The following is a 132,697-nucleotide window of genomic DNA, read 5'->3' as shown; positions in this document are numbered from 1 at the left end:
CTCGGGCTAGATCTTGGGGTGGTTTATCTCACCTCTCACGAGATAGCTGAAAACTAGACGTTCAAGCTGGACATCTCAGGCCAGTGGGATCCTCATGGCGTTGAGATGATATGAACATTTAAACCTGAATTCGTGGGAAGAGGTAGTTCTTCTAATGTTGAAACATCAACCTGAACTTTCTGATCACTGGTTTGGTTTGAGTTTTAAAAGTAATGCAGTGATAGACAGGAAAAAGAGTAAGGCTTGGAAATGGAGAAGAGAGGGTGGAAGAGAAGGAAAGAATGGATGGAAAAGATGGGTTTGGAGCAGGGAGGGGCAGAGATTTGCAGCTAGTGTTAATAAGAGGCACCTACGTCTGGGGAAAATAGAGGGGTGAACTTGCACGTGGAGCCTTCAAGGCTGGATTAGAGCACTTGCCTTGCTTTGGTTTCCCTGGCAGACCCTTGTATCTCTTGCGTGGTCCATCTGGAGTCCCACCTCCTGGCTCTGTCCTGCCTGGTTGCAGCCACCCAACGTGTTGCGCGCCACGTGGGCTCTTCTCCATCGGTGGCTAGCAACAGGCTGGGGGGAGCTGCAATGAGGAGCTCGAGGTGAAAACTGCTCAGGCCCACCAAAGCTCACCCTAGCACGTCTGGTTGCTCTCCCAAAGTACTCGCACAGAGCAAGCCAGTGATGAAGAAACATAGACTATGTGGTTTAAAAAGCTCCCAGCCCAGAGTCAGCATTTCTGCCCTGACCTGCCTCATGTATTATTTAGTGCAGGACTTGTTGATGCGCACTTATATTTTTCTCCCAGTGGAGTTGATGATCTTCCCTCCCCCGAACGGCCTCACCGCTCTCTCCTCACACAGGCACCGTGATAGGTGGGCTGTGGATGGAGCGGGGCTGAGCTGGCACTCACCGCTGGGCAGTCAGGGATGCGGACGGACGTCATGGCCGTGGGTGGCACTGGCAGTGGCAGGGGAAGGAGCCGGGGGCAGAGATGGGAGAGGGGTCTACGGGAGAAAGAAAAGTGGGAGAAGTGCAGTTGGAAGCGAGTGGTGTTAATGAAATATTCAGTAGTGGTGGGCCTAGACGCATTGCCGAAATTGCAGAAGCAGAGATGATTAATATTTAACAGGGTAAGCTGCCACTTGGCTGCTTTCTGCACATAGATTCCACCCCCACATACACACACACCCCCTTCATCCTCCTCCCTACCCTCCTCTGACTCCCCCAAACTCCTGCCGACACCGCGCTTGGCTGGCTCAAGCCAATGGCTCCCAGGACCATGGTGCAGTTGGGGGAGATTCCCAAGCCCATCCATGAGGTCTGCCCAAGGGAGGACAGGTCCAAGAGTTGCCTGGTGGGAAAAACGCCATGAGGCGAGGGAAGGTAGCCGAGAGAAAGCACGTCATTTATTTTTCATGGGGATGGGAGAGCAGGTTGTCCTATTTAGTCACATTAGATGCTCTGTTAACACAACAGGAAGAAAAAAAAAGAAAAAGAAAGGATGAATAAATGCTTGCAACTGAAGAAGGCTGTTCTCTGGTTCTCTGAGAAAACAGGGACTGGTCTTTCAGGGGGTTAAGTGTTTTGGCTCTGGCTGAGTCTCCCTCGGGATGTCCCACGTAGATGATGGACAGCTACAAAGAGAGGGAGCACACGAGGCTCTTCATCAGCTGGTGTGGTGCAGCTGGAGTGGCCCAAGGTGTGGGCTGATATTCGGGACATTCCCACCCACCCCGTCTGTAGGACAGAGGTAGGTGAGTCCCAGCAGACTGGAGGAGCTGCCTATGAGCATTCCCATAGTAGCTCCCTGCTTGTGCTCTTGCAAACCCTCCCCAAATTCTTGTCTCCTTGGATACCTTCTCAGGAGCTGGGACGGTGGTAGTGCTGTGACTGTGCTTGCCGAGCTGACTGTGGTCTTCATGGGTTGAGCTTTTCTAACATCAGTTTTCTTCCATCTTCTGCCTTTTGTTATGCATTTAAGGAGATTTTCTTTGGTCTAGGAGTCGTCTGAGCACTCAGGATTTGTGATGCTCTTGGTACAGACAGATCTTATCCTATTTAGGCACCTTCAAGGCAGTAAATCAACGCAACTAGGTAACAAGAAGATATGAAGTCCAGTTGTCTATTGTAATCCCTTGCCTTCAGTCTCTCTCAGAGCAGCATCATCCTGGAGGAGCTCTCCTGGCTTCAGTGAAAGGACTTTTTCCAGTCCACATCTCAGCATGTGACCCAAACAAGAGCGCGAAGGATGCCCTGGAGATGCTGCTGGAGACTCTGGAAAATGGGAGCACCTTCCAAGGGCGGTTTGTATCTCAGAGGGACGGAATAAGCTTCCAGCCAGAAAGGAGACTGCAGGTAATGGACACTTTGCCAGGGAGCCGCAACTTAAAGCAGGAGGAGCGAGGACTGTTGAGGAAATAGGACATGATGGCCATTTGCTGGCAGAATCTGGACCTGCTGTTTCTCACCCTGCATTGGCCACATATCCGTGGCAGATGAACCATCCCAGGAAATCCCCCAAAAAGCAAGGACTCATGTTCTGGGCTGTGAAACATGCCACCCATGCAGTCCAAGTGCCTCTGCCCAACCGTTGTCACATACAACCAGGGTCGCAGGGGCAGAAAACCCATCCTTCTCGTCCCTTCTGCGGCTGCTGCCACGTTGCATTGAGGGTTAATTTGGGACAGATGTAGGATGTGAAAACCGGACATGGGCAAAAGCCGGGCCGTCTGTGGAAGGAGGAGGAACCCCTGTCGAAAGTCCCACAACTAGTGAGAACAGACGACTTGATTTCTATTGTGTAAGTGGGGATTTGTCCCTGACGGTATAGTAACAACTAGAATTAGAAAGGAATAAAGAGTGAATTCTTCCTCCATCCCCAGTGTGTTCCCTCCAGGGCAAAGGTCAAGTGCATTGTGTGGCAGTGTTTGGATTCAGAATAAAATAAGTGACAAGGGCGAAAACCTGGGGCGTGCACAGGGACTGAATAAAGAGGAGCGTGGGCTAGACACCAGAAACCACGCTCTCACCCTCGGGGTCATTAACATCTGCAATAGGTGACCTCGTGACATGGTACGGGGGCAATAGAGAGACTGATGAGAGTCATTTAAATGCTGGCTTCAGTGCGTTTAGCTATTGATAACAGCATATTGCTATTGGTGTAGAAACAGAGCATAGCTATTGGTAAAGTGACCAGCTCCTCCAGTAAAATGGAGATGGGCCCCCTTGCTCCTATCGTTTGCTGGAATTTGCTCTCATCTACGTTGTCTATTTTGCCGTAGGAAAAGAGGGATTTGTTGGTGTCTCTTCAGATTGTCTTCCCTTTCCATATGGATTCTGCAGGCAGAGTCCACTCAGTGCTTCCTGGAGCAAATGCTCCTGTGAAGGAGAAGAGCTTAGCATGGAGATGGGATTTGTCCACAGCTTTTGTGGAGGGACAACTTGGTAACTCCATCAAATTCTGGTAAACGATGCTGGATGGAGACCTCAGAAAGTTCATCCTTTCTTGTGAAGCTACGTCAAGCCTAAACAATATTCAGCTAAAAGTCTGTCTTGCCTGTTCTTCAGCATCTCCCACAAGTGACCTTGCCCATCGCCTGTGCCCAGTTTAGATCAGCGCAGGCTGATTTGCCCTTTGCTTGATGTCCAGCTTGATGATACCAACGTAAGATGCTGCACTGCACAGACTTTGCCTTCCGTGGCTAAGGAGGGAGTGAGATGGCTCCTAGCTTAACGGAAACACTTGTGGAGGAGGTGTGGGGAGATGCAGGTTTATCCAAGAGAGTTTCAGGGTTCCCTACAGACAGAGTAAGTCCTGGGAGCTCTGTAGTGGTGCAAGTCTGTATTGCGTCTCCACTGTTCAGCATCTTCAAGTGTGTGCAAGTAGGGTCTCAGGTGTGAGACTGTGTCTTTCTGAAGAAAGTTGGCTGAACCTTACTTCATCTGAAATGAATTCTCCATCAGAACATGACCTTCACATTGCCTGTTTCAGCTGGAACGGGGTGGGGGACTCAACCCCACATCCTGAAGAAGGTCCCTGTGCAAGAGATGTGTGTGCCCAGCTGAGCTGAAGGCTAGCCACAGAAATTTGCACTTTAAGTGTGCTTTTGAGTAACTTTTATCTCTGCAAGCATGCCTGCAAGAAGCACGCTTACTCACTGAGGAAGGGACTGCAGGCTGAGCCTAGCCCTCGAGACACCTGAAAAATCCCTACCCAGCAGAGGTTCTGAACACCCCAAATCCCTCCCTCCCCACTAATGAGATATGAGAGACTCCAGTCACACAGTGCAAATCCATCGGAGAGCAGTCTTCATGTATCTGGTGGCTCAGAGGACGGCTTGCTCACTTTGATGTCTTCACGCTGCTTTTCTGATGTCTTCATCATCCACTTCCCTTTAGTGTCCTTCCCGGGTGAAGCAGTTGTCCTGCACGGAGCTTGAGTGCTAAAGCAAGCCTTGCCCTGTGCTCACCAGGGAGAAGGTGCTTGACTGGAGGAGAACATTTTGTTGTGATGGTGGGCAAAAAAAGCAAATGTTTTCTGTCCTTTCCTGAGTCTTACAGATTGGGGCAAATTTTTACTGCCATAAAACAGAGTGAAGGAACTTCTCTAGTATCCCATTTTGGCTTCAGGCTTGACTCTAAAGAGTTGCTTAGACTATTGACTGATTTCATTTATTTATTTATTAGTCAAGAGCTTCTTTGAGGTCCTATCATTTTTTCTTAACTAAACTTCAGATAGCCTTTCTTAGAGGTCAGGCTCTTTGGGGCTGGCCAAGAGTAGAGATAGGTTTGGGCTGCAGGCTCATGTCTGAAGTTGGATATGGGTTTGGGATTTTGGTTCGGAGCTATTCCATGCTGTGAGATGAACATCTGAGATGTTCTTCAGAGAGATACACTCAAAGCAGGGGAAATCTGATGGGAGTAAAAGATGTAAGATAGCTTCACTCATCTGCTTCAATGCCATGTGAATACTGGGTGTCAAAACTGCTGAGTCTGGATCTGAACAGTATCACAACTCCTAAACTAAACCATGACCTCATCCAAATTCAGCATCCTTCCTTTTGATGGCATCCTTAATTTTTCATTCAGGTTTCCTGTCTGTAATGCCATTGACTCCCTTTGAGACTGCTCAGTAACCAACACCTCAGTGTGGCAAGGAAGACAAAGTTCTACTCAGCAGGTTCTCCTCTCCAACAGGGATGAAACGCAGCCCCAAAGGGATGGGGAGTGTCTTGGTATTTGTCGTTGTGTCAGGATTTTATCATGGTGTATTGAAGAAGGCTTCTTGGAGGCCTTGATGGAGGGAAACCACAGGCAAAGGCTAACAGGAATTGCCACGTTAACTCCCGTGGCCACGGCAAAGGTGCTGCAGGGTGAAGTGTTTGGAAACAATTGATGTGCTCTTACACCAGCATGACCTTTGAGAGTGCCAGCCGTGTACCTCAAGCATGAATAATGGATTACCAAAATCAGCCAGCTGCAAGGGAACCGCTTCTCCCCACTTAGGTAATTCTCCTCCCCGAGAAGAGGAGCTATTGATTTTGATACTGATTCCTTCCTCCGCAGTGGAAGGGCTACACCCCACCATCGCCGCCTGTGACAGCGAGCTCTCTCCTGCTCTGCGCCCGCCGTGCACACCAGCCACCTTACTCCGCTCCAGCGGTAGAGACACCCCTCCAGTACAACTGGGACTGCCACCAAAAGCTGTGTGCACTTTCATTTTCTCACCAGAAGATTCAGTCAGCTTTGCAATCCAGCGTTGGTTTCTCAAGAGACCGCAATGAGTAACATCTCTGAGCACCGCGAACCTGGCTGGACACACCTTGGCCCTGCGGTATCTGTGGCGTAAGGGGTATGGATGAGTACCAGCTTGGATTTGACGCGTGTGCACGCTGGTTTGTGCAAACCCCCTCGTGCGTACATGTCTCTGCTTCACTGCCTTCACCCGTTCTGCTCTCCTGAGCCCGTGTTTGTGTCTTACCACCTGCGCTTGCGGAGATGTGGCTCTGGGTGCTGCTGTCTTTATGTCCTGCTGGAGCTGCAGTCCCTGCTTTGACCTTGTTCATGGTAGGGAAGTCTTGTGTTCATGGACTGAGCGGAAAATTGGTGTCAGTTTGGTTTTGGGCCAGCCTGAAACATGAATCATTTTCCAATTTGTGGCACCTACAGGTAAACACTTACTTACAATCTGTTTTCCAGAAAAAAAAAAAAGATGTTTGCAATCACAGTTTTGCCTGTGCATCTACCACGTGTTTTTCTACCCAGTGACACTTGAACTCATTGGCCAGCTTTAACCACGCTTAGCTGTGGTTGATAAATGCGGTCTAAAAAGCTACAGCAAAAGAAAGCAATCGGATGTGACACCAAAACCCTACTAACCGCCTGGGAGAGCACAAGCCTGCAGCACGCCGTCAACCTTAATGAGACACCAGAGAATGCTCCTGGGAGAAGAAAGCTTCTCAGAAAGCCCCGGGTGTGGGGCATCCTCTAGTCTGAGTTCACACCACTCCAGACATCAGAGAATCCAACTACACGAGGCAAATCCGTGGGGAATTGGGCTTCATGAGGTCCTCTGATGGCGGAGTAACTTGTTTTCTTGGAGCACCTTTCATCTCTTCGCCGGCACGAGCTGCAGAAACAAAGAGCTGGATTCGAGACAGGATTTAGGGTGCCGTTAAAAAATGCTGGGAGCAAGACTCCCCTTTTACCTGGCGGCCCTGCTGGAAGCCGGCGGGGATGGGATCTGAGACACGGCCCCTGTTTTGTAACAGAAATGCTGAAATGAGACGTTTGGGCAGTATGAGTCTTGCTCACGGGAAGAAATGAGATTAAATGAGTAGCCAAAGTAACTCAGTGGGGCAAGTGGGAAGGAACCCCTAGAATTTGCTACTTTAGGGCATAGAAGTTATTTCCAGAAAATACAAAGGGAAAAAAACCCCACCCTCAAAACCAACCTCTTACCTGCTACAATAATCTGCAGCCTGGTTCCCTCCTGGTCGTCTTGTCCTCCACGGACGTGTCTTCAGACCAAACGTAACTCTATGGAAGTTCATCAGCAAGCTTCGTAATGAAGTTACCACACATTTACCATAAAGTAGAAAAACTGCGGTCGTAAATTCCAGGATCTGCAAAAACCTGCCCTTGCCCCACCCCAGTACCTCCGTGGAAGTGCCCAGTAAAGCCTCACCCAGAGAGCCCTGAGTGACTGGCTCACTACCGGCCTTGCTGCTCACCCTTTAACAGCACGCTGACCTTCAGAAAGCCAGCTAACATCAGAAATCCTCGCTCGGAGTCAGGTGGCGAGATGGGAAATCCAATCATTTTGTACCGGTCAGCAACTGAGCGTTGCCGAGCATATGGGTTAGTCAATAATCGGCTCTAATTAAGTAAAAGTTGTTTCATTAATATCGTTTTAAGTGGATACTCTACAAAATCTGCCTGGGGGAATCCCAGGCTTAGGAAAGCCTTGCGGTGTATATTATCGCAGCGTAATGGGATAGGGGCTGAGATGACAGCAGGGTGAGCACAGGAGGAGAAAAAAGCAGCAAGAACACGGCTTTGGTAGCTGCTCCAGATGGGAAGGACCAAGGGTAATGGCTTAACCCAAACCTGAGTAAGGCAGAAAAGATTTTTTTGAAGGCAAAAGCACAGTCTGTGGAAATTTTATGTTTAAAAGAATGTCAATAGATTGTGTCCATTATCCATCTTATTTCTCTTTGTGCACCCTGCAGATGCTGGAAATGTGGGTGAACCACACCGTTCACACTGGGCTCTGGATCCCGAATGCCGCGTCCCACCCATGAGTTTCATCTCGGTCCGTGGTCCAAGTGGGATCTTTCTGGGGGGCTTGTGCCCTGGGGGAGCGAAGCCATGCATCCCGTGCTGCCCAGAGCTCTGAAGGTCACTCTTCTCCCCCAATCGGCATGGGGCAACCTCAGCTTTCCACCTGAGACATGGTAGGGTTGGGTTGTCGCTGTGCTCCTGGGCAGGACTTGATCTGCTAGAACTGGCTTTTCTAAGCCTTTAAGTTTTGAAGGAATTTGAAATATCCAATTGGTCTGCCTTTTCCACCTTGTAATCTGGCTGTTCCTGTGTTGAGCCATCCCCTGGCAGCAATCCCCATGGCTTGGGGAGTAACAAACCTCTGTGTTTCTGCAAGCAATATATTTGGTTTCGGGCTCTATTTCTTTTCAGACCCAAGTGGTGAAGGTTGCAGAATCTTCAGACCCTTGCTTTTGTTTCAAAGCGTGTTGGCATCCCCTTCCACAGTATTGGCTGCGACAGTCCAGGAGTGGGTGGCTTCTGATTAACACGTTGTGCACGTAACCTGACGTGTTGCCCGGTTTTAAAATGCTCTTTCATCAGGGCACGCAGCCCCTTTGAAGGCTCTTTGCCTGTTTCCAGAGCACAATATCTACAAACAACTCCTGCTTCCTCCCTTCTCCGTCGCTTACGCCTGTGTTGACAATCTAAACCCTACCTCGCCTGGTCACCAGCAAGTTTCTTGTTTGACTTGTGTCTTCTTGAATTAAAAGCAAAACAAAGAAAAACGAGAGGCTTCTGCAATGAGACTCCTGCCCTGGAAACCACAGCCACCCAAAACGGTAAATCTGGCCTCTCCTTCTTCATGGACTGACTTGCACTTGCCTGAAGCATGTTGATGCCAGGGTGGTGCTCACTCCAGTTTGCATTATCGTAAATAACTGAAATTTTTGCTTCCACTCTTTTATTTAGTGCTTTTAAAAAAATACGACTTAAAAATTAACCAAATCAGGTTGCTTTATTCCCAAGAGAGATTTTGCATACAGCAAAATAAGGAAGTGTAAATAACAATGAGAGTGGTTATTGGGGTAAATATATGCACCACCCAAGGACACCCACGGCTACAAAACTGCCCTGCCCTCAAGGAGGTTCCCTACTGAGACTTCTGCGTTTTCATCTCTGTACACTGGTGTGGATGTAGCCTTTGGCATTTTGTCATTTAAAAAGACCAAACTCACTGAATCTGGTGGATCAAGGAATATGCTATTTATTAAAATTTTGCTTCAGCCAAACGTGAACTGTTGGACTCAGTTCAGGAGCAACTCAACAAAACCCGTGGTCTATGGCGCAGAACAGACTGATGGATCTTCCAAGTCCTGGGAAGTCCAGCTTTGTGTTGCAACGGATGGAAAAAGAGCAGTCCCTTTGGCAGGTATTTTTTTTCCCCTCTCTCTTGCACTTCACATTCAGGGTGAGTCGATCAGCTTTGGGCAGCACTGCCGTCCCTCTCCACAGGTTACAAAGGGGTGCTTGGACTCAGATGCCTTGGTTTGGGATAGACAGAGCTGTGTGAGGTGTATTTTGACTGTGAGGCTCTAGGAAAGACCTCTGGCCTGCAGAGAATTGATGGGGAAGATGCCTGGTAACACTAGGATGCTCAGTCTGTCCCATCAGGTGTTCTGCCAGAAGGGGAAGGCAACCTGGTCATCTTGACCAGTCATCCTGACTGCAGAAGCAGCCTAAACACCTGGGCCATGGTTAGAAGAAGAGGTTTGGGTTATGGTCCTACATCAGACCCAGAAGATCCCACGATGCTCCCCTCCAGTTAGCTGTGAAATTCAACTGCTTTTCACATCAGTCTCCTTTAACCACCTGTAAAATCCAGCTGTCCCTCACAACGTTGTTTTTCTCTTGTTGTCTTCTGACACTGGAGTCTGTCACATCTGGTGACTCCTTCTGTCAAGACCCGTAGTTTGAGCTCCATCCAGGAGCTCATCAGGCAAATGACTGGGCCACTCTCTAAAATGTGCAGTTGGGTGGCAAACAGGTTGACCAAGCCCCATGCCAGAACATGCAATTTCATGTGTAGACTGTGCTGATTTTCACCCTTTCTTCTACCAGAGCTGCATGAGAAGATGAGGTGGATGGCTGACCTCCTCCTTCTGATTGCTCCTTGCGAAGAACCCCCACAGAAAACGTTGAATGGCCCCTCCACCCTCCCCACCCTGGCCAAAGCTGGACGCCTGCATCCTGGCTCACGTGCCTGATGAGCAGTAGCAACACCACAACCAACGATGCCCTCTCCTCCCAGCCCTGACCTGGCCCCACCAGCAGTGACCACCTCATCTGTTGAAAGCAGTTGGATTTCAGTAGGAATCTTTTTTTTCTTTTTCTTTCCCCTTCTTCTCCTCCTGCATTTTGATGGGGCTTGAGATCTCTCGGAGGAAGATGCTCTTCCCTTTTTATCAATTAGGAGCACACACGCGCGCGCTCTCGCGCTCTCTCCCACCCCTGCTCTGCTTTCCTCCCAGCTCCCCTCGGCTGCCGGTTTCAGACAAAGATGTGCGAGTTCTTTGATCTGCCTGGCAGCCATCGCTGGGGGATTGGCTTGGAGGTTAATTACACACAGGCCGTCTCCAGCTGTGGCAGGGAGCTGTTCGGCTGGAGAGGGAACTGTCCCTTCTTCCCCCCCCAGCTACAAACTTCAAGGGGACAGGAGGGCAAGGAAGGTACCACTGAAACCCCTTTTGATATGACAAACGGGCTCCTTGCTTGCCTCTCTGGTTCTTGTTTTGTTTGTCTAACTGGTGTTTGAAATATGGATGAGTTCTCAGTCCTGAGGGTCCAGCCACTGTCTTAACAAAACCTTGTCTTCTCCCCCCGCTCCTTCCCCTTCTTGCCTGGCCAGAACTGGAGTTTGGCTCTCCTGTCCATCCATCTTGCCCATCCGTGTGTCCTTGTCCCGGAGCCCTCTGCCCACCCGTCCATGACTCAGCCCGTCCTGCAAGGAGATGCGGAGGCTGGGCCCTGTACTCAGTCCACAGTCGATTATTTTTTTTTTTTTTATTTTTTTTGTTTCCCTCCCTCCCATTCTTTCTTCTAACGCCACTTAAATCCCTGTGTGCCTCAGTTTCCCAGCCTTCACAATACAGGCAAGAAACATTTATCCTCTCCTTGGGGATGGATTGCGGCTGATTGATTTCCTTGTCCAACATCCCAGACAAAGTGGTGCCGCAGAAGGCAGCTGTGGATGTAATCCCCCCTGTCTTAACAAAATCCTTCCCTTAGGTAGATGCTTCAGGGTGGGGTGTGATTGGATTTCGATCACTTTTCAGCAACTCGTAGGCTCCTCTGTTGGCTTCTGGGCTGTCCCACCGTATCTAAGTGTGGGGAGGAAGCCATCATGCTCAGCCACTTTCTCCATCCATCCTTCCACTCCAAGGGCCACCCCACAGGCGTTGAGGGGCTGGGGACCAGCACCCAGGACGCTCTGCATGCTGAAGAGAAGGGGCTACATGCCCCTCGGACCGGGCCAAGCCGCCTGTCTCGGCCGCCCAAGCCAAGAAGCCGTTCCTGTCACGCAGCAGCGAAGCGATTGTTCTGCGCCGTGGGCCTTTCACGGCCTCGTAATGAGTAGGGACACGGATAACGCTTTACAAAACGCTCCTTCTCCCTGGGAGACAGCCGGCGCTGGCACTTTGAAGCTGTTCCAGAGCCAACAGATTTCAAGAAACGAGAGCAGTGGAAGGAGATAGGCCCACGGCTTGCCAGCTGCAGGTCACCAGAGGTGGTGACACAAACATAGAATCACAGAACAGTTTGGGTTGGAAGGGACCTTTGAAGGCCCAACCCCCCTGCGAGAAGCAGGGACATCTCCAACCAGATCAGGTTGCTCACAGCCCCGGCCAACCTGGCCTGGAATGTTTCCAGGGATGGGGCATCCACCACCTCTTTGGGCAATCTGAACCAGGGTTTCACTTGAGAGGAGGCACCCACCACCTCAGAGTCTTTGCTGCTCTTTCTCCAAAGGCTGGGCAGACCAAGTGCTCCAGAGGAAAATAAAACCCCTTCCCCTTCTCGCTGCCGCCCCTGCTTGCACTGTCAGCAAGCTTCTGCCCTGCCAAGGAGGAGATGGAGGAGGGATGGGACCTCCCTCTTCCGCCATCTGAATCTCAACCCCTTGCAGTAAAACTTGCAATAACGGGTGACGAAGGAGGCAAGAGCACCATGGGGAAACGAAGGGGACACCCCTGCCTTCCCACATCCTACTTACACTGTGTTTCAGCGTTGGTCTTTTTTAAGGGCAGGTGGGATTTTTCCCTTTCTCGCCGTGTAGCTTGACTTCTGGGTGGCTGCTCCATGTTTTTCTCTAAATGTTTGAGATCTGAAGGTTCCCTGGCACGGTAAAGATCTTGTATCCTGAAATCACAGCAGGCAGAGACGTGGGGGGCGGTGTAAGAGGCATCAGCTTTTCTCTCGCCCCAGGGTAACTGCGATGCTCGCCTTTTTCCTTGCTCTGCTGCTAGAGCACACAAATTGGGGACTTGGACGATTTTACACAAGCTTTAAGCTTGTTGAAGGGCAGGCCAGTGCTGGGAAGCCTGCAGAATAAATGAGTTTTGTTGTGGGTGTGGAGATGTGCTCCGTGGTCTTCTCTGATGGTGGTGGGACTGGTGCGGCTGAGCCAGGCTGAGCCAAGCCGGGTGTCCCTTCCCGGTCCTGTGCCCGTACCCTGCTTTGTCAGCGTGCAAAAGGTGAACCTGGAGAAAGCTGGCTGCTGCCCTGGGCACAGAACCGTCACAGCCAGCGTCTTTGCAGGTACATCCACTCAAAAGCACGATGGACACGTGGATGGACAAACCCTGCCCCGTGATACTGGTTCTTTCCAGAATTTCTGTTTCTGGCCTCCCCAGGATCCTGCAGCGGTGAGTTCCACTCTTGCACAAAAAAAAAACCCCTGTTTTTCTTAAACTCTCTGGCGATGATTTTATCAAGCATCCCTTGTTCGTGTACTGCAACGTCGGTGATGGTGATTCCCTGCTCCTTCTGGCTGCACCAGAAATGGATTTGTAGACCTCGTCTCTGCGGCCAGTGCTCTGGCGTGCACAGAGAGGGAAGAGGTTAGTTCAGTCTGCCCAGGAACGTTTTTCCAGTATCAAATGAACTTCATGGATGTCTCTAGGGCTTATTCTTTATGTGGAGGAACTTCACCTCCCTCCTGCTGACGCTGAGGGGAGATACCCCCATGGAGGGGGGGATATAGCCTGGAGTCGCTTACAGACAGAAAGAGCAGGCAATGAAAGTCCACAGCAGAGAAGAGATTGGCTGGTCTAGGAACAGTTTTTGGTAAGGTGCAGTCTTCTCCAGAAATCATTAAATGTTGAGTTGCTTCCTTTAAGGCCTTTCCTGTGGCTGACTGTGGGGATTTGAACAGTGAGGGAGTCGAGCCAGCGCTCTCCTGCCGTAACGCCCAGTGAAGGGGGCGTGAAGGACACAGGAGTTGTGTGGGAGCAGGTCTTCAGGTCCTGCTTGTGTGCGCGTGGGGAGCCACAGGTGCCGAAATGGGTTTTGGGGGAGCTGTGGAGGTCAGCAGTGATGGTTTGCGTGGAAATAGCAGTGGGAGCTCCTCTTGTGCGACACCAGCGAGCCCTTACTGGAGCTGGAGCCTTTCTCCCGCTTACCCAGCTGGTGAGCGCCTCGTCCCCACGCTTCCCCATAAACCACATCCCCCAGCCTGTGCTAGGGGAGCTCTTGGCAGCCGTGTGTACTGCGTACCCCTCCGCTCTGGGACAGGGCGGGCAGGAGCAGGGGAGCCCCCGAGAGCCAGCACCCCCGGGGAGGGTCCCGTCCGGGGAAGGAACGGTTAAATCTCCCGAAGCATTGAACCCTGGCAGGCTGCTTTTCCGCAATAATGAGGAGCGGAGTGCGCACATCGCAGTGTGATTATTACCTGTTTATTTTTTCATGAGGCTTCTCCACTGTGTGTCACTCTGGTGTCATCATCCGTAAACACATTGATTTCGCCATTACCGTGGAACAGCGCTCGCCCGCTCCGCAGGCTGGGTACCCGTCCCCTGGGAGGACCCGGAGTGACAAAGCGGGCTCAGAGCTGGTCCCCAGGCTCCGCTTCACTCCTCCTGCCGTGTTTGCCCCTCCTCTGGCTCCTCTTTTCCCCTTCATCTCTTCCTCTTCTTCACTCTCTGCCCACCTCCCACTCCCACTCAGGTTTCTGTCCCCTTGGCTCCTGCCACCTGCGCTCAGGTGCTTGAAGTATTTGATTTTTGAGATTTCTGCAAAGATGCTTGGAAGGAAGTGGGGGGAAAAAAAAGGGGAAGAATATTTGAACTTGGAGCTTTCCAACAAATCATTGTTTCTGAATCTCCTTCCCTGTTACGACCCCCAGAGCAGTCAAGGGCCAAGGGGTCTCATCACCCCTCGTTCCCACCCCACCAACGCACCAGGTTGTCGCAAGCCAACCTTTGCTTTTGGAGGGGAAAGGGCCCAGAAGGACAGCTAGTGTCGTCTGGAAGCAGAGCCGTGACCCCAAGGGGACGTTAGGCAGAGCCGGCACACCATTTACCAAAACAATTCCCCCTAGACACCCTTGTGCTTAATTCCAGCTGAGGAACTGGTGGCACTGGGGGCACGCCACAGCCACCGAGCTCTCCAGGAGGCAGATCTGGGGTGACATTGACCATCCGAGGGCTGGGGACCGGAGCCGAAGGACCTGTCCATACCTTCCTGAAATGGCTTTGCTCACTGCTCACCAAGGAATTGGCAGCAGTCCCCGAGGGACCCTTCTGCTCTGCCGTCAGGGCCCGGGCTGCTTAGCGGAGTCTAACGACCCCGGACGCTTCCGCGGGAAAGCTCCGTGTGCATCATTTATTATTGTCGGGATTGTCACACCTGATAGCCTCACTCACCTGCCCACCGCGCTGCCGGGCGATACGGTGCCTTCGTGGCTCTGGTGCTGCTGATGTGCAGCCCCGTCCTGCAGCGGCGGAGGGGTCAGGATGCGTGCGGCAAGGCCGTGGTGGATCGGGGTCTTTCTCCAGGTGCCTGGAGAAGTGAGGGATGCTGCGGTCAGCGCTGCTCCAGGAGAGCAGTGAGGAGAGCGTTCAGCGAGGGTAGAGGCTGATGGGGACGGTGAGAGGGGCTTGAGGAGGGAAAGGGGAGCATCTTCTCCAAAACGTCTTCCACAGCATGGCAGAAAGTGCTGGGCCTGAAGGCCAGCGAGGGGTTCCTGTCTCTGGAGCAGGCGCAGGAGGTGTCAGGAAAGAGGGCAAACGGTGATGGGTTTAGGACTTCGCTTACGATAAAGATTGAGAAATTTCAAGGGACGCAGCCTCCCTCCCCTAGAAGTCTTATGGGCTTTGAGGACCAATGGCAAACTCCTTTTGGGGACCTCCCAGCTCATCTGGGAACAGGGCTTGGGGGCAGAGCAAGCTCACAAACCTCTCTCTGACCTGCACCACCGTGTGAACCCATGGGAAATCAGGGAAAGCCCTGCCCGTCTCCCGTGTCAGAGGGGAACGGGGTCTGGTCCTGGCGGCTTCTCCTTTGTTGGAGAGGAGCTGGAAGGCTGGGCCCTTGGAGGACGCATGAATGGAGGGATGCCGGCGACATCGGCGCCGTGCCCCGAGGGCAAGCCGGCTCCTACCGGGGTCTCCGTGCTGGGTGGGCACCATCTACTCCCCACCGCTCGCGGCAGCCGTTGATGGCCAGGCAAGGGACACCCGGGGCGGGAACGGCGAGGGCAGGGTGTGAGGAGAGGAAGAGGATGCAGAAAAGAGGAAGGAAGAAGGGAGCAGAGGAAGGAAGAAGGGAGCAGAGCAAGAACACACAGTAGAACCCAGAACTGGTTTTTCCTCCCAAAACCAGCCCAGTTTTAGCAAAGCCCTTTTCTGCCTTTAATGAATTCCAGCTCCCTTCCCCCTGCCGACCCCGCAGAAGATGGAACATTTCCAAGAGCGGGAGGGAGGAGGGAGCGGCAAGAGGGGCTTGGAAATAAAATTTAAAGGAAAAAAAAAAAAAGGGAAAAAAAAAAAGAGACTCCTCTTTAAAAGTCACTTTGCGTCCCCTCCCTGAGCGGGAAGGGAGCACGGGTCATGTCAGAGCCCTCCGCCGATGTGCCTTGCCTTTCTTGCCACACTAATGACGCTGGAAATATGCTAAGGAGCCGGCTGCGAGGGGCTTTGCTAGCGCGGTCACTTCCTGGGCCCTCAAAGAAGCTTTAATTGCGGGGCCGGGGAGACGGCAGGTGTGCTTGTCATCTCTAATCAGTGCGGCGGGCGCAATGGGCCGCCCGCGCCCGGAACGCGGGCTCCCGGCGCTGCCCCTCCCCGCCTGGCCCGCGTACCCCCCAACTTTTCAACCATTGCACACCTGTCAAACTGATTATGGGAATGAGACTCCATCCCGGGCAGAGGGAGCGGATTTGGAGGAAATCCTCTTTCTCCCTCACTCTCACCCTTTCTTTTTTGTGGTTTTTTTTTTTTAATTCTTTGGCTCACGTTCGCCCAGCTCAAGGGGGATTAAGAGAAGCGGGGGGCAAAAAAAAAAAAAAAATCCCCCTGGTAAATGGATCCTAAACACGCATTGTTGTCAGAAGGGTTTTTTCCCCTGGTACATTCTGGAGCCATAGCCAGGTTTCCGTGCCGGGAGCTCACGGATAAAGCTGTAACACAGCAAACGGGAGGCAGCCCCTGTGCGGAGCACCGGCCTCCTCGCACACTGCACCTCTTGCACGCGTGCGAGTGCCCACAGCGCACACACGTGTTCCCCCACGCGGAAGCCCACACCTGCGCGCACGGATAAAGCACCGCAAACCCAGATTCACACGCAGGCACAGAGGCTTTCCCCAGACACCAGTGCAAATCCCCTGGCTCAGCCCCGCTTTGGTGATTTTAACACCAGTGGATGACATTTTCTCGTTAAATCCCTCGCTAAGCAGCAATTAGTGGTGAGCAAAGCCTACAAACGCGGTGTCGATCTGTGCCACCCTCAGCAAACGCCGGGCTGGCAGTGGCAGAGGCAGCGCTGGCTCAGAGGCTGGGTGGCTCCTCGTCACACGCGGGCGTCGGCATCCCGGTGGGACGGTTTGCGGATTAAAGCGGACGTGAGAAGAAACCGCGGTCGCCCACGCAGGCTGTTTTACTGAGTCTGTCCTCTTCCGCCCGCACGCACAGGACAGAGAGGCACCAGGCGGGACGCAGCCATCCGTTGGCATGCCAGCCATCCTTTGGGATGCCTGCCATCCATTGGGATGTGGCCATCCGTTGGGATACAGCCATCCGTGGGGATGCTGCCTATATGTTGGGATGCAGTCATCCACTGGGATGCAGCCATCCGTCGGGATGCCAGCCCCCTGCAGACGGACAGCCATCTCTGCAGACGGACGGAGAAGCATCAGGCTCTTCGATGCTCGGGCCGCCCAGGTGATGGGACGTGCTTCTCAACCTGCAAATAAAGAAATCCCCCTGGGAAGCGAGGCGGAGGCTGGGAGGAGGAGCAGGAGTTGTACAGGTTGTCACACGGTGCCGAGGAAGGTGGGGGAGCTGCACTATATGTATATTTTATGGTACATGGAAAGTGACTTTTAAAGCATCTCCAGCGATGTTGCAATGCCAACTGAGCCCAAAGCTGCTCTGAATCTCAGCCAGTGTCATCCTGGGCTGTCTGGAAATTGGTTTATTCTGCCATCCCCTCCCCTCCTTGCCTCCCATGCCTCTGCCGCCTCTGCTCCCTCTTTCCTTCCAGCCTTTCGCTTTGCTTTGCAGGGCTGTCTCCACTGCCGCTCTGATCTGCTGGACCTGCTGCTCTTTGCGTCTCAAACCCAAACATGCCGCGCTCGCCGTCTCCCCAGGACCAAACACCTTCCTTCCTCTCCTTCTCCTCCGGCCAAGTCCTGCCCCCAGAAGCTATGGCCACTGCCACACCGACCAACACCCGACCTGGCGAAGTGCGACCTCAGCCTGAATGACAGCCGTGCCACCACCTCGCTGCCGTTGATGTGCGCAGGGGCTTGAGAGCTTTGCTTCAGAGGATCACAGAGTGTTTTGGGCTGGATGGAACCTCATGAGCTCTCTGGTCCAAACTCTTATAGAATCACGGAATCACAGAAGGGTTTGGGTGGGCAGGGAGTGTTAAAGCCCACCCAGTCCAACCCCCCTGCCAGGAGCAGGAACATCTCCAACCAGATCAGGTTGCTCAGAGCCCCGGCCAACCTGGCCTGGAATGTTTCCAGGGATGGGGCATCCGCCACCTCTCTGGGAGACCTGAGCCAGTGTTCCACCACCCTCAGTGTAAAAAATTTTTTCCTAATGTCCAGTCTGAATCTCCTTCCTTCTATTTTAAAAGCATTGCCCCTTGTCCTGTCACCTCTTGCTTGAACTAGGGTTGGCTATGAGCCTCAGGGCTTGATCCAGTCAGGTGTTGACTGATGGCCCAATTTCTCTGGAGAACCTTATTTTAATTTTTATCTAACTTTGTTTTTAACTTTGAATTTTGAAATTTTTTTTAATTTGAATTATTTTTTAACTTACATCCAGTCTGAACTTCTCTTGTTTCACCTTATGCTCACTGTCTCTCACCCTCTCACCGTGCACCACTGTGAAGAACCTGGCTTTGTCTTTTTAACGCCCTCTCCGTAGGTACGAGAGCTGCTCTCAGCAGGGTGGCGGCTGCTGAGGTGGCTCTCTCGATGGCATCTCTTGACGAGAGGCCATCGCCATAGCTTCAGGCACATTTCAAGGCTTGGTGGACTGTTAACAGCCTCAAACACACGTTCAGACATCTGGAGCCCAGGTCTCCGTTTAACCCCACACCTCTTACCAAACTCAGGAGCACGAAAGAAAGAGGAAAAGCAGAATGTCCCCGTGCGGGAGGCAGCACTGGTTGCAGAAATGGGGGCAAGAAAGAGAAAACACAAGTGAAGGAGGGAGGACAGAAGAGCTCATTTTGTCTATTGAAAAGATTCTGTTTAATAAAAAATTGATGACATTTTAGTCTCTGAGATAGGCCTGTTCCCCTTTAAAATGAATCGCATCACTCTGTTTTTCATCTGGCTTAGCTCCTTTCTGATAATCAATCAGGCATTTTCTCCCTCTCCCCCACATTGTGGGGTCCACCAGAGACTCCTGCTCATGGCCCCTTTTGAAGCGGGCGCTACCCAACGCGGGAGGAAAGGGAGGGGTTAGTCCTAAATAAATAAACACACAAACTAACTAAACTCTTTTTTGTTTTATTCCTATAAGGAATAATGCAACAGATTTCAAAGAAGAGGTGGAAGGATCGTTACAGCAAGGAAAACAAACAGTCCAAGCTTCATCCTGAGAGCACAGGAGCTTCGGAGATCGCCCAGCCAAGTCCCTCACGCGCAGCACCTGGCTTCTCCTTCTCCGTGTTGACCGTCAGAGTCATCGGCTGGACCCACCATCTCTCCTGAGAGAACTCTGGGACCCTACAGACGCAGGTGGCAGGCTCAAAATGAGGCAGGGGACGTGGTAAGGCACATGGCGGATTGAACCCACAGCGTTCATGGTAAGGGTTTGCACGGGTTCAGAAGGCGATCAACCAAAGCAGGGAGAATTCACTATAGAGGTGTCGCTTCTTCCTGAGAAAGGGCCCAAGACAAATGTTGCTGCGGGCAGGGAAAGCTCCATGGCGGGGGCGGGGTATCCCTGCCTGTCCAACCCAGTACCTCCCCAGGTCCTGGATCCATCCCGGACCCAGCGGACCAAAGGAGCTGCCCCAAAGGCTGACCATTGACTGGTCCTTCCTATCTGTGGCAGATCCGACGACTTTGTGAGATGGAGCATCTGCCTCTTCCCAGGGCTGTTTAGACACCTTTCAAACTCGTTGCCTGGGAGCTGGAGTCACCTCAGGCACGGCGGGCGTTTTCCAGACCCAGGTACTCACCACTCATTTTCTCACAGTCTCAGACTGCGCAAAAAAATAATCTCTCAGAGCATCCTGAGGTAGCTCATACTGGAGAGGAGACTATTTCTGGGGTCTTGTTGGGGTTTGCAGGCAACGTTAAAGTCCCTCACGCAGTGCCGGGCAGTGGCCAAGGGGGTTAACAAATTAGCAGCTCCTTCTCTCTAGGGTTGGTCTGGGCTAGGTGTGGGTCTCATGCGTATTCCAGCAAACGGGATTTGAAGCTGTTTTCCAGGCCAGGGCTGAAACAGGCAGAGTGAACGGCTGGTTTGGGGGGCACATCTCAGCTTTCGGTACATCTCCGGCACAGACAACCATGCCGTTCCGGGGGTAAGCGGTAGCGATATTAATATGATTTTTTGTGGAGGTTTCTGTGGAATACAGAGATGTTTCAACAGGGTTATTCAGTAGAGAAAATGAATAATAATATAAAGCACAGGGCAATTCCCCCAGGTACGTTACTGTGTCTGGCTGGTTCACGCTATCGCTCCTCAGCCCATCGGATACAGGCAGCCCAGATTTCGTAAGGGAAAGTCAGGAATATAGGCGTATGTCCAGATCACCCAGCAGGCTGAAGAGACAAAGCGAAGAATAGAGCCCACATCGCCCGAATCCCGTATCACACTGAGCCAGCCCATTCATCTTGGTGGAAGCAAACCCTCAAGTGACGGAAGCAAGAGAAAATGAACGTGGACTCCAAGATCCGGTCCTAGAAATTTATTTCTGTTGATATGCTTCTCATTAACATATGTCTTGTTCTTGCTGTGCTGGCCGGATTTACCAGACTCCTCTGGGAAGTCCTGTCGTCGTTCACTGGAGTAAAAACTCAACAGGGTGTTACCGGACGCGTCTGGCAAAGCACGCACCAAGGCTCACGAGGTGCCTCCTCCGGTCCTCGCCTCACTCTGTGCCGTCTGATTTATTTAAAAGCGGCTTGGGAAATGTCTCTAGCAGACACCTTTCCCCAAACTACACCTCTCAGCCATTCAGCTGAAAGATAGCGTAGATCATGCGTGTCACCCTTTCTTTAAAATTTTAATAATAACTACCAAAAACCAGGAGCTTAGAGAACTCGAAAGAAAAAGTCTTCTTTCACTAGGTCTCTAGCCCATCTGGTCTGATGCTGGGGATGTTCACTGGGATGTTCTGGGGATGTTCACTGGGATGTTCTTTGCGAAGAGCATCGCTAAAATGCCAAAAGGCTGGATAAAGGTATTTAGCAGAGCAGGACGCATTGCAGGAAGGATCCCTTGCTCTGCTGGGTGGATCTATCGGAGACACTGAGAACAGCTGGAGCTGTGGGCAGAGCAGCCCAGGCTCTGGAGACTTTGTGATGTTTAAGTTCAACCGCGAAATAACCCGGCCTATGAACGTCAAGCTTCTCCCGCTCACGCCACTCACATCCCTGCTCAGGTCTATGGGTGCAAGCCGTTGGAGGCTCCATCTCAAGGTCTGGAGCATTCCAGAAGGGAAAAAAAAACACCTGGGAAGGACTTTCCACCTCCTCTGGGGGCAACAGCAGGAGAAGTGCTAGGAGAAGAGGCCCGGCACAGATGCAAGGAGAGGACGGTCTGTGAGGGCAAGGCGTGTTTTCTGCACCAAAAAGCAGTTCTGCAAGCTTAGCCTAATTGCAGAGAGGTGTTGGCAGCATGTCAGCGCTGTAGAAAATCAGGAGAGGTTAAGATCATGTTAATTTGTACACACACAGGGGGATCAGGAGGCCTGGAAGCAGGGGAGGGAGAGAGGGAGGGTGGACGGAAAGAGGAGGAGGAGGAAGAGGGAGAAGACTCGCAGACGAAAATATTGGGTTTATGTGTGTGGGGGGGGTCCATTTCCAAAGCAAGCATACAAATGATCCCAACAAAGCCCAAGCTGTCCTGAAACCCTGTAGCCAATTAGTGCACATCAATATTTAATCAGCTCTCGCTATTGTGCAGCCCGGACTGTGCTACCCCAGCCCCTGCCACCCTCGCTCCTTCCCATCACAGACACGCTGTTATGACACATAATGATATTGCCGATGAATAATTTAGAGCAGTTTTTCTCCTCTCCTCTCCCCGTCTCTCTCTCTCTCCCCGTGCCCTTATTAGCAGAAGATGTGGAACAACTTCTGGGAGGAGGAGAGGAAGGAGCTACTTCCGTAACGTCGCTCAAGGACCAGCCCGGCCTCCCGCCTTCCTGAGGCGCCTGTGATCCTCCCGCGCTCCCGGGATGGGCTGGAGGTGGCCTGCCCTCAGTGGAGGGGCTGGGCAATGAGCTGAGGGGGGTGGTTGGCTTGGAAGAGCCTGCTGGAGCTGCGTACCTCCTCAGTCGTCTTCCTAAGTGCCAGGGAAAGCACCAGCCAAACGCCACAGGAGATGTCCGAGGAAACGGCCCTGTGCGTCAGCTGGCGAAAGGGAAAGGTTCAGTCTTCCCTGTCCACACCTTGACTCCAGCAAGGTCCGTCTGTCTTCTGGTGAAGATTAAACTTCAGGGCATGGTTTCGTTGGTGCAGCCCTGCCACACAGACACTCCTGTGCAAGCTGTTGGTGATTCCTTCGACACCTCCATGATCCGCTTGTGTTTGGAGGAAGCGTGAAGGATGTCCATCCCTTCTCTAGGTGCGACGCCCGTCTGCGTGGCTGTGGCCAGGCACCGTTCGCAGGCAGGGCGGGGTGGATGTCAGAACCTTGCCGAGCAGCGGCTTCGCTTGGATTGCAGGACACGGAGTGGGGTTGTCGGGGATGCCGCGGCAGGAAGCGCTCCGTGGAAGTTCGTGGTCCTGTCCGCGCGGTCAGCGAGGGATGTCAGAGGCACAGCCCTCCCCTGCATTGCGGCGGAGCCAGGGAGTGCTGAGCTGGACCTCCATCCCAACCAGGCTGAGCTGTACTTCCATCCCAACCAGGCTGAGCTGGATCTCCATCCCAACCAGGCTGAGCTGGACCTCCATCCCTATTAACCCAAGGGTTAATTTCTTACAGCTTGTGCTGATCCTTCTGTAAAATTGTGGGGCAAATGGTGGCAGAAGCACAGACCTTAGACATCACCTTTTTTTAGAGTAATCTGAGCCTAATCAGGGAAGCTGTTGAATTTAAACTATTTTTCTGCCAGCTCCTCTCTTTCCAGTCCTGGCCTCCCATCGATAGCTTTTGACCTCACGTCTGCCAGGTGCGGCCTCTCTCGTTATTAACTTCCGAACCTGGCTGGAGTCAGGCCGTTGGGGTGAGGAGCATCAGGGATTACAGCGTTCCCACCGAACACGGGTGAATATAGAACAGAGGGACCGAATTAGCTCCTGCATCGAGGAAAACGCCGGATGGGATGGGTAATGCAGCTCCTGGCATTGGAGTCCAGTGTGGACGACAAGGGAAGGAATCATCTCTATCAACGTTCCTTCTAAAAATTGCAACAGGTCTTCTCCCAGCATTTTTGTCCCAAAAAAAAAAAAAAAAAGAGTTTCTGTTTGGCTAAAAAGAAAGACTTTTCCTGATTTCAGGGACTGGAGTGTAGGAAATTCAGTTGTCTTCTGACATGAGATATAGAGACCAAGCACCCGTGGTCAATAATCCAGACTTCCCATCCATGCCTTCCCATCCTTCCCATCCACCCACTAGGTAAGCTCTGATTTTTCGATGTCACTGCGAGCTCAAGGTCACTACTCTGTCCTGCACAGAAGTTCAAACAGAAGTTGTCCTCCTAAGTTTTCCCACAGTTTTACAACAGATGCTGGATTGGTAGCTTCAGGTCTCGAGTTTCCAGATCTAAATAATGCTTTCTTTAGGAACTGAACTTGACCAAAACCACACCAAAAAGCCAGAACCAGCCTGTCCTTCTGGAAATAAGGCAGCCCCGAGACGGGTAGGCTCTCCCACCTAGCAGGGCTTTGTGGAGGTTGGATTTCCACAGCCTGCAGAACTCAGAGGTTGGGTCCCCCAAGCCTCAGGGAAGCGTGGTGGGCACCGCATGGCCCCAGGGCTGGCTGCTCACGGGAGGCAACTGCTGGCTACATTCACACTGCTCTTGGAGCGAGGGATGGCATGGATGGAGCAGGATCTCCAAAGACTTTGCGAAATTCCCTTCCTGCATGTGGAGACTCAGCACAGAAATGCTTGATTTAAGAAATCTAAAAGATTTTTTTTTTTTTTTAATTTAAAAATAAAGCCTGGTTAAGCTCTCCAGGCACAGCGTTGAGGGAAATGGCTGAGGACATCTCTTGCCGCCTGCTGTCCCAACGTGCGGATGGTACCTGCGGTCCCCGTGCCTCGGTCGGGCACTTTCTTGTGCTTCATTTGCACGCTCTCGGCTAAGCAAAGCTAATGCCTGGTTGCATCCATGAGGTTTCGTCTCCGAGATTTGCATGCAGTGCTGGCCCAAACCCAGCAACTCTCTGTCCACCCCTCCACGTCACCAGCCCGGCATCAAAGATCCTCCGTCCTGTCTCGAAATCATTACTATTGGCAAAGTAATTGCAACAACAAAACTACTAAAAGCCCTGTTTGCACTCCTTTCATCTCGGCTCAGCCAAGATCTAGCCAGCCTTCATGATATGTGCTTTTAAAAGCCAAGAGGAGGAAGGGGAAGAAATCTTCTCCCTCTCCTCGTCTTTACCAGGGCATCATTGGCTATTCTCGCGCTATAAAGCACAACATTATTTGAGTTTAGGGGGAATTTTTTGTGTTTGTTTCTGCAGCGATGAGTGTCAAAGTTGATTATTGATTGAGACTGGGGGATCTGAGAATTGCATGAGGAAAACTGGCTGATTATTCAGACCCCTTTCTCTCTTCTTTTCCTTTCTTTCCTTTGCGCCGCGATTGGATTGATCGACCCCGTCTTCATTATCTCCCCTTCTCCTTTCTCTCTTCTGGCCCCTACTGGGGATTCCTGACTAAACTCTGGCAGGGCTCAATTGATCCTCTGCAATTCGCTCGCGCCGCGCGAGGAGGAAAAACTGCACCGCTGCATAATTCAGAAAGCAAACACAGAGAGGAGAGGGAGAGAGGAAAAATCGATACGGCTACAACCGATCCTGCAGATAAATGAAGCGGCGAGCGCTGGCGAGAGGGAGGATCCCTGGCAGCGGCACGGCTGGGCCCGGAGAAACTTCGGCAACTCGGAGATGGGCTCAGACGGAGGTGGAGGAGCTCGAAGCCCTTTTGGAGGGGGGCAGGAAGGGGAGGGGGATCCTTGCCTAGCTCAGCAAACAACCTGGGGTGCGGGAAAGCCCCGGGGACGAGCAGGTGAGACCCTCTGCGTGCGCCGTGCTGTGCTGGGTTCACAGCAGGCTCCTCGCTCTCTGCTAGGGATGATTTAGTCTGCGCTTGGCCAAAATTTCCTCTTTCTCCTCAGCTTCGTTAACTTTCAGGACTCTTCTTGCCTCCTTTCCAGCCCGAGCCGGGCTGTTCCCATGCCACACCCCGTAACTGCGGCAGTTTTCTCGCCAGAAAAGCGACAAAGCTTTGCCAAGGCGGTCATGATGTGGGAAACAAAATGGAACCGGGGGCTCCTCTGCCTCTCCAGGCTTGCAGGGGAGCCCGCAGGCTGCAAAACCCCAGCCGACGAGGCAGAGCATCGCTGCACGGCTGGGACAGCACCCTCGTCGTGCTCCGAGGGTCCCTTGTACGCCTCAGCGGGCAGCAGCCGAGCAGGCTCGTCCTGGGAACCCGGAGTATAAACCCACCAGGAACAGAGCAAAACATTAAAAATAAAATCTATAGAATCAAAGGCTACAGGTTCCCTTCTGCACAGGGAAGACGGGCTGACTCCTGGGCTTGTGGCTGGTTGATAGCCCGGTGGGAAAGCAGCAAGCAGTTTTTGGATGGTCTGGCAAGGACAGCCACTAAGGGGTGGCATCTAGAGGGACTGCTCTCCTCACCACACACGCCAACGTCCTTGGTGCCTGCTGCTTAAACTGGCCAGGAACAGGTCCCAACATGCTTACAAGCCTGCAGAATGTATGTCCAGAAATCTGCAGGATGCAGCCACTGGGAAAGAGTCCCCGGAGTGCTGGGACTCTCCCTCCAGCATTGTCTTGGCTCTGGCCAGGACAGAGTTAATTCTCACCTGAGCTGGGAGGGGAGCTGGAGCTGGTGGCACCTGTGGCTGGGGGACACAGCTGGGATAGGTTAGTTAGCCCAAGGACTACTCCATTCCATCTGATGTCCTTCTCCATATATAAAGTGGGGACGGTGCTAGGGGCTGAGTTTTGGTGCCTTGGAGGGAGCTGGGTGTCAGGAACTGTGGTGAGTTAGTGCGCTGTAAGTTATGTGCTTAAGTATTTTCTATTATTGGTTTTGTTTTCTGTCTCTGTTTTATTTTCCTCTGTTGTGCTCTTAAACTCTTTTTAATCTCAGCACAGCAGTTCTGCTGTCTTTTCTTTCCTGATTCTCCTCCCCAGCCCACTGGAAGGGTGGTGAGTGGGGGAAGTGAGCAAGCGACTGCGTGGTATTTTAGTTGCTGAGTGGGGCTAAACCACAACAGGCACTAAGAGGGGTTGGCTGTCTCTCCTGGGGAGGAGCGTGATGGCTTCTGAGAGCTGCCAAAGGGATTGAAAATGGCCAAGAGATTTGGATGTTGGCAAGGGGAAGATGAAACAGGAGATGCACCCCCATCTCTGGATAGGGAGTACTGTCCTCTGGGTCTTGCCAGTGTTCCCAGTTCACCACCCCTGCTCTTCTGTCTGAGAGCACGTGGCAAAGTATTGCACAAAGGATAAAGTGAGAGAATTGAATTGCCTGGGCTTGAAACCAAAGTCTGTGTGAGGATGGCAGGGTAAAGGACTCTGCAGCCGAAGCTCAGCCAGGAATTTGGGCACCCTCACTCTCCGAAGGTGAATTTGGCAGGGGAGCCACCCATTCCTGCCCTTAAGCAGCTCGGCAAACACAACGTGCTCCCTCGAGCATGGAGATCTAACACGTTAAATGACAAAAAATAAGAATGCCTGGGCTAGATGTGCAGTCTTGTTCTGCGTCTAGCAATGACGTAGTGAGAAAATCCTCATTTGTCCCAATGCATCGTCATCGTCAGGCAGTACCCAGCCCTTTCCTGGCCCGTAACGGAGCCCCAGCAGCCCCTCGGCTGGGGTCTCGCGAGTGCAGGGAGCTTTGAGCTGCGCTGAGGTTTCCTGCGGCTGGCAGGGAGCAAAGGCTTTTAAAACCATATCGCTCTGTGTTTTACAATGATTTAAGAACCCGGAGAGCCCAGCACTGCGTTTGCCAGCAGAGGGGATAGATCTTCTCTTAAAAGCTTTTAAATGCGTGTGATAGAAAGGGGAAATACAGCTGCCTTGCTGAAGGATATGGCTGTGGCACCGGCTTCCAGACTGCCCACACAGCGCTTTAACTCTTCTTATTCGGAGCTGAAAGACACCTTTGTTCTGCGGTGGGGTCTTCAAGGGTCCCAGGTGAATGGGGCACCCAGGAGAGGAGTTTCAAAAGACCATGGGGGATAAGAGAGGGTGTGAAGATTTCAGTGCTTCTTGGTCTTCCAGGTGCCAATTTGAGTGAATTCCCCAGAAATACTCCAGCTGTTCAGAATCTAACTCCCTTACACAAATCTTGCCTTTACCATTGTTTCCAGATGGCTGTGAGGTGAGGTGAGGTTCTCCACTCCTGAGTTTCCAGGAGAAACCCAAAGCTACTTATTCCTGGTTACTCCATCTGTGCCAAGCACTTTGCACTGAGTGATGTCAGATTTTCTGCTCTGCTGGAACTTGCAGCACGGATCCAGACACCCTCCCTTTGGTTTTCCCCCCCTGTGTTTGGAAAACCTGTGCACATCCCAGCTGCTCTCTGGCATTAGAGCCATCTGCACCTCGTGTGCTCTTGGCTTTGAAGTCATTTGCGCTTCTCCCAGGCCCAACAAAACAGCAGTTGCCCTGACCCTTCTGGTCTTAGAAACCATTGGATCTGTGGAAAGGGACAATCACAAGTCCTCAGCAAAGAGAACTCTAATTTCTAGACAAAGCTAAACTATTTCCTTGTATATTTGTTGGTGCAGCTCAGGTGTTGGGACAGGCCCACTGAGCCCTGCGTTTTGGTTCACTACAAATTCCCATCCATCCCCAACGGACTCGGATGCTGTGGGCAGAGCGGAAAAAAAGCTGTAGATTTGGAGACAAGAGCTAAATTCCAACAATTATTCGTGTTCCTGGGTGCTGCTTGGCCACCTGCCCACCATCAGTAGTCAACGAGGACTCAGAGCCAGGTCTGGAGCATAAATGGCTCTGGAGAGTCCTGGTCAAGGCTCCTGCGAGCCGTGATGCTACGTTATCACACAGGACTGTATCCTTTAAATGGCAGCAATCCTCGTGGCTTTCCCCACATTAAATTTCTTGTACGCTGTGCGCTCCCTCTGTCTTTCTGCCCTCCAGGGATGGCTTTTGTCTTCTGCTGATGTGCTACATGTCTCAACTTTTGTCATCCCTCAGATTGCCTGAGGCAGTGGAGGTGACCTTGTTGCTGAGCTTTCGTTTCCCTTTTAGGTAGGAAGCCTTTTCCTCCTTTGAGCGGCTCGTCACCGCGCTGCGAAGCTCATTTTCCTGTCTTGTCAGAACAAGTCTCACTCAAGTAGGATTTGGCCATGAAAGATACCAGTGAGAGGGTGTCGCTGCTCGTGCTATCAGCATCCACCACCCGATCTGCCTGCCCTGGGTTTGTCTTGAAGATGGAGAAAGCGAGCCATGGTCTGTCATGCCTGAGCCCAACTCTAGGACCAGCACATACCCCTCTCCCAAACACTCATCTGCCTCCAGCCCACAGTCTTCTCATTGGGTCCTTTCTGCCTGAAAACTCCTGAGGTGGGCTACAGAGGATAAGGGTGAGTTGTTGCAGTGGAAAGAGAAGGGTTGAGAGGTGCAGGGTATTGGACAGTCATGGGAGAAGGTTGGGAGGTTTTGCGGCCAGCATATGCCACAAGGTTACCAAAATTGATGGAAGAAGGATGGCAGCTTAATTGTTCTGGAGAGGAGACCATTGTGCTCCTCTGGCTGTCTTTATTACCTCTGTCTGTACCTCTCCTCGTTCTTCTGGGTCCTGTTCGACAACAAGGTTGAAGGGGTAAAGTTGCTTCAAAGGAAAAAAGCTTTGGGCAGGTCTATCTAAGATGTAGACATTCATGGTATTCTTTACTCGCACGTGAGGTGACCAGCAGAGCACTGGCCCATCCCCTGGCTATGATGGGGTTGGTGCCTTGCGGTCTGCAATGACAAATGGTCCAGAACAGCTGGATGGAATGGCTCACCTATGCTCATGGATGAGAGTAGTTCAGTTTTATGCCATGGACCATCCGGGTGGTGTCCTGGCCTGAACCTTTTTTAAACAGCTCCTGGAATGATGGCACTTGTTCTTGGAGCATGGTGGCAATTTACTTCCTCCTTGGGTTTGGGGAAGATAGCCCTGATTTGGAAATAGCAAAGGTCAGTTGGAGATATTTAAGGGTCTCGTGGAACTAAGCTGTGTCTACCACCTATGCTGTGGTGTTCACTTGAAGATTTTGAGTGTTTGAGCCAGCTGAGCTCCCTGCTCTCCTGCTGTGAGCCCTGAGTGCTGCTCAATGCCTCCCATCCATTTGTGCTGGTCCTGCAGACACTGTCTCTCTGACATAGCCACGCACGAGCCCTTCAGCACCCAGGAGCCAGGACAGGCAACATGCGGGCAAACTTTTCCACACTCTCCCCATGGAGCAACACGGCACCGGTAACCGACAGTGAGGCAGCTGTGGATTTTCTGCAGAGACCCTCGGTGCTGTTTTCCCACTGGGATCTGTTCGCTAACAGTGATAGATGAGGGAAAAGGGGAAGCAGGTTCCACACACAGATAATGTTCCACCTGAACTCTTTTCCAACACGTTTCACTGGGAGGGGGAAAAAAAAAGTCAAAATCTGAAAGCCTGCAAAACAGCTGGAAGGGCTCTTCCTTCTTCAGCCAGAGCCCAGCAATCCGGATTTCTTTGGCACGAAGGACTTCTCAGCTATTCCTTTTGATCCGGCAGCCAGGAGAGGGAGCTCGGCATCCTAGTCCCAGGCTCCACTGGCCAAACATCACTGAAGACAATGTTGATGATTCTTTTGTTCAACAAATAAAAGAAGTGGCCCGCGAGGGAGCTGTGTTGGCAGCTGCTTTATAAGGGCTTCGGGGAATTGCGGAAAATCGATGCTTGCCAAAGGCGAAATGGACAGTACCAGTGGAAGAAAAAAAAGTAACTATCAGGCTTCCGAGAGGTTATTGCACGCAGAGGACCTGATCTGGGAAAACTGGGTGTCTTCAGTCCTGGCAGCCTTCAGCAGGAGCATTGAGAGCTCGGTATCTGTCAAGACCGGGAACGGTAGAAAAACATGAGGCTGGACTTGGGATGCCGGGCGTTTGTCTCCAAAGCCCAGAGGAAAGTCCTCTTGGTAAAAATTCTGGGTTCCTTTCCCAGAGCACCGGGGACTCGCAGTTCTCTGCAGCCCCGTCAGGAGCAGCAGGATATTCGGTGATTTTTATATTTTAGTGTTTAAGTGTGGGGATAGTCACCTAGCTTGAGGTGTCAGAAAGGGAACAAACGCTCAGAGCATCAGAATGGAAACAGATTCCCAAATGTACTGAATATCGGTGGAAGGAAGGCACTTTAAAATGGATAATTATTCAGTGCCAGCCTGCACTGAGGCCAGGAAGTGAGTAAGATTTGCAGGGAGACATCTGTATAGATAAGTTCCATACTCCTACTGTAAAACTTTGAGTTTAATGATGTCTGTTTAACCAGTTCTGATTAGCAGTGCTGTGATTCCTGGATTTAGTGGAGGTCTTACTGCTTTTGATGCCTAAGATCCTAGGAAGAGCAGATTGTGGACCTGGCTTGGCCAACCTGTTGATGAATTAAAGATATCACCTTGAGGATTTTAGAGATGCTCTTTCTGAAGGCCCCATGAACCCATAACAGGCCAATTTCAATCCACGTGGTGCTGTTGTGGTCCCCCAATCCAGAGATGCTGGCTTGTCAGCAGCTGCTGGTCTTGGGAATGCCCTTTCACAACGCAATTTTTTATTCTATTGCTCTTGTAAATGATTGTATTTTTATTTGTGCATCTTCTCTCTCATGGCCAGTTGGCCAGTAATGCCCCTGCCAATTGGCCTGTAGTTGTAGGCGCAGTCAAGGCAGTGCTCCACGTTTGGTGAGCTGAGAGGAAGAGTAATGACTCTGTGGTGATGGACTCCTTCATGGACCGTGTCTCATCAGCCATTCTCAGAGCTGCTGTGACGACACAGCACAGGCTGATCCATGCCCCAAATATTGCAAATCTGCTGGAAAAAAAAAATTGACTTTTAGAGAGCACTGAATGTATTTCAGACACAAAGATTCAAGGAACAAGATTGTCCAGCCTTTTTCCCTCACCCCAACTGTCAAAGTCTCGTGGGGGTCAGTGGTGCCCCACAACATGCAATGACCATCGAAGCTGGTGAATCTTTCTCTGTTTCCTTCAAAATCTTGCTTAGATAAGGACAGTGCCTGGGAGTTAACCACAGCCAGCCTTATGCTGACAGACGCGTTTTCCCTCAGGCTACAGCGAAAAGAAAAGTTATTTTCAGAGTGCCAGATGGGCTACAGAGACGTCCTAACAATACCTGCTGTTAAAATATCTAGCTCTAGTAGGTAATTACTGGCACACAGCTACGTGGGATCAGGCTGAAGCTTGCACCAAACCTGCAGATCCCTGTGAGGTCAAGTGCTGCCCAACCCAACTGATAGGGATGATGAAGTGTACAGGCCTTGGCTGTGAAAGGCCTTGGCTCCTGAGACAGTCTCTTTTGGCTGGTGACTGGAAGCCTTGGGTCTGTTTTTAAGGGAGCCAGCCCCTTTGTTCTCTGTAAATACTCTGTGCAGAGCGAGAACGTGCCCCGTTAACCTCCCGGCAGGCAAAATCCTGGGATATCACCCTCCCACCCTGCTCCTGGTGAATGCTGGCTGGTATGGCTGGCGTTCCTCTATCCATGTCTTCATCAAATGGCACTTCAGCCAATGCTGGGAGCATTTCCCACCCTTTTTCAGGGTGTTTCTCTACCTCCATGGATCTCACTGATATGAAAAATAAGGACTTTTTTTGAGGATTGCCTTCACCTGCTGCCCCATCTTGGAGAAGCTGCAATGCCTTGAAGACCAAGCAACCAGACATCTACTATTTACCACAACTCAGCTGAGGATTTGCACATCTGTCTCTAAGTTTATACAGCAAAATCATGGTATTCTGTGTTTTAACTGCGGCTCTTCCTTTGGGTGGTTCCTGCTGCTGATGGGCTGCTCTTGCCCTTTGAAGTTGCTCAGTGCTGTGACATCTGATAGTGCTCATCAGGTGACTTCTTCCCTAGGACCCCTCCAACCCATCAAAAGACAGAGCCTCTTTGAGATCCTCGTGCAGGACAGATGGCTTCCGCGAAGCTTTTGCATTCAGTCATAAAGTCAACAAAGAAATCATGTAGAGGTAACTTTAAGATACTAGGCTGAGGGAGGGTGGACCTCCTGGTTCCTAATGTGATGTGTTGTCACTTTCTGAACTGCAATCATTGGTGAATAACGCATAATTACACCTTCTTCGCTGACTTTCACCTCTTTTTCTATGCTTGAGGAAGGTCCCTAGCTGGTGAGCAATTGCCTTGTTGATCACTTGTACTCAGTCTCGTTAGCAGATCGTTGGACACATCATGAATATTCAAAATTTTAGCTCATTTGCAGTTGGTCAGCTGTTTCACATGGCTGGTCTCTCTCTCCTGGTTGGAAGGATGCTCTGGCTGCCCAGCCTCCCGTTCAAATAGAAAGTGTGTTTTCTGGCACTCTTCACACATTGACTTTGAAATTTGCTTCCCTGCAAACATTTGTCCTCAAAATCCAATTGCTTGGACGACTGAAGAAAGCGAACATAAAAGAAACATGGGCATTTATAATTGAAAGGGAAAGTCCTTAGCTTTGTTGGATCTCCTACCGGAGGTGCCAATTAGAGGCTGCTGGATCCTGGATGGAGGCACCTGCCCGTTCCTCCCCGGCACGTTTCGGGCGGGAGAGCAGCAGGCGTTTGCAGGTCAGGAGCCGGGTCAGGATCAGACCTGCAGCCCCAAAGCAAAAGTTGTGTGAGTCCAGCTCCCCTGTCCTGAAGCCAGCCAGGCCCCAGAACTTTTAGAAACTGAAAGGCTGGATGAAAACATCAAATACCTAGACAGTTTGCAGGAATATCAGCCAGAGAGAAAAAAAAAAAAAATCAACCCAACTGTACCAATACCATCGTTGGGCACAGGCAGCTCCAGATTTTGTAGCTTCCAGACAAAGTCAGCAGCAACCGTCAGAGTCTGTGTTTCAAGTCCGACCTTCTGCTTTTATCTATATTTTAAACCCCACACAAGGTATACAAGGCGAATGTTGCTGTTACAGTCAGAAAAGCCTAAATAATGGATGAAGAACAGAGGCTGCAAAGGGGGGTGGGGGGGTAAGGAAAAAAAAAAGAGAAAAAGAAAAAAAAGAGGAAGAGAAAAGCTTGAGGAAAAAAAAAAAAGGCAAGAGAAAAAGAAAGGAAAGAGCCCTCCAAAATCAGAAGAGGCTGACACCTCTGACAAGGTGGGAGCTGAGGCTGGCGGTGGGAGCGTTTGTTCCTCCGTCGCTGTGGTGAGATGCGCAGAGAACTGATGAGGGGCAGGTGCTGGAGCGGTTGCCACTTGCTGCTCCCCAACCAGAGTCAAAATCGAGTGCCTTTGCCTGTGCTCTGAGCTGCTCTTCCAGAGGGCACAGCAATCCTCTCCATAGAGAAGAAGGAGCCAGAGAGGCTGAGGTTGGGCATGGTAGGAGAAGAAGGTGTCCCTGTTGGGCAGGGCTGTGCTGTCCTCTGAGGTACTAAAATATCACCAGGACCGGGTCCACCTTCACTCTCGAGGGACAGGTTTGTCCATCATGGAAGCACAGAACTGTCCAAGCCCCCAGCCTCTTCCAGGCAAGGGTGAAGACAGGACCCTTCTTTTGCAGCGATCTGAGGATGTCGTGCCTTGCCTCTCCCAGTTATCCATGACTTTTGGGGTTCATGGTTGACGGATAAACCAGGGCTTCAGACGCTGGACCAGCAGCATCTCTGTGATGAGAGGAAGTCCCCAGCTGGGCTCAGGCTTGGTGATGGCAACCGTGGTCACAGTGGTGTAGACGTGCTGAAGATGCATCTCTAGGGGAATGTCCCCTCCCAGGGCTGCAATGAGGATGGAGGGGAATAGGAAGGTGATTTCAGGGGGGTGCTTTCACCCCCAAACTGCCTGGGACCAGCAAGAGCCCTGGTTTGGGACACCATGCAGTAGTTACACCTAGCAGCTCAAATCCCCATCCAGCTGGCTTCCCCTGGCATCATGCTCCTGAAGATCTCCTCCTATTCGTGGGAAGGTTTCAGAGCTGAGGAATCAAGGCCGTCGGAGACAATTGCTATCTAATGAGGATTTTAGCAGAAAGGGAGCTGTGACGGTGGCAGATCTTTGTATGGAAACGTTTGCAGGATGCTTTGTGATTCCCACAAAAAGGGAATACGGAGGCAGTGGCTCTTTGGCTTCACCTGGATCCCTCTGAGGGCAATTAGTATCCATTGCTGTGACACCCTACAGCAGGATTTAGACCCCTGAAGAGGAGAGTGGTTTTTTTTTTACCGAGTTAAATATTCGGAGTGGCTTGCGGGAGGCCACCTTCCTCGCTCCCCGGCCCCAGGAGGGAGCCTGGCTCCAGCGCGTGGGAGCCAAGAGCCTTACGAAGCAGAACGGAGCCATCAGGGCTTGGCGCGGAGGCAAGCCGCACTTCCCCTGCCTGCAAAGTGCACCGTCACTCCTTCGCAGCTCCCGCTCGGCAGGCTCCGAGCGGATTCTCGCGTTCTCCGTATCAGCGCTGGTTTTTCAGGTGCCGGCTGCTTTTAAGGAGCAAGCTGCCTTGCGGGAGTGTAAGGCTGTGTGGGGAGCAGAGGGCAACTCCTTGCTTATCAACCCGAGTCCTCTCCGCTCCGCGCACCCAAAAGATGCCCAGGAGCAGGTTTTTAGCAAATCCTCTGTGCCAGCGGTCATGGTTTCTAACACACAGGAGGAGCATGAGGTGCTGTGGTCTGTCCCCAGCCACCAAACTTCTGCGTGTGGTCAGCGCTGAGAAAAAAGGCCAGCGAGCAGTTTCCTTGCAGGGTGACCCTCCCCCTCTCCCTGCCCTCCCCCAGCATCGTCCCAGAGCGATGCCACGGTGTCACCCGCTCTCCGTGGTGAGGGGCAGCTCCAGCCCAGCAAGCGGAGGAGCTGGAGCTCGGGAGACACCGGCAGCCCCTTGCCCGATGGCAAACAAGGCAGGTGGGTAAGGACCAGCGGTAGAGAAGATGCTCCTGTGTTGTCTTGGGGGGTACCACAGCAGACCTGCCAAATCAGGCAAGGGCAAGATGTGAGGGGAGGGAGAGAAGGAGGAAGAAAGTAGCTAAAATGGAGCTAAACAGGGGTTTTGGTAGGGATGGCCTGAAGACACCTGCTAGAGTCAGATGAATGTAGTGGCACCAAAGCACCAAAGGGTCGCTGCTCTGCAGCTGGCTGATTTATACTTACGTTCTGGCAGAAGAGACTGCCCTCGTGCCATGCGGCTGCTTGAGGTGAGCGCACGGTGCCACGCACAAGGGGCTTTGTCCTTGCAGGAGGTGCGTGAAGGCTGATGTCACAAAGGGAGCATGGGTGAGCTAGAGAGGCTCTTGTCTGGGAACACCAGGCCCACGGCTGGTTCAACAGCGAGACCTGCTATGTCTGCAGTTTCACATATCCACAAAGCCGGGATGTCCAGGGTCAGCTAACTGCTGACGGTATCACGTGGCCTGACAAGAAGTGGGGCAGGTGGGCATCACTGTGGGATAGAGACACCAGCAGACATCGCAGTGGTCCCATAGGCAAGTTCATCACACTGCCCAATGATCCTTGTCTCTTGAAGGTGTTCTCACCCACACAGAGAAGGTCTCACCTCGTGGTGTAGACCCAAACCCAAATCAAGACTTTTTCTTGGCAGTAGAAAGAGCAGGGAAACAGCAAGGCTGGCAAAAACTGTAGGCGTGAAAGTTGGTCTGGAAGGACATTGATCCATCAGCCAAGGGAGAGAGATGTTCCCTCATTCATGAGCAGTGCAGCGAGCCACGTCGATACAATACATTAGTAATAAACGGTGGGAGAATGGGAAGAAACAGCATGGCTGAAGGAGATACGCAGGTAAGAGTTCAAAATGCCTCTTCTCCCTCATGAACCCAAGAAACTACCCTCTCTCCTGCTCAATGCCTGGACTCCAACCCCTTGTAAACCTTTGCCAGCCCAGCACGGGTCTAATTGACCAAGTCCCTCAAAGGAAGTCAGAAGTTCATGCCTTGTTTTCACACTCCTTTCCAGCTTCCTGGTGTGCCAGCTCACCTCTTCCTGCCCAGGGGAGAGGTCGCAAGCAGACCCCGAAAAGTAACCTTGCTTCATTGTGTCAGCAGAATGAAGGCGGCTTCCAGAGCTGGACTGCACAGAGCTGGACACAGTGGACTTGGGCATCACCTCTGCAAGCAAAAAAGCAAGGGAGGAGCAAGAAAGGTGGTGGCTCAAGGAGCATCCCAGGGGTGGGAAAAGGAGGGATAATTCCTATCTGCTGTGGAAGACCTCAAGTCAGCTGGTCCGTGTCTTTCCAGACTGGGGCTCTCCTAAGGCCTGATTTTGATGAGGAGCCACCACAGCAGCCCGTTTCTCCCGTTTTCATGCTGTTTCCAGCATGTGAGATGTGAACGGCAAGGGGTTTGTGAGTGGAAGGGATGTACTTGGGTTAAACTGCTGTTCAGCAACACCCAAGGCAAGGAAAGCCTTGGTGTCCGCGCTGGGGTGGCTCAGCTCTCTGCAGCCGGAGCTCAGGCCACCAGACCGGTCCACGGTGGAGACCAAGGCCAACCTGCTTGCCCAGAGCTGACCAAGAAAAGGCACCGCAGGGTCTGGGAGAGTGCTGTCCCCCCAGTTGCGTCCTCACGCATGCTGGAGCATGATTGTGTGGTCACAGGGCATTTCAGGCTCTCGGCAGACCCAGCTTCGAAGTCTCCTTGGTAAAGGCTTCACCGAGAAGTCAGCTGCTGGAAGCAACGGAGCCGAGCCGTTGCATTGATCTCCACGCTCCCATCATTTCAAGAATCGGAGGCCGTCGGCAGAGGCCAGAGCGCCTGAGCTTTAATTGAACCTTTGCTCTCGGCAAGGCCCTACAGAGGGAGCTTTAAGGTTTCCTTAATTTAACCAAAATATCCTGCAGCCCATTTAACGGCACATTATGAAGTTTTGTCATAAATAATTAACACCAAACTGCAACTGACGTTACGAAGCATGTGGCTGGCTCAGCTAATCTCTTACAACAGCCAGTCCCTCGCAGGGGGGATGCACGGCCATCGCGGCAAAAATCAGCCACCACAGAGCCAGGCTCCTCCGCGAGCGGTGGGGCACGCGACTCGGCCCCGGCTGCTCCGCGCCCCTCGGGACCGCGTCCCTGCCCGTCCACCCGCCTCGACGCCAGGGGAGATGGCAGCACAGAGGCAGCGAGCAGAGGGGACTGCGCTTCGCGACGAATTAGTCACGGCCAGAGAGCTGACCCCGTGTCCTGCTGCTCCGGCCGGCTGCACCGCGCAGCTGTTGGGGGCTGCGAACAGTTGTAGAGCAGGAGATTCCCATGGTTTTGGCTACGGAGGGCATCCAGAGCGCATCCCCCCCCTCCTTGAGCTGTGTCTTTTAATAAAGACATCCAGGCAGCGCGCTTGAAAAGCTCGCTTAGATCTGAACCAAACAGCACAGCTAGGGTCAGGAAAAATCCATGCGAGAACCCGGAGGTAGCGGGCCCTCCCGGCTGCGGGGGAGAGGCACGGCGCTGAATGAGAGAGCGCTGAGCCTGCGAGGCAGAAACCCAGAAAACCACCGGAGCATCTCCGGGAAGAGTCGTCAGAAACTGTTAGCCCCAGCACGGGATGCTGTGCCGGCTCCCGGCGGGGAGGTTGGGGTCTCCGATGGGAGAGGCTGGAGCCTGGGACTCCCTTGGTGGCTCTCTGCCCACGGTTTGGTCCCGCTTTGTCCGGCCAAGATCCTGCTGCGGGCCAGGGGAGAGCTGAGCACTGATTTTGGCCACGGCGCGAAAGCGACGCTCCTGCCCCAAGCTTCCACTAGCGCCAGCGCATCCCCGACCCCGACCCGTGCTCGTGGCGCAGCGCCGGCGGCGCGTGGCTGCAAACGGGGTGAGCAGTTCGCCGTTCCTCACCTGAGGGTCCCGAGCGCTGACCTCACTCTGGACCCCGAGATGTGGCACACAAATGTTGACAAACAACCGGAAAAAAATTCCGCCGTTAATCTCGGTGTTAGGAATGAGCCTGGAGTCTGGAGAGACCACCAGATCCCGCGCAGACAAGCGCGTGTGGTGGACAGCCCCCACTGTGCCGCGAGGCCAACGGGCGTTTCCTCCTTGCGTTGGACACTTGCTTTTACAGCGCTTGAGTGGTCGCAGAGCACTCGAGCAGAGTTTGTACAAACAGACAGGCTTTTTTTCTTGTGTAAAACACAAACCTTCCTCGCCCAGTATCAATAAAATATCGCTCTTAGTTGACATTTTCATATTTCTCAGCGAGCGCTTATTTTCCTATAGCTGCTGGAAACGTCGGCGAGGTGCTGCAGACAAAATATAGATTTTTATCTCTGATCTCTCTATCTCCAGAATCCCAAAGTTTCTGAAATCCCCCGTGCGCTTCCCTGCTCTCTGATCCACCCGACGATCTGAAGCCGAGTCCCGCCGCCCGTACGGCTGGAAACGAGGGACGGCTCCCGCGGGCTCCGGCAGGACGGCCGGTGAGCCGGGGGGGGCGGCGAGGTCTCCGTCTGCGTGGGAAAAGCACCGGACTGAATTTCTGGAAGTATTTCTTTAACACAGATTTTTAAATAAAAATACTTGTGGCTTTATTAGGATTCCTTGTAGCCGGGACGGGCTCCGTTTTTGCGTACTGGAGTCAAACGTTACGCTGCTCGTGCTGCGCCGGCTCTGGGTTTGGTGGCAAGAGGAGGAAACTCAAGAATTTGGTCCTTGGAAACACAAACCGGGAGATGCATCAGGCATCAACCAGCTTTTTCTGGAGCTTCTTCCCGGGCTCCCCCTCCAGCCCGGCTGTCCTCCCCCCTGCCCGGGCGCCCGTGCAGCCGTAATTACGGCTTGGCTCCTTTTTCCTGCAGTGGAACAGAGCCTGCTTCAAGCACTGGCCTCTTTAAAAATGCATCTGCTCGGCGCGGCTCCGAAACACACGGAATAATGGAGGCACGCCCGGCAGCAGGGCACCCGTTACCTGGGCGCCCTTCAAAGGCAGGGCTCTTGTACAGCGCACGGAGTGTTTCCGCTCCTCGGGACGTGAACCCTCGGCCCCGCGCCGGCGAAACGGAGCGGGGTGAAGGGGGCTCGGCGCAGCCTCGCAGCCACTTCATCCTGATTCGTAAAGGAGGGACAGGGCTTGCTTCGAACGCGTCCGCGTGCGCCTGGCGTTGTTGGACTCCGTTCAGCGGAGCGGGGTAACTTTGAGCACGTTCCTGCACATTTTCCGGGGCGGTGGCGTGGACACACCGGCCTGGGTCATTTATCTGTGTGCCCAAGGGGTTCGGATGCCCAAATTCTTGGATTTTATAGCAGGAATAAATAAATAAATGAAAGAGCATGGCATGGAGCTGAACAGTCTGGAAGTAAGCGGCGCATCACAAGGGAAATCCTCACTGCAGGGTCGCACAGCAGCTCCCAGGGCTCGCCGAGACGCCACGTCCGAGAGCTTCGGCAGCCCGGAGCTGGCAGGCGATGCTCGGCGGGAAGGCTCTGCAGCACCGGGGTAGCGCTGGTCGCCGCTGAGCTGTCACATCCCCGTTTACATACGTCTCCATTGGAGCTGGGGTCTGCGCTCCCCGGTGCACCCCTGCTTTGAAGACCCCATAGACATCCCAGTCAAATCTCAAATCCCTGGTGAATTGGCTGCTTCTGAGTTCCCGGGATGAATCACCTCCCGGCTGGAGTGTCGGGAAGGGAGGAGGCCTGGCCCACCCGTGCCCACCTGTCCCACCAGCCCGCAGGAAGGCTGGGACCCAAGTGCCCTGGGGTGGCCGTCACCCTCTCCCTGAGCTCTGGGCGGTGGGCGAGCCGCTGCCCTTGGAGGCGGACCTGCTGCCAAATTAAGGTTCCTTCCATTTAATGCTGGTTTGGCTCTGGGGCCATGGTTCGGGGACGTCCTCCCCCCCCACCCCAGGAGCGTGCACGTGCCCGTGACCCCCTCAGTGTGTGCTTCTCCCTCTTCCACAGCCAAGCCTGCGCTCCTCGCCCTGGAGCTCCCCCCAGCCCCACCCCGCGAGCCGCGCTGCACAGCCTGAGTTGGGGTTCTTCTGAGGTTTCCAGCCCGGGCCTGAGCACCAGGGTCCCTCACTGCCCCTGCCCACCTACCCGTCCCCAACCCCAGCACTGAGAACCAGACACAGAAACCGAGACACGGGACCAGGGCCGGGACCTGTCCCCGGGCCCTCCTAGCTCCCAGACCTTCCCAGCTTTTCTGGGACCTGTGCCTGCGAGGTGGCTGTTGAGGAGCAGGGGGCGGGATGGAAGAAGGGACCCTTCTCCCTCTCCTCCCAAATTCCCTCACAGACCCTCGCACCTGACCGCTGCTCAAGCAGGAGCAGGAGCAGGATCAACCCCCCGGGCCACCTCTTGCCCAGTCCCACCTGTGTGATGAGTTCTCCGGGCCTCATCACCGCTCCCAAAGCCGCTTCCCATCCTTCCCAGCAACCCCCCCCCCCCAACCCCCTTACCTGGCGGCCAGCACGGGGCCCCGGGATTTTTGCTCCCGCTCCGGAGCAGAGCGCGCATTTGCCTGAGCGTTTTGCATTTGTGCCTGGGAAATACCCACGCGCCTTTTTATGGTGGTGGGTGATAAATATTGCATCGCTCGCCTTCGCAAACTTTTCTTTAAGAGTCGGGGGTGGAGGGGCACCTGCAACAACCGGTAGCCGGTACCGGGCACCCACCCCGGCGCCCATCGCTGTGTCCCTGGGGGTCTCGGCTTTGGGAGGGGGGCGGCCGGGGGGGGCCCTGAGGGGCAGGACCGCAGCGTTGTGTCTGCCAGGGAAACGGGGTGGGGGGTGGGGGGGGGGGGGGGGGGGGGGGTGCCGGGGCCCCGCTAATGCTGCGCGGCGCTGATTCTCCAAGGCCCCCCCGGGCAGCACTCAGCATCCAGCGCTCATTAAAATTTCATCGGCAGCACTTGGCCAAGGTCTATTTATGAAAATGCGCTTTTCGCGGCGTGGAAAAAACCGGGACGGAGCGAAAGAACAAAGCGGGGCTGGGCCGGGGGTTCGGGACCGGTCACCCAGCCCGGTGCGGCTCCCGTCCCGCAGCGCGGGCTCTGCTCCGCACCCCCGGCGCGGCGGCTCCTCCGGCAGCTACCGCTCCCGCTTCTCCGTTTTTTCTTTTTTTTTTTTTTCCCTCTGGAAAATTCGTGGATTCGGGACCCGCTCCGTCCCGCTGCGGGGATCCGGCTGTTGGGGTGCAGCATCGCACAACGCCCCCCCCCCGGACCCCGGGCTCCCCGCCTTTGGATAACTTTTCCCCCACTAAATAACTTATAAAATAAAATAAAATTAAGTACGATAAAATAATGAAATGAAATAAAATAAAATAAAATAAAACAAAATAAAATAAAGTAAAATAAGGTAAAATGAAATAAAATAAAATAAAGTAAAATAAAATAATAAAATAAAAAACGAAATAAAGTAAAATGAAATAAAATAAATGAAGTAAACCAAAACAAAACTAAGCAAAATAAAATAAAACAAAGTAAAACAAAATAAAACAAAGTAAAATAAAACAAAACAAAACGAAACAAAATTGAATAAAATAAAACAACACAGTAAAATGCAACGAAATAAACCCAGGGCTCCCCGTTTTCCCCGTGGGCCCCGGGACAGGGGGCACCCCGAGGGCCCGGACCCCCGCCCGTTTCGGGAGCGGTTCCGGTGCGGGAGGCGACAGCCGAGAGCTGAGCGGGGCCGGGGGTGGAAGTGTCCCCGCCTCGGGGGTCGCCAGGCTTCGCGACCGGACCCACGCGGGGAGCGGCGCGGGGGGCTCCGACGCAGCCCGAGCGCGGGGCAGTCCCGCGTGGGGAGAGGGAGGGGGGGGAAAAACCCAAATAAACAAGTAAACAAACCCCCGCCCCCCGGCTTGAGTCGCTGGACAGCGACCGGTCCGCCCGGGGGGAGCCCCCCGTCCCCCGTGCGGGAGGGTAGCCCTGCCCCGCGTGTCCTTGCTTTTCCTTTGGGTTTTGTTTTTTTCTTTTTGGGGGGGGGGTCCGAGGCCGGGGTGGGGGGCGCAGTGACTGCAGGAGGCAGAGGAAACGTGCACGGTTTATTCGGAAAGCTGCAGCGTTCACAGGCACCGCGGTCCATTCAGCACACACACAGCGGAACGAAACCTCCTTTAATTGAAAAAAAAAAAAAAAGAAAAAAGAAAAAAAAGAAAAAGAAAAGAAAAGAAAAAAGATAAGGAGGCAAATTTCTCGATTAAATACGCAAAGAGAAAAAAAAAAATAAAAAGTATCCTTGCCTTGGAAAGTGCAGCGTTGGCTCTGGCAGCGGCGGTTCCGGGCTGCCCGCCCATCCCCGCGGCCTCGGGCCGGTCCCGCCCGGCCGCCCCGCTCCTCTCAGCCCCAATGATTTGATTGTCGAAGCGTAGGAAATTTTTTTTCTTTTTCTTTTTTTTTTTTTTTTATACAGCGAAATCATACGGATATTTGAGCGAAACTGAAGCAAAATAAATCTCCATTTTCCCCGAACAAACCGTCACTCCAGGGACGTGCCAATTTTTTTTTTCTTTTTTTTTTTTTATTCTTTTCTTTTTTTTTTTTTCCCAATCCTTTTTTTTTTTCCCCCCCTTTCTTTTTTTTAATTTAGCCGATGAGGTAGAAACAGAAACATTATTGCAAAAATGCGATGGGTTTGCTGGGGGCCAGGGGAGAGCGAACAAAACCATGCAAGTGCGTGTGTGTGCGCGGGTGTGCGTGGGGCGCTGGCAGCGAGCGGGGGGCACGGCCCGGCGCCCCCCTATTTACAGCCCTCCGGGTAAATACGGAGCTCCTTTGCTTTCTTTTTCGTTTTAATTTTCTTTTTTTTTTTTTTTTTTTTTCAATTTTTGAAAAGAAAAGGAGCGGGCACCGAGCGGAGCGCGGCGCCGAGCCGGGAAGGGGCGAGGGGCTGCGACAAAGACCCGCCGAGCTCTCCCCGCCGCTGCCCTGACTCCAGCACCTTAAAACTCCCCCCTTCCGTTTCGTCTTTTCCTTTTTCTCCATCTTTTTTCCAGTTTTATCTACAAAAGCAGTCTGTACCAGTCACAAACAGCGGGGCCACTTCGCCCGGGGGTGAGGAGCAGGCACCGAACCCTTCGCTTCGCTTTGGGAGGCTTTCCCTTTTTTCGGTTTATTTTTCCTTTTTGTTTTTGTTCCAATTTTTTTTTTTTTTTTTTTTTAAACAGGGAAAGAAAAAGCCCACGACCCCAAACCCTGCCCGGGGGCCGGGAGCGTGGCGGGCCGGTTGCGGGGGGCCGGCACCCCCTCCCCACTGCCCTCCCCGCCCCTTCTTCAGTAGGTGGCAGAAAATTTCATCCTTTTCTGCTTCTGTCTCTGATTGCAAAACCAGACCCGCACCACGTTCTTCTTCAAGTCTAACTTCTCGGCGATGGCGGCGATTTTCTCCGAGGAGGGCCGCGGCTGGACGGCAAAATAGGCCTCCAGCGAGCGCTTTTCGGGGGCAGCGATGGAGGTGCGCTTGCGTTTCTTGTCACCCCCCGTGTAGATCTCGGGTTTGGTCATTTTCTCCCGCTGGGCCCGCTCGGCCTCCTCCAGCCACGCTTCTAGGATGGGCTTGAGGGCCACCATGTTGTTGTGGGACAAGGTGAGGGACTCGAACCTGCAGATCGTGCTTTGGCTGAGGCAGCCCACCCCCGGGATCTTCAGGTTGGCCAACGCGGAGCCCACGTCCGCCTGGGTGACCCCCAGCTTGATCCTCCGCTGCTTGAACCGCTCGGCGAAGGACTCCAGCTCCCGGGGATCCGTCTCCGTCTCGGGGCCGGAGACGACGGCGTGGGAAGCGAGGCCGTGGGGGTGGGACACGTTCATCGGTTGGGCGTGATGGGCCATGTGGTTGATGGCCGACATGTGGGAGTGAGGATGCGAAGGTGTGGAGCCCACGTCCGGACCTGGCACCCCTCCGAGCGGCAGGGCAGCGTTGAGGTGGTCCAGCAGCTCACCGTCCAGGCCCTGGGAGGGCTGGTGGTGGTGGTGGTGGTGGGGGTGGTGGGTGGTCAGCACGGACGGGTGGTGCAGGTGGACGGAGGAGGAGGTGGGAGTGCAGGACACGCTGCTCATGGTGTGGTAGGTGGCATCCGGCTTGAAGGGGTGGGTTTTCTGCGACACGATGTCCACGGCGGCCAGAGCCTCGGCGCCCCGCAGCAGGGTCTCGTCAAAGCCCGCAAAAAGGTTCCCCTGGATCTGGACGCGGGGAGGGGGCGGCAGGGGGGAAAGTGGGAGGAAAAAAAAAACCAAACAGAAAAAGCGAGGGAGAGGATTAAAAGGAGAGCAGACCCCGGAGATCCCGCTCTGCCCCTCCGGGGACTGAGGTCAACCTGTGCGTGTGTGTCCCCCCCCCGCCCCCGCAATAAAGGGAGCGGGGTGCCGGACCCCGGGCACGCACCCATCCCTTTGGGGCAATCTGTCCCCCAAAAAAGCGAGCGGCTGAGGAGGGGAGGGGGCCGGCGGGGGCCCCGTCGAGTCTCTGCTTTACTGGGCTGGCCAAGCCGGTTGCTGTCCCCCAGCTCGGACCGGACCCCCCAACTCTGCCCCCCCCACACTCCGACGGCAGGGCCGAGCAGGGACGGGACCCCCCCCCCCCCCAAAAAAGAAAAAACAAAATTAATGAAACGAACCCCAAACGCGGACCCGCGGGTTGCCCGGGCTGGGGAGGGGGCAGCGCGGCGCCCCGCCCGGGGGGGGCGAGGGGGGGTTACCTGGGGGGCGGGCAGGCAGGCTCTGCGCAGGGCTTCGGAGCTGCCGTGCAGGTGGGGGTACTTGGGCTCGTGCAGGATGGGGTGCATGCCGAACGCCTGCTTGCTGTTCATGGACATCATGGTGCTGGGGGGCCGGGGGTCGCGGCTCTGCGGGCTGCCCGGCTGCGGGGGCGCGGTATTGTCTGCCTGCGCCGGCCGGGATCAATGGGCATTATAGCCCGGCCCCCCCGCCCCCCCGCCCTCGCATTGGATGGGGCTGGGGAGGCACCTCCCACCGCCCGCCCCCCGCCTGTGAGCTCACCCCCCCCTCCCGGCTGGACCCCCCCAAAGCGGGGCTCCCCCCCCAGCCCGCCCCGTCGAGGGGATGGAGTGGGGATGGGGTGGGGGGGGGCGCTCCGGGGTCCCGGGGGGATCGGGGAGCAGAGCAGCTCCCAGCCCGGGGCCGAACGGGAGCCCGACCCCCTCCCCGCTCTCTAAGGGAAAAAGCACCTCGGGTTAAAAACCCCGAAACCGCGGAATAAGGAAAAGTTTCGCAGTTTCACCAACTTTCTCTCTCTTTTTTTTTTTCTTTTTTTCCCCCTGTTTCGATGCAGCCACCCGCCTCGCACCCCCAGACCCTCCTGCCAGCGCAGGGCCCCGCGTCTGCCCGCCCGCCTCTGCAGCCCCTCGCTGCCTCGCACCCCGCTTCTGCCTCCCCGCCCACCCACCCGTGGGAACCCCCCGCAGCCCCCGCCGTGGCCTTCCCCTCCTCGCCCGCCACGGAGCCCGGGTCCTGTCGCTACAGAAGGAAAAAAAAAGTGAAGTTTGGTGGCTGCATGCTGGATGTGGGGGGGCTTCGCAGCCCCCCAGCCCCTCCGGCCACCCCCCAGCCCCGCCGAAAGGGCGAAGCATGATCGGGGGATTGGTGGGGCGTGGGAGGATGCTGGGTCGCGCTCCCAGCAAATACCTTTTGGAGGGAAGAGCGCGTGTTTATCCAGCCCGGAAGATCCAGCCCCAGCGATGCATGAGGCTGGTTTCACACGGCGCGGGTGTTGCGGGTGTCGGGGTCAGTGGGAGTTTTCCTGGCCCTTCTCCCGTCACCCTCTTCTCAACAGGGCCTGGGCACGCGTCCCTCCTCGTGGGGATGCTGCCGGGCACCGCGGGTCAGACAGGGTCAGACAGCGTCACCCGGAAAGGAGAACCCCAACCTCACCGCAGCCTCACCTGAGAGGCTGAGGCGAACACCAAAAGATGGGTGTTTTGGGTCCGGACACACACGGGGGAAGGCTGGGTCCGGCAAGAGGAGACTGGGAAAGCAACTGTCACTGCGCGTGTTGCTGCATGGATGCAGGCATGGCCACCGAGGAGCGACGCTTCAGCACAGGGCTCCTGTGGAGGGATGGAGGAGAGCCCACCGGGCTGGACCCCGACTCGGGAGGACTGGGCTTGGGGGAAGAACTGCGCCTGCATCGCTGCGCTGCCAGGAAAGCCCTGTCCCCGGGGGTCCGAGGGATGGGAGAGGGTCATCAGGCATCCCCGACGCCCCGCGGTCCAGCGCTGCCTGCCAAAGCGCTGGCGCCCTGGCCGTTGGTGGGATCTGGGGAAGACCCTTCCCCTTCTGCTCTCCGCCAGCCCCGCTCTCCGTCACCCTCTCCCTCCCACTGCCTGCGGAGAGGCTGCAGCACCGGGCGACGGGCAGAGGAGCGCGGCTGCCGGGGAGCTTCGCGGCGAGCTTGGCTGCGCAGCTGCGGCTCCGCAGAATTATTGCAACGGGGAATCTCTGCTGCGGGCCCAGGCGCTTTCTCTCCCCTTCAGCCGACAGCCCCCGGCTTCCTTAACTCTCTCCCGACAGCCCGAAGCTTTTGTCAGGACGCTTCGGCATTTTTTTTTTTCCTGGGCTCCTCTCAATCTCCTCTCTGCATTTCAGCATCTCGGAGAAGGAAGGCGGGAGGGAGCCGTTCAGCTCCCAGCCCCGGATTTAACACTGCCCATGGAAGCAAACCTTGCGCCCAGCTGCGTTTCGCTGCCAGGAGCTGACTCCAGGCTCTGCCCCGGGAACGCGCCTGGGGTGCTGGGGGCTCTGGGACAGGACCTGGGCACGCTGCTCTTCTGCGCGTTGCTGGGGGAGTCAGCTGGAGTGGGGGGGCATCAGCAGCGTCTCCTCTCTGAGGGGCTCGCCCGCTGGTTTTCCACACCCCCAGGAAGCTGGGGACCCGAATGCACCCAGACCCCAGCGCAAGGCTGGCGCGCTCAGTGGGAAGCCCAGAAACGCCTTTTCCAGTGCGCGGAGCCCTTTGTGATCTCATTTTGCACACTTGTAACCAGCGAAAGCATGGCTGGAGCAGGAGAACCGCTCTCCCAGGCCGGCCCAAAGACCCCACCAGCCTCAGGTCTTGGGTGCTCAGCCAGGAAAATTGGGTCAAAACCAGATGAAGTGAAAGGGCCGGACTCAGGCGAGGGCCAGTGCTCAGCTCTGGCTTCCTGAGCAACAGGAATCCTTTCTGAGACAAGTCTCTACGCGGAAACGGAGAGCCAGAAAGCCCTTTGTGGCGGCGTGGCTCCCTGCGATGGTCAGGGGTCGGGGTTACCGGCCCTGGCACCAAAAGCCAGCAAAAGGGGCTGGGGATATTGTGGGTACGGTGACACCTACAGCCAGGGCACCAGGTGCTCTCGCTCGTCGTTCCCACCGGGAACGGACCTTGGGGAGCCTCTCCGGCGAGGTCTGTGCTCAAGGAACTCCCTCTCTCTGCTGCTTTTTGAAGATGATCCAAGGTTTCTCTGCCTGGCTTCCCATCTCGAACCAGTACAATCCCACGACGCTCCACCTAATCCTCACGTTTTCCATCAAAGGACAACCGGGCGCGGAGTTTTTCGAGGGCTGTCCCGCCTGCCATGTGGTTTGGTGCCTCAGGCGGTCGCCTCCAGACTCCAGCTGTTTTTATTACCTAAGTGGGTTTGATTGCTCCGTCGCCTGCGCCTGAACGAGAGCCCGTGGCACCCTCGTGGGCTTTAATGGGCTCTGCGTGTTCCAGCTGCCAATTAAACCCGCTGGCAGCGATTAGCAGCTCCCAGAGCAGCTCCAGCCTGGAGCAGAGGGGACACGGCTTTCTGGATCTCCGGCAGAAGAGCCGGTGGAAGAGGGACGGGACTTTCTGCAGAAGGGTGGAGCGCGGGGGCCCTTCCCGAGCAGCCGGCTGCGTTGGCTGGGAACGGCCACGTCCCCAGGTGACCGCTGCCACGTTCTCACCGGCGGAGATCCGGCCCCGCTGTCCCGGGCTGACTCCGTGCGAGCTCAGAGACCTTTTCCAGGTGACATCGCCATCATCTCGGTGATGCTCATCTCCTCCGCCCTGCTCGGCCACTCGCAGCTCCGGCACATCCCACCGCCGCTGTGGAGACCCCGGGGAGGATCCATCTGTCAAAAATAAGACGTTTGGGGATTAAATGCTTCGATCACATTGGAATTGACATTTTCTGACAAAGATTGGTTTTGTCAGAAAATGTCTCAGTGGCTCGACCTGCCTGAGGTCCGTACACAGTGACGGGGTGACAGTTTGAATCAACAGAAAATCAAGCCCCAAGCGCTTTTTAACGGATGCCCTGAGCTCTCTAGGCTGTCTCACTTCTGAGAGAGGCCCGTGGCGTGCAGGAGAACATTTCACCCCATTTAAACTCGGCGCGAGGTCAAAAACACGCTCACGACACACTGAGGCGGTGCCCTGCGTGGCTCCGCGGCCAACAGCGGCCTTGCGGGAGGCTCGCGGGAGCCCCGGGTCGGTGCTGGCATTAGGAAAGGGCATCCAGTTGCGGTTCAAAACACCATGCTTTCGGAACGCCCGCTTTTCCCGAGGCTGCGGGAGGGATGCAGGGATGGCTCCTGCTGACGGCGAGAGCACAGCGTGCTTTAACGCGCAGGTCGAGCGCTTGAGGTGTAAGAGAAAGGCTCTCCGTGCCGGCCGGCTTGTAAAAATCCTCGTTAAAACCCCACCGAGCCTAATCGCCACAGATAGCTTTTAATTAAAAAGTGCAACCATTCAGCCAGCTTTTCCAGGAGATTGCTACAACCCCAGGAGACCCAACCGGCAACGGACCGGGCTCCTTCCGGAGATGGGTTTCCCCATCCCTGGCTGGCTGGCAGGGAACGGCTGCGACTGTTTTAAACGGGCAGCTTCACAGCTTCCCCGAGAGTGGTTTCTTCCATTAGGAAATGGGAATCTTTTATCAGCTCGCCCAGGCAGCAGAATTCCTCCACTCCGTCTCTCGCATTAGGAGCCCGGCGTCCGCGCCGCTCGGCTCCGCGGAGCGGGAGAGAGCAGGAGAAAAGACAATCCAGATGGGGCAAAGTGTAGCTCGACTTTTTAATACTAAATTATTTACAGTAAGTAAAATCGTGTGTGTCAATTGTGAAAAGAGTCCAATTTGTTTGATTTACATTGCAGGGGGGTGCCCTAGGGTAGGGGGTGTTTAACTATCTCCTCTAATGTAATTGCCTGTGGCAGCCCGTTAAATATTTGATAGGCTGCCTGAGCGAAGCGAGGAACCGGGTCTGATACGCTCCCGCAGCCCGGCCGGCGCACCGGGGCTGTGCGCGGCCGGGGGGTACCCGAGCCCTCCCTGTCGTGGCACCGGCGCTGGGCACCACACTCGCCTGACGCCTGCGCCCACGGCGAAGGGCACAGTCCAGCCCACTTTGAGGGTGCGCGCGGGTTCTGCAGGAGCACGCGCTTCTCGCCGGAAAAGAGGGGCTCTCCCAGCTTCTGACAGTTTTATTTTACCTCAGGAGCCCAAGCTGCCTCAGAGGGAGCTTCTTCCCCAGCCGCTCAGCAGGAAAAGTGGTTTTTTGCTATCACCAAGGCTGTGCCCGTGGCTTGGAGGTGCTGGCCCCCCGGCAGGTCCCTGCCCCACATCCCGGTCTCCAGCAGCTCTGGTCGCAAGAAGACCATCGTCCCTTACCCAGGCAGAGAGGAGAACAGCAAGGTGGATGAGAAATCTGCCGCTGGGAGATGCTCAGCCACCTGCAAAGCCTGATTCCTGACACAGGGATCTGTCCCAGCTCACGCTGCCGCCTTCGCACAGCTCAGCAGCTGGGTTTGGTCGGAAAACAAAGGGGAATCACGCACAAGGCTTCTTGGCTGTAAGGGGAGCGCTCTTTTAAGGGCCTCCACTGCCATGGGAGATGAACACTGCTGCCTGGTGAAATGCTGGAGGAGCAGGCACAGTCACCTGATGTGATCCCCTTTGAGGACCATTTTGGTTCTGGGCATCTTCACGCTCTTTTCCTCTTTCCCTGTGTATTTGCAGCACAATTCGCTTGGCAGAGCCTCTGGGAAGGGGTGTAGAGCATCTCCTCCTCCGCGCTGTGCCGCTGTCTCAGGTACACTTGCATCGCCAGGAAAATCCAGGGATGGACAAGATTTGCCCGTCCCATTCCCTCCGGGAGCAGGGAGCTGGCTGGGTTGCAAACGTGTGGAGCAGCAGCTGGTCAGGGAGCCTGGCTCCTACCATCTCCCTTGTTTTCTAAGCCATCATCCTCCCTGAACTGCCTCCCTGGCCAGAGAGCAGTTCAACCACCCGGCCTGTCAACCGGGACCTCCAAGTACCGGCCCCCTTCCTGAAGATACTGCTGAGGAACAGCAGCAAAGACCTCGAAACATTACCACCATGAAATATCATGATAATAGGAGCTGGGAAAAAAAGTGCAGCAGTCAGGAACAGACTACCAAAGATGAGACAAGCCCGTGGTCGTGGCCAGGAAGACTCCTCTAGCAGCAAAGAAGCAAACGAGCATTTCTATTCATCTTGGGAAGTGTTTTTCCCAGCCAGTCTGACCTGGATATCAGAGATGAAGTGGTGCTCCTCAACCAAGACAAGCCTCTGACCCCAGTCATGTCCTGAGTCTGCCAACTGGACTGTCCTCGTGACTGGTTTTGGGGGAATTCGGCACTGCTTGTTGGGAGCTCACTGTGAGCACAGTCAACTACATCGAGGTCATCAAAGAGCAACCGAGACCCACAATAACTGATCCAGGTCCTGAGACAAACAAAGAACAAAGTAGGTAGCATTGTTTTCCTGAAAAAAAATAATGCTAGTCGTACCTTACTCGCACGCACACCAAAAGTGATCCACGCACCACGTGCCCAGGCAGCTCCAGCGGTAACGCCGGCTCTACCCGGCATCAAAAGGCTGAGGTTGGTACATGGGCTTTGGTAGTCACGGGAGGATGTGATGAAGAAAAGGAAAGAGGCAGTTGACCTCCTCCTTCAGCCAAAGCAGGAGGAGATCCCAGAAGACAGTCCACAATGGCTGCCGTAGCTATTTGGTTGGAAAATGAGGAGGGAAAGGGGAAAAGTGAATTCATAGAGTTTCCTCCACAAGGAAGAAGGCACTTCTCTCCTTCCCTCCCAGCTGGGAGGAAATCGCAGGTCCCTGCTTTGGCCAGCTCTGCCGGAGCCTGTTCAAGCCCACCCCAGCACCACCAGCTGCCTGGCAAGCTGAGGGTTAACTGCATCCGCGCCCCACCTGAAAGGCCAGACCTTCCCTGGGACAGTGCTGCCCCCAAACACCTCTGGCACGGGACAAGGTTTTATGACTCAGAGCAGGCTGGGAGAAAGCCCCCGTTCCTCTCCGGTCAAATTTGCCAGTCCCTAGGAATTCCTAGAGGGTAGGAAATCTCACATCACCCGCCTGGGATGGTAAATATTTAACAAGGGGAACACCCCCTTCCTTTCTCCCTCCCCTCTTCCTACATATTCAAACAGATTGAGGCTTGGTGGGAGCGAAGAGCGTTAAACGGGTGTTTGGTCCAGAGGCAGGAAGATGAGGAATGACTTCTCCAGGCTGCTTCCCAGGACTTGAGCAATGCCCCAAGCACGTCCCTGGTTTGCTGGTACCGGCTGGTCCGGGTTGGAGCACACCGGGGAGCACGCCGATGGTGTGAGATGCCGCCGAGAGGGTTTTGGCACCCAGGAGGGCTGGTTCCCAGTGCTCTTCCACCTCCCGGCACTGCCAGGGCCCTGCTCTGCCGTGTACCCCTCGGATGGCTGCCGGGTGAGGGGGACGGAGCAAGGCGCATTGCCCTCTGGAGAAGGATGTCCAAGTCACATCCCGGGAGGGACAGTGTCTGACAGGGCACAGAGACCCTGATTGGGAAGGGATGCACGGAGGTCTCCAGTCCAACACTCTGTTCAAGGCAGGGCCCCTTACAGCACGCTGCTCAGAGCCTTGCAGAGCCAGGCTGGAACATCTCCGAGGACGAGGACACCAGAGTCTCTCCGGGCTCCCGTTGAGTGAGCAGGGAGAGGCTATCAAGGATCTCGACCTACAAACGCAACCCAAACTTGCCTGGGGGGTGTTGCATCTGTCCGATTCAGCATGCAAACACCGCAGGGCTGCGGACGAAGGGACCAGGGCTCAGATGGCACCAAGTGGGACCCTCACCAAGCTCCACACCGGTCCCCACGCTGGCGTTTCTCAGAGGGTTTCTCAGGGTGGTGGTTGCCGTGGCTGGGGCCAGGAGGTCAGGATGGGGTGGAGGCGGGGATGGAAGACCACCGGGTGAGGAGCAGGAGGAGCGACCTGCGGGGCTCCCGGGATGCAGAGGGACGTGGCCACGCAGGGATCCAGGCTGATGCTCCCGGGCCCCTTGGGGCTCCCAGCCTGCTCTGGCACACACGCGCCTGCCGACGCGAAGGCTCTCTGTGGTTCTCCATCCCTCGCCGCTCGCTCCATCTCTTACAGAAACCGGCTCTATTAATATCCCCATCTCTTCCTCTCGGCCCATTATTCTCCTGATGGCCCAAATTTCCAGTTAGCTCCTCTCCAAATTTAAACGATTGCTTCCCCCTCTCCTCTCAACCTTCCCCCCCCTCCAAAACCTTTCCGAGAGATGATGTCACTGATGACCTATATTCTCCTTCCTCTTAAATGGCTGGCGCCGGGGCTATTAGATGCCTGCTGCTGGGCTGTGATTGGCTGACAGCCAGTCCCAACCTCACGAGTAACCACGGCCATTCATTCATCGGGATGGAGCTGGAAAACTCCGGCATCGCCAGCGAAGTTGGAGAAAGGCAGAGGAAGGAAGGACGGGGCTGGCCGGAGCCTGCTCCCACCCAGGGGGGTTGTTACCAGGGAAGGGAGGAAGGAGAGCCGTAAAATAGCTAACGGCTTTGACGGGATGAAAGCAGCTATGGAAAGCATCTTCGCTGTCCCACCTGCCATCAGGGTCTGCCGAGGACACGGTGGCTGAGACCCCGTGGGCTGCTGGTGGGGTTGCTTCTCCTCTGACCCATCTCGCAGCCCATTTTGAACTGGTGTGCCCAAAGGCTCAAGCACATCGCATTCCTTTGTCACCCAGAGCGCCATATCGAAAGTTGACGCTGAATTCTTTAGGTTCTTTTCTGTGCCGTGATTTGGTGGAGAATCTCAGCTCACATCTGAGCAGGCAGCACTCCCGTGCACCAAGCCATTGGTCAGCGGAGAGGCCAAAGTCCAACCAGTCTACAGAAGAGAAGTCCATGAACAACTGGAAAGAGACTTTCCAGATGGCCGGAGGAAATAGAGCAATGTCCCCTCTGCTGCCCACAATTCTGGCCAAGGCATCCCGTCTCTAAAGCCCTCCTGAGAGTCATCCCTGGCTCTTCTCAGTGAACAACAACTTCGGTGTCCCACTTAGTCCCGGGGTGGGGAAGAGCTGCCATGAGCCTTTGGTACCACCTGGTGCTGATCAGCTCGAGACCACATTTCTAAGACAGCAAGGGGAAAGGAGATTACGAGTAGAGGTAGGAAAGAGGTCCTTTCCTTTCCTCTGGCTTTGGGCATCACTCTGTCCCTACTTTGTAGCCCTGTTCTCCTACATTCTTTCAGCTCTTCAGCCTCCTGCTAATCCTTGCTTTCATGAGTCCAACCCAGGTCCTTCTAGAACAGGGACCCCCGGGCAACTCTGCCCGTGCAACCCCAGCATCCCAGACCCCTCATGCCACAAGCCCACCCCATCCTGGCCAACTCCCACAGCTGGCAGAAGACTTACTTGCGCAGAGGAAAGGCCCAGCCATGCAGGAAAGACATCCCAACGGCCGGTTGCAACATCCTGCTTCTCCCAAACCAGCCGTGTTGACTAAGAGGTGAGTTCTCGGCTGGGTGATCCAACATCTACCTGCAATGAGACCTCTGCGGCACTTGGCCACGAGTCCCCGCTGCTCACGAGCCCTAGTCGTGGGGGACAAACATGCAGACTATCTCCTCATCCAAAGGAGGTTCCTTCTGGCCCTCACTTTGGTTTATTCCACAAAGGGAGTTCCCTAGAAATAAACGCAGTTAGGATTTCCAGCAAAAGAGAGAGGGAAAAAGAAAGAGAAAGAAAGAAATTATAAGGAAAAAAAAAAGAAAGAAAGAAAGAACAGGAAGAAAATGAGGAGAGGAAGAGAGGAAAAATAAGGAAGGAAAGAGAGAGTCTTGGTTTTCTGAGTTAGAAGCAAAATTATCTTGATTTCCATTTGAATAATTCATGTTTGCCACGGGCCATGTATTCCTGAGCTTGGGTGTCAAGTGTTTATGGAATATATCTCTTGACAGGGCACTTGTGTGATATCCAGCCATTGCCAGAGCGCTAGAAAAACACACACAACAAATGTAAAAGGAGGGGAGGAAAAAAAAAAAAAAAGGAAACGCTGAAATGACGGCTTCCTGCACCTCAGTTTGAGAATAATTGGTCCAAATGAAGGCCTTTTCCTCTCAATAAAGAGTCTCCCCCTGCCCCCTCCCCTGCTTGGGGAACCAGCTGGCAGCCCAGCATGGGCGACTGGGACACCCAGACGGGGAAGCATCCTAGAAGATGAGCCCAGCAGGTGCTGGAGGAACGGGAGCCTTTCTCACCTCCTCGGCTTTTGATAGGACACAGAGATGTGATCCTGAAGAACAGAGATGTCCCATCGCAAGTGTCTCCGCCTTGGAGGGAATCCCAGTGACGCTGTAAGCCAGGTGGTCCAGGGTTGGTTCCCAGATGTCTTGGACCACTCCCCTCCATCTCATGGTCCGCATGCCCACGGCACCACCAGCCAGTGAGTTTAAGCGTATGTCACGTCTGCTCAGGTACCGGGGTTCATTGCTGCCCAGGCTGGTGGTGGTGGAACACCAAACTATAAGATCACAAAACAGGCACAGCAACTGCCAGCAGGGACCTCACCGTGTCACCCTGGGAAACCCTGTGAACGTTTTACTCCTTGCCGCAGGAGTGGGACAGACAAGCACTCAGTGCTTTGAGGTATTTGCTTGTTCAGGCACAGAGATGGGAGGTAGGGATGGTGTCAGTGCCTAGCAGACCCCCCACCATGGGGTCCTCAAGAGATGAGGTGGGCAGGGAGTAGCAGGATGCAGGTGGAGATGGGAATGCACGTCGGGGCAGGTCCCACGACCACAACGGGGAGCCCAAACACTGCCCAGCCACCTGCAAGCATCCTAGATTCCAAAGCCAGATCCACCACACAGGGAACCACCACCCTCCACAACTGCAGATACAAATGTGTCCCGTCTCATGGTGGGACCAGCCACCGCATTGTACCACCACAGCCATGTGGGAAGATGGGTGAGGTCAGGACCTGCCTCTCTGGGCTGGAAAGAACTGATTCCCCCGAAACGCTCCGTGGCCAGAGGTCCTCTCCAGTGAGGTGTGTCGAGGTGTGCGGAGCGGGAGGACAGCTTTCCTCTCCACCCCTGTCCCCATCTGATCCCCACTGCAGCGAGCAAGGACTGCTGTCCTTCCAGCCTCCATGGACACAGAGCCCCCGGTGTGTCCCCTCCACACGGGGATGACTGCTGTCCCCCTGGTCCTGAGGACTCGCTGGTGGTTGTTCTTCTTCCCCGGGTCCCCGCCTGAGGCAGGGGTGAATCTGGAAGATGAAAGGCTGTTGGGGAGTGGGGCAGAAGATGGGGCAGGATGGTGAAGGGTGGCCGCCCCTCAAGCCCCTCCGTGCAGGGACAGCACCCGTATTAACCAGCTGTCCCAAAACCGGTAAATTTGGCTCCCACTGTCTCTGCAAATCTCTCGTGCTGCCAAAACTGATTCTGCAACAGCAGATTTTGCTGTGTCTGAGGTGGCCCCATGGGGATGCTTCTGAGTGATGTTCCCCAGCGAGTCCTGCAGAGCTTGGAATACCCACGCGTCCCCTCCATTCAGGTCTCCCTCTCCCTGCCAGCCCACATCACCAACACGCGGCTGCGGGGCCGCACCGGGAGGGGAGGAAGGCTGGGAGGGGAGCGAGTTCTCATTCAGTCTTTTCTGCAGGGGACCTTTGAGGAGACATGCGGGAGGACACGCGACAACGCGTGACTCATGGTAGGGGAGCTGCCTCGTGGGACACATCACCTGGGAAATAGGAAACGAAGGCTCCAGCCCTGCAGCAGGCTAGAAAGTGGAAAAAAAAAAAATCCATGTGGGGAAGAGCAAGGTGAGAATGGAGGAGTGCTTGGATCCCCTCTGCCCGGTCAGTACCTGTCAGAGTCTGTGCCTCAGGACAGGACATCGCCCCGGCGTCGCCTGGCTCATCCCAGAGACCTGGACTCAGTCTCAGTCCCAGCGCCAGCCTGAGCGACCTTGTGGGGTGGTTGTGATGTGTCCTGAAAGGTTCTCCCACTTCCAGCCTGATGGGTGACGTGGGGCACGGGCGGGTCACTGGGTCCCCACTTCAGCTGGTCTCTGAGGGGCGGAGCAGCAGCAGCGAAGGGGTTGAAAACTCCAGGAGAGTTCCCCAGCCGACTTCAGAAGAAACACAAGGACACCTTGGACAACTCACGCAGCTGCTTCTTTCGTGTTGTGAGAAGACACTTCATGGAGGACCACCACCTCAGCCCATGGGGGTGCCCTGAGCTGCAGCAGCCAGCCCATCCTCAGAGGGACACATCTCCCACCGCAGAGCGCTGCCACCTCGGCTCCTGCCCTGAGACACCACACCCCGCAGAGGCTCGGAGATCCCTTGGGGGGCAAAGGACACGACTTTGGGGAGACCACAGGCCAGCCATGAGGGCAGAGGAGGGGGCAGTCTGTGGCAGCTGGAGGCAGTTTGCTCACAAAGTCAGGGTCTTCTGGTGGGAAACAGCCTGGTGCAGGGGGACCCACCCCTGGGTGCCCACCAAACCCACAAGCTGCCCCACGGCTGGGGCCCTGAATCCCATTGCAGAGCCGGCACACAGCAGAGCGGGGCAGAGCAGCTGGGCTGGGTGGTGACGCTATCGAGGGGGACCCGAGGGCGAGGGGACGAGAGCGGCGCACGGATGCTCAGGGTGAAACCTTGATTGCTAATCCCCCTGCAGACCCTCCCCCCAGCACCCAGCCAGCCAGCGAGCCCCCCAGCCGCAGACCTCCTGAGGAGGAGTCCTTCGAGTAACTGCTGGGGCAGAGGGAGGCAGCCAGACAGGGAGACGGGAGCCCCTCGCCGCCTGCTCTCTGCCGGCACCCAGTTCACAGCTGGTGCACCAGCAGGGATCCCTGCTTGGCCATATGCTCCTCGTGCCGCTTCGATTACCCCTCGGAGGAGCCGGGGCTCGCACAGCACGGGGAGGGGGGAGGAGGGGGCCAGGGGGAAGGGAGGCGAAGAGGAGGGGAGGAGGGAGATCCCCTCGACGGGTCGGATGCCAAAAAACGGGAGCAGGGATGATGGGTTTGCATCGGAGCAGCTTTGCTCGGGGCCATGGGGGTCACTCCTGGTGCATCCCCAGGGCATCTCGACATACGAGAGCATCCTCCGCAAACAAGAGCATCCCTAGCACACAAGCGCATCCCTGGCATTTCCAAGCTCCCCCGTCAGCCTTCCACTGACACCAGCCTGGGCCGGGTTCAAGCACCCCGCACAGACCAGGAGGCACCCGGGGTGGGGAGCCCCTCCGCATGCTTTGGGAGTGGATCCGGCTCAGTGGCCGGCCAGCACTCAAGCCCTGGTTCCTGGCAATAGGGACCTGTCCCCAGCTGTAAGGGCAGCCAAAATGTGCCCTGTCCTCCTTGAGAAAGCTGATTATTTCCAAACCGAGCCCCTGAAAAAAATCTGTATGTGGGAAATGAAAAATTTTCCACTACTCTTTTCATTTTTATAAAACTACTCTTGTGATTAAACAGAGGTGTTCATGGGAAACACTCCGATTCCTTAAAAATTCCTTTATTTACTGGAAAACCAAGAACCTAAAAATTAGTAGATTTGGACCTCCAGCCCACATTTTTTATTTTCTCACCTCCTTTTAGCTTTCTTCTGAAATTATTTGCCTTTGAGTTTTTAATTACTGAAGAAACGTCGGTTTGCGATTATCGGGTGAAAGTGAAAACTGTCTGGGTTCCCGAGTAGTTCTAACACGGGGTTATTCCCTGCGCCTTGCAACCAGACCGGGGAAAAACCTTCACACCAGCAGAACCGATTGCTCTGGCGCTCGTTAGACAGATCACCCTGGTCCTTTTCCTGCCAAAAATACCCCAGCCCTACACACACAGACACACAATTCGTGTTCCTCTGAACCGGAATCAGGCTCCCTGTGTCCTTAGGAAAACTGGAATCATTTTCCTTTCTTCAGTTTCTGAACAGAATAAAAAAGAAAATCCAAGTGTGCAGGAAAAAAAAAAGAAAGAAAAAAAAAAAAAAAAAAAAAAAGGTTGAACATAACTCACCAGGGGTTGACACGAAGCTTATCAGATAATTTTGACACTCATTGCCTTCATTTCAACTTTTTCCAGCTGCTGGAAATATTTTTGTGATCAGGAAAAGCAGGCTTTGTTTCGAGCAGTCACTATGAAATGAAAAACACGTCAACATGTGACCAAGAAAAGCATCAAACCAGCGCTCGTGGCAGCAGTTCGAGTTGGGAAAGGCTCATCCGGAGGGTTTGGCTTGTCCTTGCTCTGGTCGGGCTGCACCGTTGCTGCCTCCATCGCCGCTCCAGAGCTCATCCAGGTCCCCAGCCCTGGGACGCGCTCCTGGATCCGGGCAAGGTTTGGGCACAACGGGAGTTTCTACAAGGCCAGCTGTGCCTCGATGTTGACGAGGCGGAAGCTCGGTGTGGAGAGAGGTCGTCTGGTGCCAGCGGTGCCAAGCGGAGGCAGCCAGGCTGCGTCCCGAGCCCCCGCGGGTGCACAGCCGTTTCCCGCAACCCCACCTCGCTGCGTCTCTCCTCCCTTGCCCCTGCGGCCGTAACCAGCAGCCACCAGCCAACGCCAAACCCACCCTGGCGTCGCCGAGACCACCCAAGGGCTGGGCCATTTCCCGTTCAGCGGGACGCGGTGGGCTGTGGGCCGGCGCCGAGCTGAGGCAGCCCCGCTGAACCGCACAGGCACCTCGAACCCCGACCCTCCCGGAGTGGGGATGGGAAATTCGTGAAAACAAATCAAGGACTAATTCCAACTGTCAAAGGCGTTCGAGGAAACTGCTTCGCTTCTGGGAGATGCGCAGGCAGAAAAGCTTGCCTGATTAAATGAGTCTGTCGTCCGTCAGCGGCCGAAACTTCCGCGACTTGCTCGGGTGCTGTCCCTGCTGTCCCAGAGACCCCTCCTCACCCTCCAGCCCCCCACCCAGCGCCCCTCGAGCCCTGCTCCCCCTCCTTTCGCACCAGCAAGAGGAGGAGAAGCCCAGCGCGACGCTCCGCGACCGCGAGGATGGTGTGGTCCGAGTGGACCGCTGCGGAGGGGTCGGGCCAGCGCCAACCTCCGCGGGTGGGAAACGAGGTGATTTCAGCCCGGAGCCCCTCTGCGGACGACCGCGGCCCACAAGCGCGTGGCAGCAGCTGTACGGCATGGGCTGGTTTTGTTCTGCGGACAAAGGGAGGGTCCAGCCGAAAGTGCACTTGGGCAGCGGCTCGGTTGGGCTCTCCAGGCAGTGAGTGCCCGTCGGCGAGGACGAGGCCAGGCGGCAGCCCTCGCAAGGCTATCCGGTGACAGGGGCACGTGTTTGTCCGCGCTCCTTGGGGAAAGCAGCCATCTAAAGCGGGGAAAGGTTATCCCCGTCGGCAGGTTTCTCCCCTTTCAGAGGAGACAAAGCTGTCTGTGCTTTCACAGCGCCTTTTGGCATCTCCTGGGGAACGGGATCAAAGCAGCCCCGTCTCTCAGGTGCTGTACTCGCACTGCGCTTACCCACTTCCCGTTTTAACCCCATGTTTCTGGTCCTAGATGGCACCAGCACTCCCAGTGCACTCCCTGGCCCCAGCTGTGGTCATCCTTGTAGCGATCGTGTGAAGACCCCGGGGGTGACTGCCCACCCAGACGACGCTGGCACGGGAGCCTGGAGGACCTCACATGCTGTGCCAGGACAGCTTGCTTCACTGAAAAGCAACGCGTGGTTTGGCAGAAAACCATCTGATTCAGGCTCTATCCTTGTTGATGGAATGGACAAGTTCCTTCTGAGCTGCCTTGTCCAGCAACCACGTGATGGCAACCAGAAGCCTCATGGCGGGTGAGGCCGGCTTCGGCCAGGTGTCTACAGCCACCTCCATGACAGCAGTAGGTGCTTGGGCCTGGCCACACGACAGACATAGATTTCTGACTTACCGTCAAAACAGCAAGAACGATAGAGTGTCAGAACATCTTCGGATCCCCTGAGATCTTCCACAGCCACAGGAGAGGGAAGCATCTAACAAGCCCTACAGGAGAGACATGATGGGGGGAACATCTGAGTGGGATGGTTTATTTGACCTTCATGCATAAATCTTCATGGTCCTTTCTGACAGGCAGAATTCTTCCAGGCAGGACGCGGAGGACTCAGGGGAGGAAAGGGTTAAGAGCCCTCCAGGCCATGGGCTGACCCACAGACCTTCCCATATTGTCCCTTTCCTCATCCCCTGCCACGGGGGAGATTAGCAGCCAGCAGATTAACCTGGTCTGCGCCCCGCAGGCACTTTGGGGATGAAGGGCAGGGGAGAGAGAGACTGATCTTCGAATTCCAAAATGCTTGGATGTCAGGGTAGGACAGGCAGAAAAGGGCTGGAGGGAGAGCGAGCCCAGAGGCCTGGAAGGGGAAAGGACGCGCGGGGATGGCGGAGCTCTACCATGAGCAAAATCCTGACCTCAGGCTATTCTGGGAGTCAGAGCTCTCCACTCCCGTGAGACCTCTTCCCCTTGGCCAGGAACAATTCCACATCCACACAGCGGTGCGTCCAATCTCACGGCTCGAGTCCGGTGGCTAAGACATCGCCACTTCAGTCCTTATTCTTGTGAACTGTCAAGCGACAGATGCGAAACCAAGCAGATCTCTGAGGAACGTGCATCCCCACGACCTCCCGCAATGTGGGGGGGTTCAGAAATTATTTTAAGGGCTCACAATTCCTGCATGAACCGTACAACGGGCTGAACAGCAGAGCTGCACGAACCTTTCACAATAGCTTTAAATTCTGCATGTTTCTATTCTTTAAACAGAAATTTATAATGAATCATGTAATAAACAGTCATACTTCCTGCAACATCTTCCCAGTTTGACAAGCTGAGTGAAATTTGCAGTCACCTCCAGACAGGGGGAAAAAATTCCAGGTTGCCTTGCAATTTGGTTTTCACAGAACCTTATTATAGACTCTTAAGGTTGGAAGAGACCTCCCAGATCATAAAGTCCAAACGTCAACCAGTCAGCCAGTTTTGATTTCAAATTCAAGTCCAACCATCAACCAGTTTTTACTTCAAACCCAAGGAAAAACCTCCACACCTCCTAGCTCAGACAGCTCTTCCCCAAAACCCACCCAAAAAAAGCAGCAGCATCACCGTGGCCATCATCCACCACAGGATTCACCTCCGCTCAGCCAGGCTGGAGGGAACCAGTTGGAGGGAAATCGATGGACGTGGAACTGAATGAGCCGGTACTGATGGGAGAAGCTGTCAAGCTTCATATCCACCCATCAGTTCCAGGCGCAGTCACCACAACGCATGAGTGCTGCTGAGCTGGCGCTAGCACGCGGCTTTCAGAGGGTTTTAGGAGAACACCCATGGTGTGAAGGTGGATAAAACACCCGGGCGTCGCTCGCAGCCTGGGACTGAATCAGTTTGAGAAGGGGCAGGGCCCTGCTGATGGCCCCCTCCGTGGCAGGGCTGCGGTCAGCACAATTCATTGCTGTCACCCCAGGAGCTGCAGGAGCCACGAGGCAAGAGGAGCCGCGCAAGGACGATATTGAGGATTACCTCGCGCTGCCCTCCATCCGAGCCATGAGCGCAAATTCGGCCGTGCCTCACCCGGCAAAGAACCTTTACTCCCAGGTCCTGCTTCTCTTGCGCATCTCAATGCGTTTAAGCCGAAATCCTGTTTCATCGATCAAGGCCTGAAATCGATGGGCGTCGGAGCGCTAAGACACCATCCAACTAAAGATAATACAAACAGCAATAAAATAGCACCATTGATTTTAAAATTCGCCATCTACGGCTTTATAAAGTATTCATTAAACGTCTATTAGGATAAATTGAAAGCATTAGGAGCATGGGCAACCGGTTATGCAGATTTGCGAGAGTTTTTGGTTAATTTATAAATGCTACATCCACATGGATAGAGAAGTAGACACTGACAATAATTATCCCGATCCGTTGTGTTATTCTCTATACAACTCCAAGTTGCGAAAATCACGCTATTGGAGATAGAAGGGGATCCGTTTCCTTCTCCCCTCTATCTGCGGGAGGTCAACGAGCCAAGGAAGCCTGAATTTTTCATCTGTTAGAGGGAACAAAGAGACATTCAGCCCACACTTTGCGTGGCGCGGGGAGGACGGCACCACCTTGTTAGAAAGGCCCTGATGCTGGCTGATTACACGCCCGTTGATACGGTGGCGAGGGTCACGCTTCTCGAGCACATGGCGAGCTGTATCGCTTTCACCCCTCGCGAGGAGCCGCTGCTCCGCTAGCAGCGGGGTGCGCATCGGCTGTCGAGGAGGACGGCAACCCACGCGCCTTTAACGGTTGTCAGTCCGCCGCCGAGCGGGGACGGGGTCGTTACTCAACGGCAGAGAGAGAGGGCTACGGGAAAATGGCGTCGTAAAACATACATGAGGGTCTGCTCTCTGCCGGTGACGCAATTATTACTCACTGCTGTCCTGGGCTGCCTGTGGCACAGCCACAGGTGGGATTCCCCCTTTGTAACGTCAGCCCAAACCCGCTGCCTGGGCTTCCTCTATCCACAGAGCGCCGTCGGAGCACAACTCGTGCCCAGCCGGGGCACTGTGATGAATCCTCGCTCCAGCAGCCGCGGAGGGAGACACAGGCATCGCTGCGCGGGGTGTGCAGGCGATGACGGATGTCGAGGTGGCCCTGCCACAAAAGTGTCACCAGCCGTGGCCGGGAGCCGCTCCACGAGCGGGAGCATCAGCCATACTCTCCTGTACAAACCAACTGAAGGGCAAAGGGACCATTGAGACGCCTGGCTCCGGGAGGCAAAGAGGGGATCTCCATCCTCGGGCCGGCTGTGTTTGGTGCCGAAGCCCTCAGCTTTACTTGAGGCTCAAACCACCTGTAATTAATAATTAGTTATTAAGCACAAATATCCTGTGCTGGTTGGTTACCAGGCCCCGCAAAGTACGTGCGTGTATCTACAGAGCATCGTCTTCCTCATTGCAGCCTCCAGAGCGTTTGAAACGTCTTGGATGGGGGCAAAGGGAGGGGACAAATAAAAGCCTCCCTCCTGCGATGGAGTGGTTTCAGACAGCAGCATCCTCTGTGCCATGCAAGACCCCTGCCAGAGGCGTTTTTCAGGGAGCCACGGGCCGAAATGCCCGAGATGCAGCCGTGGGAGAGTGAGCCTGGAGTCCTGGGTGTCCTCCTAAGTCTGCTTTCAGGGGAGACTCAGCCTCCCCGTGACCCAGTTTCCCCACTGCAAACCACAGAGGAAATCTCCTCCCCGGTGGCTGGATGTTACGGGGGTGAGTAACGCTGAGGAAGCCCAGAATGCTCCCCTTCCCTCGACGTCCGTGCGTTTCCTTGCCTCCCCTCCCACTGAATGCTCTGAAAATACCTGGTTCTGTTGCTTTGTGAATTATTAGAGGCATTTACCATAGGCCCTCTCATTAATTATTCACAGCTGTTTTGTTCTGGGGCTCAGATGTAATTAATGGCTCAATTAATATTTAAATATTAACTATTTTTAAAAACCCAAGACATCTCTGTTAAGCACGTCCATTGAGAAATAAAGCTCAGGGCGAGCGAGGCACGGGCAGGGAAGCTGAGCGGCGCCGCACGGACAACACCGTCCTTCCACGGGCACAGGTCCAGGCGGGAAGATGGGTTAAAGGCGGGGATTTCTCCCTGGACCCCACGATCTAGAGGCTCCTGATCTCCCCAGGGTTTTGGATCTCCAGCAGCGTTTAAAATCTTGCAAAGCCGGCGATCCCGCTGGCATTTCCATCCCCTTCTCCTGCTCCACATCCCAGCCTCCCGTGGAAAGAGAGATGGAGGAAAACGAAAAGTGAAAGACGCACCAGGCCCAAAGCCGGGATGGCATAACAGGGGAATGATGAGATGTTACTCCACCAACGGAGACCCCCATCCCACGCGGTGCGGAGGTCTGAGGCTTTCCGACGCCTGTGCCGCTCGGGACGGGTAACTCTACAGGTGCGCTGGTGAGAAACGCAGAGCCGTGCGGGAACTTGAATTCCTGCTTGGTGGAAAAGGCTAAGATTGGGGGTTCCTGGAAAAACGGTGTTTGGGCAAAGGGAGCGGGGGAGGCTGGCTTGACATTCGGGTTGAATGGGGTATTCCAGTTTGACAGCACTACAACGCGTGTGTTTTTACTGGGCTTAAAAAAAAGGAAGAAAAATTTAAAGGCAATGTAAGTGTAATGAATTAGAACAGAGATGATGTGGGAACAAAATACAAATATTACATTCTAACTGTGATAAAGCAGAACTCTATTGCCATCAGCGCTGCTCGTTTTCATTTGTCTGTTTGCTTCCAAACTGAAATTTCATCCACACAGATTCATCCCGCCAGCCCCGAGCTCAGTTTCAGTGCTGACAAAACAACGTTTCCCACAAAAGACACAACCCAGGGGGAATTTTTTCCCTGGGGAACACTGCAGAAGTATTTCCTCTCCCTCTGCCCTGAACGTTTCTCATTCACCAAACATCCCCGGGCCCTCGGCGCTGACAGCCGGGCGACTTGAGCGACGCCCTGAGCAAACAGCCGCGGCCAAGAGCGTGTGTGCAGCTCCCTGCTCCCAGACCCAGCGCCTCCGGGCGCTGGGGTTTGTCCCACTGATGGGATTTTTCCCCCGTCTACCCATTAGGGTCAGACCCATCTCCCACGGTCCGATGCGGCGCGAGGTTGCCCACACGTCAGCGGCGCGCGCGGGAAGGCGCTGGTCTCACCCGCTCGCCCCTCTGCCAGGAATGGGTGGGACGGGTTTCGCTCGCGCTATATAAAGCATTACTGGAGCCAGGCACCCGCGGGTGGCTTCCGCCAGCCTTCTGCTCGCATCCCCGTAATTGGCGGCGGGTGATTTACAGCAGCGCCCACCCCGCACAGGCACTGAGGCCCACCTCGCCCAGGCAGGCGCAAGGCCGGGTCGGCTCAGCTCCACGCGCCGAGGCGGAGGGTTGAATAATAGATGGCTGGTGCTTTGTGAAGGTCCCGTAACCCGATCTCCGTCGCAGGGACACATGGACAGAAACGGAGCGGGGAAGCCACCCGATAATGCGAGCTGCCGCCACCCGATACGCGTCCCTCGAGCACGATCTGGTGCTGGGCCAATAGGCGTCCATTGGGGAGGAAATGAGAGCCTGGTTTCGTAGGGACCGGCTGACTCTGGCCTTCCCCCCCTCCCTCCACCAGCTCTGGTAGTGCGGTAGGCGATGGGCAGATGCTGCGGCAGCCATCCGCTTGCACCCTGCCCTTTCCAGTTCCCCCAGCCAACACCCCTGTGCTCTCCAGATGGAAGGCGATGGGCTTCCTTGAATCGGTGCTGCACGTCCCGTGGGGGAATGAGGCACCCGGACCTCCACAGTGGGGCTGCGACCACCTCCAGAGCTGTTATGCCGTACGGCTCCTGCTGAAGGGTTGCGCTGGCCTTTCCCTGTTTGGCATCGCTCCTCCCAGAGAGCATCCAGGCGGCTTGCGACAAAACCCCAGCTCCCATCCAAGGCTTGCAGAAAGCCGTCTCTGCTCTTTCGGCTTAGTGCTGCTCAATAACACCGAGCACAGCTCTCAGCAGCAGGGAATTCACCGGTGCTGCTTTCCTCTTGTAACAGACCCCAAACCCCCGAGCAGGCTCTTCTCCCTCCTCTCCTCCAGCCACGTGCTGGAAGGCGCTGCACTCCAGCCCACTCCAGCCGTGTGGATTTCCATCGGCCGGCTCGCTCGGGGGCAGTACGCCGCCTGCCGCGCTCGCCACCTTGCTGGCAATTCCCCGCGCGGGGCGATCAGCGCATAGAGCTGTTCTCCCATCCCCAGGCCTGACAGCCGGCGGCTCGCACGCCTCAGCCCGCGCTTGAAAAGCCTCGGTGGGGCAGGTTCGCCGGAGGCGGTGGCGGGTGCCGTTCCCAGCACGCACGCGATGGCCCCATCCCAGCCCCGGCTGCAGGCAACGCAGTCCAGCGCCAGACGCAGGGCGGCACACGGGCCGCGGCTGCGGTGCGAGCGCCTGGGGGTCACCAGAGCCAGAGTCAGCTGTCAGGCTGAGCCGCCCATCGCCATCACCCACCCCGGCTGCTCGCAGCCCAGGGGCCAGACGCTGATGGCGGGGGTGAAACGGGGCCAGGGGAACACGAGGGGTGGAAGCGCGGCTGGAGCTCAGGGGTTTTTTTGGGTGGGGTGACACAGCAGGGAGGCAGCACCTGGCTCACGTGCAGCTCCAGCCTCAGCCTGTGTGAACAGGTACAGCGAAACCCACTGAGTCACATGGAAGGGAGGGGAATCTGCTTGGATATGCGGGAAGGCTGGATTCCCCACCCCCAACCTGGGGCAAAAAAGATGTTCCTATGTAAAGGTGCCGCGTCCTGCCTCCGCACAAAACATCGTCTTTCATCCGGCAGTTCCCTGCGCTCCAGCTTTAACCTGTTTTCAGCTTTTCGTTTCCCAGTTAAGGACTGTTTAAGAACCAGATCACTATTTTAAAACAAAATAAACCAAGCTCCCCTCTAAATCAAGGCTTTTTAACATTTTCTAATTGCTTCCCCACTTTTCCTTCTCTTTGAACTTGACTTGCGTCTCATGAACCAGTTTCAGGTCTGTTTGAGTGAAGATGTTCGTGAAATCCAAGTCAAGCGAGAGCTTCGCATAAAACAGGCTTGGAGAGGAAAAAGAAAAGCGTGGTTTGAAGCACGATTCTGTGTCTTATTCCACTAAAAAGGCTTGGAGAGGAAAAAGAAAGAAAAGCGCTGCTTGAAGCACAATTCTTTGTGTCTCATTCCACTAAAGAGTTCCGCAATATTCTGTAAAGATGCAGATACGTTTGGTTTGGGGGTGTTACTGAAAGACTCATTAAAGCTGATTATTTCTTGAGTTGAAGTAGGAGATTTCTTACCGACCTTATTTCTCATGCTCCGAAAGAAAACCCCAAAAGTCTCCCTGCTCGCTGCGGCTCTGGAGTAAAGCCTTGGAAGCTGAATCTGGGGAATCTCAGGGATTCAAGATCTCCAGTTTTCCACCTCTGCTCACCGCCTGAACAGCCCGTCCCGGGGCAGGCAGCAGCCGAGACAGAAAACGCACCAGAGGGGCATCGCGGGGACCAGCCTGCTGTGCTGGTGACACTGGGAGATGAGTAAATGCACAGGGTTTGTAGGGCATCTGCTGGGCTGGGAACACCAAATCCGTGCTGGAGGTACAATTTCCGTGGGTTGGGCGGACACAGCACACACCCCGGGGGTCCCCAAAGGTGGGAAGCAATGAGCTGAGCACCAGCGAGTCCACGGGCGGTTGTCCATGGCTGGGAGAGAGGAGGAAGAGGAGGAAGGAGGGAGGATTCCCAGGACACCCCTCCTTGTCCGCACACCGCTCCCAGCTGCTCCCCGGCCCGTCTCCATAACGTGAGCTGACACGGCTCCTGGGAGCAGACGTGGGACTGACCACCCTCCCTTCAGGCCCCCTAATTGGAGTTCACTTTTGCCCTGGCAGCGACTCCATTACCGGGGAACCCCGCGGCGGGGCAGGGTGAAGCGGGGTCTCCCCTACCGCCTCGCACCAGACTTTCTCCCGTCCCTTCCCCTCCCCATCAGCTGCTCCCTGACTGGTAAAATGTTTACACTCCACGCGGACCCGCAAATCAATTAGAGGCACACTGAGCTGACATATGGCCGCGCCAAGCCCCTCGCCCCGACGGACGCAGCCAGCGGGAATTAAAGACCTGGGCTGGAGCCCCCGTGCCCCACCCGCACAGACATCTCTGGTTTTTAATGACCCCGTGAATCAGTTCTGCTCAAGGGGGGTGAGGGCCAGGGCCGTTCTCCGCTGACATTTATGACCAGCGCTCACCGAGTGCTCTGTCTCTCCCTGCGGGAGCAGAGGGCCAGCAGTGGGTTGGGAGCACAGCAAGGGTGGGGTGGTGGGCAGGCAGGGTGAGAAGGAAGGTGGGAGGGGGCAGACTGGGGGGATGGCAGCAAAAAGACAAACAAAAAAAAAACAAACAAAAAACAAACCACAAAACATGGAGACCACCACGCTGGCCACAGGCTCTGATGCAAATCCCAAGTGATGCAGCTCATCCTGAATATGCACGCCACAAAACCCTGCAGCCCGCCCGGGTCGGGCTCCACGCAGACAAGGTTCACTCCTGTCCCCCAGCCCTCTGGTCGCGTTCCCCACACCCAGCTTCCCCAGGGTGAGGGGATGCGAGCCCGTGGTTACTCATCGCTCTGCATCCCTGTGCAGCCGCCCGGGGTGGGAGCGGAGACACTGCAGTGATACAGGGAGAGGGGTCAGCGGCTTGGCCTGAATTCAGGCTGGATGCAGTTTCCAGAGCTCCTGTCTGAATTTTTTTTTTCCTTCTTCCCTGAATATTTGCTCTGCATCCCCTGCAACCCTCTGTGAGGCTCAGCAAACTCAAGCCTAGCTGCACTACGGATCGAGTCCCCCCTGTGTCACCCGACATGGCCGTGCGTCCCACTGCCGCTGTCCCCGTATGGCAGACTCTGCCGTCCCACCCCACCCACGCTGCCGTCTGACCCGTCCAGCCTTGCAGAAGTGGCAGGTGCAGAACATTTCACTCCCCCTACGCTGTCCCTCCCTTACCACACAACACGGCATTCCCCATCCCGGATACAGCCCCTCAGTCGTTGGGAAAGCTGGATGTGGGGAACGCTGTCACATCGTTCCATTGGGCGAGCACAAACCCTGGGACGCAACAGGCTGCTCCCAAACCCATCGCTCCCTCCGCGAAGATTTGCTGCCGGAGATACAGAGACGCAGCACCCGTGCTGCCTCCAACCCTTCACGGGAAGCCCACCCGTGCCCAACGCTTCCCGTGGGGATTTCCACGCCCAGCCAGCCCCGTGCTGGGCAGAGCCACCCTCTTGGTGTCTTCGGGACTGGGAAGGGGAGGCCACCGCCGTGGCCATCGGCAGCCGCTGACGCACCACCCCATCTAGTGGCAAAGGGCGACCAGAGGGATCTCTGCGGGCCCACCAGCGCAGGAGTGATCGATGGACGGCTGCCCATCGCTGAGTATTTTTAGCGCGCTATGATATAGATCCCCCGGCCGTGGCCGAGCCCCTCTCCGCTTCCTTCCCACATGACGAGGATGCCGCTGCAGCCGGGCTGACGAGAGGCCGGTTTCCGTTACACCACGAGGAACCGCATGGACGGGGCTGGCCCGCGATGCGCGGCAGCGCAGAGAGCCGGGCGCTTTGGTAGTTCCAGTAAAGGCACAACAGTTTAAGTGGAAATGACTGGTATTGATCCTGGCAGGCAGATACCAGCAGAAGTAAAAATAAGCTGCTCTCAATTAACCCGCATTGATCTGAATTAAAAGAAAAATGGATCAGCCCTAAATAAAATACTAGCCTCTCGAGTCAGCGAGGCTGGCGGTGGGCGGCTTTGGAGCAGAACCAGGGGTTTGGCTGGAGAGAGGAAATGCCTGGTTCTAAAGTGCAGCTCTGGTTAGAACAGCGGTGGCACCAGACTGGATGTTCCGCGTATTTATCCCCGCCCTACTCTGTGGATGACGTCCCTACCACCGGGCCCCTGGTTCGCAGGTAAAAAGAGCTGGTTTTGAGAAGTCTGTCTCCACCTGTCCACCAGACATCCACCCTGTCTCTACACCCCACACCATCCAACACCATGAATTCCACTGTTGCTTCCCTTCCAGGTCCCTCTTCTCTCCCGTTTCTCAAAGCTGAATTTAACTCCATCTCCTGACCCAGAAGCTCCATCACAATAACTCCTCACAGCAGTTGCAGGGATATCAACCGCGAGAGCCCCTCCCTGGGCCATACATAACCTAATAAGTGGAGATACCGACCCCTCCTCCCTCCTTGCTGTCCAGCTCTGCTGTAGCTGTCACCAGTCTTGATGAACCACCACGCTAGGACACAGAAATGGGATTGTCGCTAGTAAGAAATAAAAACTGGGAAAAGTCCAGGGATAAAGATAAAAGACCTGGAAAAAAAAAGGCAGTGGCAAAAAAAAAAAAAGACGAGACCAGAGAGAAGACTGGAGGCAATATGCTTAAATAAGCAAGGTGCTCCTGCAAGGAGAGAGGGAACGGTGCTTGGTGGACAGGAGAAGTCATGGATCTATAGAGCACCCAGCAGCACTGAGGTCAGGCAGCTTCTCTTTGGAACAGGTTGGGAAACTGAGGCCGAGGAAGGAGCCACAGAGAAGGAAAGAGTGGAGAAAATGGAACGTATTCCTCAGAGTCTGCAGCTCCCCGTCTCATGCCGTGAGCTCTGGAACCGACCTGCCTAATGCGCGCTAATGAACCTGCCGCCCGAGCGGCTCGGAGTGAGCGGAGCCGCTCTCCCGGGAAAGGAGAGGAGGGATTTGCGGTGAGGAGAAAGAGCTGGCGTTGCCCCCACGCAGATGGATCTGTGTGCCAAGCCTCACCCCGGGGGAGCTGGAGCATCAGCTCTCCCAGCAGGATTTGTAATGGGGAATAATGAACCCCCAGGCACCGGAGAGGGAGACACAGGCGGGCTCCAAGCCCCCTCGGTGGGCAGAGCACCCAGACTCTGGAAGAGTGAAACTTGGACATACTGACTTTCCAAAATGATCTGTCTTTGTGAGGAAATTCACAGCTCCCTGCAGTTCAAACAGCTAAAACACTCTACTTTCCCCTCCCCAGGCTCCACTGCTCCCCCACAGCCTGCAATCTCACCCATCCATCTTCTTCTGCCACCTCTTTCCTACTAACTTCGGGAGCAGTAGGCTTCTCTCTCTTCTGATTTCATCCAATGAACGCTGAATACAGCTCACAGAGAGATTCAGACCTGGCTTCAGGTGAGCATCCACCCTGCCAAGCTTGACTTCAACTGGGAGCTCTTCCCATGCTGAAGGAGGTTTGGCTGGGGCTGGTGCCTTCAGACAACCTCTGGAGTGGGTTCAGGACAGCCCTTCAAGGGTGCCTTGTTTATTGAGATGGGGTCAACAAGAGGGAAGCCACGGGACAAGGATCTAGCCTCAGGAGTGCCCAGATGGCTGTGAGAAAGAAGAGCAGACATTTGGTCCCACATCTGTTTCTGGAGACCACAAAACCTTTCGGAGTATGTGCGACCTCCAGTAGATGTACGAGACTGCCAACTGATCAGGAGAGCAGGTGGAAGGGTGTCTCTCAGCGGGTGCACGACCTCCAACAGACCACTTTCAGCTTCTACAGCTCACCAAAACAATTTCTGCCTCTGTCTGTTCATGAAGATGGATGGACAGAGAGGTCTGGAACAAGCAGCCCGAAGGGATGGCCGAGCAGGTCCTGCCTCCAAGCCCTTTGGAAGAGGAAGAGCGGCAGTTGAAACCCAGCAGAAGAGAAGCAGTGCTGGGAGGTGGGAGAACGCAGATCTTGCAGAAGGAGCAGTTTCTCAGGGGGCTTACTGAAGACCAGAAGAGGCTGTAACGCCTGCCTGACCTTCACCTCCCGTGCCATTCCCACCAGGAACATGCTGCTTTGTGAGAGAGGAGGGCAAGGAGAGGAGACATCACGAGGAAAGTACCACAGGAGGTAAAACACCTTCTGCAAGAGAAACCCAACGAGGGCAGCGAGCCTGAGGCATCTCACGGAGGCCATGGGCCACCACGCTGCAGACGTGTGGCCAAAGAACTCTCGAGCAATAAGTCTGGGTTACACTGGTTGCTTTTGCTCAAGTACAGACACATCAGCCACGCTCTGACAGCTCTCCAGAGCGCCGGAGGGGGAGGCTGGCAGCAGCGGGTGATGAAGTGTGTGCACATCCGCTTCCCGGCGCTGACTTGCTGCAGCGGGGCTGGAGCAGAACAGGGGCGGTGGGGTTCATCTGGAGGCAAAAATCCTACGTTGAGATGGAATGGAAACCCAGCGAGAGAATTCGCTGCATATCTCCTGACCTGACTGCAGAACGAGAACAGCCTCGAGCTTTTTTTCTCTTAAGCCCGAGCATCAGCGCGGCTTAACCAGCGCCAACAACAGCTGCAGCACAGCGCACAGCTGGGCCACAGCTGTCGGCCCAGCCCTGCAGCTGAAGGCAGCGCATACCAGCGCCCAACAGGTCCCACCCGGCAGGTCTCACAAGATGCTCCATCACGTGGCCCAGCCAGGGGCTCACCGAAGGAGGCAAACCATTGGGTCCCTTCTTAAGGCACCGTGAAGAGAAAACATCCCTGCGCAGACATTTCTTGGCGAAAGGTCTGGTGTCACGGAATAAAGCGCCCATTGGCACGGCCAACCGAACCGGCCCCCCCACCCCATCACTGCTGGAGAAGGCAGGAGCAGACAAACCACCCCTCACCCGCCCAAGGCAGAGCCTCGACGCTTTTCTGTCGACGCGGGCAGTGTAAGGACCTGCTGGGAGCAGCACAGAACCGCTGGTCCACGCTCCACTGGGTTTCCCAGCAGCGCCTGTGTGAAGTTATGATGCCTACTCATCGCAAAGAGACACAGAGTCTCCCTCGCGCTTGGCACCTCACCCTCATTGATTGCCGGCCGGGGTTGGGTGCCAGAAGAGGAGCAGGAGGCGAGGTGAGCCCAACCGCCCAACTTCGGGCTGAGGTACCGCCGCTCCCCCAAGCCGTTGCTGCCACACCACCCGGTCTGCGTCTGTTTCAGGCACCCGTTGTGCTCCCAGGCGCACGCGAAAGGCTGGGAAAAGAGTGGCCCGGCAGCCTGGATACACGGCTGGGACTGGCGGGACCCGGCAGAGAACAGACGGAGAGCAAGGCTGCGAGCAAGCCCCTCCGGAGCAGAGTTTCCTTTTGTCGGTAAAACTGGGAGAAGTTTCCCAAGCAAATCTCTCCACCGTGCACCCAAAGTCTTGCGGAAACTTGCATTTTACCCTGATGCAGCCGAGTCTCGGGAGACCCCGACGGAGGAAGGGAGCGGGTACAAATGCCACTTCCCACAGCAAACACCGCTCCATCCACAGATCGGACAGCAGGGCTGCGCTGCACCCCCCTTCCCTGGCCGCCCCGGGCTGCTTCGATTTGGGCTCCTGGGCTGGGTTTGGAGCCTCTTTTTTTTTTTCTTTTGGAGAGTGCATTTATTAGGGAAGCCCTTTAAGTTTTCCGTTTTGGAAGAACCCCAAATGGGCTTCCCGGCAAAACTAATGTGCAGGCGCTCGGCATTAAGCACTGAGTAATCCTGGAAGCACAGACCTGATGTCTCTGCAGGCAGCAATAAACTTTTCAGCACAATATTGTAACCTCAACTCTTCCTCCTTTAATGGCTTTTCTCCGTGCCATTAGCATCGCGGCAGAACTTCCCGTGCGCGGCACACACGCATGGCCACGCGCAGGCACGCTCGGAGGCGGGCAGGAATTTGCGGGTGGGCTCAGGTGCCTCCGTTTCTCCAGCCTCCTTGGGCGGTGTCGTGGCATCTGCCACCATGCCATTGGTCTTGACCCCAGCACAAGGAGCTCTCGTGTCCCTCAATGGGACCACCTCAGGTCCCCAAAGCAGAAGCTGGGGTAGGGCGGGGAAAGGGTCTGCAAGTTCAACCAATGGTGAAGATACAGGCTGGAAACCAGCGTCCAAACACAAAAGTACAGGAACATTCACAGAGAAGACCCAGCTCAACTCCCCATCTCAATTCCCTGCTGCTCTCCCTACCTGAGGCGGAGAAGGCTGCGGAGGCAGGAGGCTCTGGAGACCCCTTCCTCAGCTGGGCTGGCTCCCTCCGGTCAATTAGCAAGCGCTACCGGGGGGCTTGGACAAAGAGCCAGCGGCAGAACCAAGCACAGATGGATGCACAGAAGAAGGAGACATTTCTGCTGCTCAGCAGCCTGAGGAGCCCCAACGTGAGGCACCCTCAGCTGGGAAGGGCTGGGGGCTGGACCGGCTCTGCTTTTCTCTGATTGCTGGGCATCACCTGGGGCTGGGGGAGATGGCCGTCAGCTGGCCGGCGTTAGCAGAGGGCCGGCGGAGGTCAAATTGGCACGGGTGACCTTGCAGGAAGGAAGATTTTGTGTGACGCTGGGGTGCGGCATCAGTGGCAGAAGCCTGGGAACCTGTGTCAGCAAGTTTCGGCTGTCGGCAATTTTGCTTCTTCACAAAATTAAAGATGTAACACTTTCCTCTGAAAGCAGACAGAGTTTTCTGTCTTCTATCTTAAAAAAAATTTCTAAATTAAAAAAAAAAAAAAGGCATTTTTTCTCCTGGATCTGATTTCCAGGGGCTCTTCCACCCTGTGCAGGACACGCCCCAGTCTCTCCTCCCAGCCTGATTTGGGCTAGAGCAAAACCTCAGTCGAAGTCTTGAATCCCAGCTTTTCCCCAAAGTTTCAGTTCAGGATGAGGGAAGCCTCTCACCAGGACTCTGGGCTCAGAGGAGCAGCCTCAGGATGCCCGGCAGTGAGGTCTTCCAGCCCCCCAGCAGTGGCACTGATGGGGTCCCAGCTCAGCTTACAATGATCCACGCACCGGGACACGGACCTACAGCTTCCCATGAGATTCCCAGGAGCTGGAGGACGGTGGTCCCCTGTGACACACCCTTGGTTTTACGTCACGCTGAATCTCGGAGCATCAAATCCAAACGCGGGTGGGTTGCACCAAGGCGACGAACGGAGCGTGGCTCCCTGGGCTGCAAGGGAACCTGGCAAGAGGGAAGGATGCAGTCAAAGAGGGCACAGGGCGGCGCGCTCGCAGGCGCTGGCGCTGAGCGCATCGTCTCTGGCAAAGAAGGTCACATCGACGAGGGGCCGGCCGAGCGCAACGGGGTGCTCGGGTGTTTTAACATTAACGTGACGAGTGGCTCGCTCCTCCCTGGGGTCCCCCTGGACCGAGCTGCTGGCAAAGCCCTGAAGATGGAGGCAGGCCCCGGGAAGAAACACAGAGTCCAACCCTCACGACGCACGGAGCGGGAGGGAATTTCCTGGAGATGGAGCCTGCTGCCTGCGAGAGGGGACCAGGCTTCGCTGCCTTCCGCTGTGGGAGGCAGGAGGAGGAGGAGGAAGGTGCCGGCATCCTAGAGGAGGGCTCCCAAACCCTGGAGAGTGGGGCCAGGGGACACCCCTTCCCCTGGGCCTGGCAGCGGCCCCTTCCTCTTCCTCTCCACTCGCCACTTCCGCTGTTGGCCAGGGAAGGGATGGATCCCACCACAACCTGGAGTGGCTGCCCTGGAGAAGGCTGCTGGGACCTCAAGAGCCGCAACCGCCCGTGAGGGTGGCGGGCAGGGAGGATGCTTTTCTCCCGTCTGGAGCAAGCAAACAAATAAATACACAAGTCATCCCCAGAGCTCCCCAAAGGTGCCATTAAGGAGCAGAGAGTTAGTGATTAGTGGCAACAGGAAAGGGGGGAAAAATTATAAACAGAGAAGTCATCGTCGTGTCCGTGGGGAGAGCACTTCTAAAAATCCTTTAACAGGGCTCATTAAAAATACATGGCCTCCGTGGCTGGCTATACATCCTGATTAGCCCATGACTTCAGCTCCTGAAGCCCAGGGTGTTTCTGCTCCTCACCAAGGAAATAAAAGCAGGTGGTCCATCACGGCGAGCGGCATGGCCAGCCAGGGCCCTGCACCTCGGCACGGGGAGATTGCGAGCCCACAGGTCCAACCCATTCATTCTGGGTGAGAAACAGAACGAGAGAGGAGGAGGAGAAACCAACAGGGACCAAAAAGGCCCCAGAGATCTGCTTTCAGTTGTCTCCTCCCAGCTCTGACAGCCACGGGCTTGACGTGTGGCTCGGGGAAGGGGAACCTCTGCAAAGCATCACCGTTTCACCCAGGTCCGCTGGAGCACAGCGGCGTACAAGTCTTGGCTGCAGTCGCCCTCAGGAGGGCTGGGTGACCGGGTTAAAATCTGCGTGCACCTCTACCCTCCATCCGCCTTCCTCCATCTCTCTTCTGCTGGAGAACATGCAGCTCACCCACTCGTTGCACTGGAGGAGAGATCCAAGGCCTCTTTCCTTCCCCCCTTCCTTTAATGATATGAATATTTTATTACTTTTCATGGGAAGAAACATGCAAATGAATGTGTGCGGGAAGGCCCCGGAGTCTTCCAATGTTAACAAAACAAGTAAACAATGATTGTCCTGCTTACGAATGATGTTAATGCAATGTACAGGTCTTGTTCTACAATCGATAACCTCGTAGGAAACTCGGGTGGCGGGAGGCTCCGTTACCGCGTTAACTCAGGTTGTCATTAAAAGGTTTCGGCTTTTCTGATCAGATTTTTTTTTTCTCCAAGCAGTATAAGAATTTCTTTGAAACGTTCCAGTATGATCAGAGAAACAGGACCTTCTGGTTTGACTGGACGAGTTCCTGGCATCTCAGGAGCTCTCCTAGAACCCCCAAATGCTCCTAAGGGGTAGGGATGTTCTCAGCCTTAAGACTGCGGCTCAGCACCAAGGCTCTAGGGTCAAGAAGCCAAGCTGACTGCAGCTTCACTGCCTTAGACAGTCTTAGTGCAGCAAGGCAAGAAGCAGCAGGAGGGCTTGAAACCATCACGAAAAGTGTCCTGACATCTCATGTTGGGGAGGGAGATGAAACCAGGAGTCCCTGCATCTGTTGGCATGGTCGTCAACCGCCTGAGCTCAAGGAGCCTACAGCTCTGTAAAGCTCTCACCCAGTTCGGCCGCTGGCGGGAAACACATGCCCAAGTGGGAGATCTGGAAAGACACAAGATGCAGATTCAGATTTCATGACGAAGCACCCAACCCCAAACACCTGGCTAAGGAGGAGTGTGACATTTATCGCCATCGATTTTCAGCTGCTGATCTCAAGATGCAGCCCAATTAAAAGCAGAAGCGTCATGCAATACAAACCTTCCCCATTCAGGTAAGCCCAAGTCATACAAATACCATATTTGCCAAAAGTCATGATAATTGCTGTATAGTCTTGACAGAGTCCATGGTGGTTTTGCACAAAAATATAGAAAAATAGGAGAGCGACATCAGAAAAGAGAGAAAAACACAGGTAGCACCTGCTTTCAGTAAAATCAAGTTAAACACTACTGAAAGCAGGTGTAGACGCAAAGTGGCTTGTCAGACTCAGTCCTTCAAGAAGGCTTTCTGGGTCCAACGCCTTTGGCTGTTCAGGGTGTAAGCAAAGGTCGGAGGTCCTGCTGCACCAACCGGTGTAACACAGCACCGCCAACTTCCTTGGTTTTCTTCCATTTTTCAAATTCCTTCCGGTTTCAGCCATCACTCGCTAAACCTTGTGCACGAAGGGTGGAAACGTTGAACGGGAGATCCTGCTGACGTGGCTCTGCCCAAGCAGCAGCAGCTGCACGGAGCTCAGGTCCAGCACAGCAGTCGTGGCCCCCCCGTGACCCAGCCAGTCTCTTCCCAGCTCCGAGTCCCGCGGCTCCCTCAATCACTTCCATAAACATGTCCCCGTGAAACAGCAGCCTGTTTTTCTCACTGCTCAGCCTGGCCTGGGCCAGTGGGCAGAGTAATTATGTTAATTCTGCCATCAGAATGATTAGCCATTCCATTTCAGCCAAGAAAATGCTGGAAATTGGCTCATGATTTATTCTACGCTCTTATTTCATCTCGTCCTTTTAACACGGCACTTGGGTCTCCCTGCAGCTCGCCGGCCAATTAGTCGAATCAAAGGAGGCACATAGAAATGCAGGGCTTAAACGTGGCTCGGGTCCACGTCTTGGCAGGATCCAGACGGATCCGTTCCCCGGGAGCCGGGGAAGTGACATCTCCTTTTCCCCGGGGATGCTCCACCAGCCTGGACTTTCTCTCCTTGGTGCTCAGGAAACCAGCTCCGCGGGGGACGGGCAGCTCTTAGGTTCATGAGCATCTCTGTGAAGTGGAGAATCTCTGAGCTCAGTCCAAAGACGAAAGAGACCGGTCTTTCACAGCCTGAAACCGTGATAAAGCGGCTCAAACAGAAACTCCCCTCCCAGGTGGAGGCAACCAGTAGAGGCGGAGGCTGGAAGGGGCCAAGCTCCCTCCCTAAAAACTCTTCAGCAGGGCCAGTTGTGACAGGACAAGGGGTAACGGCCTTCAAATAGAGGGAGGCAGATTCAGACTGGACATTAGGAAAAAAGTTTTTACGCTGAGGGTGGTGGAGCACTGGCCCAGGTTGCCCAGAGAGGTGGTGGATGCCCCATCCCTGGAAACATTCCAGGCCAGGTTGGATGAGGCTCTGAGCAACCTGATCCGGTTGGAGATGTCCCTGCTCCTGGCAGTGGGGTTGGACCGGGTGGGCTTTAATGGTCCCTTCTCACCCAAACTGTTCTTTAATTCTAGGATTCTAAAGCATTTTTCCCTAAACTGTTTTCGAGTCTGCCACATGGGACCTCCAGCACTTCCCTGGGTAATCTTCCACGGCCTGACGCATCCCTCTGTCAAGAGGTTTCCCTGGGCGTTTCGTTTTAAATTAAAAGCCCCATCCTTCTTCGTTGAGTTCCCTTTATGCCTTGACATGTCCTCTCCCTCCCTGCGTCCCCATTCTGCTGACCTGTCATCCATCCAGAGCACCGCACACCCGGCCCTCTCACCCCGCCCGTCATCTTTCCCTGGTCTGTCTTGATTTTTCTGCTGATGCACTAAAACTCCAGACGTTTCCCGTATCTTATCCCGAGAGCTCCATGAAGTCTCCAAGAGGGCACGTCGAGAGGGTCTTCCCGGCGCTGAGCTGAACCAGGCTGTCCTCTACCCGAAAACTCCTCCAAAGATGTCACAGCCCCCGCGCGTGCGACCTCCTGCTTGTGACACATCCCCATCCTCACCCTCATGACCCACGGCGCTGACCCCTGGTATGCTGTCCCTGAGCCCCTTCCCCTCCCGCACGGCCCGGTTATGGGGTGGGACAGGTTTGTCCTTCCTGGAGGAGCCGAGCCGCCACCGTGGAGCGATTTGTCTCCTGCTGACCCGTCTCAGGCCGGCTCCTGCAAGCTGCTAAGTGGAAGTGACTTTTAAGTTCTCCTGGGGCCACCTCCCCATTTGTCTCAATGAGAGCGGTGACATCCCGGACCGTGATGCATGAGGCATGCCACCTTCCCCCGCGGCCTGACAGCGCCGGGGTTTCCGCTTTGCTGCCTCTCTGCCACGCTGTCCCGCCGGGGGGGACAGCTTTGACGCTCGCTCCGGCGGGCAGCGATACTTCCTAGCAGAAAACACATTATTTGCAATTCCCTCTGGAAAAAAAAAAAAAATTAAAAAATCCACAGACATGTCTGAAGTGCCAAAGGCAGCTTTTGGACTTTCTGGTTTGCTGCTCTCTGGACTAACTCTGCAGCCACCAGTGCTCCCCAGACCCCAAAATGGTCTTGGCTGGGGAGACCGTTTTCCGTTAGAGGTGTCCCCAGTCTCAGACTGGAGACCCACCAGTAAATCGGCAACAGCCCCTCTGAGCCACCAGCAGAGCACCCAGCGCCCAGACGCGAGACGCGCGAGCCGTTCGGAGCGGATTTCACCCAAGTTTTTCTCTGCTCTCCTCGCAGCGAGCTGCCGCTGTGCGGATCGGAACGATTTCTGAATGGCTCTTGCAAACCGTCTCAGCGGGAAGGGTTCCTCTGAGCAGCCCGAGCGATGGGAATCCGGGTGCCGATCCGAACGGCGGCACCTTTCCCAAATTAAGATCCTACCAGAAGGAGGAAAGGTGGAGAGAGCAACATCCCCCGCGCCGCAGCCCCGAACCCCTCTGCCCGGCCGCTCTGGAGCCAGGGGCTGTAAATCTCCAGGAAGTGACTTTTCTCGTAAACGGTTTTAATTTTTGTTTTTATGTTCGGAGGGGGAGCTGTGCGATCTATAGCACAACAGCTTGCTGCTGGTTCTCCCGCAGAGCTCTCGGGCTTCTCTCAGCCGTTTTTTTTCCCACTGCGTTCCCATTAAGGGGCAGCCGTAAAGCCACGCCGAGGAGGCTCGCTGTCGGTCAAGCCCATTCCCTGGCCCGAGCCGGCGGCGGGCAGATGCGGTCGGTGCCCAGTAATTGCCTCTTCCACGTCTCCTCGTTTCTCACTGACAGGAGGCAGTGGAGCCTTAAAGGGAGATGCTGCTGCGTCTGCTGGGGCGTCCCCGGTTTCTGGGGGCTGCTGGGGTCCGGGCTCAGTCTCCTCCTCGCTGAGGCGCTTTGTGCTCAGGGATGCAGGGACAGCATCCCGGCGGAGGTAGATTTCCAGCAGAGACGGTCGCGTTGCACCCGTCTGAGATAAAGAGAGGCCGGCCAGTCTGCAGGGAGAGGAAGGACAGAAAGCCGTGGAGACAGCGTTTTGGGGAACGGGAGCACGGGTTGCTCCAGCATGGTGTTTACCGCACTCCCAGCCCCAGCGCTGTGGCTTCGGCAGCCTTGTGGGACAGCAACAGAGGGAATAACCCTGAATCTTCTGTCACAGACAGAACCATCCCGTGCAGGGACGCAGGACGGGGCAGGCGGGGGACAAGGGTCAGAGTTGCGCTAGCTGGTGGGCACCAAGCCCAGGGGATCCGGGGACAACCTGTCGGCATGAGTCTGGAGCTGGCCAAGGCAAGGCTGGACCTGACCCGACGGGCAGCCTGAGAGCAGCGCTGCTTCGAGGGTCTCTCCTCTGTGGTGCCTTTCAGGGCACCTTACGAGCAAGCCACCAGCTTTCTGGCTCTCAAACTTTTTGGGCCCCAGTGAGACGAAGGCTGAGGTCGTTAACACAAAGCACCACTGCAGCCCAAGCATCACAGGCACTGCCTACGTGCGTAGAAAAGCAGAGAGGCCACAAAAAGCGTCCCGGTGCCTGGCATGCTGCTTCCTGCCCTCCCCTGGAGCTCAGCCATCTCCAGAGTCAGCCCTGCTGAAGAAGGCCAGGCCTTCGGGATGAACACCCTGGGGCGGGTACAGGTTTCCGCGGGGGAAGAGCTCACCCCATCCCTTGCCAGAAGTGAGCGATCTCATTTTTAACAGCAACACGTTGAGCTTCAGGCCCTTGGAGTTGACCAAGGAGGTTGGTTCCTCCTGGCCCGCTGTCCCAGCTCATTGCTATGACCGTTACCACTACTGCTGCCATTTTTACCATTTTCATCACCAGTGGCAAAGCATTTTGTCCTAACCCTGTCCTTTCGCGGGGTCTGCAGCCAGCCTCCACCCGTCCAATTTCTCTGCACGTTCTCTCCTCGTGTCCCCACCCATCGGCTGTCACCAGGGCACCCGGGTCCCCTCTCAGCACAGGGCATGCCTTGGCTACTGACCTGGCTCCTGAGCTGTGGCCACGTACCCCTTGTCTCAGCACAAGCCCAAAGTGCTCCCCAAAATCCTGGTTGTTCACATATCCTTCCCTTTCTCCTCCTCCTGAGGCCACTGGCATTTGGAGGACCATAAAGAAAGCTGAGGGATGGAGCAGAGGGTATATGTGGAGGAAATGGGGGGTTATCCTGGAGAAAAGGAGTCCAGGGAGGGAATCTCACTGCTGCCTTCAGCTACCTGATGGGACATCGCCGAGAGGATGGAGTTGGGCTCCCAAAAGTGCACTGCAAACAGTCAGCGGCCAGAAGCTGCTGTGAAGAAAATGGGAAAGCAAGAAGGGGGCCCCCAGGCTTGCAGAGGTCCTGTCCCACAGAGATTTTTCACGACCTGGTAAGACAGATCAGGAACTGGCTGTAGCCAGCACAGACCCAACCAAAACACAGTTTGCTGCTGGTCCGTGGTTCATCACCAGCGGATTGCCCGGACCTGGAGCTCTCTTGGACCTGGCGATGGAGAGCCCCGGCTGGGAGCAGCCTCCGCTATCTCCCGTCATCATTCCCGGCAGTTTTGCTGCTTTTATAGCTTGGGTCACAAGATGGAGCAATTGCCCTGCTTGTCGTTCCTGGCTGGGAACCAGCGGGCTGTCCTGGGTGTCTCTGGGGAGCAGCAGGGGGGTCTGTGCAGCCTGGAGCAGGGGGGTTCTTTGCTCGGGTCCCTGCCCCAGCAGATACCCGACTCTGGACAAACCCGCTCCTCAAATTCCCCCTGTGGCAGCACGTTCCCTGCACAAGCAAGCAGCACGGTGTACCCGGCAAAAGGCCCGTTCAGACCATCCGCACCCTCTGCCTTCCTGCACCCGCGTCCCACCCGTGCCCCGCGGCCTGTCCCCCCACCCAGCTCCCTGCGTCTCGGAGGTGCCAGGCAGAAACGTCTCTATCCCCGGATTTCAGGTCTCTTCTGGGGGTGAAGACGCCTTTGACAGCGTAGCACGGGTTCAGATCTCCACACCCAAGTGCCCTCATGCTTCCTCTGGGATGCAGAGCTCCCCTTGGGAACCACGCAGCCTGGTATTCTGGGATGTGGCTGCACCCTGTAACTCTCCAGGAGCATCAGGGGCAGAGGAAGAGCTGCCCCAAAGCTCAGGGGACGGCAGGACCGGCTGATGGACTGCCTGCGAGCCCCCCGGCAGCCCGGGAAAGATTGAGGGAGAAAACAGCCGGGAAGGGATGGGTGCCAGCCGGGAGCCTGCGAAGCAAACCGCTTCTGTCAGAAAACGGTGGCTGATCTGAACTGGGGCTATTCCACTCCTCCAGATCTCTCCTCATGTCTGAAAGCGGTTGAAACCTCCCATTTTTCCCCAAAGGCATCTTTCTCAGGACAGCTTCTCCCTCCTGAAGCTCGCTCTGAAGTTGATTGACACAAGATGGTCTCTTTGGAGCGAGGGGCTCCAAAATAGCAATTTGGCCTTTCACTTCCCAAAAGCTTTTATCGGGATGGGAAAACTGCAAGAGCTAGGAGAGAAGTCTTTTCTCAGCAACTCTGGCCATCAGAGACCAGCCCAGCTACTGCCCCTGTTCCCCCTCCAAGCCAGCGGCACAAGGCACGGCTGCAGACCCTTCGCCCCACACACCAAATATTTCGTGGGCGCTCAGGGCCACCCAGCGCACAGCCGGCAGCGCGAAGCTGCAGCTGTGTAAATATCCGTGTAACCCTTCCTCCGGGATCCCTGGGACCTCTCCGCATGCACGCGGCAACGAGGGAGAGATGCTTGAGCCTCACCCCCAGCCCCCGCAGGCTCCAGAGAGGGAGCAGCTCCAGCTTCTCTCCCATGGAGCTGCAGCTGGGGTCCAGTAAAGGTCTTGGATTTTTCAAGCAACCCTTGCGTTCATCCCTCCACGCATCTCCAAGCCGTCGACCCGCCACCAACATCTCCAGCCTTTCTGGGAGGAGCGGTGATTGAGGTCCCACGGCCATGGGGTAGATGGGTGGGGAAGGCGCCAGGTAGCTTAGACGCCGTGGATATGCAGGAGGAGTCCTGTGAGGATGGAGAGACGGGAGGGAGGCCCTGGGCTGGATCCGTGTCAAACAGCAAGGCGCTGGCCCTGCAGGGTTTGCCGGCTCTGGAAGAGAGAGAGCCTGGGACCACTTGGCTTGAGCCCACCAGCGCTGGTGGGGCGCACCCCTTGGTCCCAGCCCACCGAGAGCTGTGCCAATGGGGCTTGGGCAGAGAAGGGGGGACAAAATGTGCAGATTACTTCTCAGGATCTGCTTGCCCCGTGGCACCTGCACAGGATTGACTAGATCCAGGGCAGCAATGGTCACTCCAGCAGAAACCAGTGACAATCGCAAGCAACAGCAGAGCAGCACGCGATCCCTCATCCTCTTCCTCCATGTGAACTGCCGCCTGGGATGAGAGAAGAGCTGAACGTTCCCAAGCCGCCCTCACCTGTGGGGTAGCAAAGGAGGCTGAATGCCGCCCCCCCCGTGCAAAGCGCAGCACCAAGCCCCGCTAACGTCCCACAGAAGAAGTCCAAGAGTCCCATCTCCTTGGCCGGTCCCTTCCCCATCCCCGCCAGCTGCCCCGGGCTGGCCCGGCCACTCATTCCAGGCGTGTTTCTCATGGCCGTCAGAGGAATGCAAAGCCCTGGGGTGCTCAGGGGGACCAGCACCAGATCTCTTCCGAAAAGGGACAGCGGGGTGATGTCAGCGGAAACATATTTTTAACCCACATTCGAGTGAAAAGGAAACGACCCAGAGGAAATGCATCAAAAAAAAAAAAAAAAAGCCTGCTGACAATGAAGAGCCCAGCTTTGCTTTCAAGTTTTGCTTTTCCCAGGACACTGACTCCCTCCTGCCCTTGGCCAAGAGGGAAAAGAGCGAGCGAGGGGGGGCGAGAAGCCTCCCCGCACACCCCACAAACAGGAAGCCTCGGCTATAGAAAGATCGGGGCTGCGTCAGGAGGCAGAGGGGCAGGGGACGGGACGTGCCGGGGCCCTGTGACATCCCCCTGGACCACCAGCCCGCTTCAGACCCATCGCTGGCCCCGGCCGAGGGCATCATTTGGACAGGGAGCCGTTCCTCCCACCATGTGTCCTGGAACACAGAGCGACGTGGTGGCCCGGGCACCGGCGTTGCAGCAGAGGGAGGGACGGGGCCGAGGTGGTGCAGGCAGCAGCGCAGCCCCCGCGGGCTGGAGGGGCTCTGCCACACAGCTTTGCAGTTTCCCACCTTCCTGGGAGCCTCAGGGGACACCGACACCAACTCGCAGCCTCGGCAATATTGTCCAGGTCAAATTGCTGCCCACCCTGCCGAGACATCCCACCAACCTCACCCACTGTCTGAAACACTCCCTCTTTGTCCCTGAGGTGCCTGGGGACAGCGCGGGGAGGAGGGAGGGATGGAGGGAAGGGAGGGGTGGTACCCCGGTGTGGGGCAACTCTGGCCCCACATGGCACCCCACGCTGTGGGTCAGCTTGTCCCGGGACCACTGGCCGCCTCATCTTTATCCTGTTTTTCCTCCAGGGCTGAACTCCAGCCCAGAAGCTCTTCCCCAGACCCGCACACGGGAATTATTTTTAGGCACCACAGGCGAGAGGCAGGGGCCAAGAAGAGCTTGGACCTGGCTGCAGGAAAGCGACGCTCGGTGAGGCAGGAAGGAGCTGAGGGTGGATATGAGGAGCCCTCCCTGCCTGCAGCCACCGCGGCTCCTTCCTCTGTCACACACCACTGCCTTCCCAGAAACGGCTGCCCACGGGGAGATGCGCACGCAAGGGCCGTGGAGGGGTCCCAAGGATGGTGGAGGGGTCCCAAGGATGGTGGAAGGGTCCTAAGGACCGTGGAGGTGTCCCAAGGACTGTGGAGGGGTCCCAAGGATGGTGGAAGGGCCCCAAGGACTGTGGATGGGCCCCGTGCCGAGCTGGGGATTGAGAGCTTTCTGGCCTGCTGGTGCTGGGGTGGCCCTGGTACGGCGCTGGCAGAGAGCTTCTGCACCTGGGAAACACGGCAGATGAGGAAGAGAGAGGACAAGAGCAGCTCAGACTGGCACATCCTAAGCAAACCCCCAAACCCAGGGCAGCCTGATCCCAGCGTGTCGCCTCCGTCCCCATGCGCCTCATCCCAGGAGGGGATGCTCCCCGCGCAGAGCGCAGCGAGAAGGGACACGCAGAGCCCCAGCTCCCTCGCTCGCAGAACCGCGGGCGGCGGCGGTGGTCGGTCTCCGAGCACATAAAGCAGGCATGGTCGTCAGGGGCAGACCTGCCGGCGTGCGTTCCCGAAGGGTTCCGCACCCACCCGCCCAGCAGCACGTGTCTGATAGGTCTGTGTGAGCTCGGGGAGGATTTCTCCTTCCTTGCCTCACATTTTTGGGAAAGCCGGTGTCCCTCAGTGGCCTGTCTGCCTCCAGAGTTACGCGTGCTGATGTTTCTGAGACTTTGGGGCAGATTCACTCCTGGTTTAGGCCAGAAGACCTGGTAGCCCCATCTTTATCTGCAGATCCCATATTTTCCTGAAACAGCTTTCCAGCCCCATGCTTCACGCAAGCAAAGCCTCGCTGCAGGGAAACTGTTCCCAGGCTTGCACCAGTGAGCTCCCCAGGGCTGGTGGGCTCAGTTGTGGGAGAAGAGGGAAAAGGGGAGAGCAGCAGGGCCAGGCGTTTGCGTTGCTGTCTCTCCACTCGGCTCCCGGACACGATCCCGCTCTCCCAGCCCGCGAGCTACCCGCAGGGATTCCCACAGCCATCCCCCCTCCCAGTTTTGATGGACAACTTCCTTCAGGCTGAGTGACACTCGGGGACCCACCAGCATGTGTGAGGGGTTTGGAGGGTGGCTGACCTGGTCTCCACGCCACGGTGACAAGAATGAGCCCGTGCCCCCTCCTCATCCACCTTCGCCCCGTCGCCAGAGGAGCCCGTGAACCCTGTCCCCCGCCCTGCGAATCATGAAAGGGAGGAGGCAGCGAGGGGGGAGAAGCCAGGACCCGCCGAGGTTGGCCGGTGCGGGGCATCCCCCCGGGGCTCCGGGCCACCCCCAGCACTCGATGCCCCGCATTGCGCACGGCGAGCGGGGAGGAAGGGGCGCTGGGGACGACCCCGTCCCGCCTGGGCTGTGAAAGCCGTCTTTGTTGTGGGGCTGTCACCCGGGGCCAAGGCATCCTGGCCTCTGGTTTCCAGGGAGACGGGAGGAGGAGGATGGTGGGCCGGTGGGGAGGAAGGTGAGAGATGGCAGCAGGAAGGTTTGGACAGCAGAGATCCCCCAGAAAAGTGGCTCCGTGGTTTCTTCGAGGCACTCTCTTGCTGGAAGGGGAGATGCCGGAGCTGAGCCCTGAATCGCAGCCAAGCCCACGCTGGGTGTGGGGTGGGCACCCATGGATGCGGCCCGTGGGCCTGACTCGGCTGAATCCCACGTCCAGCATGGTGCGGTCCCTTCCGCTCGCATCTCTTGGTCTCAAACCGAACCTTCCCCAGCCCCCCCACGTGTATTTTTAGCCAAATATTTACAATTTCTCCCTTTGCGGCTCTCCCGTTCCATCCCGTTTCCGGGGAGTTCGGAGGTGTTTTCCTGCCTCCCACGAGCTCTGGGCTGTTTACAGCTGTCAGGTGTCGGCAGCCCGGCTCTTACGGACAGCGGGACGGCGAGGATGTGCGCGTGGAAATGGCTCATGGCTGGTGAGTAACTGCAGGACCAGCCCCGAGCCTGAGGGACAACGGGGTACCGCGTACAGCCCTGTACAGGAGAGAGAGCCAGAAAGGGTGGGTTTGGGCTGAGAAAAGAGAAAAATATCACATTTGCCAGGGAGATCTCTCACTGCTCGGGATGCTCCTCGGGGGAAAGGATGCTGCTCCTGCCCCGTGGGCTGTTTCCGGCGAGGGTGGCCCGGTTGCCGTCGCTGCTCAGGCTGGTCCCAGGGCTGGGGATGCTCTTCCTCTTCCCCAGGTGCCCAGGAGAGGACAAACATCACATTGGCACATCGCTGCCGGTCTCAAAGCCCAGCCTGGTCTGACCCCCAGCGTGCGGTGCCGCCAGCCCCTCAGATGGCTGTACCCAGCTCCATGCCGCGCGTGCCACCTTGCTTGAGGCCGTGGTGTCTTCCGCCCCTGCCAAAACCCAGCTCTCCGCCCGCGAAGGGATCGCTATCTCCTGCATCTCTTCAAGCCCTTCCCTGCTCCGACCGCGGGCCGGAAGAGGAGAAGAATACCGCGTCCATCTGCGAGCGCACAGGAACTGGGAGAGAGCTGGAAAAGAGCTGTCTGGGCTGGACGGGGTCCAGGGCAGTGGGGACACGCACCCCTCGGCTCAGGAAAAGAGCCAGGGGGACTTTCATCACCCCAGCTGAACATCCCACCTGAACAAAAACACTTCGCCGCCCTTTTATTTGCGCTGGTGCACACCTCTCCCTTCAGCATCGGCTGCCGACGTACGGGAATATTTAAGGCAGACGCCCGGTAACGTCACAATTACTTACCATAAAAGCCCTGCGCTTCCCATAACAGCCTAATGCTCCAGGCTCCTGTCCAACAAACTCCGCGTTTGCTTACCTGCCCGTCGCGGGGTCCGCATCCGTCACCCTTCCCCGCAGGCATCCGCACGCGCCATCGCGGAGCTGCGGGGCTTGGAAGAGCTCAGAAGAACGGCCATGCTGGTCCGCAGCGGGGACAGGCGCTAGCAGGACCCTTCATCCTGAGCCGGGACCCTCAAACAACGACCGGGGTGCAAGAGGCAACGCCAAAGCAGGCAACTGACCCGCAGCCAAAGCGGCCCGTCTCTGGCTGGTGGCATCTGCCCGGCTTCGGTGATGGCTGCAGCCCCAGCGTGGTCCCCAGGTGGCCACGACGTCTCTGCAGATGGCAACAGAGGGGCCCTGTGGGACCAGATGCCACTCTTGCCTCACGTCACGGTCACCCTGATGCCGGAACGAGGCGGAAACGGGCAAACGGCGCGAAAACAAAAGGGCTCGTACATGTTTTCCTTGGTCAGATCCCAGGAGCCCAATCAGCAACATCCGCAATGGCTTTCACAGACCGGTCTGGGCAGCGGGATTTCTGCTCCAGTGTTCCCAGGGAACAAAAAAAACCCCATCACGAACACGTGTCTTGCTGAAAACAGCCCCTCAGCTGTGAAACCATGATGGTTCACCAGCAAAGTTACCCGCGGGCTTGGGAAGCGGCTCGGGAGCAGAGCTGGTGTGAGAGAGAGGATGCGGGCACCGCGTCCCGCGTCTCTCCTTACCGGCAGCCACTCGTGAGCACTGGCACTCACCCAGCGGGCAGCCACCGTTTGTTTTGCACGCAGGCTTTGCTGGAAAATGGCATCCAGCCGTCCGGTTGACAAAAGCCATCCTCGCGCGGCTCCCCAGCAGCGCCTGCTGAATGAGACGGATGCTGAATTATTCACCCCGCGCCGCCGGAGCCGCGGCGGTGGAGGGGAGGGCAGGACGGTTTCTCCGCTGCGAGTCGTGGCGTGCTGTCAGTTGCCGAGCGCTCCATTCTCAGGGCTGCACGGTACCATCTGGTACTAAATTCACCAAAAAAATGGAAAGAAAAAGAAAAGGCAGCATTTTTAAGCATTGCTCATTGCACAGAACACGTTTTCTGGCGTTCACGGGAAGCACAAACCCAGGGGTGCGGGGGGGAGCGGATGATGTGCTGTCAGAGTATTCCATCTCTGCGGGTGTGGAAGGAACACGTGAGAGCACAAAATCCCACTGCCGGGTCACCTGAGGGGTCAGCGGAGCAGGTAGACGCAGCAGAACCGTCCCGATGTGTCGCCGGGCTTCAGAGCCAGCACCGTCCCCTTCCTCCAAGCACTCAGCTGTTCCCTTCGGCTGCCCAGCTACCTCTCAGCCCACTCGAGTTTTGAAGGGTTTCAACCCTGGCAGCCTAGGAAATGAAAATATTTGTAGGATGACCAGCGTTCTGGGAGGTCCTTGCTCTCCGTACGCAGGTAGGGGTGCTCGGAGTGGATGTTTTGGGAAATTCCTGCGGGGCACTCATGGCCAGGTGCTTTGGTGCCCGTGGTGGAAGTGTTTTGGTGGACCCAGCCCTGCTGTGTAGCGCACCAAGAGATTCATTTAGTCGGGAACCCGACAGAGGAGACACATCAAACAGCGGAGCAGAGCGCTTGATGATCAGGGAGCTTGAGAACCAGGTTTAAGATCTCAACCTGCTGTGGGTTGGACTTAAAGCATCCACAGCACACTCAGGAAGACAAAACTTGAGCTGACTGCCGCCATACCAGCCCCGCCTGCTCCCAGCCCATCCAGACGGTGTCAAGCTTGGGTTCCCGTGCTTTACTGAACGTGCTCCGAGCGCATCCCTCCCCAGTGCTCCCAGCATGGGTCTGAGGGTTCCCGTGAAGGCTTTGGCGAGTCTGGTCTGGAAGACAAGCGTAAACTCACAACAGGACTTTCCTGGCAGAGCTGAAGCTGTTGATTCCCTTACCACGAGGGTCACTTCTGCACCGCATTTTGCGCCTGGTGTCCCCTAACACAACCAGGACCCGCCGGCGGAAGCAGGCAGGACCTGGTTCTCCCTCCTCAGCACCTCCTTACGCGCCCCTTGCCACATGCTCTTCCCGTTGGCTTGTCCCGTGGGACAGAGTAGCTCACAACCAAGGAAAAACCTGTGATATAAGCTTGAATTTCCAGTTCTCTTTGGACTCTTCCACCTCTTCGTCTCTCCCTGCTCTGGAACATGGACCGCCCAAGCTGCTGCTCTCCTCCCGCCCCAGTCACCTGCCCAGTCAGGCGGCGATGCTCCAGCACTGCCGGAGGCGTGGGATGCTCTGTGTCCTTTCTGGCTCTCCCTCTCCCTTCCTTTCTGGAGTCAGTCCTTCTGTCCTCGGGGAGCTGAGGGACGTTCAAAAGGTCAGCAAAACCCCACCAAGCACCCAGAGGTAAAGCCCGTGGGTGCACACCCCACTCGCGCACTCACCCCTGGGTACCAAAATCAGGCATTTTCAGTTATTCCCTCGCGTGCCGGGCTCATCCAGCCCGTTTCTCTCCCCCCAAATCACGCTGGGCTTTTAGCTCGAGCATTGTGGGGGGCTCTGGATTTTTAATGCTTGCTTATTTATTTCTGACCTTGCACAGGCCATCCCAGCGCCCGCTTTCTCTCCGGCGATCTCTGACCCCCGCGTGTCAGCAGTTCAATCTGCTGCGTTCCACTCTTTGCCCCCACTTCATTCTTTTTTTTTTCCAGCTGCTCCGCCTTTGAAACCTGGTGCCGTACGCCAGCCCAAAGGAGTCCCGATCAATGCCGGGGACCACGTCCCTGCGACCTCGCAACCCGCACCGCAAAGGGCAGAGCGGAGCCTTGGCCGCGTTTTCATGACAAGATGTCACTGTGTTTGTTGGAAGGGGAGGGACAGCCTTTCTTTCTTGCCTTCTTTTCACGAAGTTCAGCCCAGCCGGGACACCCGGAGCTCCTGGAGCCTGTCAGCTCCTCTGCCTCATTAACGAAAGGGAGTGAGGGAAGCGCTAAAACCAGGGATGACCGAAGAGGTGGAACGGAAGGATGGGCAGCACATCTCGGCGTGAGAAAGGAGTTGTTCGTGCCGGTCCCTTTCAGCCAGCCTGGGTGCTTTGGGAGCGCAAGGTCCCCGTCTCCGTTGGGATGGAGGGACCCATTGAAAATCCCTTGGTCCGCGCAGAAGAGCCCTGGCAGCAACGCCGCTGCTTTGCGAGGGGGGCACCTGATCCTGGGAAAGAATCCCCGGGAAGGCGCTGCAGACGCACGGCCGGGGTCGCTGTGTTGCAGGCAGGGCGGTGGGGACCCCGCAGCTGCCCCGCCGAGGGGCCGTGTGAGCCCTGCCTTCTCGGGGCATGCCAGGCAAGGGCTGCCATATCTGAAAGCCAGGCTTTTTTCAGGCACAGACCTCTTGGTCATTTTTTAATTTTTTTTTCTCCTCTTCTCTGTGCAAAAGGTATGGGCGCCTGTTTTCTGGCTGGGTTGCTTTCATTTTTAGAACAAGAAGAACAGATGAAAAGGTAGAAGTGTGCAGTGTCTCCCTGGGACAGCAGAGCCTTGATGGTGCAGCTTCCAAAGGGAGATTTAACCCAGCTCTGCTTCCCAGGGAGGAAAACCCAGCAGCTGAGTCTAAGCCGGGAATGGCCAGCTACCAGTATCTTCTCTGTTTGCTGCTGTGGGTCCCATCCCCGTGGCGTCTGGTGTCGCGTCCCAGCACAGCGAGGTGCTCTCACCCCATTTCCAACACGCCAACACACCGTTCCCCTCGGGTGGAGGTGATGCCCAGTGCTGTATTTGGGAAAAAGCTGCTCCCCGACACAAGCACCGCTACCCAAAGCCCCGAGGGGTGACACCACCACATCCTGGCTTTCCCCAGGGCGTCTGGACTTCTCTCCAGGGCTGGAGAGCCAGGAAAGCCCCTCCTCGCATTGCTCTGCCACCCAAGCGTTTGCCCAAGGACAAGAACGGCGGGGCATCCCGTACTCGGCGTGCGCTACCCGTTGGCGGAGGGGAGCCCGTAGCCCCGGCGGTGGGCAAGGCTGTGTACCATCTAATTAACCCCTCTGACCGCTCCGGTTAAAAATAAAGGGGCCTGCAGTCCCTGCTGGAGTGGCCTATTTTACGTGTGCATCTCCTTGGCTCTGCCTCGGCGTGTGATGTTCGGGAGGCAGTTATTTCAGGAAAGGTACGCTATAGATAACCGATCCGCCAGCCAGGTGTCGTGTTCCTTCATTTATTTTCAATTACTTTGTCTCTTTAGCTCCAGCGAGAATTGCCTGGTGTCAATTCATCCGGTCACCTCCCAGCCTGCCGCCCCTCTCCGGAGTCGCTCCTCCGGCATGGTGTGATCTCTCCCCAGGGGCAGGCTGTTACAAAACAGCTCCGCTTCCTGTTCCCTCTGCGGGCTCCGCTGTTATCGCTCCTCTCCCTCCCACAGGAGCCAGCGCCGTGCTGCGCCCCTCCAGCAGCTCCTGCGCCGTGCCGAGAAACAGGGACGTTCCTAACAGGAGACGCCAATGTCATCTCTGGAAGAGGCCATCCAGATGTGGAGGCCATCCAGATGTGGAGGCCATCCAGCCGGAGAATCCCACGGAGTGCGTCGTGACTAAAGACAGGCTGAACCCTCCAAACCCAAATTCCCCCATGCCTCGGAGGAGGCCAGACCTGCGGTTTAAGTCTAGGCTCTCCTCTAGCTGGACCCTTGCATGGTAGACCACCTTTAGGATGGAGTACCTTCTTCCTTGCGTACACTCCTGGGCACCTTTCTACCTCTCTGAGCTGCTCTCCACGCGAGATCGGAGCCACTCCGCCGCCAAGCTGGCACAGGGCTGGCGACACGGGCTTGCTCGTGGTCAGCATGACGGCCAGCTCAGCACCAACAGTGAAAACGGCGGGGGCCAAGAAGGGCATGATGTCATTTTCAGATCTGTCGGGAAGTTTTCAGCGGCGATGGATGGAAAAAAAACCCGGCATTCTTCCTGTGAAAAAGGGCACATTTGCTCCGGTTTCAATGAGAGAGAAATAAATAGAAAGCCTGGCAGTGACTGTCCTTAATTGATTAGTCATTTCTGCAGATGATAATTGCACATCAAAGGGCTGAGATCCTCCTGTTCATGCAGACGTCCCTCCGAGTTACAGCAAGGCACGGGGGAAGCGGGTACAGGAAATACACCCTTTAGAAGCTCCCCAGGAGGATTTGGAGTTTGAGCTTCTTTTCAGGAAAACAATTTTGCTCTGAACGTGCCCGGAAGGAATGTCCTCAACCTCAGCTGCTTCCCAAGGACCGGCAGCACGGAGAGGGAGGATGCCGTGGGACTGCCTGGGTGAGGAGCTCTCCAGCCAGGGGAAAGCATTGCTTCTTCAGACACCCATGGAGAACTTCAAAGTAGAATTGGCTGCAGAGCCAGGGGCTGAGACGCTGCTGGTCATGCTTGCAGGGGTCTGGTAGGAACCCCAGAAGAGCAGCAGCTCTGCAGCTTGGGGCATCACCTCTCAGGGACAAAATCTTGGGAAGAAGCAAGGTGTCCAGAGGAAAGACCATGCCAGTGACTGGACTGAAATGGGACGACGGACCTCCTCTCCCTCCTGCTTTTTGTGTGTCACCCCCAGTTTAAGATCCTTTCCACACACTGCCATTTTCTGCGCTCTCTGAGATGTCTCCGGGATCTGGCTCCTCATCCTCAGGCCGCCACGCCTGGGGCACCGGCCGCACCGCCGGCTGCCGGGCTCACACGAGAATCTCCGTGCTTGTTTAACGATTCCAGCGAAGCTGCTGGCCCTGGTGTCTGGCAAAAGAGGCTTGTGAGCATGACTCAGTCAGCCTCCGAAAGCAGCAACGAAAAACAAGGATCTGCTGTGAGCTGCATCCTGATTTTTAAGCCGATCTCGTGATGTTGTGCAGGGCCAAAGCATGGCTCTGGCATGTCAGGGAAGCACCACAGACTGCCGGCGCTTCCGGGCGCTTACAGGCAAACTGTCTGTTTCGGAAAAGGACCACGGCACGCTGCCATCGCTGGGGTCATGGAGACCCTCTTGCCTGGAGGGACCAGGCCCCCCCACATCCCCGGGGCTCACAGCATGGGTGAACCTTTTCCAAGGGTGAACCTTTGGCAGGTGTCATTTCTGGTTTGGGTGATTTCAAAGGCTCCCAGCTGCCCTGGCACCAGCCCCCTCACCCGTCCAGGTGAATCCCAAACCCATGATCCCTCCAGGGCCCCATTTCCCAAACATCCCTGAGCGGCTCCCAACAGTGGAAGGCAAAGCAGACCTGGATGGGCAACATCAGACTGCGCTCTCCTATCTGCGCAGCATTCCCTTCATCAGGCCAGAGCAGCGGTCAGAGCCCTCAGCCCTACGTGGAGGATGACTACGGCCAAGCGAGGAGGTGTTTACGGTTGTGGAGCAGCCATTCTGCAAACCCCTCCAGCCTGAACTCCACGGTCCCTACAACCTGTGGTGACAGCCAGGAACCAGCTTGGACCTTCTGCCTGGTCCTACCCAACTGTGTGTGCCCAGGTTCCCACATGCGTATCACCTGCAGCCTGAGTTAAAAACCAGCTGGCACTTAATTGTCCTCCATCTGCCGAAGCAGTGCTTTGGATCTGCGGGCTGGGCTGCGTTCCCCTCCTGACCTGCGGAAACCGCCGCAGCAGGCAGGTTCACAGCCGTTACCTTCAGACATCTTCGGCGTGGAGGGCTGTCAACAGCACCATCCCCTTTGTAGTCAGCGCAGAGAAATGGGCGCTTTCAGGGCGTGAGTCATCTGACCTATTTAGCCACGTTAGGAGGAGACGAATGAGTCCATAAGAGAGCTGGTTTCTCGCCGCTGTCTCGACAGCCAGCCTCTCGGCTGCAAACACCTCTCCTTGCTCTCCTGGAGCACGCCGAGCACCCTTTCCGGGCCGGTGAGGGATGCTGGCTTCTCACAGGTTTCCAGGTTGGATCACACCTGGACATCCTCTGTGGGATTTGAGCGTGGCTTAACTTTGTTCCCTCTGAAGGCCAGGGAAGACTTCAGCACCAGGAGGGTGGAAATCCACTTCTGGAAAACCTTCTCTGCCTCCGTGGGAGGGTTGGGTGGAGCCGAGCACAGCTGACAAAGACGCCGGTAAGATTTGGTGGCATGAACTGATGAGGACAAGAAAGGCTTGGGAAGGTGGTACCGCACAAACCAAAAGGGCTCTAACAGCCGAAAGAAGGCTGCGCATCTAGGAAAGACACTGGCTGTCTGCGTCCAAGAACGAGGGACTTTGGCACTGGAAAGAGCCAATGGGTGACAAACGGCCTAAAGTCATCTTCTGTTTCAAAAGCAGGGGAAGAGTGAGTCACAGGAGGGACTGGGCTCACATCTGTTCTCCACAACCCCGAGGCAGATCCTGAACGCTGTGACTGAGGCACTGGAACGTATTTTGGAAAGCATGCTCTGATTCCAGCGAGGGGACAAAACGGGACTCCAACACCAGTAAAACAGCCTGGGAAAAGGCTTTATGGTGAGAGACAGGGAGAATGCAGGTTGTGAGTGGAGCACAAGGGTTGAGAGGGCTCTCCAGCACAGGTCTAGCCTAGCAAAACCGTCCTACAAGGGGACTCTTGCAGCTAGAGGTTCAGAGTGAAGGGCTGGCAGCCAAAGCCAACAAATTCAAACGGGAATAAGGGAGATGCCACTAATCATGGGATTCATCAGCCACCGAACCTACGTGAGAGGACTTCATGCTCTGGAAGTGCTTGAGTAAAATCCACCGTGTGTGTGAGAGAAGAGCTTTAGGCGAACAGAAGACACCTGCGAGCCAGGATGAAGCGACCGGGCTCTGTACACGCAAAAGTGCAGGAAGCACTGGCCCGTAACACGTACGGAGAGATCCCAGGGGCCAGCCTGATCCGGCCGCTGCTGGTGCCACGGCCCAGCTTCATCCTCCTGGGGCTAAACGCATCGCCGAGGTGCCTTCTGCGGCTGGCGGGGAGAGACAGCTCCTCTCGCAGAAGGCGTCCATTGCCCCGTGGCATCACCTCGTCTCTTCCGGCAGCAGGAGAGGCTTTGGGAACACGCTGGAATCTCTGTGGAACGACCGAATTCTCCCAAATCTCAGGGATTTCCTACCTCAGCCCTTCCCTCTTCGCTCCCGCCCTTTGCTGCGGGAGCCCACCCTTCCCAAGGACCCAGGACAGCCGGAGCAGGGAAGCACACACCGGGACTCCGGAGCTTTCTGTAAGCATCAGGAGAGGGCTGCCGGGGGAGATCTCACGGGGCTAAAACCGGTCCTCCCAACACCCGCGAAGGCCAGCCGCCCCGCACCCCACAGCCAGCGAGAGCCCTGCCAGAGCAGGAGCCTGAGTCACGGCCTGGCCGCCGCGGAGACAAGAAGGAGACCAGGTTCAAAATTAAGATATATTTTTATTGAATAATGGCTCTAAGTGGGCTTGTGAAGCCGCCCACAGAATCACTCTTTCATCTCAGCAGTGGTGCAGTAACAGTTATCAGCTTCGCAGGAGAAGAAAAACCAAACAGAAGAGGGTGCAGTAAAATAAATAGGTTATTTTTTTTTTCTCATCTTTAAAATAAACTTTTCAAATAAATACTTTGTTGTTTTTTTTTTTTTTAATTTTTTTTTTCCCTTAAAAGGTACAAGAGTATTGTCAAAAACCAGCCGCCAGGTTATAAACAGATATTACACCTTACAGAAAGGAACCCCGGGAGCGGCAGCCAGGGCGGGGGTCTCTTCGCACACCGCACAGAACGCCTTTGTACCAACGAAACGGAGGGCCGGAGGCTTTGGCTCCCGGTACGAGACTCTCCGGGAAGCTGAGGGCGATCCGTCTTCTCCGGAGAGCTTTGTGCTGAGGACACGCGGGGAGGCAGGAGGCCGCCGAGCCACTGCCGCGCCGCAGAGCATCGCCAAGGGCTGAGGGAACGGCGGGGACAGGATGGGCCGGGGGAAAGGGAAGGGGAAGGGGGAACGGGGCGCGGGGCGGCAGCGCGGGCGAGGCGGGGACCGGTGGGCTTGGTCCAGCCCTTTCCGCAGCATCATCCCATGCCAGACAAGAGGTCCACCAGCTCCCAACCCCCACCTGGGGAGAAGGGGTTTGCAAGAGATCCCAATGCTCACTGGACGCTGTTGAAGACCGAGAACGGGTTTTGGGGTGGAGGTACCTCCCTTCTCTGTTTTCCTCACATGCTGATCCCAAAAAGTTAAACCTTTCAACATCTGAAGCCCTCCCAGCTTGCTGTGCTCCTTCCCTGCGCAGCCCCAGCGTGCAAAGCTTGCGGCAGCTTCTCTCCGCGCTCCGCTCACCCCTCCCTCTTGCACTAGCGCAGCCGCTCCGGACCGGTTATCCTGTGCTCCGGCATCTTTCGCTCGGCGACACCTCCCCGTCAGCCTCTGGGTTCGCACACGGGGATGGGGAAGAGCCAGCTCAACGGGATTTTATGGGAATCTGAGAGGAGAGTCCCCAAGAGCTTCGCCCCCGTCTTTTGAAGTTCTTGGCTGGCACCGAGGTTTTTGAGGGGTGGGTGGACAGCAGCCCCAGGACCCCTTCTGCCCTTCCACCAAGGGGTCTGGGGGAGCTGGGCTGGAAGGGAGACCCGGCCTCAGTCCCCAGTGACCCCTTCACATCAGCGCCTGGGCTGATCCCAGTAAGGGAGCGGGACCAAGGGGGAGCCTTGGAGGAACCAAGCACCAGCAGGAGCTCTTGTGTGGATGGAGCTTTGGGGCTCTGGGTGGGAAAGGGAGGGTCCTGCATGGGGAGCGGGGCAGGGGGAGCTCAGGTCCCGCTCGGGAGCTCCTGCCTCCTGCTCCTTCCGCACCCAAGTCTCTCTTTCCCCCTCTAAATTTGCCCTACAGCCCTGGACGTTCCCTGGCGAAGGAGCCCACGACCAGCAGAGACGCACAACGTGGAGACACTCTCCCCGCAGCAGCAGAGCCGTCCCCATCGAATCACCGGGGCGCGGGGAAAACGGAGGGCTCGGCGTGCGATGCTCCCGAAAGGAAACCGAGAAAGACACGTCGGGACAGAGAGAAACCCAGACTGGCAGGGCGAGCAGCTGCAGACAAACATCTGGAGCAGATGGTATCTGACTCACTGCAGGGTGGGGCAGGAAAGGGGCTCACAACCCCAAGAAAGCCGGAGCCCGCTCTGCAGGGAAACCAAGCTATCCGGTGGCCAGAGATGGGCAGGGAGGGGGATGGATCTGGTTTGAAGATGTTAGGAAAAACTCGGGGAAAAAGGAAAAAACAAACACATTTGGAGGCTGCCCACAGCCTTCCTGACACCAGCTGAGCTCAGTGAGCCGGAGCCGGCCTCCTCGGAGAGGTTTTGGCAAACCCTGCCCTGTCCTTTCCACCAAGAGCAAGGAAGGGGAGCGCGCCGAAGCCCCCGAGGGCGAGTGGGAAGCAGCAACCCCATGCGAAGCCACCTGCCCCTACGAGCAGGGCAGAGACCGACAGCTCTAAACTTCTCCAGCCGACGCCGCTGCCCTCAACACGGCCAAACCGAAGCCCTGCGCCGGTCCCACAGCCCTGGACGCCCATCCGGGGCTCTCCTCCTCCCCAATTCCCTTCTCCGTGCCCCGTCTTTCACAAAACGCATCTGGCAGGTTTGTCACTTCTTGGAGGTGAGACATTCAGGAGACACGGCCGGGCTCCTCAGCCCGGCGCTCAGGCTGGGGCACCGCTCCCTGGGAGAAGCGGGACTTCCGCGCCGACCCAGAGAAAAATCCCATCGGGCAGAGGCTGCCGGCAGGCGTCCCGGCCCCCGACCGGGTAGCGGGGGTAAATGTGCCGCAATAGTAGCGCAGGGCTCCGCCTCGACGTGCCAGTGCCGAGGAAAAGCGGCTCCGGGGAGCCGGGCTGGGGACAGCCATCTCCTCGTCCCACGGCTCCGGCACCTGGGGGAGGTCGCCCCGCGCTTGCATGACTTCGGAGGCCGGGAAAATGATGAAGCTTCACATGTTGAGTCATCCCACCATCAGGAGAGGAAGCAGCGGATGGCAGGGATACAGAGGTGGTAACTAAATTTACAAGTAGGATCCGTTTGAAAAGGAGGAGGAAAAAAAATATCAAAGTAGAGCAAGTTGGAAAATCTTGTTCATTAGTTTTCTTTGAGAAGTTTCAATGAACTACTTCACATTCCCATTCAAGTGAGAGAGTTCCTCAGATCCTCCGTGGAAAAGGGACCTTTTTCCCTTAAAAAGCTTTACATTTTTCAGGAAGCAGGAGTTTAATCAGCACCGACAGAGACAAACCGAGCGCTCAACAGGAAGGGTGCCGCTTGGTGGAAGCCTCTCCCCCAAACACGGCCTGGAAGCAGGGAGCCAGGCACTTGCTGCCCTACGGATAAATGCGTTCGGGATGCATTTCACAGCTGCTGCCACGGACTGACCCGACGGGGGTACGCACACCTATGGGGCCTCCTCCTCCTCGGAGCTCGCTGCCTTCCAGCTCAACCCATTCCAGGGACCGGGGCTGGCCTCAGGGGATGTGCAAACTGCACTGAGGTGGGACGCGCCCTCCTTAATGCCCGGAGACCCTCGCCATGCCCCCAGAGCATCGTCCTGCGCTCCCCACGGCTTATGGAAGTGGGGTCTCCATCTTTGGCCAGAGGATCTATCTTTGGCCATCCACCCCTCAGGCTCCAGGTGAACTCAGGGTGAGGATTTTGGCCACGTCCGTACCGCGCCCCAGGCACAAGCTTCACACCAGGGATGGGATCCATCTCCCCTTCCTCGGGGAATAGCCAGTTCAGTGCTTGGGTCCCGTTTGGGTCAAGGGAGAGGGGCCCCGCCAGAACAGAATTTACGGAATAACGACTCCAAGTGGGATGAATCACTCCCGGGAAGCGCTTTTCTCTGCGACAGAGGGAGCCTGGATCGGCCGTGGTTTTAGATGGCGAACGCAGGGAAAGAGGAATCCCATCGCGGGAGTCTACCTCCCGCCTCGCTCCCCGGCCAGCAAACCCTACCCTCCCTCTGCAACACAGACCCCCCCAGGACAATCCACGAACCTCCCTTCCCCCTCCCGGCTGCCTGGGAACTGAAGCTCCAGGTTTTGGGAAACCACCCTCCAGCACGTGCAAGCGTACCAGGAGGCCAAGGCCTGCCCCGGCACCGCGCACGGCGGTGGCGTGGGCACTGTTAGCGACAGCCCGAGCCATCCCGACGTTATATTTCTCCACACAAAAATAGATCCACGGCACTCTCCGGAAAGAGGCGGCTGCAGGAAGGCGGCGGGCGAGCCCTGGGTGGCGGGATCTCGGAGGAAGCCGAGGGACACGTGGCATTAATTTCTCCTGGGGAGCCGTTCGCTCCCCTCTGCTCTCACGCACCGCGGAGTGGGGCCGGGTGGGCAGAGCTCATCCCAGCTCCAAACTCCATCGGCCGACGCCGGCGGGGTCACAGGTTCTGCGGGGAGGGGAGGTGGGGCTCCCGTCTCTCGACACCCCCTCCTGCTCCCCATTTCCCTCCAGCCCAAAGCAGGAGCTGCAGGAGCCCTCGCTGGGGCGGCCCCTGGGATGGGTGCGAATCCACAGGGAGAGCGGTGCGAGCGGCAGCTCCCCACCGTTGCGTTTGGGGTATTTTTATTTTTTTTTTTTTAAAGTGAACTCAGTGCTGGTGGCAGGTACCAGACCGGGGCCATCGGGGCTGCGGCATCGGCTGGGCGGTGGGGCGGAGCGGGCGGCAGCTCCCGTCCCGCCGGGGTCCGCGCTCCGGAGAAGCCCTTCACGGCACGGAGACGTGAATGGCAATTGCCAAGCAACTCCTCGCTCTTAGCCAAATCCCAGAGGGGACCTTTCCCTCGCTGCAGCCGGGCAGAAGCGAGTGGGCTGGGCTGCCTCCGACAGCTCCTTCCCCTGCCAGAAGGCTTCTGAAGCTTCCCACACCTTCCCTTCCTCTTTCAGACAGAAAAATACGGTGCCACCTCATCCGGAGCCTCGCTCGCTTCTCCCAGCCGCTTCCCAGCCCCCAGGGAAGGCACTGGCACCAGCCGGACCCCGCGGCGCCCCGGCCCCTGCGGAAAGCGGACCTACGGCCGCGTGGGAGGAGAGGGGCCACCCACGAAAAGTGCTGGAGGGGGACAAAGGGAGGAGGAGGAGGAGGAGGTCTGGTGACCCTCACCCGCCTGTGCAAAACCAGCGTCTCCCACCGGCTTGGTGCCAGCTCCCCTGGTCCCCGCGCTGCCGGGGGACCCCCAGTTCACCCATCTCGTTCCCGGGAGGTGATGGTGGGTAGGGGGGAGCGCTGCAGAGCGGGGGGAGCCAAAGGAGGAAGGGGATGGAGGGGAGAGGAGGAGGAGGAAGAGGAGTAAAGCCTGCATCTCCTTGCCGGGGGGGTCATACCGGCTTGTCCAGCGTCTTGGGGAAAGGCGTGCCGCTGGAGGAGGAGATCTTTCTGCAGACGGTGTTGGTGTGGCTCTGGCAGCGGCAGCCGGGTCGTTTCAGGCCGTCGTAACCCCGCTGGCAAAGTTTGAGGCACCCCAGGGTAGGAAAGTAGCAGCAGAGGCAGGGCATGAGGAGAGAGAGGACGCTCATGGCGGCCCAGCGGGCGCAGCAGGACCCTGGCCCGCAGGAGCAGGGGTCATCGGCGCAGGTGTCCTCGTCGTCGGTGGAGCAGTGGTAGAAGAGACCCTTGACGCAGCAGAGGCAAGTCCCGTAGTCGAGGAGGCTCTCGGGCGAGCAGAGGCAGCGCTGGTTGCAGAGCCAGCAGGAGGGCAGGCTGCGGGCGGCCGTGCAGCGGGCGCACTTGCACCGCCCGCACTCCTCGCAGATGAAGAGGTGGCCGGTGTGCAGGGTGGGCTTCTCCGGCACCCCCTTCAGCGGAGACTCCTCCGCTTTCGGCTCGCCGGCCCGGGCTTGCGTCCGGATGAGGGAATGCCCGGAGTGGGAGGGCGTCAGGCTGCTCAGGAGGCGCTGGTCGGAGGCAGTGGTGCTTTGGGAGACCGAGCTGGCCGTGCTGGAGTGGCTCATGTGCTGCGGCAGAGGTGGCACCTGGTGCTGCTGGCTGTGGCTGCGGCGCAGGTCCTGCAAGGCGGAAGACGCCAGGCGGTCCTGGGACCACTCTTGCTTGTGGGGCGGCTGGGACAGGGACGGGTTGGAGCGGGCTTGCTGGCAGCAGGCGGCCGGTCTCTCCACATAGTTGTTGCTGGCACGGATGGAGCGGATTTGGTCAATGGAGAGGACCTGCTGGAAGTCCTCGGCGGGGGGGTCCATCGTCTCGTCGCAACGGAGCTCAGCCACGCTGGAAGAGAGCTGCATTTCCAGGAGCGAGGAGACCCTGCGGCATCAGGGCACATCTAAAAATCCTAAAGGATGGGGCAGGAAAACAGAGAAAACATTTCTGTTACATTTTACAACGGATCCGTCCACACAAACCGGGAAGCACAGATCAGCTGGAGAACTCCTGAGGAAGTTCTTCCCGGCTACCAGGCTCCAGGTGCTTCTGGAGACCTCAGCCAGCCATGCCCAAAGGCAAGGGCCGCAAGATCTGCCCCCTGAAATGGGTGGGTCTGGCGTCTCCCCGTGCTTTTGAGCTCTTTGCATCCTTCCAGAGGATTTCCCACCCCCTGCCTTGACGGACCCCGTCTGTCCTTCCCCCGGGAACGCGCCAGCCCTCTCTAGAGGAGGGGAACCTCAAGCTGTGACTTATCCGGAGCCAGCGACAGAGCCGAGAACGGCAGCTCCTCCGGAGCCAGAGGCTGGTGTGGGGGTTCCCACATCCCGTTTTCCCACGCACAGCCCCGCAACCGACGTGCCCCCGTCCCCAGCACTGGGGAGGGCAGGTTTCTCCTTAACCCTGGCACGCACGCGGGGGGAAGCAGGGAAAGCAGCCTCGGCGGCAGGCAAGCCCCGTCTCGCTCCTCGCAGCCAGGCTGCTGTGCCATGTGCCGTTGTTTTCAGGAAACGGCGCTTCCCGAGCCTGCGGCGCTGGCACCAGCGCCCGCTTTATCCGGAGGGAAGGCCAGGGCCGTCTGAGGGCCGCGGGCTGGGCGCGGAGAGCACCCCCGTGTCCCAGCGCTCCCTCCCTCCGGCAAGGTTGACCTCATGGCATCGGCGCCATGGCCAAACCGTCAGGCTGCCAGACCTTGCCGCCGGGATCTGCCCAGGAGCGCGCAGAGGACGGAAGCCATTCGTCACACGCCAGACCCTAGCACAGAGCTTTCCCTGGCACTTCCAGCCCAGATTTCAGTACCGGAGACGCGCTTTCCGCGCGCAGCCGGCTTTCCCTGGGACAAAGCCTTTCTCCTCCGGCAGACCAAGCGCGGGATCCCTCGGTGACACCGGTGTTGTCACGCTGCCTGGGCCCGCGGGAGGACTCCACTCCCATGGGAAGCTCCCCACCGGCGTTGCACATGGTCAGCGGCCGGGCGGCCGGCGGAGGCTTCCACGTAGGTGAGGGGCCACAGGTAGAATCTGCTCAGGCAGCAGAGAGGCCGGGGAAGATTGATTTTCATTAGCTAGGCTGACCTTGGAGAGCCAGGAAAAGCAAAGGGAACTCACTTTGGCTGCTCAAGCAGGATCTGCTCCCTCCCATCCCCCTCCCCGGAAGGAAAAGGCGACCGATCTGCTTAGATTCGGGTTTTTCCCGCGCGTGGAGCCCACCTGCCGCCCCCTCCGCCGTCTTCTCGAGCGAGACGCTCGCCCTTGTCCAGGGATCCATCCCCTCCAAGCCCTGTGCTGGGAGCTGGGTGCTGGGACTCAGCGCAGGTCCCGGGAGATTTCCCCTCTGGGGCTTGAACCCGGGCGCGACTCAACGGGAGAAACCGAGGCAGCGGAGCCAGGAGATTGGAGCAGGCACGGAGCAAACCCAGCGACCTCAGGCCAGGACCTGGGGCACGGGAGACACCCGAGCCCGTGACGCACAGGGGACGCTGCAGGGAGGGCAGCGGGCAGAGAGGGGAGCTGGCCATGGGGCCTTGCAACCCAGACACGCAGGATGGGGGTCCAGGGCTCGGCCGCGGCGTCCCGGGCAGGACAGGTCCTGGGAGGGACCCCCAGCACCGAACGGGGGCCCGAACGCTGCCGGACCCACGGTCCCCGGGCGCAGGGGCTGGACACGGACCCAGGCGGGGAGGCAAAGGGACCCAAGGGGACACGAGGCAGGGGATCCATGGGTCTTCCAGTCCAGTGGGGCGGGGGAACAGGGACTGAACGACCGGAGCTGGGACCCCACTCCTGCTCCCCGCGCCCCAATGCCCCCCACTCACTCCCAGCCCTCTCCTCCCCGATCCTGGGGCTACAACCAGTCCATATCCCGGCCCGTACTGGTCCGACCATCCCCTGGGCACTGGTGCACCCCTCCCTGCCTACCTGCCCATCTCGGGGGGGACCAGGGCAGCGCGACCCCAGCCTCCTCCTCCTCCTCACACCCTGCCCGCGAGGCCGGCATGCCAGCCCCGGAAACCAGGCCGGCTTTATGGCCGCCAGCGGCCCCAAACACATAAAGTTCGTGCGATAATGGGCCAGCGGGATCGTAAAAGCCAATGATTTACAGGCCGGGGGTGGATGGAAGCCGGGGACGGCTGGAAGCCGGGGACAAGCGCGCGGGGCATCCAGGTGGGAGAGAAGAGCTTTTTCCCTCATCCCAGCCCGGGTGCCGTGGGGCGGGCCGGGGGGGGCGGTGCTGAGCCCCCGGCCCCGCTCTCCACGCAGCCCACGCGTGGCTGGGGTCCGGACCCGGCCCGCAGCCCCCAGCCCAGCATGTTTCCGGGACCCCCCGAGCACCGGCCGCGCACGCAGCCCCTTCACATCCAGGACCCCCCCAGCCCTGCCCTGCGTGCAACCCACGCGTGACTCCGGCACGCACCTAACCCCCCCGCAGCCCCACCGCCTACACCCCGTGCGTGTCCAGGACCCACGCGCGTGCCCGGAGACCCCAGCTTCATCGTACGCTCACGGCCCACGCGCGTGACCAGGGACCCCCCCCCACCCCGCCTCGCCGAACGCCCCACGCGCGCCGACACGCGTGTCTACACCCCCCCCCGCACACACACACCGCCCGCCACGCCGCGCGTCCCGCTGCCCGTCCCCGCACCCCACGCGCGTCCCGCACCCCACGAGCGTCCCCCTCCCCGTCCCGCAGCCGCCGCGGGCGGACTCACCCCGCCGCTTCCACCGCTCCATCCGCCCGCGGAACGCGCAGCCCGGCCGGGCTCAGCCCCGGGGGAACCGGTCGGGCCGGCACGGGGTGACCGGTCGCGGGGGGGGGCGGCGGGGCAGAGCCCGGGGGGCGCCGCGGGGCTGCGGGCGGGGAAGGCGGGCGGGTCCCCGGCGCTGCCGGTGCACGGGGGCAGCGAGGAGGCCGGGAGGGAGGGAGGGGTCTGCCGCCGCCCGGGAGCATCTCCCCGCTCTGCCGCTCGCCTTCCCGGAGCTGGAGCTCTTAACGCGCAACCCAAGTGGCGTCATCCAGCGGAGATTGAACCGGCCCATTAACGCTCCCCGCAGAGCCCCGCGCATCCGCTCCCCGCCTAATGGCCACAACGCGGCCGCGGGACGCTGCGGGACGCAGCCGGCGCTACCCCAAAAATCCCCGCCTGCCTTCGCTTCCCACCCTCGCGCCCACCCCGTCGCTCCCCAGCCCGTCGTCCCCTCCTTGGGATGTCCGCAGGCTGGCGGGCATCGCGTGAGGCCGGCAGCGCAGGGTGGGTTCGGGTCTGTTCGACGCCAGGAGCCACTACCCAAAATCCCAAATCGGTACCCAAATTCTGCTTTCCCTAAGGCAACAACCGCGGCTCAAGGGCGCCGGGGACCCCCTTGACCCCCCTCGGTCGCGGTTCGGCAGTCCCGGAGATGCAAGGCCTCCTCTCCGTGATGACAGCGGGCGCTGGCCGTGGATCCCACCAGAGCTCCCACCCTCGCCGCCCTCCTCTCCGTGATTCCAGGTGGGTCACCCATCCTTTCCAGCAGCATCCGCCAGAGGAGCGGAGCGGAGCAACATCACCGGCTCTGGGAGGGCTGAGGAGCCGTCTCCAAGAGGTGAAGCTGAAGCCATCGAGCCCTCAGCCGACAGCCGGGTGTCAGCCAGGGCGATCCCACTGACCTCGGAGGCTCCCTCCCAGTTGGTGCCAGCAGAAGCACTGGAGTCCTGGGTCGCCAGCGCCTGCTCTCCCAGCGCGGTACCCAGCTGAGCCTTCCCAGGCTGGATTTTCGGCATTGCTAGGCTGAGCGTTCCTGCCTCTCCGTAGGATCCCCCTGGCTCCCACCAGCCCCTCCTCTCCTCCCCATCCCTCTCTTTAAAGCCGCAGGAAGGATCTGAGTCGCCCAGTTCCCAGCGACTGCCGGAGCTGGCGCTGAGCACCTGACTCCTCAAAACACGTGTGCCGGCCTCCCTTCCTCCCCAGCCCCGAATCGATCACTCCCACCTCGAGGTGCCGGTGATTCAGGCTTCCCGCGGCATCCCCAGCGCTCCGCCGGCGCTGCTTTATTCCTCACCCGTTGCCGAGGGAGGGCCAAAAAGGCAGGGACGCAGATGCGGAGACGGGCGGCAGGGTGGGAAGCAGCGGGAGAGCAGCAGGCTCCCGGTGAGCCCCTGACCAGAGCAGCTCCGAAGAGGAGGGCTGGGAACCCAGCGCAGCTGTGAAGCAGAGGAGTTCAGAGTGGTTCCGAGAGGAAGGGCCCGGGGCAGAACCCCCCGTGGGTTTTGGGGGGTTTTGGGCCACCGGAGGAGGGAAGCGGTTCCCCGACGGCGCACAGCCGCCACAGGAGCCGTGGCAGGGGAAGGTGCGAGGCTCTGTCAGATTTAGGGTGATTTGTCCCGCTGACGGCGCGACTGGCTGCCCCGAACGGAGGCTTTGACATCCCTGCGCGTGGCCTCTGCCCCTTCTCACCACTACCTGCGGCTGATCCCAGCTCTTCTTCTTCCCTTCTGGATGGATTTCCCTCTTCCTCCCAGTTTGAACCCACCACCCCGTAACCCCTCAGATGCCCCTGGGGTCCTGTCCGATGGGACGGGGGAGAAGCAGCTCCCAGGAATCCCCCTCTCCACCCGCACCGCGGAGGCTCCGGGCGCGTCTCCCACCCGGGACAGCCACCAGCGCCTGGACGCGGGCATGGGCATGGCAGCAGCGCATCCCGCTGTTCCTGACCCCAGCCCAGGGTGAACGCTCACCCCCAACAATCTCAGCAATTCCCCCGCGCTTTGCACTGCCCTCTCCCCTGCGCATCCCCAGGCAACGCTGCCAAAAGGCTGGAGGTGCCTGACCCCTCTGACGCCGTCAGCCGAGCCCGGGCGCGGGCGGGCAGAGTCACCCTCCGCTAAGGACGATGCAGGAGCGGGGAGAAGAAAAGGAAAAGATACAGAGAACACGCGATGCCCCTGATTGAATCAGCCAGAAACAATGAGGTGCTGGTGCCCTCTAATTTTTAGATTTTAGGGCCAGAAGGGACCGCGGTGTCCGTCTGGCCTGACAGCCTGGATTACGGAAACACCACTTGAAGGCAGACAGGGCCACCGGCTTTTCAGGAGCAACAGCAAGCGCCGGGGACTTGTCAAAAGGCCGCAATTCTGCAAGGGTGGAGGGACACGGGGCTGCCAATGCACGCTTTCCTTTTCAACCTTCCCTCGTCCCCAGAAAGAAAACATCCTGCAGGGATTCTGGCCCCAGGACCTCTCTTGGCCGCCCCGGTGTGAAGCCTCACAGCAACCGGGGCCGAGCCGCCCCAGTGCGAGCCGGACCCTGAGCTCCTCGCCCAGCCCCGCCGAGGTGCAGCCACCGCCTGCGGTGTGGGGTTTCCTCTGCCCACGGAGCCCGGCAGCACCAAACACCCAGAATTGTTCAGGAAGCGTCCCCCCGACGAGCCGAGACCACAGTACGCCGCACATCAAGCCGGGAACAGAAAAGCAGATTTGTTTTTTATTATTATTTTTCCCCTCCACGTCCCATTGCGTACAGCGAGTGCCAAGCGCCGGGCAAAGCTCAGGGCATCCCAGTGCGCCTGCGGTGTCTCTGCTTCTGCAGAAAACGTGTCTGTCCCCGCGAGGTCCCCTGCCCAAATCCACGTCGCCCGCCCAGCAGAGAAACCAGAGAGGCGACTTGAGCAGCAAGCCTGGCTCCAAACCGCGATGCAGGGACCCCGACCCGGGGCTCCCCGGGCACCCGAGCGGGGCGGGTAACGCCAGGCAGTGCCTTGGCTGGGGAGATGCTGGGAAATTGTTCGCTCCATCCTCCAGCTCCCCGGAAGCACTGGCAGATGCCGGGGCAGGCGTTCCACTCGCGGCGCAGGCTCTGGCACCGGACCCCTCGCACCGTATCGGCGCAGCCCCAGAGGGTGCAGGGCTGAAGGCTTCTCCTTCCCCTTGGGAAGAGGCTGTCCTTGGTGAGGGAAAGCCTCCTCCACCACCCCGATGTGCTCAGCTCCCCGCAGACCGGCCGGCCCACGCACCACGCCGCGGATCGTCCACCTCCTGTTCCCCTCCGAGCCCAGGTACCGGACCGAGCATCCTCCCTCGCCCGGGTACCGCCCTTCCCGCCCCAGACCAAGCCCTCCCGCGCCCCGCCGAGCCAAATTCCCTCCCCAGGGATGGACGCAGCAGCTCCCCCCAATTTCTTTGCCTTCAGCACTTTGAGTTCCCGTTTCAATGTCACTTTAGCTGGAGCGCACGAGCGCAAGGGAGAGGCTGGGTATTAAATTGCCAGTCTGGTCACATGCTGCCTGGGATTTGGCCGTAGCTAAGCAGCACCACCCCCGCATTCACTTTTTTGGCTGGTGACTCCTCTGCTCGGCGTACGGCGAAGAATAGGAGAAACCGGAGGGGGAAGGAGAAGGGGGGGGGAGAAGAAGGGAAAAAAAAAAAAAAAGAGGCGAGTCATTGTGAATGTCAGGAGCTCCTCGGCTGCGGGTGTGACAGCGATCCTCCCCCTCCAAACTCGCTCCGGGTGAGAGCCAGAGAGAGAGGATTTCATTAGGATCTGGTAGCGGGCTATTTTTGGAGCTGACATCCTACCCACGGCTAAAAATAGCCGGTCCCCTCCACGCGAAGCAGGGTTTCTTCTCCGTTAAACTTCAGCAAACCTCGGCGAGGCTCAGCCCTTGCCTTCGCCCCACGCTTCGCTCCTTTCCTCGCTCCGCGCCCTTCCGCCATCCCTCGCTGTCCCCTCGCCATCCCTCCTTTCCCTCTCCCGGTTTGGAGGGACCAGAGCAGAGATGTCACGGCAGCGGGGCTGGGGGGGGGCGGTCACCCCCTACCCAAAAGCAGTACCCCGCACGCGGAGCCAGGGGCTCTGGGAGGCCAAGCGGGCACCACCAAGGGCTTGAGACCCCCAAGCCTCGAGCACCCCTCTGGAGCCCGGCCCCACGCTTGTCGGGGCGCCCTGGAAGGAGGGACCACCCGCCGCACCCCTGCAAGGTGCGAGAGTGCAGCCGGCCCGGGGTGGATGCTCGGCTTCGGTGCCTGATGCTGGCACGGGGAACCCAGGGCACGCGGCCGGGCGAGGAGGGGTCGCAGCACGAAGCTGTCCCACCCGCAGAGACCACTCGGCCGCAGTCACCTCCAAGGGGGCTTCTCCCAAAACCACCGCGTCCCTCCCCGGGGCCTGCAGCCAGCACTGCCACTGGTGCTTGTCTCCAAGGGGCTGCTGGCAATTCCCTGCCTTCATTAGCCCCGCCACCTCGCAGGTATTTATAGCCAGCGCGCACCCCCTCCTCCCCGGTTTCACAGGGAGAACACCAATTTATCCCTTCCCATGCGCCTCTTGACTTCAGCCCGGCAGCCCGAAATCCCACGGCGTGGCATAACCGACCTCTGCAGAGACCTGCCCCGCTTGGTGCATGCAATCTCCGAGTCCCAGCCCCACATCTTCCACCTCTGTCCGGCCCGAGCCTCGGCGGAGGCTGCAGCCGGTCAGGGCCCTGCGGCTCTGAGGACGGAGCAGGGGTTCATCGACGGACCCCAAACCGGCCGGGCGCGGACCCATCCCCACCACCTCCGAGCATCCCCTTGCTCCGCATCTCCGGGCACGGGCGGGGTTGGCGGGGGACAGCCCCGCACACCACGGGGACATCCAGGGCCACGAGGAGCCCGCTGCCCGCCGTGGGCTCTGCTGGCTGCTCCCCGCGCTGCGCGGCGGCCCGTCGGAGGCCCTGGCCGCCGGCCAGCCAGCCATTTCCTGGTAATCTAATAGCTGCAGCAGATGAACTGAAAATGCATTTCCTGCCACCCCGCTGTAAAATTTTTATTAATGTAAGGAGAGAATGCAGCGCTGGCTCGCGCCGGCCGGGGCTGCAGCGGGGCGGAGGGCGGCCGAGGCCTCGGCGGAGCTGGGGGCGGCGGTGCCACCGAAGGGGAAACTGAGGCACGGGCAAGGGAAGCGCCTCGCGTGGGAGGAAAATTGGGTGGTGGCCCCCCCGGTCGCCTCCGCTGCGGGTGGGTTTCGCAAGGGGGGGTCTCAGCCCACCCCGATGGTGCGCTCTGCACCCCTTCCCAGCCGGCGAAGGGACATCCCAGTCAAAATCCCCCATCAAGGTGCTCTCGGGGGAGGACCAGCCCGGAGCCACCAGGTCACCGTCCAGCGGGTGACAGCCCTGCGGCGGGGGCTGCGGGCGTTTGCGCAGCCCCTTTCCCACGCGGAGCCCGCTCCCCGCGCCAGGGCAGGGCGAGACTGGAAAAGCGCAGGCGGTGACCCGTGTGGGACGCGGTATGAATATTTGATAGGCCTAATGTAATCACGCCGATCGATGCTGGCAGGAATATCGCCCTCTCCCCCTGCTCTCGCTCTGCCCTGTCCCTTCCTCTCTCTTCCTCTCTCCGCCTCGCTCTCTTTCATTAATGCATTATCCACTTTACATTATTTATTAACTTCCTTCCTTTTTTTTTTATTTAGAAAAAAATAAATTAAATAACGGTGGTTATCTGGCGGCCCGAACCCTCCCGCCTACGCGCTCCGGGGCCAGGCAAAAACTTTGCTGACCTTCTCCCACCTCCTCCCCTTCCCCTGCCCAGCCAGCGAGGGGGCCACCCCCCGACACCCCGTCCCCGGCTGCCCCCCCACACAGCCCATCTTCCCCCGCCCCGGGTGCGCCCGCTCTGGGACGAGCCCCTCAGAATCACCGGTGCCAGCGCAGCGGGGAGGGTGGCGGCGAGACCTGTGGCAAGCTGACGCTCACGCAAAGCCAGCCCACCCGTCCCTCGCCGTGCTTCCCAGGAAAAGCAGCTTCCAGGACAGCTTCAGGGCCCCGTCGGCAAGAGGGAGGTGAAGTCGGTGCCCCCCAGCTGCCTGCACCCCCCCAAAAACACCTTACAGCAGCGACCGGAGCTTGGCCAGCCGCAGATGGTGGCCACCGGCACTTGGTGTGGTGGGACTGGGAGGGACGGGAGGCTGAGCACGCAACGCGGCGGGGTCTGCTTGCATCCCCAGGGACGCTGCTGGTCCCTGCCGTCCTTGCCTGGACACGGACAACCCCACCGGCTGCCCTTGCGCCCTGACACCAAGACCCCCTCGGGGTCACTTCTCGGGACAAGGAGACCCTGGGCTGCAGAGCCGCATTCCTCCGCTCCAAGCCAGACCCGAAAGGCTGGGGCAGGGCTGCAGGCAGTGGGAAAGCTGGGACGGATGGGGAAAGGGGCTGAGGGCAAAGCAGGGTGGGCTGAGGGTCTCCTGCTTCCCCGTGACGGGTTCCCAGCAGGGTCCCACAGAGGAGCCGCGTTTCCCCACCCCTGGAGCTCACGAACCCGGGCTGCTCAGGGCACAGGGCAGGAAGAGCCACCCTGATCTCCCAGAAAACCGGACACAGCGCTGACGGGGGGGATGGCGACAGCTGCCCCAGCCAGCTCCGTCACCCTTGTGCCCGGCTTGTGGACGCCACGGCTCTGCCATCGCGTGCGAGGCCTCGGCTCGCGCTCCCCTCACAGCTGGGTTTTGCTGAAGCAGGAAAATCGATGGCGGCTGTCTGACGGCCAGAGCAGGGCGGGGGCATCGGACGGAGGAGAGGGGCTGAGGCAAGGTGGGGGGGACGGAGACGGAGCAGGGGGACCCCGGGAGCTCGGGGAAAGGCAGCAGAACCGCGCGGCAGGAGAAGGTTTGGAGGGAGGAGAGCTGCAAGGATCCGTCTGCCATCCCCAGAGGGTCTGGAGGACTCACCCTGCTGACGCAGCCCCCTCCTCGTGGCCCCCCAAAGACACAGGGGAACCGGCAGAGACTGCGCTTTAATGGGAATCACTTACTGACCCGCAGGGCCGGGGCTGGAGGAAGGCTGAAAGGAGGAAGCGCAGGGAAAGAGCTCCAATTAGCGGCACCGGAGCGATAGATTTTCCTGGGAACGAGCGTCCGGGCCAGCCGGCAGCAAGCCGGCGCGGTGGCTGCCGCGCTGCACGGTGCCTGGGGTGACCTGGCCCCGCACAGAGCCTGGGGATCCCCCCGAGCACCCCCAGAAAGACCCCCAACCCAACGCCCTCCTCCCCAGCGAGCGGCTGCACCGTGCGGGGCAGCCGCTTCCCAAACGCACGGGGTTGGGAGAGGGGAGCCGGCGACGGGGAGCCTGCCAAGCGGCTGCTGGGAGCGCGGATGGGGCAGGTGATGCTGTGCCGAAAGACGGGCGGAGACCTTCCTCCCCTGCCCTCCGGCTCCCATCACCGGACCCAGACGCCCACGCTGGTGCTCTGCATCGTCTGAGCTATCCCCTCCAGCCTTCCCAGATGGAAGGGATGAGGAAATTCGCTGGGAGCCCAGGGAATGAACCACCCCGCGGCAGCCGGGCAGGAGGCAGAGGAGCCGCTGGGACGCGGGGCGCAAGGCAGGAGGTTTGGGAGCCGCCCGCGCTGCCTCGGCTGGGAGAAGCTCAGGTCTCCAGGAGAAGCTCAGGACATCAGCAGGAGCTGGGTGCGGGAGGGACACCCACATTCCCTGTTGTCCTCCCCGAAGGAAGGGACACCCAAAAGGGTCTTCAGGGCCCTCGTTTACCCTGCAAGGGTCTCAGGAATCGCCTCCTGCGCCCACCCAAACGTGTCTCCCACCCCAGGGATCTTGGGGGAAGAGGCAGGGTCCCAGACCCACGAGCACCCCCTCCTACTCTGCCTGGCATCCGTAATGGCCTGGGACAGCACCGGATGCCCGCGGTTGGGCGGGATCCACCGGGATGAAGGGGGTGAAGGTCTGTGAGAAGAGCACAGCCCACGTCCCCTGTGGGTTGTCCCCCTCCGTGGTCCCACAGCCAGGGGTGAAGCGCGGGTCCCGGCCACAGCGTGGGGCAGAGGCTCAGAAGACGACAGCAGGGCAGGGTGGAGGGAGCCCGGACCACGGGGAGACGCTCTCCTCACAGCCATGCCACCGGGAACGGCCCCGCGAGCTGGCGACAAGGGCGCTGCCGGTGCGAAGGGGAGCGGGGGAAGCGAAGGCAGCTGGCAGCACGCGGTCCCCAGGCCAAGCTGATCGCAGAGAAACGGTGACGTCAGGCCGGGGAAGCGGGGTCCCGGCCTTTCCCAGGCTCTGCCGTGCTCCACGCTCCGGTTCCCTGCCAGTTTATCGGCCACTGGAGTGCGACCAAGGGAACATCGGCCAGGACAGAACAAACAAACATCAGAGTTTGGGCTTCCTTCCTTCGAATAACTAAAAAAAAAAAGAGAGAGAGAGAGGGAATTAAATTAAATTTTAAAAAATTACTGAAAGAAGTCAAATAAACAAGCATTTGTGTTTCCATGGTGACATGATGCATTCCTGGGAGTGGGAGCTTGGCCGCAGGGGAAGTAACGCCGGAGCAGGGAAGCCAGTGAGTGGTCCCACGGGATGCCCACTGGTGTGCCCGGAGGGACCCAGCGTTCGTCCCTCAGCGTACACCGCACTCAGGACCACAGCCACATCAGGGGCTTTGCCTCAGGTTCTAGCACGGTTTCTTCATACGGTTGTGAGCTCCAGCTTTTCCTGCTGGGCTCTGTTCCCTTGAAACCACTGATCAGTATCACCGGAAGAGACAGACGTTTAAAGTTACTTCAGTCTGAGCAAGTGTTATGAAAGGAGAGAGTCAGGAGGAGCAGTGAGGCTCAACTTATTACACACCAGAGAATCCCCCTGGACTCTCAGGTCCCTAACACACCGTGACGTTTCACCAGCTCACAGCCTATTTAGAGGCGAAGGCCTGGCAGGTAGAGGTTGTTCTGCTCTTTCTGTTTCATTCCAACAGCCTTGCCACACGGGCAGCCAGCACTGGAGCTCCAGTCCATGGACCCTCCCCTCCTTGACCTTTCTAAAACGTCCTCTGGATTTTCCTCCAGTCTGGCTGTGCCGTGGCACTCATGATGGGTTTCGTTGGGTTGTGTTGGGCCAGGTTACATCCTTCACGTTGGGCTGTCTCATTAAGGTTGGGTTGGGTTGTGTTGGGCTGGGCTGCACCATTCATGTTGGGTCGGGTTGTGTTGGGTCATTCATGTTGGGTCGTGTTATGGTGGGTCACTCGTGTTGGGTTGGGGTGGGTCAGGCCATGTTGGGTCGTGTTGGGTCATTCACATTGAATCATGTTATGGTGGGTCACTCGTGTTGGGTTGGGGTGGGTCAGGTCATGTTGGGTCATTCACGTTGGGTCGTGTTATGTTGGGTCACTCGTGTTGGGTTGGGGTGGGTCAGGTCATTTGTGTTGGGTGGCGCTGGGCTGAGGTGGGCTGGCCTCGCCGTTCCAGTTGGGTTGGCCGTACTGAGTTGTGCTGTTTGGGACGCACTGGGCTGAGTTGGGCTGGACACTGGCGCTCGGGTTGGGCTGGGTGAAACAGTTCCTGCACCCACCCCGACACTTCTCTGCATTTCTGCCCCATGAACCGTTTCCAGGAGTCTCCCCTGTCCGCTCGGCCGCCCTCGGTCCTGCCGCTCCGACAGAAACTGCTGCGTTTCCTGTAAAACATGGCTTCCCCGTCCTGACCTGTGGAAATATCTCCCGATTTCTGCCAGCGCAGGAGCCACGTGTCGAGAGAAACCCGCATGTGCCCTGTACGCCACAGCCAGCCCCGCCCGACAGCAGCAGCAGCAGCGCCCAGGGAACCCCGCGCGCGGGGAAGACGGACCCACTTCTCGCGCGGCACGTCCGAGGGGAGCGAGCCAGCCCCACGGAGGGCGCATCCGTAGGGTGCGGGGTCACTTGCCTCCGCGCGCAGCGATGCACCACTGACCTCGGAGCCCCGCAGCCCTGGAGCTGCCGGTGGGGACGGGCAGGCCGTTCCCAGGCAGGGGGCTCATTCCGTATCCTCGGGGCCGGATGCGGGATCTCGTCACCCGCGCCCGTCAGAGGAGGGAAGAGCATTGTGCGGGCCGGTGCTTTTTTTAAAGCTGTTTGTGACCCCGGGACCGGCATGCGAGTGAGAGCCGCTGCTGGAGGAAGGAGGGGAGAGGAGGAGGAGGGCAGAGAATTCCCAGATCCCAGCTCTCCCTGGGAAATCCCCAGAACGCTCCCAGGCGCCTTCTTTCCCAGCAGGCCGGGGCCGAGCGGCAGGTGCACGTCGGAAGCACCCGGCACCCCGAGGGGGGCCACAGATCCGCACGGTGCGAGAGCGACCGCCGACCCCGGTGACTCCACAGAACCGCACTCCACGCCCGCAACGGGCGGCTCATCCGCCACGAACCGCGGGGCGTCCCGACGCCCCCACTCAGCCCAGGGGCTCCCGCAGAGGTGCCGCACACAGGGCGCGGCGGGAGCGGGGCCGGGGCTTCCTGCCAGGACCTCGGCGTGGGAGAAGGGCCGGGGCGCAGGCGAGGGGCACTGCCCAAGTGCCAGGAGCACGCGGCCAGCCATCGCCCGCAGCCACCTCTGGGGAGCCGGCAGCGGGGCGCGCTCGCAGGCAAATTCTCATGGAGGCCGAGATGCCTCCACCGTGAGCTCAGCGAGTGACTAACTTGGTGCGGCTCCCGGGGGAGACAGACGAGTTTTTGGGAAGCGGCAGATCCCCGCCAGCTCCTCTGCCTGTTCCAGGCGCCACCCCCACCCCTTTCCTGAAAAACACCCTTGGCAAACGGCGCGCAGCGGCGACACGCCACCGCGTCCCCTCGCTGCGAAGGCAATCACGGCAAGTGATTTCCCGGCACAGGCAGGGAAAATGGAAGGACTCAGAAAGGCCTGAATTTTGGAAAACAGGGCGTGGAAATCACGACACAGCACAGACAGCGCCTGGGGAACGGCACGGGTGCCGCGCGGCCTGCGCAGGTACCGGGTAGGCACAACCCAGGCCTCAACCCACGGCAGACGGGGCAGCTGCCCCGTCCCAAAGCGACCCCGCCGCGCTGACCCCGCTCCGAGGACGCCGGCGCTCAGGACGCGCCCCGCGCACGGGTCACCCTCCAGGCCAGAGCGAGCCCAAGGAACTGGGTCTGGGGGCGGGGCTCCCCTCAGCACCCGTGAGGCACGGACGGGACGGGCAGGGGTGCAGGGGGGCTCTGCGCTCCCGCGCAGGAGCCGGGTCACAGCCAGCCACACGCAGGCAGCGCTCAGAGCTCCAGTGCCACCGTGTGTCACGCACTGCCACCCCGCCCCGCCCGCGCCACCCCGCTTTGGGATCCGGCTCCCGCTCCCCCGCGGCCCGGAGGCCGCTCGGCACCGCGGCCCTGCCCTGGACAGGCTTCGCGCTCGGGAGACCCCCAGGCGCCTGGGGCCGGAGCCGCCGTCCCCAGGAACCCCGCCGCGTCCCCCCGGCCCGGGCAGGCCTGGCTGGGGGGTGGCCCAGGGCTGGGACAGGGCCGCGGGGCGCTCCGGGGCCTTTAGAGGAAAATCGGCATTTTGTACCCAAAATGTACCCTTCCTCCCAAAGCCCGGCCCGGCCTCGCTCCCCGGCACGCCTCGGGCCTCCCCGGGCGCAGCCAGGCCCCGGGAAGCAGCCGGGGCTCCAAGCCAGGGCCGCTTCCCCCGAGCGGCGACCGGTACCGGGGCCACCGGCAGCACGGCGGACCCGCCGCCGACCCCTACACTGCGCATGCGTTGCGTCCCCGCGACGCTCTGCGCTGCAGCGTGTCGCTCTATGGTCTCCCCCCCGGGACGCTCTACGGTTAAAAAGGTAAAGGGCCCCCCCGCTGTCCCGGGCGGGGGTCGCGCCGCGGCGGGACCCTCCCCAGAAGCAGCCGCTCCTGCCGTCGCCAGGCTCGCGGGACAGCCAGCTCTCTATGGTGCGTGCGGCGCTCTATCCTCCGCCGCCGCGCGTCTCTGTGGTGCCCGCGGCGCTCCGTCCGACGGCCTCCCGGCCCTTTATAGCCGCCGGGGCCGCGTTCTGCGGCCTTTTCCGCCGGCGCCCGCTGCGGACGGAGCTCCGCCGCCCTCTCGCAGAGCCCGGTGCCGCCCCGGCGCGCTCCTCGTCCCGTACAGGCTCTGTGGGTGCGAGCGCTCTGCCCCGCCGGCGGCTCTCTATGGCGGGCGGCGCTCTAGCCCAGCCCGCCCGCGCTCGGTGGTGCGGTGCGGCCCCGCCCCGGGGCGGCCTGAGGCGGCCCCGCCGCGGCCCTGGCTCCGGTGAAGCCGCTCGGGAGGAGCCGGGCCGGGTCCGAGCTCGGGGGGGAGCTGCCGAGGTGGGTCGGGGGTGGGGGGGTGTCCTAGCTCCCCGGGGCGGCGGGAGTTCCGGTACCGGCTGCTGGCGTCGGGCCTGGCGCTCGCCGGGTCTCGCCGTTCTCCCCTCCCGGAGGCCGCCGCTGGCGGGGCGGGAGCTGGCGGCGTAGGGGCTGCCCTGCTGCGGGTCCCGGGAGCTCCAAATGCGGTTTGTAACGTGGCTTTTTTCCTTTTTTTTTGTTTTTGTTTTTCTCTGAAAGGTCAGCGGGACCCCGATTTAAGGCCCTGGGTTCCTCGGGCGGCGCCGGCCTCCTGGAGCTGCTGTGTAAAAAGCTTTCCAGCAACGTTTGGCGGGTGCGGGGACCGGGAGGAGGAGGAGGCGGGGAAGAGCCGTGACCGCCAGCAGAGACCTCTCGCCGTTCCTTCGGCGCCCCGAGCCCGCGGGAAGCCTCGCTGCGTCCTGTCCCTCACCTCCGCCCGTGCCCGCACCGTGCCAGGTAACGTTCACCGGCCCGGAGTTCGGGCGGGGGTGCCGGCTGCCTGCGAGTGAAAACTTGCAGGGCAGCTCGTGGGCAGAGCTGTTTTCCCTCCTTCTCTGATAAAAAGCAACCCCTCTCTGCCTGGGCGGCACCCAGAGCTGGTCAATGAAGTGATTTTTAATAAGAGTTTACTGCAGCAAGTATCCCTGTGGGGGATATGCCATGAGGGCTGGCTGCTTTGCTGGGGGGGGGGGGAAAGAGACTTAGAGCTTGTTTCTGCTAAGCTGTGCAGCCTGAAAAGGCTTTGCTTGAGACAGATGAAGAAACTGCCAACAGGAGAGGGCAATAAGATTATGGGAAGGGGGTCTGCAGTCAGGTGGTTGGTGTTAAATGCGGGCTGAGCAGATAATTGCCTTTACTTCTAGGAAAGCGAGGAGGCTGTGAAGCTGGGACTGTCTGGGATGTCTTTATTAGCTCCTTAATTTAATTGGAATCCCCTGTGGGGAAGGGCTGAAAGGGGAATCTGGTTCCTGACAGCCGAGATCTAATATAGCTGTCTGTGCAGCGGGGGGGAGGCAGGAGCCCTGCTCAGCAGGGGACTGTGTGGTTTTTTGGTGATTAATAGGTGAGCTGGGTTGGCTGGGGCTGGTGAACCTTTAACTCCGCTGGCACCCTGGCGCCGGTGTCTGCGACATCGCTGCTGTCCCAGGGGACCCTGCCACGGGGCGGGGGGGGTCTGTCGCGGTGTTTGTGTGCGTTGCCCGCCCCCTCAGGCCTGGTGTGCTGCTGAAGTTTTTCCTCTTTCTGAGGGATCAGAAACCTTTGCTTTAGCCAGGTGCGTCTAGCAAGGAAAAGGATGCGTGAGTGTAAGCGACTGAATGTTTGGGAATGCTTAATGAAAAACACATCATTTTTTTCAGATGCTAAATAAGCTTGAAAAACAGGCTGAGCGTGCTGGCAGAGGGCGATGGAACCGGTCTGTTCTCAGCGCCAGCAGCGGGCATCGGGGCAGCTTCCCTTGCAGCCGGTGTCGCCCTGCTCCTGGAAGGTTTTGGCTAAGAGCGGGCTAAAGGCCACAGACTGGTGTGGTTTCTCCTTCCATGTGTGCTTTCATTGCTGAAACTACTTGGTCAGTAATTTTTCCAGCTCGGTATTTTTCTTTGCTCAAAATGGGAATGGCGGCTTTTTATCAAGGAGCTTAAAAAAACCAGTATTGGTTACTTCTTGTGGCAGCAGCGAACCAAACTGCTGGGGACCAGGCGGGAAGTCTCCTGGACAGGCGAGCCCCTCGTGAGGCCAGCTCTTCCTTCCTCCTCCTTTCACAGCGCGTCTCTTCTCTTGTCCCTCAGAGACTGATGGTAACTGCTCGCATCGCCGTACGCCCGAGTTTTCTGCCTTTCCCGCAGCTCTGTTCCTCCTGTTCCCCCGTCGCTCCTGGCGTGGGTTCTGTGCGTGCTGCTGTTTTCCATGCACCGCGCGGTGGGCCCTGGGGTAGGGTGAGCCGCGCAGGAGGCGCTCACGTCAGTGTCTGCGTAGGATTTTGTCCCGCTTCAGTGGAGGGGTGGACTTGGTAACTGAACGTCTCTCCCTCCTCAAAGTCCACTTGTGTTTATGCGCAGGGCGGCTTAATGTCTCCTTCCTCCTGCTCTTTCTTTTTGAATTCCAAGGCAGATTTTGTCTTGAAGTCTCTCAGCTGCTGCGTTTCCCTGCTGCCCAGGTGAGCTGCCTGTGGTCTGGACAGCGTAAAGGTGAGGCAAGGAGGGGAACGGGGGGACAGAGTTAGCTGTTCACATAACCAATTCCAGCCAGGAGAGAGCTCTTAGCTCTGATTAAACAAACACAGAGGCAAGATGTAAATCCTCTCTAATCATACAGGTTTTCTTGTTTTCAGCTCCTCAGTTGTAGTATCTCTTGGAAAGATTTAATTTAAGGCTTCTCTGTGAGCTGTCTGTGGTGTGTGCCTCCAGCCAGAGCAGCAAGAGGTCTCGATGATTAGATTAAATATCTGGGTCACTTACCGTCACCTGTGTTTATTCTCTGCTAAGTTTCGATACTGGAAGAGGACGAGATAAAAGGAACGCGTGCAGAAAGAGATAACCGTGGCTGGAGCTGCCCCGGCAGAGGCCGCTTTCTAATGGATCTGTAGATGAGCTTTTCCTGTCGGCTTTGGGTCCTGCGTGAGGAGATACCGGGTGTGCGCAGACAAGCTTGCTGCTTTTTCCCCCTGTGCTGGTTAGTGGATATCCAGGATATCCACAAGCCAAACTGGACGGTCTTCCCTCCTCTTTCTCACAGAATAGTCTTGAGCTTGGTGAGTTGTAAGGCTTGGTTCGGGAAGTTACGTGATTTCTTGGAGCTTTGTAAAGCCACCAGACATCATAGTCAGCTCCTGGTTTTCTGTAGCTGTGGATTTTCTTCACTTGGTTATTAAGTTTGTGTACCAAATTCGACTGATTCCTTTTCCATTTTCCTATGCCACATTTCCAAAGCTGGCAGGGAGGGGATGCATCCTTCCCAAACTTAGCATTGCTGCTTCTACAGAAGCTGATATTCTGGCTGGCTGCAGACCACCAAAGGGGAGAGAAATCATCCTGTGTGTCTTCAAGATGCCCAGTAGCTCTGGCTCAGGCTGTGCAAGTTCTCTGGTGCCCCATTTTCTCTCTCTGTGACGAGAATGCTGGAGTCTTTCAGGATGCCGCAGCTCAGTCAGCATCCATGAGAGTTTCAGGGGCCTCGCAGCAGGGTTTGAAGTGCGAGGTGGGTTGTGTTAGCAGAGATCTCTGTTACTGCAGGTGGCAGGCAGCAAGCGAGGAGCTCCAGTGCCTCCCCTCCTGCTACATGGAGTGAAACACCAGCGTTTAGACTGTGGCTTTGTTTTGTAAAACTTGTGAGGGTTTTGCCCTTGCTCTTTGTATTAAAGCATTGTTACAAATCTCCCTCTGAGAAATCATCTTCTCGTCCCTAGCCTAAAATTAACCACACTTGGTTTCTCTTCCGTGCCAGCTGTGTCCTTCAGCAGAAGCAGAGATCCTCCTCCTCCTCGTTATTTTGCATACTTTTTCTAGAACTGACCTAATTACTGGATTCCTGCAGTTCTAACCAAGGTCACTTTTCTCTGCTTCCCGGATCCCTGTAGTTCTGTCCAGGAATGGTGAATTCAAACTGGGAAGCCCAGAGAGGGGACAAAATCTGCAGGAGGTGAGACTCTGCCAGTGTTTTGCACAAGAGCATTCAACACACGGCTGTCTCTTCTGGAATTGCTTTCCCAGACAAACCCTAGGGTCTTGTTTGTTCCTTCTCACCCTTGTCCGTCCTCCCTCTGTTCCCAGCTGATGTGCGTGGATTGGGTTAGCTTGCTCGTTTAAAAAAAACTCATTGGCCCCTAACGGCTGATTCCCCATTGCTTCCATTATGCGCCGTTTTTGAGGGCAGCCCGTTTTCACGTGCAACTTCACGGTCTGCCTCCGGGGTTTGGTGGTGTCTGCAGAAATACCTGCTGCAGCTGGCCTGAAGAAGGGTGAAGCACTCAAGCTCGTGGAGATTGCTGCGCGCTCGGTGTGTTATTAGCAGTAAGCGTGGACTGTAGGCACTGGACAGCTTAGCAGCGTGCCTGATTGCGTTGTCACTGGGAGAATGCAAAGGTGAGGCTGGTACTCGGACCTGGCTGTGAAGGCGTTTAATATGAGGCTCTGCAAACCCCGTGTTTGGCCGTTTTTCATGTCCTGGTGCCTGGGAGGGAGGTGACTCCTCTCTGGCCGCGCTGCCAGTCACTGTGCCTGCTTTTTTCCTTCCTCCTCAATGGATGAGTTCTCACTCGCCTCCTTTGGCAGTGAGTTACAGTGGAGGATGGTACCGGCTTCCCCAGAAGCGCTTACGGTGCCTGGCATCCGAGCACGGAGGTCGAGACCGAGATGCAATGCAGCAGCGCAGCTGAATCACCCTCTTCTGTCCCCTCTCTCCCCTGGCCGCTCAGGATGTGGTGCCGCTGGCTGGCCTGTCTGCTCAAGGTGCCGTGGCAGCGGAGCGGGAGCACCGGGCATCGCTCGCCGTGGCTGCTCGGTGACAGAAGGACCCTCCTCGCCGCTGCAGCTCGCCGGCACCACACGGCCCCGGAGTCCCTCAAGTGTGCCTGGCAGTTACACGGTGACCATCTAGGTAGGTGTGTCGGGTGCGTGTGTGCCTGCTCTTGAGTCTCTCTGGGGAGAGGAGGGAGATTGTCCTGACACTGTTCCCTGGGAGTGATTAATTTCTTTTAGTTTTTTTTATTTTTTTTTTTTCTTCTGAAATGGATGGGATGCACCCTGGAGTCTGTGTTTCACATTCCCTTCGGGAATTCCCAAAGGCAGGACCGAGCAGGTGTGTCTGCTGGTGGTCAGGCTTTTTATGATAAATGAGGCAGTGCTGAATCGGAAATCAAATCCAGGGATTCCTGAGCAGTAACGGCATCTGGGCCTCGCCCTCTCAGTCCCTTGTTTCGTGTCACGCTCAGGGCCCTGACTGGCAGGGGGATGGCCGCTCTGGTGCGTGCCCAGCTCTCTGCCCCAACCCGTGCAGCTTTTCCTGCGTGAAACGCAATTCTTGGAGCGGGTTTGTGGGCAGCCTGGCTGTGTGGCTGGACAGCAAGAGCAGCACCTCTGTGACAGGCTGGCTTAGTTTTTGCGAAGAGGTGCTAGGTCTAACAGCCTCCAGTCCTCTCTAAGCAGGATCGTGACTTGTGGGCTCTCAGCACCAGCACCTCTCTTGAACCTGTCCCTCTTTGCAGAGCTCAGGTACGGGAACACGCTGATGCGCTTCGATTTTGTCTGGCTGCGGGACCACTGCCGCTCAGCCTCCTGCTACAACGCCAAGACAAACCAGCGCAGCTTGGACACGGCTAGCGTGGACCTGGGCATCAAACCCAAGGCCGTCCGAGTGGACGAGACCACGCTCTTCCTCACGTGTAAGTGGCAGAGCGACCGTACCCTGCGTGTGTTACGGCACTGACCCGCTGCAGGGAGCCCTGTTGATGGATCCCACCCTTGGGTTTGCTGGGAGAGGGCAGCCTCATCCCTAAACCGGTAGCTGTTTCGGGGAGAGGCTTAGCTGTAAGCAGATGTTACACGCCGCTCTCTGAGCAGTGCCGATCCTGTACACGTGCCTCGGTCTTAAATTTGTCTGGTTTCCCCAGCCCTTTTTGGGTAGAGATGTGTGTATCTGCAGTGTCTGGGTATTTTATGGCTTTGTCTGAACGCAGCAGCCGTGCGGGTGGTGAAGAGATTGGTAAAGAAATGTTGGTTTTCTTTCCCTCTTGTCCTATTTCACTGGTATTCCTGGTCAGAATTCACATTTTCTGTCCGTTCTCCTCAGCTTCCCAGCTGCTTGCTTCCTTTTGTAGCTTACCTTTATTTGTGGGCTTGTCTTCAGTGCTTTATTCCCCCTTGGAGCCCTGTCAACGGAACGCAAAACTACCAAAATTGAAACACTTGGCTCTGAATTTGGAGTTGCTGCAGCAATGACAATGCTTTTTGGGCCTTGTGGCCTTACCCAGATAATATTTTGGGGGGCGTCGGGGTGCAAAGAGTCTGTCCCCAGACCAAGTTAAAGGGTGAGGACTGTCCTAGGCTGGTGGCTGTGCTGGCCGCGACCTCGGGCAGTTGGGTGTGGTTGTGGTGACTGTGACTCCTCTCCCTTGTCGAAGGGCCGGACGGGCACGTGACGCGCTATGGGCTGGAGTGGCTGGTGAAGAACAGCTACGAGGGGCAGAAGCAGCAGGTGATGCACCCGCGGATTCTCTGGAACGCAGAAATCTACCGCCAGGCCCAGGTCCCGTCCGTTGACTGCCAGAGTTTCCTGCAGACAGACGAGGGGCTGAAGGAGTTCCTGCAGAACTTCTTGCTGTATGGGATTGCTTTCGTAGAGAATGTCACTCCCACCAAAGAGGACACGGAAATCCTAGCAGAAAGGATCAGCTTAATCAGGTAACAAGGCTGCCCTGGGAGGGCCTCTGACAGCTTTGTGGAGGAGCTGGGAAGGGCAGACTGTTGCTTTCCTTTCATTTGGGAAGGTGCTGCTTGCCTCATCCTGGGTATTGTGCGGTGCAGCCTGGTGTGCAAATGCAAGGCCTGGGCCTTCTGCAGCCTCCGGCCACTCCGCTTGAGGGGAGATGGAGTATTGCGCTGCGCAATCTGCCCTCTTTTGGGGAGAGCCGAGAGTGACCAGGTTATGGAGCTGCCTCGGGAGCGTGTGATGACTTTTGTGCCAGTGGGGCTGCGCAGAGTGGCTGGAGGAAGCAGCCTCTCTGGGAAGACTAGAGCTTTGCAAGGAGAGATATTTCCTGTTATGACTTGAAAGGTTACGAGGGCAGCCCTGGCCCCGGGAGATCAAAACCAATTCATAGCTCTTGCTAAAGGAAAATATTGAGAAATGTTTCTTCTGTCTTGTGTTTAAAACACCCCAACAGCATGGCAAGCTGGGGTTTGAGTTCCAAGTTTTATCCGAGCTGCAGAAACGGTTTAACTTGCCGTGGGCCATTGGAAGAGGAGGGGTTTCTTTTACTGGATAGTCACCCCAAACAGAAATGGGGGGCTCCAGGGCACATGCAGCCGGTGTTTCTCTCCAGGCACCCTCACCCCCTAGCCCCCGGGTGCTGTTTGTCTGTGCCTTCTGTCTGTTCCCTTTGTGCATGTTGTAGGGGGCCGGTGGGTGAAAAGGCTGGATCCTAAGAACAGGAAGGGGATTGTTAGGCAACCTTGTGGTGGGTACAGGCGAGGGCTAGCTGCACTCTGGCAGCTCCTCGTGTCGCTCAGCGGCCTCCTTGATGGGACTGGGGCTGATGTTTGGTGTGGAAAGATCCGTATCTGTGGAGGGGAGGCAAGGCTCGTTGCCATCAGCCTTCTCGGGAGGAAAGAGAGAAACTGAACTCTAGAGAAGGCATAAGAAGCGCCATCTCTTGACAATGTGAATTTTGTTAAGTTGTTCTGCTTTAAATTGCTCTGCAGGTAGGATGGAGGGGAGTAACCTCAAACACAAGAGAGGATCTGCTTCCCCACCAGGCTGAACCCCGCAGAGCTTTGATAACTGCTCGCCTCTCTTGCAGGGAGACCATTTACGGCAGAATGTGGTACTTCACCTCCGACTTCTCGCGGGGAGACACTGCCTACACCAAGCTGGCTCTGGATCGTCACACCGACACGACCTACTTCCAGGAGCCCTGCGGGTAGGTGCTTTGGCTGGTTCGCGGATGCACGGCGCGGAAGGCAGGAGCGATTCCCAGCAATGCCGTTCCTAGCAGCACGGGCTTCGTTGTCTCCGGTGCTGCTGATGGGATGTACTTCTAGTCACACAGCAGTTCTGAGTCCTGTCTGATCCCTGTGGAGTGAGGTGGTCCGTAGATCACTTGTTCCTGTGCTTGAAACTCCTAGGTGTTCCAGAATGCAGGCAGGGAAGGGCTTGGCTGTCAGACAGCTGGCTGCTGCTTGGTGTCACTGTGGTTCGGGTAGCCTTTGTAGCCACGAGGAAGGCTCAGCACTGGAGTCATTCCTGTGCTACCCTGAAGCTTGCCTGACAGTCTCTTCTGAAATCACCCTCCACGGTCTCCAGAGTGACACACAGCACTCGACCTCCCAGAAATGAGATGGTTTCTTTGTCTTTGGGGTGCATCTGGCAGGGCTCAGCTCCTTCTGCAGCAAGCGCCCCTTATTAGCTGCTGTACAAAGTCGCTGCACAAGTGTGCGTTGACACAGTCCTGCTGACCTGGGCCGAGCCCCCCTCAGCCCCATCAGCCCTGTCTCTTGCTGGCTGAGCTCTGGTGGCAGTAGCCTCAGGGAAGGCAGGAGGACGGCTCACCTTGGCACGGCCTGCAGTAGCTGTCTGCCCTCCCAAGCTGCGAGAGAGCTAACTGGTGTACGTGCTCTGCTCACGTACGCTCTGTGCAGTCGCTCCGCTTCGCTTCAGACAGGTTGGGGTTTGCGCTTTGGCAGCGGTGCAGCCCTGAGGTAGTCAGGAGCCAGGCCTCCCCAGCCCTTTGGAGTTCACAGCTGTCTGTGCTTCTGAAAGCAGTTTGTAGCTACAGCAGTGTTTCCCAAATCCTAGCTTGCAAACTGCTCTTCTGATAAAGCCTCTGGGCTCTGATTTTTGTACGCAGCTGGAGAGAGAAAGACAGCAGCGCTGGTTATTGTTGGCAGGGAAGTGCAGGAGGCTTAGGTTTAATTTCTAGCTTAATTTTCTCAGTCAAGAGGGGAGTCATTGGGAAATGGCCTGGGGGAGAACAGATGGAAGTGTTGTGATCCCTCCTGGAACAAGGGCTACAAAGAGCAGTCACCCAGTCCCCGCCTCCTGCCCCAGGGCAGGATTAGCTCTTCCCAGGGGAGGCTGTTAACTTGCTAAACATCTTAATGGGAAAGGTCTGTGGTGCAGAGCTGGAAAAGCAGAGGAGGACTAAGGGGTGAGATCTGCTGGCTGCACGTGGATTTCGGAGCAGCCCTCCTTCGGTGGCACCCTGAGCACTGTTGTTTGTGCCCAACCAGGCAGGAAGCTCTTGGGTGGTAGTTTTTCTAAAGCAGCTTGGTGTCGGGAGCAGAGTAGGTGGATTTCAGTGTGCTCTGTGGAGCTAGAAGTGTTTGTGTAAAGCATAGGTCCTGCCACGCGCTTCAGGTGAGTTCTGCTTGGCTTCCCTGTCCTCAGCTGACTGCAGCACCTGTGCGCTTCCCTGACCTACAGTGATACCTGCTTGGCTGACTTGTTCTAGGAGCTCACGAAACCTTCCCCAAAGCCAGACAGAAAATGGAACTGGTAATCAGAACCTCAGCCTATAAAAGAGCTTTGCTTAAACTGCTCAGTGCTAGAACTATAGTGTTCAGTAGCTATTTTTATCCTCTTTTCCACTTGGAAGGGTTCCCTTCAGGTAGGTGTACCCTCGTCTGCAGCCAACTGAGGTGCATCAGGCAGTGACAGCATGGGCTACATTAATCAGGCTAGCCGTTAGTGCTGGCAGTTCTGCAGAGCCATAGTTGTGCAGGCAGAACGTGAATTTCTGGCTTTCCTGGGCCCTCATCTTTGCCAGAAATCCCTTCTTCCCAGACTGTCTCAGACTTGCTTCCGAAACGCTTGGAAGAGTCTTTGACCTGCTCCTAAAGGAAATTAGGTGTTTTTCAGGAAAGATATGTTCATTTGAATGTCTGCCTTCCCCTGCTGCTTTGGCTAAAATCAGCTGAATCTGACGAGTCTCGAGTTAAATTATCGCAGAGAATAGAAACTGCTTAAGCTATGGGAAAGGCTGCGCTCATCGTACGGAAGAGCCTGCCCTCAGAGGAGCCTTTCCTAGTGCCCAGAGCTGGAGGAGGAGGTACTCCTTTGGGGCACGGAGTGTCCTTTGCTGCAGTGCCTCTGGACTGACTTAACCCCGACCCTCGTAAATTATCCTGAGGCTCTTGAGGGTATGAGGGTGTGGAGCGCCCCCGTGAAAAGGTGCTGGTGAGGGTGCAGTGGGAGGTCCTGCCACGGCGCCTGCTGTGGGACTGGGGTAAGATGCCCCAGAGGGAGATCAGAAGATAAAGGCTTTCCCAGAAGGTCACAGTGAACTTTCAGACAAGGGTCTCAGTGCGTTGCCTCAAGGGACTCTTCTGGACTGCTTGTAGAGACCGTGGTGTGGCTTTGAGTGAGGGTCGCCCTGGGCTCCCCTTGTAGTTCCTGGAGAGCTCAACAGTACAACCAGCACTTCTTCAACTGTCCTCTTGTTCAGAGATGTTCTAGGGAGGTTGGGTTTATGCTTTTGAACCTCTGCATCCTATTGCCTGGATCACTTTGAGTGATGCAGGCCTGATCCTACGCCACGCGGAGTCTCCCAGGCTCTTCTCGCTTGGTTTGGGAGGCAGTGCAGGCAGCAGTCCTCTTCTTGGAAAGAGAATTGTGTGAGACAGGGTCTGAAGAAACAGCAGGTACAGCTGTTTCCTGCTGGCCTGTCTCCATTCCCTGACAGGTCTTGATTAAATGAATTGTGTTACAAATAAGTGTCACAACCATCAGAAGGGTGGTGTGTCCATCTGTGTCTGTCCGGGTCTGCGGGGAGCGCCGTCTCTCCACAGGACAGGCAGCCAAGGTCTTTCTGCTCTGGATTCTCACCCGTGCAGCATCCAAGTGTTCCACTGCCTGAAGCACGAGGGCACTGGCGGGCGGACGCTGCTGGTGGATGGTTTCTACGCGGCAGAGCAGGTTCTCCGGCAAGCCCCCGATCAGTTTGAGCTGCTCAGCAAGGTGCCACTGAAGCACGAGTATGTCGAGAACGTGGGGGACTGCCACAACCACATGATCGGAGTCGGGCCGGTCCTCAATGTCTATCCCTGGAACAACGAGCTTTATCTGATCAGGTAACGTCAGCGCGAGGCCTCGCTTATGGGGAGGAGGGGGGATTGTGGCAGACAGCAGTGGTTTTCTAGAAGATATCAAAAACTAAAAACCAACATATGTTTGAGGGGCAGGGGTGAAATCACAGAAAAACCCTGCGTTTCCTCCTGGACCGTGCGTTGCTGCTGTAGAGGAAGTGTCAGATGATGAGTGTCAGTGCTGAGCTTTGATTATTTTTTTTTTTCTCACTCCTGCCATCCTCCCTTTAGCTCCATGCCCTCACCTCACTTCATGTGAGAGGCAGTAGCATTCAGCCCTTCTCTGGAAAAGCCTCTAGAAACCAGCCTGGCGTACAGGGAGCGGGGAGAGCGTGGGGTGGTCCCCTTCCAAAGGAAGCCTGGGCTGCTCTCTGAAACTAGGCTTGGCTTAGTGCAGAAGGCCGTCCAGCACAGCTGCGCGCTGTTACTCTCTCATCCCTCCTTTCCTTCTAGATACAATAACTACGATCGTGCTGTCATCAACACTGTGCCTTACGATGTTGTGCATCGCTGGTACGCTGCTCACCGCACACTCACCACGGAGCTCAGGAGACCAGAAAATGAGCTGTGGGTCAAACTGAAGCCAGGCAAGGTAGGGCTTGGGGTTGGGAGGCTCGTGTGTCTTTGACGGGGGCAGGGAGCTCCTTTGGCCGTGCAGGCTCCTTGCTGCTCAGGTAAATGCTTCAGGCAAGCTCCGTGTGCTGCAGTTTTCCTCTTTGCAGCTATTTTAAGGTGCCCTGTGTTACAGCACTGGCATCTGTTGTGTGTGTTCCTACTGTCCTAAAAGAACAGAGCTTCCAGGTGAGGCAGAAATGTTTAATTCGGACTCTGGATGCAGCTTTGGAGGAGCGTGAGGAGCCAGAGCCACGGTTGTAGACTTGAGCTATCACGGTGCATGGCTGCTTCCCTCAGCTGTGTCTGCCTGAAGGGCTTTTGTTCCTGCAGGGCCTAGGCTCAGCCTGAGCCCAGGGCCCCAGAAATGGAAGGGTCCGGCAGGGAAGATGGGCACATCAGAGCCCTTACACCCCTGTTCGCAAGGGTGCCTGGTGGGAAGTGGCACCACAGAGGCAGAGGATGGCCAGTTTCTGTGGCTGGTGAGCTGTTGCCCGGCCTCTCCAGTAGAAAAGCAAAGGAACAGCCCAGAGTACTTCTGTGCTTCGCTAGTCGTCGTGTTTTAACTGGTGGTTAGCAGCAGAGCAGAACCTGGCTTCAGGTAAAACAGCTGTGCCAGATCTCATTAAACATCTGGCTGTGGTCTCGCATGCTGTCTGCGGCAATGTTGAACAGGAAGGGTCGTGCCCACTGAGCGGCGTGCTCTTCCCTGCTCTTACAGTCCCTAGGGATCTCCAGGACCTGTCCTGGTCCCGGCTGCCGTGGTTGCCCTTCTTCTGACGACCTTTCTCCTTGCCTGCAGGCACTGTTTGTAGATAACTGGCGCGTCCTGCACGGACGGGAGGCGTTCACGGGGTACCGCCAGCTCTGCGGCTGCTACCTGACGAGAGATGACGTGTTGAACACCGCGCGCTTACTGGGACTGCAAGCGTAGCCCAGCCCACCCTGCGGAGAGGCAGGCAGACCTCCAGCACCAGCGTGCCGCTGTCTCAGCAGGACGAAGACGCACATACCTCAGACACCTCCTCCCTCTCCAGGCAGCTCTTGGTGCCCCCTCAGGAGGGGGAGCAGGTGGAAGCCAAAGGTTATGGGAGCTTTATGGGGCCACATCCTGCCTCTGAGCATGGCCGGCTCTTGCTGCCCGTGCACCCAGCCGGTCTGTCTCGGCGCTGAGTGAGGCGTGACTGCGCCCCGGGAAGCGCTCCCAGCACCCGTTGATGTGAAGTGCTCCTCCAGCCAAGTGCCTTCAGGATTTGAAGTCTTTGTTTTTCCCCTGTTGTTCAGCCTTTTTGTCAGCTGGCAATTCTGGGGTTTTTATTAGCAGAGCAGAATGGAAATCTTTGGGCTCTTGTCCCACCCCAGGCTGGGCTTCACCTCTTCTAGAGAAAATGAGAAATCTACGGTCCCTGTGTGAAGATGATGCCCTACTCAAACTGAGGGCTGTTGGCGAGTTTCAGTGCCTGCTTTCCTAAATGTACTCCTGCGTTTGAGGGGTGGCCTGGAAAGAGACCCTGGTACAGTCAGGGTGTTTCTGAAAAGGTTTAGAGGGAAAGGGACGAGTAGCCGGCTCTGCGTGTTGGGAAGGAGGTAGGACTGTGCTGGATGAGGGATGCACTTCCCGCGTTTCCTTGACTTCCAGTAACGCAGTGCTTGTGTTGTCTGCCTGCTGCACTGCGCTTGTAGCCAGCGTGAAGGCTCGGCAGGTACAGTATTTGCTGACAGATTTCCTACTGTGCTTGCTCTTTTTTCTTTTCTGAAGAAGGAATTTGTGCTAGGGCATCTTTACACTGGCTACTTCGTGAGGCTGACTATTTTTCTCACAGGATTCTCCTGCACGTGAAGGGAAAGAACGCAGAGGTGGCTCTCTGCTCCTGGTAGCTGGGGGATGAGCTGGGGTCTGGCACGCTGAGGGGCCACAGTGTAGGGAGCAAAGCAAATCCTGTCATTATTGGAAACAATGGAATTTTAGAACCAGGAGGGGATTTTAGGATTTGTTTGTTTTTCATTCTTTCTTACCTTTGTGGGTGTTCACTCCTCTGGCTGGACCTTAGAACAGGGCTGGTCCCTCTCACTCCTGGCTTTCCTGTGCCAGCAAGGTGCTGTTGTGTCCAAGGGGCACGTGCAGCGCAGATGCCTATGTGCTAAGCTTGCTGCCCTCGTTTAATCTAAACACTGAAATAACAGATCCTGGAGTTGAGAGTCTCTTGAAGGCTTCTCTTCATGTGGGCTGAGCTACCTGCTGCTGTCTCTCGCAGTATTTCCCCGTCCGCGGTGAAGTGCTGCTGCAGGCATTGGGGTTGGAAGGGTTTCTGGGCGAAGGCTTGGCGGGGGCTGTTGGTCAGAGGATTTGTGAGGAAGTGAAACACGAGCAGCAGTGGCAGGTGAGCTTGAAGGGGGCTGGCTTCGGTCAGATGCGCCAGGTACGTCTCCCAGGGGCTGTGAACGGCAGCCTCGGCCGCAGGCAGGACCTCGAATTTCCCCGAGGCTGAGCACGTGGCTTCCTTGAGCAGCCTGCAGCGTGTGCTCTGTTACTGTGTCAGGCACTTTGTTTATAGGTTCCTCTTGGGTGCCACTTAGGCCAGCTCAGCTTAGACATGAAGTTTTACAAATCTTCCGCTAATCACGCTGAAGTAGCACACCGCAGCAGTTACACACGCTGTTCCTCGCGCAGCCCAGCTCAGACGCTCTGGGGCTGGTTTCACCTGGTGCTTCTGGGGGAAGCCGTGGCCTGGAGCATGGGGGCAGAGGTGGTGATGAAAAGCAATCTCTGTCAGCTGACAAAGGAGGGGACAGAGCAGCCTGAGCAGTATTTGAAACCTTGGGTGGTGGAGCCCTTTTGAGAGTATGGAGGGTTCCTGAGCTCTCTTTGCCCCCTGTGCCCCCGGGATATGGGGGAAAGCACTTGGGTAATGTGGAAACCTTCCCTTAGTCAGTGAGATCAGCTTTACCCTTCCCTGCGTGGGGGATCTGCACCTTCATTGGCTGCAGACAAAGTCTGTCCCCCTGAGCTGGAGCGCGCAGGAGTTGGCTAGCGCAGGGGAGAGCTGGCCGAAGCGGAGTGGTGACAGATCGCTGTGACACAGGTGCCTTTCTGCCAAGGAGCGTGGTGGCTGGAGCTCTGCCTCCCGCTGCCGCCACCAAGGGCTGTAGTCTTCGGACGCCAAACTCCTCTTCTGAGCCAACCCCAAGCCAACACACTCCTCAGGGAGACTGCGTGGTGTGTTTTGGGGAAAATCGTTCACCATGGCTGTAGAAGAAACACATTTCCTCGTGGGTATTATTTGAATGGACTTATCCACCCCAACAGTCAAACGTGGAGTGGAGAGAGCTTGTTTAAACCTTGTGCTTCCCCTCACCCTGCTTCAGGGGGGCTCAGCTCTTCCTCAGCAGCTTGTGAGCCTCAAAACCTTACTTGGAGGAACAAGGCTTTGCTGGCTGTCTGCCGTGGGCGTTGTGCCTTGTGACGGCACAGGTGCTATTTGCTGTAACCATACCCCATCAGTTCTTGTAACGCAGCTTTTTCACCTCTTTTAGCCAATAAATGATGCACTGCTTCCTTCTCCCTCCCACCGCCCTGGTGATCCTGTGTGTGTGTTGGAAAGAGTTTTAAACTAGGCAATCAAGTCTTTAAATGATTGATAAATTGATCAGCTTAACAAAATACGTATTTCAAGCAAATTGTGAACTTGGACAGTACGTCTGTGTTACCCATCGAAGGTGGAATAAACGTGAGGAGCAGTCAGCGCATTTCCCTTTGCTTGCGATCGTCCGTTCGTTCCGTGGCCACGCGATGGCAGGAGATGCAAGAAGCTGATGTTAAAAGTGACTGACAGGCCAGGTCCTGTGTGGCTGTGGGGCCGCCCGTGCTGCTGGTGTGTTTCTTTCACTGGGCTGTATCGGTTCTGCCGAGAACCTCGGGCGCTGCTGTTCAAAAGCCTGTGGCTGAATGTTTTTGGGGAGCTGCAGGCTGTGTCCCCCCTGCCAAAGAAGGGTGGGTGGTGAGGGGAGATGGGGTGAGGG

General features: G+C 57.1%; 4 protein-coding genes across 6 annotated transcripts; 2 read left to right on the top strand and 2 right to left on the bottom strand.

The window, feature by feature from the left end:
• Nucleotides 1–43,177: 43,177 nt before the first annotated feature.
• On the bottom strand, nt 43,178–44,959 carry LOC147599346 (brain-specific homeobox/POU domain protein 3). The gene is made up of 2 exons (XM_086756423.1): nt 44,725–44,959; nt 43,178–44,209 (listed from the first exon to the last, which is right to left on the bottom strand). The coding sequence occupies exons 1-2, from the start codon at nt 44,842–44,844 to the stop codon at nt 43,301–43,303; spliced, it is 1,029 nt and encodes a 342-aa protein (XP_086612549.1). The 5' UTR covers nt 44,845–44,959; the 3' UTR covers nt 43,178–43,300.
• Nucleotides 44,960–47,417: 2,458 nt separating this feature from the next.
• On the bottom strand, nt 47,418–106,569 carry SPRY3 (sprouty RTK signaling antagonist 3). 3 transcript variants are annotated; one of them, XM_086756590.1, is made up of 4 exons: nt 106,152–106,569; nt 101,134–102,095; nt 60,215–60,306; nt 47,418–48,118 (listed from the first exon to the last, which is right to left on the bottom strand). In XM_086756590.1, exons 2-3 carry the CDS (start codon nt 102,046–102,048, stop codon nt 60,217–60,219), a joined length of 1,005 nt encoding a protein of 334 aa, XP_086612716.1. In that variant the 5' UTR covers nt 102,049–102,095; nt 106,152–106,569; the 3' UTR covers nt 47,418–48,118; nt 60,215–60,216. The 3 variants fall into 3 exon arrangements, with proteins under 3 accessions (XP_086612716.1, XP_086612715.1, XP_010127816.2); XM_086756589.1 differs by lacking the exon at nt 106,152–106,569 and adding an exon at nt 105,830–106,130 and having other exon boundaries at nt 47,419–48,118; XM_010129514.2 differs by lacking the exons at nt 47,418–48,118; nt 60,215–60,306; nt 106,152–106,569 and having other exon boundaries at nt 99,780–102,286.
• LOC147599345 (uncharacterized) lies at nt 103,727–110,288 on the top strand. The gene is made up of 6 exons (XM_086756673.1): nt 103,727–103,864; nt 104,873–105,412; nt 105,672–105,905; nt 106,131–106,310; nt 107,163–108,213; nt 109,257–110,288. Exons 1-6 carry the CDS (start codon nt 103,727–103,729, stop codon nt 109,412–109,414), a joined length of 2,301 nt encoding a protein of 766 aa, XP_086612799.1. The 3' UTR covers nt 109,415–110,288.
• Nucleotides 110,289–117,144: 6,856 nt separating this feature from the next.
• On the top strand, nt 117,145–132,419 carry TMLHE (trimethyllysine hydroxylase, epsilon). The gene is made up of 9 exons (XM_086756163.1): nt 117,145–117,251; nt 117,489–117,725; nt 121,681–121,862; nt 122,470–122,646; nt 123,385–123,664; nt 124,783–124,902; nt 127,814–128,050; nt 128,519–128,657; nt 129,480–132,419. The coding sequence occupies exons 3-9, from the start codon at nt 121,682–121,684 to the stop codon at nt 129,609–129,611; spliced, it is 1,266 nt and encodes a 421-aa protein (XP_086612289.1). The 5' UTR covers nt 117,145–117,251; nt 117,489–117,725; nt 121,681; the 3' UTR covers nt 129,612–132,419.
• Nucleotides 132,420–132,697: the final 278 nt, after the last annotated feature.

This window comes from Chlamydotis macqueenii, chromosome 11 (genome assembly GCF_036417535.1).
Source record: "Chlamydotis macqueenii isolate bChlMac1 chromosome 11, bChlMac1.mat, whole genome shotgun sequence".
In the NCBI taxonomy this organism is placed as follows: Eukaryota; Metazoa; Chordata; class Aves; order Otidiformes; family Otididae; genus Chlamydotis; species Chlamydotis macqueenii.
The sequence above is the reverse complement of the archived record's forward strand: the minus strand, read 5'-3'. Positions and strand labels throughout refer to the sequence as shown.

What these genes read in the sequence shown, in the direction of transcription:
- LOC147599346 (XM_086756423.1), bottom strand. Translation starts at nt 44,844, where the DNA reads ATGATGTCCATGAACAGCAAGCAGGCGTTCGGCATGCACCCCATCCTG. An exon ending in CCTGCCTGCCCGCCCCCCAG is followed by an intron (nt 44,210 to 44,724) that starts GTAACCCCCCCT and finishes CCCCGCGTCCAG; the next exon opens with ATCCAGGGGAACCTTTTTGC.
- SPRY3 (XM_086756590.1), bottom strand. Translation starts at nt 102,048, where the DNA reads ATGCAGCTCTCTTCCAGCGTGGCTGAGCTCCGTTGCGACGAGACGATG. An exon ending in CCAAGACGCTGGACAAGCCG is followed by an intron (nt 60,307 to 101,133) that starts GTATGACCCCCC and finishes TCTCTCCTGTAG; the next exon opens with GGCTTGTTAGATGCTTCCCT.
- LOC147599345 (XM_086756673.1), top strand. Translation starts at nt 103,727, where the DNA reads ATGGGGGTCCAGGGCTCGGCCGCGGCGTCCCGGGCAGGACAGGTCCTG. An exon ending in ACACGGACCCAGGCGGGGAG is followed by an intron (nt 103,865 to 104,872) that starts GCAAAGGGACCC and finishes CCCGTCCCGCAG; the next exon opens with CCGCCGCGGGCGGACTCACC. An exon ending in CTGTTCCCCTCCGAGCCCAG is followed by an intron (nt 108,214 to 109,256) that starts GTACCGGACCGA and finishes TCCCACCCGCAG; the next exon opens with AGACCACTCGGCCGCAGTCA.
- TMLHE (XM_086756163.1), top strand. Translation starts at nt 121,682, where the DNA reads ATGTGGTGCCGCTGGCTGGCCTGTCTGCTCAAGGTGCCGTGGCAGCGG. An exon ending in GACCACGCTCTTCCTCACGT is followed by an intron (nt 122,647 to 123,384) that starts GTAAGTGGCAGA and finishes CCCTTGTCGAAG; the next exon opens with GGCCGGACGGGCACGTGACG. An exon ending in TACTTCCAGGAGCCCTGCGG is followed by an intron (nt 124,903 to 127,813) that starts GTAGGTGCTTTG and finishes TCACCCGTGCAG; the next exon opens with CATCCAAGTGTTCCACTGCC.